Source organism: Esox lucius, chromosome 15, assembly GCF_011004845.1.
Source record: "Esox lucius isolate fEsoLuc1 chromosome 15, fEsoLuc1.pri, whole genome shotgun sequence".
NCBI lineage: Eukaryota > Metazoa > Chordata > Actinopteri > Esociformes > Esocidae > Esox > Esox lucius.
Window position 1 is genome coordinate 17,050,927 of NC_047583.1, and position 117,678 is coordinate 17,168,604.

The window sequence follows — 117,678 nt, forward strand, 5'->3', positions numbered from 1 at the left end:
GAGCCTATTGTCTGTATGGGTCCCTTTAGGGTTTGGAAGGACTATCAGGGTCCTGCTGCATGATATCATGCAATGGAGCCCCTCTTACTCCCTTTATCTTAGTGGAACACCAGCTGACTGCTGTGTGAAGCCAGAGATGGGTAGTATTTCTGTAACATATTTAAAATGTGAATGTATATGTATTTTGTGTTTTTTGTGTTTTGTTGGCCTGCAATAAAGTTGCATTAATAAAAATTTAAAAAATGTAGAATGCTATGTTTTAGTACTTTTCAAATGTCATGAAGGAAATGTCTTCTTGCGGAACTAATTTGAATAATAATATGGAGAATGCATTGCATGTGTTTATTTTTAAATTAACATGTTGGTTATAATGTGAACAGCAAATGTAATTGCAATGAATTAAAGTAGTTAAACAACCACAGTTATCAGTCATAACAAACAGTGACGTAAATTGAACAGTGAGAATTAAATCGCAATTAAGAAGAGTACTTGCAGAATCTCAATTAAATTTAGAAATACAATTTTAATTTAAGACAATTTGTTGAGAAGTACTATGTACATGTAAAGATGGGTGACAAATTAAAGGAGAAACATGAATAAATTAGTGGAGGAACATGATGTTGCACATGCTTCCATACAGGTGATTGAGAATATCAATGCAGGACAAGATCAGACTGGGTCAGCAAGAACAGTCCATGGAGAACTACACAGAGGGATATTATAGTAGAACTACACAGAGGGATATTATAGTAGAACTACACAGAGGGATATTAAAGTAGAACTACACAGAGGGATATTATAGTAGAACTACGCAGAGTGGGATATTATTGTAGAACTACACAGAGTGGGATATTATAGTAGAACTACACAGAGGGATATTATAGTAGAACTACACAGAGTGGGATATTATAGTAGAACTACACAGAGGGATATTATAGTAGAACTACACAGAGTGGGATATTATAGTAGAACTACACAGAGTGTGATATTATAGTAGATATACACAGAGTGGGATATTATAGTAGAAATACACAGAGTGGGATATTATAGTAGAACTACACAGAGTGGGATATTATAGTAGAAATACACAGAGGGATATTATAGTAGAACTACACAGAGTGGGATATTATAGTAGAACTAAACAGAGTGGGATATTGTAGTAGAACTACACAGAGTGGGATATTGTAGTAGAACTACACAGAGTGGGATATTATAGTAGAACTACACAGAGGGATATTATAGTAGAACTACACAGAGTGTGATATTATAGTAGAAATACACAGAGTGGGATATTATAGTAGAAATACACAGAGTGGGATATTATAGTAGAAATACACAGAGGGATATTATAGTAGAACTACACAGAGTGGGATATTATAGTAGAACTAAACAGAGTGGGATATTGTAGTAGAAATACACAGAGTGGGATATTGTAGTAGAACTACACAGAGTGGGATATTATAGTAGAACAACACGGAGGGATATTATAGTAGAACTACACGGAGGGATATTATAGTAGAACTACACGGAGGGATATTATAGTAGAACTACACAGAGGGATATTATAGTAGAACTACACGGAGGGATATTATAGTAGAACTACACGGAAGGATATTATAGTAGAACTACACGGAGGGATATTATAGTAGAACTACACGGAAGGATATTATAGTAGAACTACACAGAGGGATATTATAGTAGAACTACACAGGGATATTATAGTAGAACTACACAGAGGGATATTATAGTAGAAATACACAGAGGGATATTATAGTACAGTTGCAGTATAGAAACACTTAATTACAAAAATAAATGCACATTTGATTGTTCAGTGATTCAAAAACTATAGGCACTAGTCAACAGAGATCAGATGAGTCATCCTTCACGATGTTCTTGAGATTTGGAGTGCATGCATGGCATACACTAAGAGAACGGTACAGGCTTGACTGCTTGACCCCTACAATGAGGGGGTCCTGAGACTCTTATGCTGTAGGGGGCGTTTTCCCGGCATGGGTTGGGTCCATGTCCCCTAAGAGGGAAGGGTCACAGCAAATCATTACCAAGTTATTCTGAGTGACCACCTCTATCCAATGGAGAAACATTGCTATCCTGATGGCAGTAGTGTCTTCCAGGATGACAATGCCCCCACCCACATGTTATGAGAGGTCACGGAATAGTTTGATGAAAATGAGGTTCATCCTATGCAATGGCCTTTGCAGTCACCAGATCCCAACCGAATTTAAGTGAGTGAAGCCATAGAGAAAAATTGTGAAATCAGCCAAGAAATGGTTGTGAACATGCCCTGATACATGGAATACTGTCAAAATCATAATTAAAAAAATTAAGCTCTGTGTGATATCTTGGAATGTGGACACATCATGCTCTGTTTCTGTTATAACATGATTTATAAAAGTCAAAATGAAAGATAGGCAGGTCCCAAGAAACAAAGATATGTTGTCAGATCTGACTATGAATCTCTATAGTCGTCTCCACAAAAACTCTGGAGAACCTATAAGGTACTGTAGACCCTGATCTCCCTTTTGAAAAACATAGATCAGCTTTTTTCCATTCCATCCAGAAACATGGGGAAATTATATATTTGCCAAAAAAGTATCTACACCTTTGTTACTTCTCTAGATAAGACTATTGCAATGGTCTACTCTCTAACTATCTGGATAAAATAATAAATAAACCTGTATTTAAAGGTTTTAGTACTAACCTGCAAAACATTACATTGACTCCTGCTAATCTTACTGAATTGGTTTTGTCATATTAACCTCTACATTTAATCTGCAACTCATCCATGTTTATTCCTATTATCTCAAAATACATCCTATTGATGTACTGAGATTTCAGTCTTCAAATAGAGTCTGAAGGAGTCACTAATAGTGCTAATACATTAGCTTTGTTTTCTCTCCCCTAGAGCATATTTTATCTTATTTAAACTGCAGTGTATATACAAGGAAATAATCGACAGACCTTTTTTTTGGGGTAAGTTAACGTTTGATTGTTTCCAAACATTAAGCAACACTAAGACTAAGATACATGTGAGAGGCAGAGATTACAGACCCTAAAGCTTATTTCTATCTTTTGTGTTCTTGCCACTCCTCCTAGGCGTGATCTAGGTATTTGGCAGGCACTCACTACAGTAGGAGGAACGTTGTATACCCATATGCCTTGTGAGATGAGACAGTGACTAAGCTGTTCCATTTTTCTTCATTTGGTTTGGAACGTCTCTATGACCAATATATTTTTACCCTATTTATACCATTATCTATGGGAAAAGGCTGCTCCCACTATGTCCCATTTCCCTTCTGACAGTGCCTACAAAAATAGACCCTATATTGCTCTCTGCTCTCACCAAATTGTTAAATAATAGTAAAATAGTAAAAATAATTAAAGTTGCTTACATTTTGCATTATGTCCAACCTAAATATGTGACTGGAGTCATTGCTAGAATAAAAGAAACAAACCTTGTGACAGTAGGTAGTTATGTAGTGTCACTGACAAAGCAGAGCTGCTTGTGTAAGAGGTTTAATAGCCACAGCCACCAACAAGACAGCCACCAACAGCAACTCACAACAGCTTTGTTGTGAGTCGCTGTTCCTCTATAATCTCAAAAACTCAATTTATTTCTTAAGCATCAAACCCCAGCAGATTATAGGGTGTGTACACAGTTTGGACAGCAGAAGGATGAAAACCTAAGACAGATGTGTAGGAAGTTGAGTGAGCACTCACCAGTCATCAAAGTGGTTGGATCTTTCAAAGCCTCTGGTTGTGTTTTATTTTACATTGCCTTTGGAATGTATTGAGACCACTTCATTTTTCCAAATTTTGTTGTGTTGTATACTTAATATATATTTGATTAAATATCGAATTTTCTGCTTTCAATCTAAACACAATAAATTTTTTGAAATGTTAGAAAAAAAAAATAGATTTTTATTGACAATGACAAACTTAAATACACAATATATATGTGGACACATCTCCAAAGACAAACAACATTGGCAGTAACTTTAAAGTGACTTTAAATGTGTCACTATCATAGGATGCTAAAAGTCCGTTTGTGAAACTTCTGCCCTACTGGATCTACCCTGGTCAACTATAAGTGCTATTATTGTGAAGTGGAAGCATCTAGGAGCAAAAACAGCCCACCCACGAAGTAATAAACCATGCAAACTCACAAATCAGGGCCACGGAGTGCTGAGCACGTACAAATGCCTATCATCTGTTGCATCACTCACTAGAGTTTCAGACTGCCTCTGGAAACAACATCAGCACAAGAACTGTGTGTCAGGAGCTTCACAAAATGGGTTTCCACAGCTAAGCAGCTGTACGTCAACCTCATGAGACCTCATGAGAGCCAGTTACATCATAAGGCTTGATGCTTTTTGTGACTGCACTTCAAGAAACTTTCAAAGTTCTAGACTGACAGACCTTCATGGCTTAATGTAATGATGGACTGTCATTTCTCTTTGCTTATTTGAGCTGTTCTTTCCATAATACAGACTACTGGGTTCAAACCTCTGACTGGTACTGTACATTGAAAACAGAAGGAGCGGTTGTCAAATCTAGTTCCAACACTACAGAACTGGAATTCAAACACGTTTCTGCACTTGGATCCTAAACATCCACGTTCTTCACTGTGAGTCTAGTCTATTTTTGAATATTAATGGATGACGACACCCTCTTCTCCCCCTGGAGCCCATCCTAGGCCCCACACTAATGACTGCTGTAGCAAGTCTGCCTGCCTCGCGCTGCACTACAGAGTCCTCCCCTCACTCCCCCTGGGATTGATGCTCGCGCTGTATCACAGCTCAGGAAGGCAGATGACAAGCTGATTAGGAGCGGTATTTCCAGGGGCTCAGAGCAGCTATTCCCAGCGTCTGTCCTCCAGATTAGACCCTCTCTAGCTTGGGACAGTCTGATGACAGCAGGCCTCAGGTTGGTTTGACACAATCTGACTACACATGACTGTTTATAGCCCACACAAATCCCAGGATTACATCATGAACCAATGCCAATCCAATACATAGTGTGCACAAACATGTCAGGGGACTTTTTCTTAACATAGTAGAGGGGTTTACCCTTAAGATGGTGGAGGTTGATTTTAAACATAGTAAAAGGATTTGTTCTAAACATAGCAGAAGGGTTTATTGTAATGATGGTAAAGGGAGTTTATTCAAACAATGGTAAAGTCAGTTTCAAAAACTCTTGGTTTGAAAACTCACTTGTCTTGTTTGATGAGGACAATGTATAAGATCATTCGGTTTCAACTATACTACAATAGCGAGAGGTCGACACTCCCTCACCCATAAGAAGAGGGCATTGGAGCACATCTAGACCTCATCAGAATCTGGAATGGCTGCCATTTCTCTGCCTTTTTTGGTCAGGAGCCACTGTCATCTAGTAATGAAACATTCAAGAAAACATTTAGCAGAACAAGCTAAAGGCAGTGGGAAGAATTGTAGGAGGTTTAGTTTGCTGAAGTCAATGATTTAACAAGGCATAGAAAAACACCATTATATTCACCTTTATTCAATTAAATCCACATAATAAGTCCAAAATAAACAAACTGCAAATAAAAAAGGCAATGTCTTTCAAAAACAAACTAAAGCAACAACAGACTGGTGGCATGGTGAGTGATTACATATGACAGGCTAACAGTGAACATAGACAGCTCTTCACAGGCCTGCATCAAGACCCTCAGCTGCCTATTTATAGAATCTCACTTAGCTTTCTCTTCCCCCTTTGAGTGTCTGAGTATCTGCAGCGTTGTAAAACGTACAGAGTAAATGTATTCATGTGTTCGCAACTTTAGAGATGTTTGTAATTAAGACCTACATGACCATGTAAAGGGAGTTAAGTAAACAGTGATTAATTAAATAAAAAGAAAATCATGAGTAGAGGTCACTGGTTAGTTATGAACTCTGTTCACCTGGTCATTTAGGTCTAAATCAGGAAGTTCCCAGAACTGGTGAACCCAGTCGAGTACTATAAATGTGTACTATTTACACATTTGCGTATGTGTGGGTACATGTACTGAAGTCTACCAAACACATTGGAAAAGCTGTTAACAGTGGAAAATTCCAAGACAATGTCAGCTGTGGACTGTGAAATGTGGTTTTATCTGTGGAGAGGAAGGAAAATACTGTAAATCAGTCCGTGACCAGACGCTTTCCACTCAGCTCAGGACAGGCGCCAAGTCACCAGCACTGCATTTAGACCTAAGTTCTCCAGCTGTAGCCTCCTAAAGCCACATACAACTGTCTCTAACAGCCTCCATCAGTCAGTCGTCTACATCCTGGGTTTGGTGGCGAAGGTGAGGTAGCCTGTGTGCCCTGCCATCTCTCTGGGGGGCGTGGTCGTCTTACAGAGAACAGATGCATTGCTAGGTATTCGGGTGTCAGTGGGGGTCTCAAGGGGCTTGTCAGGGCCAAAGTCTGGTAGGGGCAGTGTGATGGAACGCACTTCATGCACCCTCAGGAGAACTTCCACAGTGCTGATCTCCTCGAAACCTTGGCCAGCCAGCGCCTCACACGTCTTCTGTACCTGTTCAATACACGGGGAGAAGGAGCACACACGTCCCCCTACAGACAGACAGACAACAGGATGGAGACAGACAAGCAGACAGACAGGATGGAGACAGACAAGCAGACAGACAGGATGGAGACAGACAAGCAGACAGACAGGATGGAGACAGACAAGCAGACAGGATGGAGACAGACAAGCAGACAGGATGGAGACAGACAAGCAGACAGGATGGAGACAGACAAGCAGACAGGATGGAGACAGACAAGCAGACAGGATGGAGACAGACAAGCAGACAGGATGGAGACAGACAAGCAGACAGACAGACAGGATGGAGACAGACAAGCAGACAGACAGACAGGATGGGGGAAAGGAAAGAATGGGGAAGAAAAGGAGGAAGAATCAATCAGTTATGTTGTTTGAATTTCCAACACTTCTGGAGCCTTTTTCTGAAAACGGACATTTTGCAGAATCCTGCAAGTTACTTTCAAGAGGCAGATAATAATTTTGAGAGACTAAAGAGAGACTATGCTCCTGAACTGGATTCCAATGCAGGGATGACAAATGATCAAATTTACAAGCCAGTCATAAACATAATAGTTTGTGTGTAATGCTGAACACAGAAGAAACAAATTAAACCATTAAAAAAGCCCAGAGCAAAACTGTACATCAGTGTTTAGATGAACACAGCAAGATGTCACTGGTTGAGAAATTGGAGCGGTTGTGGTGATGACCCTGGTTGACCAATGACTGATTGAGAGAAGCAGATGATGTGGAGCAGGTGGTGACTAGGCTGTCGACAACACTAATCCAGGGTGTGTGAGAGCTGTTAAAGGCATTTGACAACTAACTAGCAAAAACATACAGTATCAGAGGCCAGGCAGCCATGAAGTTACAGAGTCAAAGGTTTGCAAAACACCAACACACTTGGGACACTTTTCTCATGTTAATAAAGGTGTGTGCCAATGCTGGCAAGGCCTAACCAGGTTAAGAGAGGGTGGTTTAGGGACAGATGGAGTAAAAGGGTTGAAGCAGGACCAGGCTGGGTGCTGTGGGAGAGAGAGGGAGACAGTCCTGCCACTTGTGGGTGTAGTTTACCAGGATATCCACTAGGACCACTAGAATCACCTACTCCACTCCGGCCAATACAACATACAACACACTGGCTCCAACGTGGAAAATGTGTGTGTTTGTTTGTGCCTGCATTTTGGCTGGGATAAGGTACCCAGAGAAACAGACACATTATTACTAACATCAAGTATTTTTCTGAGCTCCATGCACCACATCAAGGGATGTGATCTTATCATTGCTTGAGTTTAGGCAATGCCTGAGGTAAATCTGTGTTGAAGCTGCTTGTTGTGACAACTATATACATCCCCATATCCAACCTGTGCTAGGAAGAGAATATGCTGGCATAACCAAGCTGCAGATTAGGCCACACAGTGTTTAAACTTTGACAACTCTGTTACCTCTGCGACACTAAACGCTCATCTGATTCAATCCTTGCACTTAACAACAATACTGTAAAAGCCCAGGACTTACAATGAGGAGTCCTGTGATTCTGGATGTAATATTGTTGAAAGAAAATGTCCAGTAATGTCACAGTAAGTGACAAATACACACAGCTGCACTCATTTAAGAGGAAGAAAACTAAGCTGTGTTATTACACAACAACCAATGTCTCCGAGAACGGATGTTCCACTGATAATTTAGACCAGCCTTCCTCTCTCTGCACAGCTCTAAACACAGGCCACATCAGCCCCATGTCTCCTGGCAACCAAAGACGAGGGGGGGGGGGGGGGGTATTTGAAGAATTAAACATAGAAGGGAAAACACTGGGTTTCCACCGCCCCATGTGCCACATTCTCCCTTACCCTGGTTCTCAGATAGCTTGGCCAAATCCAAAGTAGGGGAATGACATTTCTGGAATGTACCTTTATTATTTGTGGTTACACAAGCACCGTGCAGGATCATGTGAAGCTCTCAGGGGAACTACAATTGACTGGTCAAATGTAAACTACTGGCTACCCTTGGCTGAAGGACAGGGACACAGATCCATAGTGTTCACCCCTCTAGAGGATAAAGAGAGAGAAATGAGGGAGCCAAAAGAGAGAGAGAGAGGCGGAGAATGAGCGGGCCTCTTAGCCCAAACAGAGAATGATAAATAGTGCCTTGCCTAAGGAGACTCAAACGACTACTTCCTACAGTACATAACCCAGTATGGTAATCAGACAGATTCAACAACCAGATATCTGGCCATTTGCTTGTGGCTCTGTTGCTATTATGCGTGTGTGTGTGTGTGTTTAGGGGTGAGTCAGACAGCTACAGTAATATGCAGGAGTGGAACCATAAAAGGGAGTACTGGATGGTCTACCACAGGACAGAGGGTAGGAAACAGAGCAGGAGTCTCTCAGCATTAGTGATCCTCCCTGTCTGACATTCCATGTCTTATTGAAGCGTCCCTTTAAAATGGACCTCTTTACACGCCTAAGGATTACAAAAATGGATAAAACACTAATCCAAAGTGTGTTGGTGTGCCAGGCTAGGGCCAAGATGTGAATACTCACATTACCCGGTCATGGCTCACACATGCACACATAAACTGACCACCCCATTGAGCCACCAACCTGCCCAGGCCTGCCCCCCACTGCACCGTGGGTCCTGGTCTCCACGGAGATCACAGCATGCTCTTTACTCAGGTCACTATTCTGCATCAGGGCTACGGCCATGACGAACAGCAGTAAGGAACACACGCTAGCCAAGGGCACATTGAAAGACAGCTGTGCTGCCCCAGATCAATATGTCCACGGTCCAGAACACCACAGGGCACAGACACAGAACAAGGAAGGGGAGATAAACGTGGCCACGCCCAATGAATGTTCTCTGGACCCCGCTCCCGTCCGACTTTCCACACGCACCAACATGTACACCGTCCCAACACCACACACCACTCGCACACCGCCGTCTTACCCTGCTTTTTCATGGCGCTTTTGGCATGTTGGATGGCCTCCCAGGGAGAGGGGATGTCCAGGAAGACGGCGTCCGCCACGCCGGTCACTCCAAAGCCCTCCTTGCAGACGTCCTGGTTGCGGACGGTGACCAGGTGGCCCACGCGGTGCTCCCTGAACTCCTCCGCTGCCTTCTCGGCACGCTGCTGGTGGAACTCCACCGTGTGCAGGTGGCCCGTGGGAGCGATGGTGCGCAGGATGGCGTGGGACAGAGACCCGCTGCCCGTACCTACAACAAAACCAACAGAGATTGGCTGAGACAGGGCAGTGTCCTTAAATGGCTTGGGGGGAAAAAAGAAGACGAATACAGACTCAGGGCTTCCATTTTCACGTTATAATATTCAGTTACTGGGTCTGGATATTCGTATGTGTTGCATGTAACAATGATGTGCGAGCTTCAAAGGAACAATGGAATCTACGACTGTCATGTGACAACAATAACCACCGTTGTGTCTGATGCGGTCTGAAAAGATCATGTGACATGGGATTGGGGAAAGGGGTCATGGTGATGGGCTACAGTACCCCTCCCTCCTCCCCCTCCTGACATTGCGTCACTGGCTGCTTTTGTTATCATGGCAACAATGGAGGCAATGTTTACCCCCTAGCGTTACAATGACGGCGCCCGACCAACCGGATACGAGATGTCAGAGACAGGGGTAAAGCAGAGGGGCCAGTGGCTAAGAGAGGACTCTATCATTGGTATCTCTGCTGGATCTTTAATGCGTGTTAGTCTGGTCTGACACTTCTTACTGCATGTAATCTGATGCTTTGTAGGAGTGGTGCAATTAGATATAACAATATTACTACATGGTAAGCCATTTCCCATGCTTGGGTAGTTTCCACACTTATTTAATTCCCAGCTGCGATCGAGTATGCTTGATGTACTACTATGACAAATCTTGTCACTAAGGACACATGGAAATCTCAAGTATCCAAAATATGCAGTCACTTTCTATTGAAATACCAAGCAAGAAAATGACATGCCAATTGTATGGCTGAAGTGCAGAGCCCACACTATTTACATTGTCCACTTGACAAATAAAACTCCAGAGGTTAAACAAAGCACATTCAGAATCGTTGACGCAGCCTTGTTAATTTGATAAAGATGCTATCTGAGAGCCAAGAGAAAGAAGGACGGAAAGACAGAGGGATATATGAAGAACTAACAGTATGGATTGTGAATGACAACTTGAGGGCTAAGAGACAATACAGATATCTGATGATGACTGTCAAGACAAGAGCTCCAAGTAACTCCCAACAATCACTGTTAACGCATCCTGTGCCTAGAAGGGTGCCACCGAAAAAGACTGTTTGGTCTCTCCATTAAACAAACAGAGCACCCATCAGCATACAAAGTCACTGCCAGTGTTAATAATTAATTTCTAATACATTTCTGGCAGGAAGATGTAGCCTGGTCAGTAAGAAGCAATATTATTGGACTAAAAGCAGCAGAACATATCAGGAGACCTTGTCCTAGGGCAACCTTTAGTGCAGTTTAGCTACAAGGTGACTCCTCTAGGTGACTGTGCAACACACTGTGTGCTAAGAACAGCCAACTGATAATCACTCCAAGTAACTGCATATTTACACTGCTCATTCACAAAGTCACTCTGGACAACCCTGATAACATGGGGCAGTAGATGATCAAAAGTACATAATCTATCAGGAGGTAATGAAGTAGATGCAACATCTAGTCAGGTTCTAAGCTTCCACGGTCTTATCAGTCACTATGAAGTTCAGAAAATACATATGACCAGACATCCAACAGTTGTTTTTCAGAGTGAAACAAGGTTACGGTAAAAAAAAAAAACATCACGTGCTGGAGGTGATCATGGTCACAGGCTGGTATGTTAGGGAGTTTTACATCACTAATTTAGGTGACTTTGAATTACACCTGTTCAAATCCAATCCACAGAAATGACTATATTGCTGCCTCAGGCTTTTGTGCAGAGTAAACACTGCCATGAAAAAAGTCCTTACTTGAGGACATTTCCAGAGGGCACTACGAGATGTTTTCCAAAAAATCTGAGCTTCACCAGATATTTCAATATTCTCTCTCGCTCACTCTCGCTCACTCTCGCTCACTCTCGCTCACTCTCGCTCACTCTCGCTCACTCTCGCTCACTCTCGCTCACTCTTTCAACACCCAAGTCAATTAATTAACTATTCATCAAGCCTTTCACAAATTGAATTAGGCATGAGAGTTTAGGGTGAAAAATGAAAGAGAGGCCCGAGTTCATCAATACATTTTGTGATTTTCGTTTTTTCTTAAATCATCAACATCCTCAGATACAGTAACCCACACACACAAGTTGGAAAAATACTAGCTTCTGGCCCGCTTACCTGATTCACAGACGACAGAGCCAGGTTTGAGCTCAAGCATCATGGTGATGTTGGCAATGTCTGTTGTGTAGAGGATCTGGGTACGGTGGGGCAGATTGAGGGTCCACAACTCAGGGGTGGGGTGAAGCACATAGACCCAGCCGCCTTTGCTGCATGTGACCTTAGTTCCAAAGCGCTGTCCTATTAGGTCTTTGGAGTGGCGGATAACTCCGTAACGTGTTTGTGTTTGGGCACCCTGCTGCACCTTGATTGGCATCATTGAGTCATGACCCAGGAAGATAATGGCAACATCGCCCTCCTGGATGAACTCAGAATACTCCACAAAACTCATGATTGGTCTTGTCTGATTTTAAACACAGAGCCAGGTTTACAAGTGAATGAGGAGCCAAACTGAAGGGTTGGATCCAGATATTACTGAAAAGATTAAACCAGAAAGATTAGAAACAAGTGAATATTCCCTCCACGAAAATCAAAAGAATGCATAAAAATTAAAGCTTGTAACATTCATCAGGCGACAGGCTAATAGTTTAGTTAAAATCAGTTCAGCCTTTTTGCAAGATCAAAATGTATAATGCTCTGTCATAAAAACCGCCCTCCACAATGGGTTTGTTTATTTTCAACTATTTCCAATGTTAGCACGTGCTGACAACTGTACATTTCGTTTAAAAACAAATAACTGATTCGTTTATTTTTGAATAATAATAGTGCCAGAGAATCACATTACTTCAGTAATGTAACTGACCTCAACCTTAAAGTCATAACCCTTGCGCACCATAAAGTGTACAGTAAGTAAAAATAAGTTTATCTTTTTAAATTAGTTAATTTCCTACATTACTATACCTATTATAAATATATACCTACATAGCTATAATATTAACTAGCTGCTACTGTAACGATAGCTTTCTAACGTAGCTAGTTAGCTTAGCTAGTTTTAAACCTTCAATACATTTTTACCATCAATAATATGACTACTTGGTTCGACAACAAAAATTACAATATTGTACAGTATCGCTCTTCCATGTCCACTGCACTGCTATACAACACAGTAGCTTGTTGACGTCCTCTAGCTAATGTATCCGGAAACTTTATAGTGAAAAATGTATGTAATTGTCAATACAGTGGACGTACATTAACTTGTCTGATGTCGGTAATCAATCAACTTTATGTTGACTACGATCACTGTGACAAATGCCTTCTTTAGATAGGTAGCAGATAGTTAGCTAGCTGCAGTGGCTAGTTACAAAACGTTGACCCAACTCAACTACTGAACTGTAGCCAGCTTATTAGCAAACGTCACTTCACTCAATTGATCAAGTTAACTAGGAACAGTTGGTAAGGTATTTGAATTGAACTCATAATTACGGAGGTTGTAGATCAAATGGAATTTGTTACTGTAGCTTCCAGATAATGCTGTTGCAGTTCAACTTCACATGCGTCGAGCTCACGTGCAGATTTCTTAGATCATTGGGACTGACCGAGCGAGGCCCCTCTTGACAAACATTTACATCATTTGCTTTCGCAGCAATAGTGCATCGTGTAATGAATGAGGCAGTTCAGATGATGCGCAAATCTGTGAAAAGTCGCAAATGCGGCGCTTTTAGTGGCTTTTCAACGCCTGCGTTTTGAAGGCTCCAGTTGATGACGTATAATTTCTTAAAAAGGCAAAACAAGCAATGAGTGGAAATCATAATTTGACAATAATGATTTTCACATGATAGTGATGTTTGTAAATGTTGCAAGTAGAAATTGCAAGTAGTTTGAGTGAAGAACAGTCTACCTAATTGCATGAGTCACTGAAGTTTCAATGTACATTCTTGGAATGGCTTACTTTTCAGTGCGTGTAATTACAAAATACATTTAAAAAATCCCGTTATCAATGGTTAAAACAAACTGAATTTTAATTAATGTTTGTAAATAATATAGATTATAAATCTATAAATGCTTATTCATTAGTTGCATTACAGTTCTGTGGTAGCAATGATGGTTCTTAAATATGTATTGAATTGTTTACATTTTTAAGAATGATTTAGTTGTAATATTATTATTTGATTGTTATGATTATTATTATTGGAAAGGAATTGCCCTACTTTTGTTTTTTGTACTCTCACAAACGAAACGGTTTGTCTCGAAAGAAAAAAAAAAAGAAAAAAAAACGACGTTATTTTTGTTATATTATATCAGTATTATATTCATAAATGGTGTAGACCAGGGAACATGAAAAATGATATTTAGTATCGCATGATAGTTGGTCACTATAATGAATGGATGACAGATACTGACCAATGGGAGCCGAGCTCCCCTACTATAAAGAACGGTCTCCAAGAACGTTTTCTACCCGAGAGCAAAGAAGTTTGGTGCTTGCGCTCCACGAGTGGAAAAATAGGGATCTTTGTGTCTTCCCCCAGTAGTATCCAGCCTCGGCAGCAGGTAGGACCACGTCTACTAGCTCGAGGATGACATTCATATGTAAAAATTACATCATTCTTTAGCCCCAAGACTACCGTATTGACTGATCAGATACTTTGTGTTTAGCAAAGGCATCTATTCAATATTATGTTTAGTTGAAAAATACTATTCTACTGATTTCAGTATACAGTAGGATATTGTTTTCACTATCCATACATATATTTTCCAATTCCAGGAAATGTCGATTATAATATTAGACAATGCAAATTATGTAATTTAGCTGTTGCGGTGATCGAGCACAAAAAGCGTTTTCTTGTTCTGGGCGGATTGATTTGTATCTCTAGCAGATAAAATGTAACACTGCAGACTAGTTTTGCAATGTACGAGTGTGATGGGATCAGGCAGTTAGCTTATTTTTTTTATTGACATTCCATCAGTCCGCCTCTCTGGATCCCTTTTCCTTTATCAGTTGTCGACATTTTACTCTGGAGTCTAATGCAGTTGAGTGCGATCGATTAACAGCCAAGTGTCTAGAGAGCTATGCACTCGCAATTCTAAAGTATTTGATTTTGATCTTAAGTGTATTTATTTTTTTCTTCTGTACTTTATGTTGCTTCCAGGAATCAGCTATGCCGTTCGGAAATACCCACAACGCGCTAAAGATGAAGTTCACGTCTAGTGAGGAGTACCCAGATCTCAGCAAGCACAACAATCATATGGCCAAGGTCTTGACACCTGCCATCTACGAGCGTCTGAGAAGCAAACAAACACCCAGTGGATTTACGTTGGATGATGTCATTCAAACCGGGGTTGATAACCCAGGTAAAGGTCCAATCGGCTTTCAACCATCAATCCATCTGTTCTCCCTCTTAGAAGTGCCTTTAGAGAAAGCATCCTGTGCAACGGCTATGGAGGTGTTCATACCCAAGCTTTTGCTGTGCACAGTGACCTAACCTTGCCAACAGATAACACAGCTGAAGTTTGTCAACTAGAAGGATTACATTCCTTTGGCATGCAGTAGTACTGTAACAAACACAAACAAGTCAATGGGGTGTGTATTTCAGAGCCTTGTAGCTTCTGCTGCAGGGATCAAGCATCATTTAGTTAAGTACTGTTTTTAGGTCAACCACTTCATACTAATTTATAATAATAACTTAATATCAGAAATCATTATAGCTTGGCATTTCAGTAAGTGTCAATCTGGTCACCAACTACACACACAAATTGAAGTAAAAAAACAAGAACAGTTCTGTACTGAGAACAGTTCAGTACACATTTTTGAAGAATGTTCCCTCAAAGGTAAAATGTTGGTCTTTATGGGGCCAGAAGAGCACCTTTTGACTAACAGAAATGGTACAAAGTGAATTTACCCCCCCCCCCCCCCCATCTTATTAATGAAATGCCCAAACTGGCCATCAAGATGTCACCTGATGAGGATTACCCTGACCTCTCCAAGCACAACAACCACTTGTCCAAGGTCTTAACCCCAGATTTGTGCTTCAAATAACTGTGCTAACCCCAGTGGCTTCAATATACATTTCATTCAGACAAGGGTTGACAATCCTGGTAAAACGAACACGTCCAAAGTCTGTCCATGCCACCTGTATATAGTTTGATGAAATCATAAGCCATCATTATTAAGCTAGACTGTCCATGTGTTTTAATCTGTTGTGTTTTGCAGTTTGTCTTTTAATTCATGCCATCTCAGGTTGTTTTGGTTTTGTTTCCAGGTCACCCATTTATCATGACTGTGGGATGTGTGGCTGGAGACGAGGAGACATACGAGGTCTTTAAGGAGCTGCTGGATCCCATCATTATGGATCGACATGGAGGATACAAGCCAACAGACAAGCACAAGACTGACCTCAACCCAGCCAACCTGAAGGTACAGCCTTCTAAATGGATACCTGATCCGGTCTTATATTCATTTAGAACAGTCTACACTGAAGAAATATAGTCCACTGTTGACAAGTCACAGAAACTCTGACTGTTTGTTTGTACAGGGTGGAGATGACCTAGACCCCAACTATGTCCTAAGCTCTCGTGTGCGAACAGGCAGGAGCATCCGTGGTTTCTGCTTGCCCCCACACTGCAGCCGTGGAGAGCGACGGGCCGTTGAGAAAATGTCTGTCGAAGGTACATGAAGGCAATGTCAAAGTAAATTAGTGAAGTATAGATTCAATCTATTTTTTGAAACATAGTTTTTTACCCACTCTATCGGCGATATTATATTACTTTATTAATAGAGACAGCTGAAGTGGTAGTAGGCCAGAATTGAACCCACGCTGCAGTAGACCTCCCTGTAGAAGGGTTTGTGTATGCCAGCCTAGATTGCTGCTCCCTGCAAAACGGAGGAGGGCCCCCTCTTGTGGGGAACTGTTCATATTTTTGTTGTTACTAACAGGGAAGGAATTTAGGTCACTTTGAATCAGGGTTGGGTTGAATTCTAGTTAATATACGTTGATCAAATGTGACTAATATTCTAATTTCAAAGTATAGAAAAGAGTGAGAATTTCAATGTAAGTCCTAAAATAAGTAAAAATGGAATTAACCCCAACCCTACATGGTATTTGATTGCCAAAGCCACGTAATGATACTGCACATTCACTCATCCAGTGACTTGGGACAAAGCCAATGTACTTGACATTTTTGTTCCTTGGCAGCTCTGGATTCTCTGTCTGGTGACTTGAAGGGGAAGTACTACGCCCTGAAGAACATGACAGATGCTGAGCAGCAGCAGCTGATTGATGACCACTTCCTGTTTGACAAGCCTGTGTCTCCTCTTTTGCTGGCCTCTGGCATGGCCCGGGACTGGCCTGATGGCAGGGGGATCTGGTGAGACCTACAGTATCAGAAAAAATGCAATAGCCTAATGGCCTAAATACGTTATTACTGTATTTATATTACTATTCAGTGTAGGGTTTTTGCATGTAGAGATTTTGTAGTGGTTTGAGGCAATATACCACAAAACCCTGATGTGCTCTTGCTATTATGAACCAGTTACTAACATCACTTTCATTTACTGCACAGGTTCTAATATAGATCAGCCCTTATCTGTTGTTTATTGGTTATGGAAAACAAACCCCCACGATTGGTTATTGCCATTATAAACTGGTTACAAATGTAATTAATACAAAGAGTTGTTATCCATGACATACAATCTGAAATACCACAGCCTTCAGTTATTCAGCATTTTGAAAAGTAATTGTAGTATATTTATCGATTTATGATATTTGACAAAGAGGTGGGGTATTTCTCCATGAGGAAACCTATGGGTCGAATGAGAACACATGAACTGTAACCTAAATTTAGGTGTGACCATGATCTGAAAGTTCAGCACTTCTATGACCTGTAAGGAACACTATGGTTTATACTAGGTACTTAGGTTTTTCAGTGGCATAAATTTGGATATAGGGTTAGAGAATGGCTTAGGTATATTCAAATTAATATTAAAATATCAATACAGTATGTAGGATAGCTTTCCCTTTCATACTACAGTTGTTAGCAGTCCTATTTTGGGTAGTAAACTACAAAACTCTATTGGCAGGAATTGTAGATTGACACATACTAAATTGTAGTATAGTATACTAAATTTGACTACACAATCCTATATTAAAAATACTATTGCGAACTGTAGGGGCTTTTTCATGTTGGTGGACTGGGATTTCCATTATAATTTGGTTTTATTGTTACCTGAGCAATATACTTAGGCCTACTTTTAGAACTTTGAATGATTTTTGTCTAATTCTTGATAATATTCAGTTCCATTATTTCGCTATATACCCTGTGTAATGTTAATGGGGAGGTAACATGACTGGGATATACACTGGTGGCCAGTGGATTAGGTATACCATCTCATTTACAACAATTGATCGCTCCTACAATGAGTCACTTGCTTGAGATTGCTGTATAAAGCAGGTAGATCAGCTTGCAAGATTCAGTTACTTTTACAATAACACTGAATGGACAAAGTTTGTGACCTAAGCAACTGAGTTTGGTGTAGTGCAATGAAGCAAAAACATCAATTTATTGCACCAACAGTCCTGTTGGGGGAAACTTCATTGAGATGGTAATGAAGAACCGCAAGCAGTATGCAAGCTTACAGGCTGGGGTCCAACAGGAAAATATTGGTGCAGAACAGTGACTCAGAAAGCATGTCGGTCATGTTCACTGATGGGCTGTTTCGGCACACTACCAGTGTTCTGCTCCTATCTGCATCAATAAAGCAGTTCTAGTCTACAAAACTGGACAATTGAGCAGACATTCTGGTTCAGTTTGTGTGCAGTCCGTTCATTGGCTTATGTAGTATCCAGGCCTCATTGACTGTGGGATCATATGGACATTTTTCACAGCATGAATGTCCTGCCATCCATGCAACTACATGATGCCATCGTGTCAGTATGGACCTACATCTGTGTAGAGTTTCTGGCGCCTTGTAGAAGAGATGGTTTAGCATCATGATGTGGAAAATCTGTCTCCAGTAGTAATGCCTTACTGTTCAGTGTTGTTGAACTAAACAAACATTTTTAACTTCTCCCATTAACTTGTGAAACCCTGGGTCAGTTTTATAGTATGTTTTGTTTTCCATATATAATGTTAAGGGTGACAGTACATGGCTGCCATGGACTGTTGATGTGTCATTTAAATCTACCACAATGCACACACTGTATTGGCCCAACTCTAAATATACTGTGTATCACTGGTTCTTACGTCATTATTTATTTGTGCCCTCTCTAACATAAAGGACAGCCAAATTGAATGGTGAATTTAAAATGGCAACCTTCCAGCTAGGTCTAGCTACAGTCAGGGAATTACAAAAATAAGTTATAAGCCATTGTCCATGAATTTGTCAGAGGAATATAGAACATTTAGATATATATACTTCTTTCCCCTTCTAATTTATCAAGGCACAACGACACCAAGACCTTCCTAGTCTGGGTCAACGAAGAGGACCACCTGCGTGTCATCTCCATGCAGAAGGGTGGGAACATGAAGGAGGTGTTCAACCGTTTCTGCACTGGCCTCAAAAAGGTGAGCTTATCTGAGGCTTTGACATTCACAAGGCTCTGTGTGCAAACAATCTGGCAATGATATTTCTTTGACATTTTTTTTAATCCTAGATTGAAACCTTGTTCAAAGAGAAGGGCACTTCATTCATGTGGAATGAGCACTTGGGCTATGTGCTCACCTGCCCTTCGAACTTGGGCACAGGGCTGCGTGCTGGAGTCCACGTCAAGATCCCTAACATGAGCAAACATGCCAAATTTGAGGAGGTGCTCAAGAGGCTAAGGCTCCAGAAACGTGGAACAGGTGACACAAATTAAAATACTTGTTTGTTCAAAACCATTAAGGCTGTAGAATGACAAACACTGGCAATAGTTCCAGCATTAATTGCTAGAATTCCTCTGAAATTATCATGGTGATATTTAGTCCCTCTTCTATGTTGTGCCTTTATTCCAGGTGGAGTGGACACTGCAGCTGTCGGTGGCACCTTTGATATCTCCAATGCTGACCGTCTGGGCTTCTCAGAAGTGGAACTGGTGCAGATGGTTGTGGATGGAGTCAAACTGCTGATTGAGATGGAGAAGAAGCTGGAGAAAGGACAATCTATTGATGACCTCATGCCCGCTCAGAAGTGAGAACTTCTGATTGCTTCCCCCTGTTCCCTTGCCCCATTGTCATCTGAATGAATGTGACACTATCCTGGATTGCACTCTTTATTAAAGAGCACTTACACTCACACAAGGTCCCCTCATTGTGAGTGTGGATCCGAAAACATGAAAATAAAAACATTTCAATGTATTTGTTTCTATACTATTTCATTTGTGGTGACGCAAATCCTCATACAGTGCAGTCTAAGTATTTGGACAGTGACACAGGTTTTGGTGTTTTTGCTCTACTCAAGCACACTGGATTTGAAATAATACAATGACAATTGGCTTAAAGCACATACTGTCAGATTTAATTTCAGGCTACTGTCATCCATATCAGATGAACCATATAGAAGTAACAGCATGTTTTGTCCATAGTCCCCCACTTTTAAGGGTACCAAACCTGCTAAGAATTATTGGCTTCACATTTTTCTTTTTGGGAAGGTGTTTGTTTACATAAATGCATGCAAAAGAGACCTGTCAATGTAGTTTTAAATCAAGTCTTTGCATCTGGAGTCAATTGCTTGTGTCTAACATGAGGATCAATATGCAGACCTAATTATAGATCAGAAATAAACCGTTGTACCAAAATCAACTCTTTGGTAAATCAAGAAACGAAGCACTGGTTAGCTAAGCAATGGCAAATGACTTTGTAGACCAAGGAAGACTTCTACTGTGTTACCAAAGAATGCTCACCATAATGAAAAAATATAAACTGAGTCATCAAGGCAGTAGGAGTTGCAAAAACCGAATAGCCTCAAAAACACAATTGCTTAAATACCAAAAACTGCTTGCAGTGTTCCGGGAAAAAGGTCATATGGACGATAGAGAAAAATGTACATGAACCAGAGTGATAGCAGAATGAAAGTGACTGGCATATCAACTTGTCTGATGTTTTGGGCATGTCTGGCTGCCACTTGAACTGGCTCATGTGTCTTTATTCATCTGGCAGCAGTATGAATTCTGAAGTGTACAGAAACACAGTCTACTCTGATCCAACCAAATGCCTCAATTGAACAGCAACTTGGAGCAGGACAAAGACCCCAATTACTTTTAGTGCCTAAGAGTGAAATGTTTCCGACTGGCCAAATCAACTGCCCAACCTGAATCCGGTTGACCTGAATCTCACCTAAAGGCAAAAATGCCCCGAAACAGGTCTGGCAGAACATGACCTGGTAAGATACCCTAGATGTCTTGATGTCTATGGGTCACAGACTTCAGGCAGTCATTGAATGCAAAGGACTTACAATTAAGTAGCAAATATGACAACTTTATTTAAGATTAACTATGTATAAAAAAATACTTTAAAATCCTACACGATTAAAGCTGAAATCTGCACTTTTAACCTCTTAGCTATATTTTTAAAATTTAAAATCCAATGTGCTGGTGTAGAGAGCTAAAACAGCAACATGTGTCACTTTCCCAATACATTTTGACTGCACTGTATATTAAGTATGCCCTGAGTCAAGTTTAGACATTTTTATTGAGACACTGGTATTCTTACCCTGTGAGCTTTTACATGAATTCCATCTACTTTCAAACAATACAGTATATAAAAGAAAATGGAGTATAACAATGTGCTATCTTGAAAGTAAAATACATTATTTACACTGAAAACAATGCTGTCATGAGAAGATTAAATAAATAATATCAAAGACTAAAATGCTCATACATTTTCACAGCATGACAAACCATATTAAACTCATGATGGCCCAACATGACCAGATTATATACTGTACTGTAGTTATTGGTAATTATTGCCAAAAGCATTACTCTCTATACATTATAATAATTCAATACATACTCTGTGTATATTGTTTAAAAACATTTGGAAACTGCTACTTTAATGATTGTACAGCTTAAATACTTTCTAGATATAGTTGTGCCCTTTTTGTTCATAGCTTTAACTCATTGGCGACTTTGGAAGCAATGTTTTTAAAAGCAATGGATGAGCCTGATATCCTCTTGAATCTCACCCCATTGAGGGAGAGGCGGGGCAATTTGCACACCTCCATCTCCCATTGGACAAGGTTCTCAGCATGTCCATCACCATGGACACAGAGCAGTAGGAAACACTCTTGCTGTTCGTAGTGGCAGTTGTTGGCATCGAGCACCTTGCGGATCTCCTGCATGATGTCACAAGGCTCCATGGAGCTGGTGGTCCTCATACTCCAAGTGAATCTGAGGGAGCGGGGTTTACCGTCTTTATTTTCCCCTTTCTGATCCCCAGGTACATGGCGACTAATAAGAGGGAGATAAACAGAGGGGAAAACTTTTTGAAAGGTTCTTCTTCGAAAAAGACCATTTACAACACATTTACATTTGAGTCATTTAGCAGATACTTTCGTTTACGTGAATTAGCATAGCATGCAGTAAACTGATGGCCACGTAGCACAGAAGCAAAGCACCATGCACATTATGGAAGTCAATCAGGAAAACTAAATTAACAGAAAGAACCACAGCCTATGTCGCAGCCAGACACCATATTCATGAGCTGAAGGTGAGGGATGCTAAACCCTGCGGGTAGGTAGAGGGGACTGGTTGACTGACAATAAACGAAAATCAGAGCTGGGAGTGAAGTGACAACAAGACCGTCATCACAGGAGGATCAGGCTGAGAAAGGAACATATACACCTCACCTTGAGCCCTCAAATCTCCCGTTTCTCTCAAACTCTGTTGAGACTCTGACAGTTGAGGGAGCAGAGCAAGATTAGGAGAAAAGAGAAAAAAAACAAATGTGGACTTCTGATGGCAGAAATATTATTTTCATGGTTGACAAAAGTAACCTTGAGATATACTATGAATATAAATTGAAAGTTATATAATGTATATACAGTGGGGAGAACAAGTATTTGGATACACTGCCGATTTTGCAGGTTTTCCTGCTTACAAAGCATGTAAAGGTCTGACATTTCTATCATCGATACACTTCAACTGTGAGAGACGGAATCTAAAACAAAAATCCAGAAAATCACATTGTATGATTTTTTTATAATTTATTTGCATTTTATTGCATGACATAAGTATTTGATCACCTACCAACCAGTAAGAATTCCGGCTCTTTCTTTAAGAAGCCCTCCTGTTCTCCACTCATTACCTGCATTAACTGCACCTGTTTGAGCTCGTTACCTGTATAAAAGACACCTGTCCACACACTCAATCATACAGACTCCAACCTCTCCATAATGGCCAAGACCAGAGAGCTGTATAAGGACATCAGGGATAAAATTGTAGACCTGCACAAGGCTGGGATGGGCTACAGGACAATAGGCAAGCAGCTTGGTGAGAAGGCAACAACTGTTGGCGCAATTATTAGAAAATGGAAGAAGTTCAAGATGACGGTCAATCTCCCTCGGTCTGGGGCTCCATGCAAGATCTCACCTCGTGAGGCATCAATGATCATGAGGAAATTGAGGGATCAGCCCAGAACTACACGGCAGGACCTGGTCAATGACCTGAAGAGAGCTGGGACCACAGTCTCAAAGAAAACCATTAGTAACACACTACGCCGTCATGGATTAAAATCCTGCAGCGCACGCAAGGTCCCCCTGCTCAAGCCAGCGCATGTCCAGGCCCGTTTGAAGTTTGCCAATGACCATCTGGATTTTCCAGAGGAGGAATGGGAGAACGTCATGTGGTCTGATGAGAAAAAAATAGAGCTTTTTGGCCTAAACTCCACTCGCCGTGTTTGGAGGAAGAAGAAGGATGAGTACAACACCATCCCAACACCAACCCAAGAACACCATCCCAACCGTGAAGCATGGAGGTGGAAACATCATTCTTTGGGGATGCTTTTCCGCAAAGGGGACAGGATGACTGCACCATATTGAAGGGAAAATGGATGGGGCCATGTATCGTGAGATCTTGGCCAACAACCTCCTTCCCTCAGTAAGAGCATTGAAGATGGGTCGTGGCTGGGTCTTCCAGCATGACAATGACCCGAAACACACAGCCAGGGCAACTAAGGAGTAAGGCCTAGTCCACACGGGTATTTTTATAACCGGAGTTTTTTCTCCTCCGTTTAAAAAAAAAAAAAACCCGTCCACACATGCTCGGTTTAAAATAAATCTCCGTCCACATGAAAACACAAAAACGCGCTGTCAAGAGCATGCCACACCAGCATACGGCGATATAACCCAAATCGTAAAGTCACCTTGGCCAATCAGAAGCCTAGAAAAAAGTTATTACCGGTTCCACTAGACTAACAACATGACGAACAGAGGAAAGGGAGAGTCGTATGTTTGGACTGATGGCGAAGTTGAGATTTTACTTAATGTCACACGTGAATATAAAGTTAACAAAACACATGAAAATGTGGACTGGGAGTCTTGCCAGTCCAAGTATGCCGACATCCTAGCGTTGTTTCTAGAGCATTACCCTGAGACGTCCCAAGAGTTTCCTCATCGTAAAGAGGATATAATTGAGCATGTATCTGTATACATGTTAGAAGCCCTGTTAGCAGCACAGTTGTTATAAGCACGATTTGGGCTACATCCGCCATTGCAAAGAATCGTCAACAAACATCAACAAAGCAGTTAGCGGCGCACAATATGACGTCAAACACAGCGGATAACGGCGCACACTCTGACGTCGCAAGGCAAAAAACCCGGTTATACTGTCCACATGACAACACTGTAACCGGCGTTTCTGAAAATGCTCACCCTGGCCGGAGTTTTCAAAAATGTTCGGTTACAGTGCCCTGAAACTGCGTTTTCATGTGGACGGAAGGCCGAACCGCGTAAAAAAAGTCACGGTTATAAAAATACCCGTGTTCATGTGGACTAGGCCTAAGAAGCATCTCAAGGTCCTGGAGTGGCCTAGCCAGTCTCCAGACCTGAACCCAATAGAAAATCTTTGGCGGGAGCTGAAAGTCCGTATTGCCCAGCGACAGCCCGGAAATCTGAAGGATCTGGAGAAGGTCTGTATGGAGGAGTGGGCCAAAATCCCTGCTGCAGTGTGTGCAAACCTGGTCAAGAACTACAGGAAACGTATGTAATTGCAAACAAAGGTTTCTGTACCAAATATTAACTTCTGTTTTTCTGATGTATCAAATACTTATGTCATGCAATAAAATGCAAATTAATTACTTAAAGATCATACAATGAGATTTTCTGGCTTTTTGTTTTAGATTCCGTCACTCACAGTTGAAGAGTACCTATGATAAAAATTACAGACTTCTACATGCTTTGTAAGTGGGAAAACCGGCAAAATCGGCAGTGTATCAAATACTTGTTCTCCCCACTGTACTAAGTTATATAATCCCACCACTAAATACCTATAAACATATTATGGAAGAGTGGACACTTGCGCACAATTCAAAGTAGAAGAGACTTTTAACTCTTTTGCTTCTTTAACACAGAATAAAAACAAGAGGAAATAAACAAGAAAGTGGTTCATCGGCCGACACAAAGCAAAGGGTACAACAATGGAAATGTGTTGAATGACAGTATGACAACTTGGGTAAGCTTGGTGACGTGAAGAGATTCACTAAAACATAAAAACAAAACCATATAGCGGAGGTACAGTCCAGACATCCCAACACACGTGTGTGCCCACAACAAACATTTGTTGTCTATTTGGGCCATTGCATGCAGACTGGGGTTGTTGTGGGAGGGCTCATGCAGTCCTGAGGTTGACAGACAGCAGGTCAGAGGTCCTCTAACTTGTTTCCTGACTCCAGTTGACACTGGATATGTGTTTTATTTTGTTTTGAAAGACAACCAGGATCACCAGTCACAGGGACATTTTAACTAACTAATGCATTTTAGATCCACAGTTCTAAATGAGTAGTGGGATAAAAAAGACACAGGCTAGCCTCGAAATGAATCTAAAGGTGGCTAAAGGAAATGTGATTCCCGGAGGGCCTTAGCTGCCTCACAGAACCATCCTGATCTTCACATTCTGTACTGGTGGAGGAAAACTGAATATGAGCTTGCGAGACCAGGATGGTTCTAGGAGCCTAGGTTCTTAGTGGGTGTGACAGCAGATACTAGCAAAGGGGTTGGGGAAGAGATCTGAGACTGTGTCTGAGACAGGGATAGGGGCTGGGAGTGTGTGTGTTTCATACTGAAAGGAATGGGACCATATTGGGGTGTGTACTCCAGTCAGTTCTCCCCAAACAGAACTCTGACACATACTGAGTTGAGCCTAACTCTTGTGGGGACATATTGGTTGAAATGATCCCTTACTCTAGGTTTCCATCTGCAGCTTCCTACAACTGTCTATATCTTCTGCTCCTGAATCTGGAAGAAAAGATGGATTCTGAAAGTCTATTTTTTTTACGGACACATGAGAGTAAGAAAGAAAGAAACTTTATGTACGACATGATCACAGGCCAATAACGCCAGAATGACGAGGAGGAAGAGGAAAGGGGGACATGAGGAGAGATGGGTGGACAGAAGACTTACTAAGAGTCTTTGCTCCCTGGGCAGAAGGGATGGCAGGCCCTGATTTGGCTGTCTGCCGTTTGGTTGGGTCAATACTGACCCTGAGGGGAGGAAAAGCAGTGAAAGGTCCAAGGTTAAAGGGCACAGAAAGGTCAGGGAGACATTGGCACACAGCAATAGAAGAGTGAGGAGAAGAATGAAGGGCTCATTGCCTACTACTGAGAGAAGAGACTTCCATCCCTATACTTGAACCCACCATTGTCAAGATTTGTTCAGAAATAAGAATCAGCAGAGAAATGAAATGTGTGACAAGAACATGGTGATGGAAAAACGATGCGAGGATTGCAAATGCGGCACCACTTCCTGAGATGACGATCACCAGGTTGCCACTAGGTGTCAGTGTGTCACTAAACAGGAGGTTTCCTGAGGAGAATGTACGGTGGAAGGGATTCTCCTTTGTCCATAATTCTAAACAACAACGCCTGAACAGCCAGGCCATCCACTTGTAAATGTTAACAAACTGATGCATCAAGGCATGAATTCCTTTGTGCTTGTATAAAAATGGGTGGACTTACTACACAACCGGACACAGGACAACAGTCTGCTCACCAAAAGAAGAAATGTCATTGTTTTTGAATTACATCTGATCTTGCTACCACTTAAACCCCAGTCAGAATTTATTTCAGATTCCACTTGGGTACACATATCAATTGACATACCGATGTTCCAGAAATCAACGTTCCCAACGTCGTATATACAATGACTCATCAGAATAATCTATATTCTGCGCCACCACATTGCAAAGCTGATCACATTGCCACAAACCACCCAAATTATCACAGGGACCATCTGTCATAAACCACAAACATCATGCAAACCCAACACTGGACAGAGATCCAGACAAGTTAGATTTAGAACAGAATCAAAAAATCTGTCTAGATAAAACATACCCGAAACAACAGTTCAATACTGACCAATCTTTACTTTGTGAAAAACATAAAAATCTAAACATCAAAATCGATAGCACGTATGCAAGTGGACAAGGCCCCTACCAGATGCACAGAAGATGGATTAGAGGCAAGCTTTCTGTTGGCTGTTGATAAATGTTTTTCCTGATCTATCTACCCCAGAAACCTAAGACCAATCACAGCCACAAAGCATGAAGGTTATCAGCATTGCGTTAGTTTGAAAGTTCCAGCTCCTCTGATCATTGGTTAAAGAGAGTTTTAGTTGATTAATTGCACACACTGAAGGCAATAAGGGATCCTACCTTTTGGTAAACCTGAATGACATGTTTCTACAAGAGAATCAGGAAACATAAAGAAACAGTGAAAATGGGGCAGGACAAATATATGATTGGTTGAGTCTTAAAATGAAAGAACAGCGACAGGATGGTTGGGTGTTTGGAATAATGAATGGTGAGAAGATGTTGATTTCTATTCCTCTGTCAGGTTAGTCTTGGGAAACTGCAGAATTGTTGACAGTAGCCCAGCTACCTATCTAAAATGTGTTCACTCTACTCAGGTTTTCCTGCTGGTTTGGAACATTTCCTTTTGTCTCTCTCTGAGGCTGGCGCCCAGGCTACATAACTAGTGCTCTTCAATCAATCTACTGTTAGTAGAACTGTGAATCTTTCACACAATGTCATTTATGGTGCTAAAAGGCACAGGGTTTCATCACTTAAAGACAACAAAAAATAAACCATACAGCTTGTATAGTAAATCTGAGGGGCTTGGAGCTTCAGTCCCTGTCCCACCTACCTGCGTGTGAGTTTTGAGGTAAGTTTGGAAAAGAGGTTGCTGGTGCCGCGACTGCGAGTCTGGGAAAGGGGCGCGGCGTCGTTGGACAGGGTGGGTGACGCCGGTGGCCCGTTGTACGTGGCTGTGCGCCGCTCCCTCAACTGGCTGCCGTGGAAGGTGCTGCGGCTCGCCGTGCCTCGTGGGAAACGCAGTCTGTCTGGCGTGGTGGTGCTGGTGATGCTGTGGGTGGATGCCACAGGGTTCCGCTGGCCAGGAGACACCGCCACACTGCAGGCAGGACGGTGGGAGGGAGAACGTGAGAGAGAAGACCTGGCTGTGCAACAAATGGACCATCAGCTGAACATCACCAGAACACAAAACAAGGACATCAGGTCTGTGTCAAGTATGTTCATTTAATGTCATAGCAGTACATCACTAAGGTTCGTTATCATGAAACTGAGGTAAGAGTTTTAAAATACAGATGAAACTAAAAGTAAGGCGCTGGAGTGACTGATGCAGGTTGAGGTAGACATGGCTGGCTGATCTACAGGAGCCAGACAGGAGCCAGGCCAGAACCGCCAGGTCCCAGCAGAGGTTGGACATATTCAGGAACCGAGGTTCGTGTGCACGGTCGTAATAAAAGTAGGGTCTGTCACCCGCAAGAGATTAGAGAGAGGATGGGAAGTCCACGAAAGAGATGGACGTCGATGCTGGGGGCCAATCTGTGGGTCAGAGGGCCTGAGACAGAGACAGGTCTACACTTGACTGGCCTGCCCGCCGTTCTGGTGGGCCTGTAGAAGTCCAGAGGGAAGTGGGGCACCCAGAGTCTCTGGGATTGACAGAGACCCGGTTCCTCAGCCGGATCCAGGTGGACGTGTCAGACAACAAGGGGGCGTTTTGTGACACAGACGGACATCTCAGTCATACTGGGACACAACCGCAGCACAACGTACTCGTTTAGAGAAAGGGGGTAGAAGGAGAGCAAGATCATTCTCCCCCGGGAGGCATGGTCTTGCTTTTAATTAATAAGTTCCATGGTAACAGTATCATTAGTCGTGGTTTCTCCTTTGAGTCTGGGTGGAGGGACAGGGAAGGTGTTGTGCCGAACACCGACCCCATGTGAAGGCTTCCTGTGAGAGGGGTTTTGATGCCATTTGACTTACCTGTTCTCTTTCCCATTGGGAATGACAGAGAGCCGGTCGGTAGTATTCCTGTCGCTGCACACATACGTGTTTCTCCTGGTCATCCCACCAGAGCCGGTGTTATTCTGTAACGTGCAACATACACGCAGATTCAGCACAGGTTCAGCAAGCAGAGGAAAGAATTCCTCCCTACTTTAAGTGCCAAGTCAATAATGGAATTGAAACAGCACACACTCACGTTGGGGACGACGGGAGCGCTCTTCTTGCCATTGGGAATATCAGCCTTGTTGGGGTTGGTGGCGTTCCCCATCAGGGGGCTGGAGGGCAGCACAATGCGTCCCCCTGGAGGGTTGGGTTTCCGGAGCTGCACCCCTCCCTCCTCTTTGATGTGGTTTTCCGCCGTGCTGGCCAGGCTCCGCTTGGGATTTCCTAATGCTGGTGGAACATTCTGACCCACTGGGTAAGAGAGAGAAAACCAGGAAGACGGGACGGTTGAAAAAGATAAAAAACTGAACATACTATTGACGTGCATATCATTGAATACTTATCTCACTCACTAAAATGCTAATCAATTCATAAAATGTTTTGACATGCGTTTTTCTTGATTTTTAGTTTTTTAATTCTGTCTCTCACGGTTCAAATAAACCTACCATTGAAATTAAAGACTGATAATTTCTTTGTCAATGGGCAAACATACAAAATCAGCATGGGATCAAATAATTTCTTCCCTCACTGTAGCTTTGGAGAAATACTTGAATCAAATAATCTGTATTTTGGTAAAGTTCCTTCCTCATAGTTAGTTTGCTGTGTGGTTGTGAGACCAGGGTTTGAGTCTTCCTTGAATACTAGCCCAGGGGGGCACTGCAATGGGCCTGCAGCATCCATGTTTAGGGGGTTAGTAGTGAAATATTTTTGCTTTGCCTTGTCACGCTCATTGGCGACTCATTGCGGCTGGCTTGGGCGCCTGTGGGCTCAATCAAGGCAGAACACCACATTAAACATTCTCCTTAGACACGTAAGCTTGGTCTCGACTGACTGTCCTGAGTATGTTGGCGGTTGCTGTGAGGTTGGACTCATCATAATTTTGATTTTGCAAAATTGGGGAGAGAAATCGTTGAAACTACAAAAAACAAAAGTGATGATTTTCCTTTAAATAGTTAATATGAGCAACTGGCTCACCCTGATCACTGTAGCGTCTCTGTTTCTGGTTGGAGGTGATAGTCCTTTGGACTTTGAGGTGGGATGGGGACTGGCTGTTGAGCTCACTGGTGGGACGAGGTTTAGCCAGGGACAGGTTGCTGTTGGACGTTGACTCACTGGGCTCCAGCTTGGGGATTATCATTCAGAACAAACACATTAAAAAGAATGGACACTAAACAGACTATAGTTATCAAGACCTCTGTCGTGTCTGTCTGACCTCAGAAGACTTTCTCCCCAGCAGCAGGTAGGTGGCAGTGATCTCGTCATACTTCATCTTGGCCAGTGACTCCTGGATCTCCTCTAGAGAGTAGCCCATCCCCACCATGACATCTGGAACAGCACAGACAAGGGTTCACGCTTAGCTCTGGTCTCAAGAACCACTGGCAACAACGTTTGGACTTTTTAGGGACTTCAGTGTTCCCCAAATACATGGGGAACACTGAAACATGTGATCTTTCTCCCATAGACTACAGAGCCATAGTCAAACACGTGCATTAGCAAAAAAAGTTTTAAATATAATTCCATTAAGCCAATCCACTCTTGGCTTCGATGGCTGATCATAAAAGACCAGAGTGGAAAAAAACGTATAACCAATTTGACATTAACGTCGCTTGTTGCTCAGAGTTCTTGCTCCTTTCTACATTCTTCATTTTTTTCTTGCAATTGGTAATATTCTAACTACCACATAATGTACGTATTTAAACATGAAGAATATAGTCCATGACAAATAGGGAAATCAGGGAATAGACCATTTGGCATTTTGCCCTGCTTTTCGCTTCTTACGCTGCATAATTGTGTGCTAGTGGACCCAGGTGGCACAAGTCAAGTTCAAATATAGCAAAAAGTGATATTGGGAGGTCGTTGCAATCGTCGATGGATGTCCAACATCGTGGATAGAGGGTTACATGGTCCTGTCGTCCAGCCCTAGAGCCGGGACAAGTATTCCAGGTTGGGTGTTATCAGAACACAACCGTTGTGGACAGAGGTCTCCCGACCAATCATTGCTACCCAACGCATAACTATCTTTAACCCAGCCAATATTTCCCCATTGTCTTTTGCCTCACAACCAATCACTTCCACCCCCGTTTGGCTGCTGGCACCACGTTGAGAGACGCATGCCCGACGGGGAGGCTAAGCTCTCGTAGAGACCAGGTCTCTATCTCTTTACATTTCCCCACTCAGCTATAGTGTTCCCCAATGACTATGTTTTGGGGCAGATCAGGCTTCACTAAACCCCGTGAGGAGTAAGTGCTCCACTGGGCCAAAGACATGGGGAACACTGAAACATGTGATCTTGCTCCCATAGACTACAGAGCCATAGTCAAACATGTGCTCCTTCCTCCCTCCCGCTCTCTCACTCTGCGCTAAGCAGCTGGCAGCCTCTTCTAACACATGTGCTCTGACAGAGATCCCAGCTGCTGTTATGCAATACCCCCACACTCCAGAGGACATCTTTCTGAGTGTACACCCTCTTCCCCCTCCCTCACCCCCTTGGAGCTTTAATCCAGGGCAAGATGCGGAGGATCTCTCACTGTCTCCTGTTTTTCTCCCTCTCTGGGACTCTGGCAGAAACAGGGCATGCTTTTATGCTGCACTTCATCTTTTTCTTTTCAAAACTACAAGGTGCTGAAATACTGACAGCTGTGCTGCGGCTACCTACATACGTTACCTACAGCTTTTCACAGAAACAAGGGCAGCGATTCTCCTGTGTTTATTACCTATTCTCTTCTGATCTGTGATGTCCTGTTCTGGTTCTACGAAAGGCTTTAGCTCGTCCTCCTCCGATCCTGCGTTTATCCATCGGTCCTTCATGATTTGCTGAAAGGAAAAGGCAGAAAAAAGGGCTCCTCATAACACAAAGTCCTATCATTATGATCACAGGTTTACATACAGTACCGTGAAAAAAGGCCACCTGAGAACATTTCTGAAGCCATTTATCTGGACTGTATGTGTTTATTTGCTTGTAAAAACTCCATATAACATTAGAATGAATATAAATAAACAATAACACAATAAAACATAAAGAAAAATGCATGTGTTGTCCAAAAGGAAATGTATACACTGTAAGATTGCTAGAAGAAATGTGAAGAAACCAAAAAAAAAATAAAAGAACGTGAGTAAGCTGAAGTGGAAGATCCAAAAAGCTGTCTGCATCTGATGAAGAGTACTTAAAGATCTTACAGGAAATGGCCCTCTTTGACGGACTGGAAACGTTTTAATGACCCAAAACACTATGCAAAGACAATTAAAACCTACTTGGAGTGGAAGTCTGTAGATGGAACACTAACAGCACTTGAATGGCCACCTCAGGGCCCTAACCTCAACATAATTGAAGATTTCTAAGATCACTTGGGAGAAGCACAAAAAACAGCCAAACTAAAAAGAAGAGTTATGGCAAGAAGCTTTGAAGTTACCACAGGACTGCCTGAAGTCATTACAAGTAAACAAAAGCAAATTACTTCTAAGGAACATGTTTTTGTTCCTTTTCAATGTATTAATATTTCTTTTGTGTTGAACAAATAAACACTTACAGCTCAGAAAACAATTTTCTCAGTTGGCCTAAGACATTTGCCCAGTACCGTATAATTATAGGACAGTACTGATGTGTATGATGGGTTTGCAAAATAATGGAAATAGGAAATGTCCAACCACAAAGACCATATAATATTTTCTAAGGGCATCTTTCAGTGCAGAGCTCTATCTAATCTGAACTACTGTTGTCAGGAAGGATGAGCACTGATGTGAGCACACAATGTGAATACACACAAGAAAAAAAACAAGACAACTCTTTGCTTTGCCTGCATTTCTCTCAACCTAAATAAAACCAGAAGGATGAAGTGTGATCATGAATTATGTATTTGGCCAGTAGTGGTGGGGGGGGGGGGTGGGGGAGAGCAAGAGAGAGTGGTGAACGGATGGAGATGAAGAATGGAGAGAATGTTCTGCAGTACCGTCATGCCATGGTGGAGCGAAATAAAAGAAGAAGTGTAGAATATTTACATTTTCGCTGTCCTCCCTCACCTCGAGAGTCCCCCGCTTGGCCGGGTTGAGCACCAGAAATCTCTTGAGGAGGTTCTCACAGTCAGTGGACATGTAGAAAGGGATACGGTACTTCCCCCTTAAAACACGTTCCCTTAGCTCCTATGGGAGAAGATACAGAGTAGAGGTCAGGGTTAGAGGTCAGGGTAAGGTTCTCTCAAAACCCTCTTTGTGAACTGCTTCACAGGGATGGAGAGGTCAGTTAAGGACATTTTCCAGTTTGGTTTGTCTATACGATTTAGTTGTAAAACATTATGTTATCTAATACCATAAACTGGGTTGTTCAAATCCTGAATTCTGATTGGCTGATAGCTGTGGTATATGACTGTATACCACGGGTATGATGTCACATCCTTTTTTTCTGCATTAACTGAGTTGGTAATCAGTTTACAATCACAATAAGGCATCTCAGGGGATTGTAATATACTGCAATATACCACGGCTGCGTCCCTGAACCCTGGACTGGTGATGCTATGTCTGGGGTGTTGAGTCATTTAAGATAGCACTCCCAGCTGGAAGCCTCAGGAGTACCAAGATGGATGCACAGTGACTTCAGCTTGTACTCTTAAAATGTTCACCTGACACAGACAGAAGACGACTGGTTACCCCACTAAGGATGGTTCCTCTCTAGGTTTCTTTCTAAATTTCAGCCTCTCTTAAGGAGTTTTTCCTAGCCACTGTGCTTCAATAGTTGTTGTTGCTCCTTGGGGTTTCAGGCTGGGTGTTTTGTAAAAGCCCTTTGTGACAACTGCTGATGTAAAAAGGGCTTTACAAATACATTTGATTGATTGATTCAGTATCACAACCCAAACGCAGTTATCTACACATGCATTCTTGGCTCATAAAGGTCCATCTTTCTCCAACACACCCACAATAGGGTTTCAGTTATGTAGTTCCTTAGCTGTCAAAAACACTACCAGTCAATGACAAAACTGCAAAGTGTGGGGCATTGTCTAAAGGCTAGGTTTCCCAGAAAAGCTTTCCAGGACATTTGTTAAAATTATTCTCCTGGCTACTGGATCTGAACAAATAAAAACGTGATTGTTGTCGCTGTCATTTAGGTCATTACTATATTGTGACTACAATGGTTTATACATCTCATATCAGAACAACTGAATTCTGCTGCACCCCCAAGGCCTAAAATTAAAACCCCTGACCTGCAGCTCAGTTCAGAAGGACACATCTATCTTAGATTTCTGGGGGGTTAAAAACACTATTCACTACATACATAAGAGTGCAACTTTTCAAAATGTCTTCATAATGCCACATAATGCCACTAATCAAAAGTGACTTTCATGAGCCACATCAACATGGACTGATGTTGATCTGCAAAAGTGATAAAATATATATTATTTCTTTGCTGAATTTTATTAATTTAAATGAAAATCAGTTGCAAATTGTCTGGAAATATAGATATTGAACATCATTATCCTACATAGAAAACAAGAGGACGGAAGTGTCCCTACAGACCTTGAGGTTCTGCCCATCAAAGGGCAGTGATCCGCTGACCAGCGTGTAGAGGATGACCCCCAGGCTCCAGACATCTACTTCAGGCCCGTCATACTTCTTGCCCTGGAACAGTTCTGGTGCAGCGTAGGGCGGGGAGCCACAGAACGTGTCCAGCTTGTTGCCCATGGTGAACTCATTACTGAAACCAAAGTCTGCTATCTTTATGTTCATATCTGCATCCAGAAGCAGATTCTCTGCCTAGAGACCCAGGAGGGAAAAAATGGAAGGAGGGATGCAGTGAACACTAGCATTGAGATGAAATAGAAAAAAACAGACCGATGCTGATGGAGATGGCCCAGCACTGAAAACCTCCTCAAAAACAAAGTGCTCTATAATTTAAAGTTAGGGTTGTGGTTAAAGTTTAACGGTGCTTTTTAATCTCCCCAGTGGCACAAACACACAAGGTGGAGATGGCTGCTCTCACATCTCTGTCCTCATGGATCATTCATGAAGCTTAACAGAGATGCCGCTGCTGCTGGCAGAGAGATGGGAGGTTGAATAGAGTAACTCCCACGGAGGTCGACCCCTTTGCACTTACCAAGATAAAAATACAGGAACATCAATATTTATTCCACGTGGCACCATAACAGAGGGGGGCTAAACAGAATGGCCCTTAAAGTGTGTATGTACAGCAGGGGAGAAACTCCAATTTCTCTTAAAATTGTATTACACATAATCCTAAACACAACCCTATGCCTAACCCTATCCTTAGGACCAAAACATTTAAATGTTGCTTCTAATTCTGACATGGCTGCAAAGGAATCTGATTTCTAGGCTAAATAATTTGACTTTGAGCTTACAGAATCTAGTGGAAACCCAGAAGCATATGAGCAGGTAAAAATCCTACCACAAGGGTTTCCCAGATGGCGTAGCAGTCTAAAGCTCTCTTTCATAATGCCAAGCTTTCCACCATAGTCTAGGTTCAAACCTAGATTGTGTTGCTGACAGACATGAGGACGGGAACTAAATGAGATCCATGGGGCATCAGCGTGGGTGGTGGCATCGTCACTAGAGATTTCCTTAATTTATTGTGATCTAGCAACTCTGTCAGGCAGATCGGGGACTTTTAAAAAGCTAACTGTGGTCTTAAAATAAGGTGAGCTGATTGGACATGCAGTTTGGAAAAAAAGCAGAATGGCTTGGCATGGATACCTAGAGAGAAAACATGTCGCAATCTTCAACTCTCCCTAGCCTGTTGGGAGATTCTGTGACAAAAAAGGGTGGAAAGTACAACTGAAATAATGAAATTAGGGAAGCTACAAAATTTGGGAAAAACTATTTTGAAAACCTGCTTCCTACCCCAACATACATACACCCACTTTAGTCCTCCCCCAGCCCCTGTCTTCACTGGTCCTTTACCTTCAGGTCTCTATGAACAATGTTTTTCTGGTGGCAGTACTGCACAGCAGATACAATCTACAAACAAACAAAAACACACACACACAGAAGGTCAGTGATTAAGTTATAATCTTCCATCTGACTGTTTTCACCCTCCCCATACAGTGGGGAGAATCACCCCCCTTTATTCAGCTGTATTTACTCAGTGCGACTTATAACATCCAAGTGAAAGCTATAACACCAACATGTCAGAAAAAAACAAAAAAACAATCACTGAGATGGAAAAAGGATCACCCCCTTGTGTCAGTATTTTGTTGAACCACCTTTTGCTTTAATTACAGCCTTTAGTCTGTTGGGATATGTCTCTACTAACTTTGCACATCTAGACGTTGCAATATTTGACCACTCTTCTTTGCAGAACTGCTCAAGTTCAGTTAAATTTGATGGTGACCATTTGTGGACCGCTGTCTTCAAGTCATTCCACAGATCTTCAATGGGGTTTAAGTCTGGGCTCTGACTAGGCCATGCAAGGACCTTTTTCTCCTTCAACCACTGTGTGGTCAGTTTTGCTGTGTGCTTTGGGTCATTGTCATGTTGGAAGGTAAATCTTCTTCCCATTGACAACTTTCTGGCAGAGAACAGCAGATTTTCCTCAAGAATTTGACAGTATTTTGCCCCATCCATTTTTCCTTCTATCCTGACAAGTGCTCCAGTCCCTGCTGGAAACAACCCCATAACATGATATTACCACCTCCATGCTTTACTGTAGGAATGGTGTTATTTGGATGGTGAGCTGTATTGGATTTTCACCAGACATATCGTTTGGCGTTGAGGCCAAATAATTCAATTTTAGTCTCATCTGACCATAACACCTTTTTCCAAGTGGCCTTAGAATCTTCAAGGTGCGTTCTGGCAAAGCTCAATCGTGACTGCATGTGGCCTTTCTTGAGGAGTGGCTTTTTTCTTGCAACCCTCTCATACAAGCAACATTTGTGGAGAATTTGTGATATTGTTGTCACATGCACACAATGACCACTCTTTGTCATGAATTCCTGCAACTGCTTCAGAGTTGCTGTAGGCCTCTTGGTAGCCTCTCTGAACAGTTTCCTCCTAGCTCTTTCATCCAGTTTGGAGCAATGTCCTGACCCAGGTAGGGTCTGTGTTGTACCAAATACCTTCCACTTCTTAATAGTAGACTTGACTGTGCTTCTAGGCACTGATAAAGCCTTTGACATATTTCTTTATCCATCTCCTGACTTGTGCCTGTCCACAACTTTATCCTGGAGATCTTTTGACAATGCCTTGCCACCCATAGTTGATTGTTTTATTCAGTTGCACTACCAAGGACTGAAATGCTTCAGGAAAAGCTTGTTTCATGCTGAGCTAATCAAAATGACCACAGCTGATCACAGTTGAAAGTCAATTGGCTTTGTGTGCTATTGAGAAGGTGATTAACTACAGCTGGTTGGGTATACAAGTCCTTTTTAGGAGGGGGGTGATTATTTTTCCAACTCAGTGATTCTGTTTTTTAATTTGTAATATTTTTTTTCTGACAACTTGGTATTATATCTTTCACTTGGATGTTATAAGTTGTAAATACAGCTGAATAAAACAAACATTGTTTTTGTCCGTTTTCATTTCAGGCTACAAAGCAACAAACTGTGATAATTTCAAAGGGGGGTGGTTATTTTTTATACCCACTGTATATGTAGGATGTGGTCAGGAGTTGTGGTGGTTTTAGCATACACAGCTAGAGAAAGATTGTCTCAGACACCCAGTGCAGACATGACAATACTATATATAGAGAAACAGCAGTCTCCTCTTCTTGTGTTAGCATCAGCACTAGGTGTTCATCAGCCCCCAGTGAAACTCTGCAGCAAGATGTATCCGCAGTCCAACCAGGTAGGAAGCTAAACTTTAGAAACTGCTGAGTGTGACTGTCTGTCCACCGCAGAGTGCGTTGTCTAGGCAATAACCCAATTCCACCCAATCAGTGACAGCCAGCACTAAGTGATGAGTGGAGCCCTGTGTTCTGTTCCTTTTCATAACTTCACACTGATGGTGGGTCAGAACTCTGACTAGTGATGTCTTGTGGTCATGCGACCAGACAGGCAGGCAGGGTGTGAATCAGCACACTGCGGGTAAAGTCCTGTACCTACCTGTCTAAATTTAGCTCTGGCCTCTTTTTCCTTCATCCTTCCATGTGCAACAAGGTAGTCAAAGACCTCTCCTGCAGGGCAAAGACAAAATTAAGTAGCTCAAATAAAAGGTTCTGTACTTCAAAGAAAACATTTGACGAAAACATCACAAATCAGCCTAAATATTGATTAGGGTTGAGCTTAAGGGAAACATCTAAAGGAATGGGCAACATGCAAGCTCAGCTGTTCCTCACAACTACAGAAGGATACAGAAGTCTAATTCCTTTACTTTTGAGAGCGGTGGAAACATTCCTCAACCTGCACACCTGTGTGTTGTTTCCTGAAACCTTTCCATGCTAAACCGTGACGGAGCTCTTATGTGGCCTTGCTGCAAGTGAACAGCAGCTGAAGGGTTGGGGGGTCACACGTGTGGATGTGTTCTTCGGGTGGGAGGGGATACAGCGCCAACATAAACTGTCCCGATAATCTCCAGTTCCCCATCCTCAAAACACGCTATCAACAATGGGCGACCTGCAGAAGCAGCAAGCGAGTGTGTGTATAGGCCTTTGTACGCATCTAAGAAACTGTCACGAGTTCTCTACAACGCTGTTCTAAATGCAGGACTTGTCAACAGGACAGATTGTCCAGAAACTAACTAGCGTATGTATGTCATGAATGGAATGCCACTGCAGCATAATACATGTCTTCTGTTTGACTCTTTACCCAGGCCTATCCCAAACCAGCTGCTATATAACAGCTAAAAAGTCAAAGCACAATACTACTCACCTCCACTGGCATACTCCATTACCAGGTACAGTGTCCTCTCTGTCTGAATCACCTCAAACAACTTGACTGAAGAGAAAAGAGAGAATACAATGTGTCTTTGTATTTAGGCTCACACTCAACAACAACTAACAATTGCATCTTTTTGGCAAAACGAATAAAAAAAAAATACTGGATAGCTGACAGATGGTTTAAGGGAGTTTCTGTTCCTCATCATCAAGAGCAATGTCTTGTAGCTCAAAGAAAGGAATCCAGTTCACATATTCTACAGCTGAAAGTCTTGAGGCTAAGGAAATGTAATATACAGTTGTGCTCATAAGTTTGCATGCCCTGGCAGAAATTGTGAAATGTAGGCATTGATTTTGAAAATATGATTGATCATGCAAAAATACTTTTTATCCTTTTATTTAAGGATAGTGGTCATATGAAGCAATTTATTATCACATAGTTTTCTGTTATCATCAAATCATAATGATAACTGAAATCATCCAAATTGCCCTGATCAAAAGTTTACATACCCTCGAATGTTTGGCCTTGTTACTAACACACAAGGTGACACACACAGGTGAAAGTAGCAATTAAAGGTGAATTTCTCACATCTGTGGCTTTTTAAATTGCAATTAGTGTCTGTGTATGAATAGTCAATGAGTTTGTTAGCTCTCATGTGGATGCACTGTGCAGGTTACAAACAGAGCCATGGGGAGCGGAAAATAACTGTCAAAAGACCTACGTAACAAAGTAATGGAACTTTATAAAGATGAAAAAGGATATAAACAGACATCAAAAGCCTTGCAAATGCCAGTCAGTACTGTTCAATCACTTATAAAGAAGTGGAAAATTCGAGGATTTCTTGATACCAAGCCAAGGTCAGGTAGACCAAGAACGATTTCAGGGCAAAATTGCCAGAAGAATTGTTCGGGATACAAAGAAAAACCCACAGTTAACCTCAGGAGAAATACAGGCTGCTCTGGAAAAAGATGGTTTGGTTGTTTCAGGGAGCACAATATGACAATACATGAACAAAAATGAGCTTCATGGTTGAGTTGCCAGAAAGAAGTCTTTACTGCGCCAAAGCCACAAAAAAGCCTGGTTACAATATTCCCAACAACACCTTGACACGCCTCACAGCTTCTGGTACACTGTAATTTGGAGTGATGAGACCAAAATAGAGCTTTATGGTCACAACCATAAGCACTATGTTTGGAGAGGGGTCAACAAGGCCTACAGTGAACAGAAAATCATCCCCACTGTGAAGCATGGTGGTGGCTTACTGATGTTTTGGGGGTGTGTGAGCTCTAAAGGCACAGGGAACTTTGTGAAAATGTATGACAAGATGAATGCAGCATGTTATCAGAAAATACTGGCAGACAATTTGCATTCTTCTGCACGAAAGCTGTGCATGGGACGCTCTTGGACTTTCCAGCATGACAATGACCCTAAGCACAAGGCCAAGTTGACCCTCCAGTGGTTACAGCAGAAAAAGGTGAAGGTTCTGGAGTGGCCATAATTGAGCCACTCTGGGGAGATCTCTAACGTGCAGTTCATGCAAGATGACCAAAGACTTTGCATGACCTGGAGGCATTTTGCCGAGACGAATGGGCAGCTACACCACCTGCAAGAATACGGGGGCCTCATAGAAAACTATTAGAAAATACTGTATGCTGTCATTGATGCTAAAGGAGGCAATGCACAGTATTAGGAACTAAGGGTATGCAGACCTTTGAACAGGGGTCCGTTTTTTTTTTGTTTCCATGTTTTGTTTTATGATTGTGCCATTCTGTTATGACCTACAGTTGAAGGTGAATCCTATAAGAAATAAAATAATTTTCTTTTACATATGTGACCAATTCTCCAAGGGTATGCAAACTTTGGAGCACAACTGTATATGCATTTCTCAGTTAATTAGATCTCTCCTTCAACTAACCTCATATATTTTAAGAGTTTCTGTGTGTGTCCGGGTGTTATTACATATTATAATCACTGGCCATATTCTCCACAAGTCAGAGCTCTGTGGTAAGATAGCAAGACAATATAAATGACATAATGTTTTAGCAAGAAGACACAATCTTCCAAAACCACAAGGGAAAATGTGTTATGGTCTGATGAGACCAAGGTAGAACCCTTAGGGCTTAATTTCCAAAGATACAGTCACATTAAAAAGTTATTACAATCCATGGAAAGTGGTCTTTTTTAAAAACATATTCATACACGCCTAAGAGTCTCTTACATCGACTGGGAGGACTTTTTGCCCAATTTTCACAGATAGGATGTGACAAATAAAAAAATACTTTTTACAGAAGAATAATAGCAAATGTTATCAAATTATGTCACATTTGCAAGAAGGACAGAAAAAGTTATCATCATCAATAATTCAGACATCTTTATCAGACATAAGTAACTGCCCTAACCCAGCTGACATCAAGGGAATATTAACTTGTATTCAGCAACAGGTGTATTATTCTCTCATACTGGCAATCTATAAAACAATGACTTTCTAATTCCTTTCAGGGAGTTTTACTCTGTTGTTAAAGCAATTTCCTAAGGTCTGATTATTCTAATGAAAAGTAATCTCAGCAATGCTGGTACGTACAAAGGTTTTCCGGTACTCTGCCTTGATGGGGTTGGATTGCAAAAGAAATCTTCATGAAACAAATATTTAAGAGACCTTTTCAATTAAAAACCTGTTTACACCTACAGGCAAATCCTACAAAAACACAGCTATTCTTGACATTAAATGGAAAAAATCCTGGTTACTGCCTTACAAATACAGCATACAGAACACACAAGATCCCACCATATGATATATCTGTGCAACTCTACACCATCCAAATCTCGAAATGTTGAAGATGCAGCTTTATGAGGAATGTAGAATGTGATAATGTGACAGTTTTTTCTGACACAACTTGCTGAGTATGTTTTGTCAACAGTGCTTATATTTTTAACTTGATGGATATCATTTGCAACTACTGTAATGATAATAAGAAGACTGCTTTTGTCATGAACCTTTCTTATTCTTGCTGGCAAATACTTAAATACAGAAATTGAAGAAATTGGTACCAAACATTTTTTTTTATTATAATTTTTTTTAATCAAATGTATTTATATACATAGATCAGTTATTATGACCCCTTAAATGAATGTGACCACAATCAGGCAAACTCTGTTCTATTTAACTGTGAAAGCTAAGGTGCTCACAAGAGCGTATCGACTTTGAAACAATGGGAAACTAATAAACCTAGCTACATCTCCCAAACATGATCTGGATTAGAAGAATATAATGCTCCGTTGGAGGTGGATAAGAACACATTACCAAAGGAATCATCAAAGGAATATAACAAAGTCAATAGTCAATGTATGAAGAAACTTTACAATATTTCCATAGACATCTTAGCAGTTCCCTGTGGGCCCCCAGTTTGAAAACCCCTGCTGTAGGGCAATCACACATCCTTATGATATACAGAGGACTGCAAAAATCAGCTTCCTGCAGTGTTTTCCACGAGCTGATCTAACAGTCTCTGGATGATGAGTGACTGTGAGCTCCAGGGCTATATATAGCAGAGGTGGAACTGCCAAGAGGTTCACTCTCTCTTTTACATGGTTATTATTGTGCTTGCCATTATAATCACATCCAAGCAGAGGAATTCATGACATAAGTGAATTGGAAAATGCAGTAGAAAAGACCTTAACAGAAGCTAATGTGGTGTGCTCGCCAGCTTGTTCCTGTTTAAAAAGTTTAAGATGTTTAAACATTTAAAACAAAGTTGTTTGGTTCAATGGATACCGTTCGAGGGGATCCATTAATGCTAATTATGCAAATGTTTGCAAAAATGTTGAACACAAGCACACTATTTTAGACCATTCTATATACTATTTTACTATATTTAAACTGTTTTAGCTAATAAAAGAAGATTGAAAACCCAGTAACAAGAATATAACAATTGTGCCTTTGGCGAGCACAACTAATAATAATAAGACTATGAGAGACATCTAGCGCCTTGCAAGCACAGCTAAAAATAAGACTTAGAAAGAAATCTAGAGTTGTGATTTGCCCAACAGACAGGCACAACTAATAAGAGAAAATTCTAAAGTCATACATTGCATTTGCCAAGCACAACTAATGAACAGGGAATCCTGTATCCTTCCTGAACTGCAACTCAAGGTGAAAGGTGTGTGTTGTATGATTTCTGCGTGTGTGTTCTGCTTACCAATATTTGGGTGGTTTAAAAGCTTCATTATTCTTACTTCTCTGAAGAGCTGGAACGAGAGAATAAAATGCATACAATGAAGTACAATTTCACCTGTGTGTATTCAGCATTTTTTGGTAGTCCATTCAGTAGAAGCTTGAGTGTAGATATCTAACTTTGTTGTAATGATCAGTCCTAATTACTTGTCTGACAACTCCCAAGTATTCATAGCTTGAAATAAATGTAATAATTCTATACCAACATAACACAGATCATATTTTTATAAATATATATGTGTCTATTCCTTTATTATTTTACATATATATATTAAATATAAGAATCAAGTAGGAGTACATTTCATAGTAATTGTTAAATGTCAAATGATCATAACTACTAGGAAAGGGAAGTAGCTAGCTTGTTTTCAGAAAAGTGAAGTTAGCTAGGAGCTAGCTACTTCCCTCTCTGTAACATTATCAGAATGGTGAAGCCTTGCTCATCAGACCATACTGAAAAGGCCGCTGAGTCCTGGCCATCTACTGTAGATAGCTGCTTCACTTGCCATAATGTTATCAGGGTCAATGAAGAAACTTGTCCATTTGTGTTTGAAGCATATATTATCAAAAAACATTTGTATACTACATTATGACTCAAAAATAATAAAAAAGAATACATAGGATTTTTAGCGCCTTTTAAGAAACCCAAGGACACTGTACATCAACAAAAAACTAAAACACAATAGTAGGAACAGTAAACAAGGCTTAGGGTGAGCTACACAGAAGGAAAAGCCAGCAGGAGCAAGTCTGTTTTCAGTCCATTTTTGAAGATGGTGATGGAATCTGAGATGCGGGTGGCAGAAGGGAAAGAGTTCCAAAGTTTAGGGGCCACAACACTGAATGCCCGGTCCCCCATGTTACAGAGTCTAGTTTTTGGAATGGTGAAAAGTCCAGTGTCAGAGGAACGGAGCCTACGAGAGGGGTTGTGTATGTAAAGGAGGTTGGACAGGTATGAGGGGACAAGGCCATGAAGGGCCTTGTAGGTGAGGAGCAGGATTTTGTAATTGATGCGGAACTTGACAGGAAGCCAGTGAAGATTGAGGGTCTCTACAACTGGGTCTGTGACGGACGAGCAGGAACTGAGAGATGTTACGGAGGTGGAAGAAAGCTGATTTGGTGACAGACTATGTGGAGGTCAAAAGAGAGAGTAGAGTCAGAAATAACACCCAAGTTTTTGACCTTGGAGGATGGGCAGATGGAGAGGCCGTCGATGGATAGAGCCTTGGGAGTCAACATGATCTCAGTTTTACTGCTGTTGAGTTTGAGTAAATTAGATGCCATCCATTTCTTTAAGTCTTTAAGACAGCTGGATCAAGGATGGGGGAGGAAGTTGAGAGTTGGGAATTAATTTAAGTATTCATTACGAGTATGTTAGCTCTAACTGCACTGTATTTGTTCACAGAAAGTGTATATGCTGGTCAAACAAAGCAAGAGACGTCAGCTCGAAAGTTGTCATTTGACATGGCTATCTGTTTTACACAGCTATGATGGATCCTTATGCTAAATGATGACACGCATGCTCAACTGACTTGGAAAACATGACTGGGATAAAATTCTCTATTAATATCTCACTATTGGACAGAATGTGTCATAAAGGAGAGGCAGTAGAGAACCATACACTTAAATGTTTTCAGTTGAATTTGATCAAGACGCTTATGTGCGCACACATACTCACACTCGCACAAGCATTTATGAGCGTACACACGATCACACACAATAGACCAATGCTCTATACCCATTAGATAGATCAAATCAGCAGAGTTGCTGCTAAGCCAAAAATGCTCTTTAAGTTTCAATATCAGCTAGAATTTAAAAAACAAGCGCTAATTGCGGTAGTTTTAATTAAGACTAGCCTCAAACATCAAGGTACCTCCAAACTATAAACTACAGTAGGTACATTCTCTCTATAGAACTATAAAGTGGCTACAGAAAGTCTATACATGCAGGAACCCTTTCACATTGAAATTTCAGTGCCTTAGAATTTCATTTAGATTTTTTTCCTCTCGGACCTAGAAAACATACTCCACACTTTTTATTTAAGAAATAATACTCAAAATACAAAGTGTAAATTTCCTAATTGGGTACATTTTCAAAAGTAGTCTATTTTCTAGGCTTAAAGTTCCTTGATCTGTGGTTACTAGTTGGGTTGGGTTTCAGGTTAAGGAGAAAACCATGAAGATAACACAATCTTACAGCTGAAATTACAGTCTTATATAGAGTGATGGTCAGTTCCCTCTGTCTCTCTCACACACACACACACACAGTTTGTTTTTCTATCCTTGCTGAGACCTAACTCTAACCCAGAAATCCATGCTCTCTATTTCCTAGTCCTAAACCTAACCCTAACATTAGCAACCTAATGTTTATGACTAACCTTGACCTAACACTTAACCCAATCTGTAATGCCTAAATGCAGTAAACACTACGCCAAATTGATTGTCCCCCCTAAACTTTATGCCAGAAGTGCCAGCAGGGACCTGCCACAAAAAACCTGCGGGGAAAGATTTATCAGAATTTACTATCTTTGCGGGGACAATTATGCTGAGAATCAGCTTTTTCAATTCAGATTTATTTATTTATTAAATACACTCACCAGCCACTTAATTGGATATACCTTTTCAACTGCTAGTTAATTAAAATATCTATGCAGCCAATCCCGTGGCAGCAACTCAATGCATTTAGGCGTGTATACATGGCCAACATCAGCTTAAGTTCAAATCAAGCATCAGAGTGGGGAAGGTGAAAATGCCTTGTAGATGGCAGAGGTCAGAGGAGAATGGCCAGACTGGTTTGAGCAGATACAAAGGCAACTGTAACTCAAATAACCACTTGTTACAACGAAGGTATGCAGAAGAGCATCACTGAACACACAACACGTTGAACCTTGAAGATGGGCTACAGCAGCAGAAGACCACACTGGGTGCCACTCCTGACTACAGTTTGCACCGGCCCACCAAAATTGGACAACAGAAGATTCAGATGGGTCAGAATTTGGCATACAACATGAAAGCATGGATCCATCCTGCCTTGTATCAACGGTTCAGGCTGCTGGTGGTGTAATGGTGTTGGGGACATTCACAAAGTTTGGGCCCCTTAGAACCTATTGGGCATCATTTAAACACCACAGTCTACCTGAGTATTGTTGCTGACCATGTCCATCCCTTTATGACCACAGTGGAGCCATCTTCTAATGGCTACTTCCAGCAGGAAAAAACGCCATGTTGCAAAGCTCACATCATCTCAAACGGGTTACTTGAACATGACAATGAGTTCACTGTACTCAAACAGCTTCCATGGTTACTAGACCTCAATCCAATAGATCACCTTTGGGATGTGGTGAAACGGGAGATTCCCATCATGGATGCGCAGCCAACAAATCTGCAGCAACTACATGATGCTATAATGTCAGTAAGGACCAAAATCTGAGGAATATTTCCAGCACCTTGTTGAATCAATGACACAAATAATTAGTGCAGTTCAGCTGGTAGAAGGAGGTCCAAACCGGTACCTACTGAAGTGGCCAGTGAGATCAATTATCTCTATGCACAAGGATAACTTTCAACTGAAGACGTACTGGTAAGCAGTTTTCTGCTGAAATCAAACATAGGCTGGCTGACTCAAAGGTCCAGTAAACTTATTTATGCACTTCTCTGGCTCCAAGGATATTTCAGCCAATGATAAGGGTATGTACTTAATCCTCATTGATATGAATAACACTTTGGTGTCACACATGAGGAATTACTTGGCAGCTCTCAAAAAACAGCAACAGCACTGAATCAAATAAAAAAATCTAATCAAAGCGTGTTACAATGTTAAGTAGTCAGTCCCCGAAATCCGCGCTGTACTAGCAAACACTGCACATCAGTAAGTCAGCTATACTGAACTAGTCTTTTAAGATTAGCACAAACTACATACATGTACAATCAGGCTCTGCTGATCTATGTTGTGGAGTCAGACAGAGAGAGTTTCAGATCTAACAATTTGGGTCATTATGGCTAAACGTGACGGAAATTTGTGAAACTGTCAGGAAAGGACTTGTCAATTTAACATATTTTGCGTGCTTGCCATGGCTCTATACAAATGTAATCCATTTCTGACTGCCTCCTGGGTGTTTTGGGAAACTGAATAAAATTACATCTCTATACGCTTCTCACAAGACATGAAACTGCCGGTGACAGTAAAATGGATGTCAACTGAATTTGTATCATGATACACAATATAATTTGTATTGGGAGAATTTAATTAGCTTAATTCTGTCACTGGTCAGCAACACAGCTCTATGTATATAGGTACATTTCAATCCTGCCTAGAAAATTCTGAGAAATGGATTCCCTGCATAGGATAGAGCAGAAAAATGTACCGGACCTTTAAAGATGTGTGCTACCCACATGGTTTCTTGTGAAGCAGGGAGTCGGAGAGCAGCAGAAAGAAAGGAGAACAAACTGTTCACATTTAATCAATGGTTTTGCCCACAATCCCATTAACCTAACCTTTTCCCTTTAACCTGTGCAACAACAACCTGGTTTGGTCATTTGACCTCCGGTGAAGAAGGGGAGAGACCTAGGAAGGGAGACAGGAAGTGAACAAAGAATACAACATGCTTCTGTCAAAATGCACGTTGGGCCTCTATTCTCCCAAACTATTCCAACCGTATGTTACAAACTAAAAATATATGCTGAAAAGACCACATCCCTCTAATCATGTGTGCACAGCTCTTCATCACCATCACAGCTACATTACAAAGGTCGGTGCTCACGGAGACGAACATAGTACATATACATCTAGTTTCTACTATGGACAGTGTTGGGGAAATGAATCCAAACACACACAGTGCAAGACAGAGACAGATTTTCTACTGTCCACGAATCAAAGTCTCCAATAACATTCACCTGAAGCCTAAGTCACATGACAGAGATGCAAAGACGTGATTGTCTGGTGTCCTATTGGTTCTATTGGTTCTTAAATGGAACATATATTGCCTAACAATCCCCAAACAACATCGCTCCTGTGGGTATCTACTATTCATTTCAATTTGTTGATAGCTGGAACTATGCTGACAAGTTAAAAAAGTGTTAAAGCTAACAGTCTAATATGATATTGTGCACATTCACACCTTGGACAATAGTAGATGAATCTGACAAGGAGCTATCAGTTGGCAAAGGAGTCATAGGTGTGGCTACAAATGAGTTCAATCAAGTACTCAACACAAATATTTCTATTTCATTGGCATTATCACCAAAAAATTTAAATACTTTCTCAAGAGAACCTTCATAGTCAGTAAGTTTCCAACAAGACACCTTATGAAAAGCATTTCATGACTCAAGTGTTTTTCTGTTGGCTTAGCACAGCCTATACAAATGGGCCAGGCCTAAAATACAAAGCAACTACTGTAATCAATAGTGCTTTGGAAAAACAGCTGGAAACTGCAAGCTAAGCAGCGAGTGAGATACTTACTCTGTCTCAGAGTGGGGCAGTCTAAAACTATACAGGTCAGGGGATACACAGCCACACTCAAGTTCTGTGAATTAGAGCCAAACATATGCACTTACCTTTTGAAGGCTGTTGGGATTCAGTTGTGTTTTATCGATAATCTTTATTGCCACCTGAGGAGAGAAACAATTTACAACATTGCTATTGAGAGGGTAAAATGATGTCAAGTGACACTAGGTAAACCAAAAAAGGGGTTTCAGCAGCCTGTCCTGCTGCAGACCTACGGTCTCCTCTCACCTCTCTGCCAGTAAGGATGTGGCGGGCCAACTTGACCTTAGCGAAGTTGCCCTTCCCGATAGTCTTCAGAAGTCGGTAGTTCCCCACATGAGGCTGCTCGTCGCCGCAACTGTTCCGGGTGCGGACCCCTGAGCGGACAGAGCGGGCGGTGACTTCCTGGCGTCCATTGCTTTGAGGCATATGCTGCAGACAGACAAACATAAGTGGAACAGAGCGCGGCAGACAGACAGATGGACAGACTAGAACATCTCTGCACAGACCGTGGCGAATATTAAGGCATTCCATCCACTGACAAAAACAAATCAACAATCACGTTTTTATAGAACAGATTACCAGCAACAAACCCTGAAGGTATCAAAAGGTTAGTCTAGGTGACTGACTAGCCAGTGTATGTACTGCATATTGATCCACTGATCCTGGTTAAAAGCTTACAATGCCCCACCTCCAGCCCAAAATCAAATATGTTTCTATTGGACACTAAAAGACTTTTGACTCCAGGTCAGTTCCATCAACAAGTCTCTGTGCTTTCACTCCACCCTAACAACCCCACCCCTAAATTGACCATCAATGGTTAACTGACTCAATAGCTACAATACATACAGTTTCAATGGGTGGGAAAGATGTACTCTTACATAGAGAACTGGACTGGACAAAAGGGAAAAACAGTTTAATACAATTATAATTTTTGCTATGACAAGGATGTTAAAAATCTGAATGCACATTAGATTCAGTAGATTTACTGTAAATATATAAACCAGACAGGACACTGCTATCAGTCTGTTGGAGCAGGCTTGACTTCCCACCAAGCCAGCCATAATATAACGAGGTAAAACTCAATGACCTGTGGACTTCATCTCTGACTACAACGACCTGTCAAATGTCAATAGCTCTAAAGATTCAAATAATCAAACTCTTATCTTGTACCTGTTTGCTGAAATCCATATTTTCTAATCAAGCATTTGTCAAATATAACCACCAAACAGAAATTGCTCTAATATGTTGATTTACCAATATCAGCAAAGGTTAGGAACATTCATGCCGATTTGCCATTTTAGAACAAAAATTCTAAAAAAAGAAAATCATTGGTTGTTAGATTTGATTACGCTTATTTTGAAAGCATGGATTAATATATATATATATATGAAAAACATGACATCGTGCCCTAGATCATTTACATATTTAGAAGTGCTGTCCTTCAGCAAGTCGATCTAGTCTGAAATCTCAAGTATGTCAACCTCTCAACAGTGTTCAACTACACAAAAGTTTGTTATGAAATTGAACACTTCTTGGCTAACCATAATACTGATGTTATCGCCGGCTGAGATACATTATTCACTGTTCTACTACCCTAGACAACCTATCTGACTGAAAGAAAATCCCCCTTTTATTACATTTTTTTTAAGCACCCTAATTTGGTTGCCCTTAAAACATGATATACACTTGTAAAACGCTAGTAATTCCCTATAAATGTTAATTCCGGAATAAATAAAATGGACAAGAGGATACTGAGAACGAATGCATCTTTATACAGTTTCAAATCTATCAAACTCACGAAGACATTTCAAGAGACAGTAGGCTACTGCTATCCTAAATTCCAGATGATCTTCATTTGTAGAGATTTCTATTAATGAGTCGTTACCAACTATGCTGATGGTTTGACTACTCGACTGAGAATCTGTTATTTTCTTGCTGGCGATTTGAATTGCATTTCACCAGCTACAGTAACTCTCGGTTTTGTAGAGATAACTCATAGTTTGCCTTGCCCGATACTCTCAACGAGAATAAAAAAAACTGTCAGACGATTTGCCGATCTGGAAGGGGAGTGCACTGTAAGGCGAGCCATTAACATCTAAAATGACCGAAAACGACTCAAATCCGAACATGTAAGGTTTGGATGTAAATACAAATGTGTACCCCATCTATCAATGTCCACAGACAAAACATAGCATCTGTCGTGCCATCAGACAACACGGCAGATTCCAGCTAGGGCGTGAATAGTAAAAGTATGGTTCAAAGGAACATATGTCCGTCTCCTGCGACAGGGTAGCGAACCTTCAGTGTATGTAAATCTATAAACTATAAGTGTAGTTACTTTGTATTGTCAGGCAAAATACACCCCAAACTGGCTAGAACAAGTTACTTACGCTCTCCGCCTCTTTCTCATTGACTGTAGGTAGTTGAGGTTTTGTTGACATTTTCGATGAACGCTGTATTTCCAAGATGATTAAATACTGCACCTCATCTGGCAAATCGAGTGGAAGCGATTTTACTCTTGATTCTGAGCCAAAATCATGAATTTGGGAGACTGTCTCAACATCGGTCCATCCAACTGAAATGTGTCAAGATGTCCAGAGGACACAAAAATAACTGGATAATGACATCTATTTCCAAGTAACGCTAACTCATTACCATGGTATACGTCTAACACTTTACATACAGAATGGAGGCCAATACCCATCTTTTCCCATTCTGAAGTGCCATACACGGCCTGTTAAATTGAACTCATTCGAAACAGAGCGACTACAATCTAGGCTAGTCACTGCGGAATGCTCTTTAACGATCGCAAATAATTCCTTTAAGTTTTTGTCCTGATTTCCGTCTGTATCGCTGTTCAAAACAGTTGAGCTTTCGGACTTGCTGTTGGCTCTTGATCTTCCATCTCCGATTACGAATGAAGATCGTATTTTAGGTGGGACCAAAATGGCTACGGAGGGGCTCTGTTGGATCAGGCCAAGTCCTGTCCGACTCAGAACAGCAGAGGAAGTGAGCGAACACAATACTCAGCCCTCATTGGAGCGCATTGCAGCTAGTGATAGCGGTGTCACCGCTCAGTGATTCACATTTCACAATGTGTTTGAAAAATCTAAAGGTCCGTCTTCACCAAGATGATTCGTTACCAACATGTGAGAACATCCATTTCCAGAAGTAGATAACGGCTAGATTACAGGTCCATCTAATAAAAAGGTTACCTCATCTAGGTTGCCATTGAATAATGCGGTCACAAAATTGGGAATACAAGCGCGTACGTGTGTGTAAAAGGGGCTCAGATGGCGCTGATGACTTGTCCAGTGACAACACGATTGCAGATGACAACACCTTTGCAGTTGAGTGATATCTATTCAAGTTATACAGTATGTACGCCACACCTCTCAGAAAAAAACAGTAGTCCTATCTTACAATATTAATGGTCAATGATTCAACTGAAAAAGGCAAATACAAGTTGTGGATAGCAAAACATTTCTTTAATGACTGAAAAAACCAAAACCAAGATCAAAATTCCTAAAATACACCTTTCAGATTTTAAACTCAAAATTACAAAGTTATTGTAGGGTATATCAAAGCACTGTAACATGCCACAAATCAGCCAGTGTAGGGAAAGGAAGGCTAGCAATTTGACAATGGTTGACAATGTGGTTCAAAGCTACAACTACTCAAAATTCTTGCCTTAAATTTTTTATTTAAATTGCATCAATATCAAAGTCGTCCTCTTCCTCACTAGGCTTGTCCGGTTTTACGGTTTCCACTTTCAGTTCCCGAACAGAAGAATCATACACAACCTGAGAGATCAGGATAGGAAATAAATATTTAATTGTGCATTTCACTGTAGTCAAACCACTAATATTTAGATGTAAAACCCCCAAATCTTAACTAATTTAATTCCATTAAGACTTGCATTAGTTGAGATTGACCAAACACAGTATAAACAGTTCACTTTAAAAGCATAAGGCATAGTTACAGGTACCTCCACATTTTCATCTTCCTCACTGCCCTCACTCTCTTCTTCTGCCTCCTTCAGCCACTTGATAAAAGGAGCAGCCTTGGCATGGATCTCTTTTGCAAGTTCCTTAGACACATATTTCTTGGACACCTAAAACAAAAAAATAACCAGAAAAATATAAAAGGGCAACAGTTTCGTGTAGTTTCAAAGTTAGTCGAATCAACTGACAGGATTGCTTAGCACAAAACCAAAAGTTGTTTCCACATTTTTCAAGTAGGCTGCCTGTGGTGACAGCTTATGGACAGTTATTTTTAGTCATCTATATAACTTGTCTGAAGTTCTAATCACAATGGAACTCCTTTCACTATGTTGCTCTGGTTGACAGAACACACCCAGCCCAACAAACTAATTTGCATTTAGGCATATACGGAGACGCATATACAGGTTTAACCACAAACCTTGTCTGCCCAGGCCAGTATAACATCCTCTTCCAGTAGATCCGCATCATATAGGTCTTTCAGGACGACAGGCACACGGGGCAGCAGCTGGGCTTGGTGTAGTTTAATCAGGCACTCAAAGCCTCCCAGGAGGTACTTCTGAGCTTTCTTGTTGTTTACACAGAACTGAACAAGTGGAGATTTAAATAAACACACAATGTATCTCAAACATCACAGAAAGTTAAGATGCTGACAGAAATTGTGTAACAATGGTGGATTGAAAACTTACACGTAGGAAATGGCGTTTGTATTTCTTGATCTGGTCTCGGATGTTCACGTCAAACAGCAGTTCACTCAGGATCAGTGGTCCCATGGCTGTCACATCCAGACGCTCTGCCTCTGCCAAGATCTCCTTATCAGCTGCATCAATAGTGCAGTCCTCCCTTTTTTGCTGAATACAAATACAGCAAGAAAACGTTGAACACAATGGAAGGGCCTTTGGACAAGTACAACAGACTGGAGTCACCTATATAAACAAAACAAAAAAATGTAGTTTGTGCTTTCCAATACTAAAATAAATAGGTTTGGTTCAACTATGTTTTGAAACACTCGTGTTGAACACCAAAATCCTTACCCCACTCTGGTGTAACAATCTCCCTGTGATCATTTTCAGAGATGGGCTTAGATTGTAAATGCAACTGCTAGACCTCACCTACCCCTTTTGTCATTTGCAAATACTTGAGTCCTTTCAAAGATCTTTCCTCCATGAGAATTTTAATGAGCTAGATTGTACCCATGAAAGCATGTAGCTACTAAAAATACTGGTTTAACGTTAACACCCTTGCACCTTTCTGCAAATGTTCTGAATGACAATAACATCTTTGTAACTTTTTGAAAGATCTGCTTTATTATGCTGAGAGCTGATCCATGCGTTTGAGGGTTTTTGGAGCCTTTTTTCAGTTACTGAAGTTTATCCAGAACAAGTGAAATCACAAGGGGAAAGAAAAAAATCTAAGTCACAGGCAAGTTGTCCCTCACTATTACCCTATAATCAATGATCATTTTCATTTTTAGATTATCCTTGTAATTAGAGCGAGGCACAACTTACTTTGACAAAGTTATAGAATATGTTGACCCTCTCCTCAAGTGTCTTCTCCAGGTCCTCACTGAGTGTCAGGTTCTTGGCATGGTCGCTTATCTCCTCCATTCTTCGTCTCTGTGCCTCTTCCGTGGTCTCCTCTGCCCAATCTTCATCATCATCATCATCACCATCCTGACACACACATGCATTCTCACAGGTTCAGGAACTGCTAGACAGACTTAAGTTGCTTAACGGGGCTGGAGATTGTGTCCCCTATTCAACCGCTAGCATTAAGAACTTGAGTACTAGCAGGATTTGCATCCAAAAATAAGGCTACTCACCACAGCAACAGGGGCATCTATGTCGTTATGGTTTCCAGCCTCTCCGCTACCAGATCCATTCTCTTTGTCCTTCTTACGGTTTCTCTTATCTTTTTTCTCCTTCACAGACCCAGGTTCATTTTCTGTTGCAAAAGCCACTGGCACTTAGTCTCTCAACAGGCCACATTAGGGTTTTGGAAACAAATCGATAATGGGCAAATTGTGTGCTTACCTGGTGGGTTTTTGAGGATGAACGTGCAGAGCTTGTGTCGTGTGTCTAGCATGCCACGGTATCCACAGGCCTTACAGGAGTTACCAATTGTTTGTTTCTTAGGATTGATATGCTGCAATGAAATATTGGCCAAATTATTAAGTCATTAACGACAGTACCTCCACCCATAAAACATGTCTTAAACAGAGACTAAAAGTAAAATGGTAAACAAATTTGGGCTGTAATGATTCATTGACTAATTTGATTACAAAAAAATCTTAGATTATAATTTACTGTCTTGTGGCTTCAATAAAAATAACATTTTAAAAAGTGGCAAAAATTGAAAGAAATGTCCTAAAATAAAAATATTGACAAGAGGCAAATTCGTATCCCCTGAAATGGCGTTGCACATACATTTGATTAGGTGTACACACCATGGCTTCAAGAAGAACATTAATAATTAAATTCCAACAATGTTGACAAATATAAAAGCACAAAGACATGTAGATTTGCAATGAAAAAGTTTTGTTACAAAAGTTATCTTATTCTACACAGGATACTGCAACGCAGAGTACATGCTAGTAAAATAGGTGCATTGGAGCACTGCAAACCACAGGAGGGACCTCTATGCATGAGACTTAAAGAAAACCACCAACATGTGGCTTTAGAAATTAACTCAAATGCTATTCAGTTGTACAGAAATGCACTCAACATATTATTGTACCGCTATAGATTTTCAAATAATCATACATAATTACCAGATCGGTTTCAGGGTTATCACACTCAGGACACAGCACAAACTTCCTGATAAATCCATCTAGCATGTCCTGCAACTTATTTGCCTCATGGGATCCGTTGACGATGTAGCGGTCATTCTTCGCATCAAACTGGGTCTGAGCACCAAGCTCACAACCAAAGAATTTGGTTGGATCTACAAAGAGTAAGAGAGAGAAAAAAAAAATACAATTCCAAGCTACAACAGCTACCTAATATTTAGTCAACATTTAACATTGTAAATATATGCTACAATTCCAACTAAGCACTTAAATACTATGGTGGTATGAATGTTAACTTACATGTTGGAGGCCTATTCAGTGCCTTTGCAACATCGGTCATGTTGACAATGACTGTTTTGATTCCATTTCCTTTGCCCTCAACCTGGACACAAATGAAACAAAACATATTTAGCAGAATAATGTTGCTAATGTAACAGTGAGGCCTGACAAATGTCATGGGAAAACTGGAATACACAACGGATCACATGGAAGACCCAAAATCTTGAATGACAATGTGATTTGACAGAATAATCACTATACCAGATAATCACCTTAGCAATCAGACGGGGCATCTTGTAGCGATAGAACTGGTCTGCCACGCTGCGGTTGACATTGACAGACATTTTGACTGGGTATTAACACTATCAGTAAGATAAAAAGATCTTGAATGTGGATTTTTCGGGATCTTCTGTCTGGAAAAGAGGGGATGACATAAACGACTGCAAGCGTGCTCGGTCTCTGACATGAAAATATTTGTGCCACTGTGGCCGCAAGCTCCTTGCTCGTAGACTAGGCTTCCTCCACACAGGTTCCAACAGCTGCGCAACAGCTCTGGAAGAGAAAGGCATTGACATTAGTTCCAACTGCAGATCTTAATCTTTTTCAAAATGCCAATGGCTTGAAAACCTAAGCAGCCTATATCACTGTGTTAACCTTTAAAAACAAATTGTTAGGCATGTTGCTAGTTTGGTGCAAGTGTGGCTCTAACAATTTTGTTACTAAATGTCAAACTCAAGAAACAAGACAAAGGGGCAGCAGGTCCACAGTGAAGTTCAAGCTCCCATTTGGCCCACAGCCATATTTTACCTCAGTCAAATCTCGAATTGAAAATAAGTAAAACGTACTAGGACAACTTATTTTACCAGGCAAGTATGCTAAGAACACATTGTTTACTGCAACAACCTGGAAGCAATTATGGTTAACAATCTTGCTCAGAACAGGGTTTTTCAGCATGGGGATTAGAACCAGACAACTATACATACAAGGCCAAACACTCATGACCACTAGGCAATCCCGCCACCCTGTATAACAGCTTAGTAGCTAGTTAGCAAAGTTTCAAGAAGTATAGTAACATTCATCCCACATTGCTCCATGGGCCACCCAAAAATAAAGGATTACAGAAAAAATATGAAAAAAATGCATCCAAAGAACGAAACTGGATGTTAGCTGACCTAAATCAACAGCGGAATCAAACCAAAAGGTCTCCAGATTAAGTACTCGTCTCCACATTTTAGGTTCACAGACAATTTAAAACTACCTAGTGTTAGCATGTAGCTACATGATCAATCTGGAAACTGCTTGCAGTGTTAACAGTCTAAAAATACATAACTAAAGGATTGTTCTGCTCATTACTTTGCTACCATTTGCTAGACCAGGATTGGGCAAAATTCTTTGCACGTGGGCTGTAGCGGGCCACGCATGTTTTGTAATATAGACGTTTTATGGGTCAAAAGAAATGTGCAGGTCATAAAAGGGCAGTTGTTAAAACATGTGCAGATCCATAATCATAGTCAACAATAACCAACAAAACAATCGAGCAGGGCTGTAACTAGAGGTGGTCTTTCCCCCCAAATATCCACACGTGTGTAACGACTACTATTCTTTTACTTGAAATATGCAGTTGTATTTTCTGCAGCAGGCCTATCGGTAATCCCTTTCTGTGTCTTTGAAACCATGAATTTGTCTGCAAGGTAACGTCACTTATCAGACGAACGAGGTATACGTGTTTCAAACAGTTTATATGAAATGTAATTTAAGGCAAATAGTATACATGTTTTATTGTATTATTAAATCTACCGATCATGTACTGGACTGCTCTACTAGTTCAAAAACAGGGGTAACAGTAACAATGGCTACCGTAACAGTGTTAATTAGCTGGCTAGCCAACTGGTCTTGTTATACGGTTTATATAACTACAACCCTGCAACGTGATAGTTAATGTTTCCATATTCCAATCAATTCGAAAATATATAAACAAAACCACTAACAAAACGAGGTTTAGGTGAATACCTAGCAAGCTGAAAACCAGTAACGACAAGTTTAATACTATATAGCTAGTACCGCAGAGTGCGTCATGACTTTAATGGCACGAGCGATGGGAGACGACGCCATTTTCATATTCTTTATAAGACAAAACTAAGCCACAAATTGTATTAACATGTATAATACATGTAAACATTTTATAATTCAATTATCCTATAGTTAAAAATATACACTCACCGTTTTCGTAAAACAAAGACATAAACAACGCTGGTCGTCCAAGAGTCGCAGTGAAGAGTTGCCGATAACTGGTGTGTTTTGGCTTGAATTGCGCCTTAAGAATTCAGTGGGCAGAACGAAATTCACGAATCGTAAACTTCGGAGATGAGTGAACTAGCAGATTGTTGCCGTATTTGTAAGAATATTCGGGGCACCCTCTGAATTGGGATATCTAAAAATAATAAAAAAGAACAAGCAGTCAGTATAAACAAGCGAAAACTATTAGCTAGCAATCCAGACTATGGTAGATCGCTAGATAGTTAGCTAGCAGGCTCCTAGTTAGCTAACGTAGCACGTTTTGCTGCGCTGCCAGGGCACAACTTGGCTGACTAGCACATTAGCGCAAGCGTTTGCTAGCAATTTTTTAGTATGTTGGCTAGTAGCTAGCTATCTTTTGAATATAACATTAACTCAAACATTAATTACACATACCAATAACATGTAACTGACACACACCAACACTACATTAGCCAATTTGACCACGGTAACATTGGTTACCTCTCGAATGTTCTCTTTCACCGCTAGATCTACGTCAGACAGGATACGTCGTAATCACTAGTTGACATAACCAGAAGTGAGAAACTCCCCCTAGTTCTACAAGACTGGATATTTTCACAATTCATGGGGATACATTTGCTTATGGATCTTAACTGAAGTTTGGAGTTAGGCATAACGTCAATAGTGTGGTTAGGCTTAGCCCTAAATATATTTTTAAGATCGGAAATGTATAAATAAACGTGCATTGTCTGTTCTAATCGACATAATCCCACCCTATGTCAGCTATTATACAAATCAAGTGTCTCGATCATGACATTTCACAAAACATTTTCTAGCTCTAAACATTGAACAGCCACACCTGTTTTACTTACGGCTAACTAAGCTAATCAGGTCTGCTCTAGAATAGATACAATATCTGAATTTCTAATCGCATACCTGAATACTAGTAATGTAAAACAGATTAGAATGCGAGAACACAATTACCGTTCTGCTAGCAACAGAATATGCTGGTAGCACTAACACAGATTAGTTTTTCAAAATAAAAGCCTTAATTGAAATGCATTGCAATGTTCTTAATACGGTAAAATAAAGAACAAAGTTATGTTTTTCTTAAAGCAAAAGCATAATGATTAGAAACAAATATATGTATACATTTTATGTAGATACATTCAAATAATTAAGAAGAATATTGGAACAGACATTAAATAAACATATTTTGTTGATTGTCTGTTCTTGTGCTGAATTATTTTAATGAATATATATATATATGCATAAAATATATACATACGTATACATATATATGTATATATTTGTTTGTAATCATTTTTCAATACATCATCTTTATAAGGAATTATACACATTGCCATGCATTTCAATTGTGGCTATTATTTAGAAACAAATCTGAGTTAGTGCTGACAGCATAATATCCTGGTGTTAGCAGAATGCTCATTTGAGACGCAGTTTTATGACGACATAGTATGTCCCAATCGTTCCAAAAACTGGCATACTAGCTTACTATATACTAAACAATATGTACTTCATCTTGCAATACAGGTGCTGGTCCTAAAATTAGAATATCATCAAAAAGTTGATTTATTTCAGTCATTCCATTCAAAAAGTGAAACTTGTATAATGTATACATTCATTCCACACAGACTAATATATTTATTTCTTTTAATTTTGATGATTATAACTGACAACTAATGAAAACCCCAAATTCAGTATCTCAGAAAATTAGAATATTGTGTATAGGTTCAATATTGAAGACACCTGGTGCCACACTCTAATCAGCTAATTATCCCAAAACACCTGGAAAGGCCTTTAAATGGTCTCTCAATCTAGTTCTGTAGGCAACACAATCATGGGGAAGACTGCTGACTTGACAGCTGTCCAAAAGACGACCATTGACACCTTGCACAAGGAGGGCAAAACTCAAAAGGTCAAAGCTAAAGAGGCTGGCTGTTCACAGAGCTCTGTGTCCAAGCACATTAACAGAGAGGATTGTGAGACAAAACCCATTCAAAAATGTGGGGGAGATTCACAAAGAGTGGACTGCAGCTGGAGTCAGTGCTTCAAGAACCACCACGCACAGACGTATGCAAGACATGGGTTTCAGCTGTCGCATTCTTTGTGTCAAGCCACTCTTGAACAAGACACAGCATCAGAAGCGTCTCGCCTGGGCTAAAGACAAAAAGGACTGGACTGCTGCTGAGTTATGTTCTCTGATGAAAATACATTTTGCATTTCCTTTGGAAATCAAGGTCCCAGAGTCTGGAGGAAGAGAGGAGAGGCACAGAATCCACATTGCTTGAAGTCCAGTGTAAAGTTTCCACAGTCAGTGATGGTTTGGGGTGCCATGTCATCTGCTGGTGTTGGTCTACTGTGTTTTCTGAGGTCCAAGGTCAACTCAGCCATCTACCAGGAAGTTTTAGAGCACTTCATGCTTCTTGCTGCTGACCAACTTTATGGAGATGCAGATTTCATTTTCCAACAGGACTTGGCACCTGCACACAGTGCCAAAGCTACCAGTACCTGGTTTAAGGACCATGGTATCCCTGTTCTTAATTGGCCAGCAAACTCGCCTGACCTTAACCCTATAGAAAATCTATGGGGTATTGTGAAGAGGAAGATGCGATACGCCAGACCAAACAATGCAGAGGAGCTGATGGTCACTATCAGAGCAACCTGGGCTCTCATAACACCTGAGCAGTGCCACTGACTGATCGACTCCATGCCACGCCGCATTGCTGCAGTAATTCAGGCAAAAGGAGCCCCAACTAAGTATTGAGTGCTGTACATGCTCATACTTTTCATGTGCATACTTTTCAGTTGGCCAACATTTCTAAAAATATTTTTTTTGTATTGGTCTTAAGTAATATTCACATTTTCGGAGATACTGAATTTGGGATTTTCATTAGTTGTCAGTTATAATCATCACAATTAAAAGAAATAAGCATTTGCAATATATCAGTCTGTGTGTAATGAATTAATATAATATACAAGTTTCACTTTTTGCATGGAATGACTGAAATAAATCAACTTTTTGATGATATTCTAATTTTATGACCAGCACCTGTACATAGTAAGTAGCATGCGATTTGACATTGAGACAGACACAATTCCTCGTCCTTGAAGGAAGTAGAGTAAGCATATGGAGGTCATACAGGGCTGAATGACACAAACAGGGTTTTAGGGAAACACCAGCCATGAGTGTGTAATCACTGCCAAGAGAGGGACAAGGCTCAACATTCTTTACCTGAGTGTATGACATTTTGTAGTGAGAGTGTGTAGTTAGTAGAAAGACTCAACACGAGCTGTGATCTGACTCTTTGATACTGGATCGTTCTGGAACCCGATGCTGTCTGTACTGCTGATCGTCTACCGGAATAAAGAAAGGAACTTGTGCACAGAACCTTGCTTCTCTGTCTTTGGGATTGTCAAGTTGCCTTCCAATAAAGCTTACCCTATGTGAATGACGTGAGAAATAATATTTAATTGAGATTACCCCAATGAATAAGTCCTCCTTTCTAGTATTATAAAAATAATTCCATTATCTCATCTTTGAATAATCCTGAATATCGTGTAAACAAAGGAAAGTGTTTGGCTCTCCTAGGGAATTTCTAATTAACCAGATAAACACCATTACCACATCCACTGCAAACACATTTTCTGGACACCTGTTTTAAAACAAACAGCCTTCGGAATCTAAAAAAAGATAACACTTTCTATAACTGGGAATGTTTTTGAAATACACTGTACTTCCCCTAATACACTATTCTAATTATTCACACTGTAACTTCCAGCATGCCACAAAAATGAAAGCAAACTACGAGCAAAAGGTGGGGCTTCCCTTGTCAACTGTATATAGTTTGCACTCAGAGCTTGGTTGACAATAATATCTACCTACTGGGGCCTTTTGTGATACTTGCAATACGTGTCAGGTACTTAATCCAACTGAACCATGGAGAGATTTATGAGGAAAAAGAGAAAGCCATTGAGAAGGGAGGATAAACGTCCACTCATTAATTGCAGTAGGCTGCCTGAAGATGGTGAGATGAAGATGGTTATTTTGGTCTTTTTTTTCTTTTCTGAGAATTGATTATTCCTTATGTTTGTACCGTGAGCAAAAAAGATGGGATGAATTAAATATTTAAATGTCATGTAAGAATGGCAAATACAAACAGCATTTAATTTATATTTAATATGTAAAAAAGACATACTATCCCGTTTCCAAAAAAAGTTGTGAAGCTATATAAAATGTAGAGAAAAACAGAATGCAATGATGTGCAAATCATTTAAACCCTACATTCAATAAAGAAATAGTACAAAGACAGCATATTAAATGTTGAAACTGAGAACTGTTATTGTTCCTTGAAAAAAAAAGCTGGGACAGGGCAACAAAAGACAGGAAAAGTTGTGTAATACTATGAACAAAAACCTTGTGGAATGTATCACAACTAATTAGGTTAATTGGAAATGGGTTAGTAACATAAATGGGTATTAAAAGATAATTCCAGAGAGAATGGGTCTGTCAGACATGAAGATGGCTCTATTTACTGCGTGAGTAAATAGAACCACAATTCAAGAATAACCTATCACAACATAAAATTGTTCAGGGATCTCATCATCTATGGTACACAATATCGTTAAAAGATTCAGAGAATCCGGAAAAAAAACTATAGATTCAGAGAAGGCCAAAAAACTATATTGGATGGACGTGATCTTAGGGCCCTCAGGTGGCACTGCATTAAAAACAGTCATGATTTTGTGGTGGACATCACTGCATGGGCTCAGGAACACTTCCAAAAACCATAGTCTGTGAACACAGTACACCTCAGCACCCACAAATGCAAGGAAAAACTCTACCTTGCAAAGAAGAAACCGTAAACAACATGCAGAATAAGCAACATCCAAAAACGCTTGCGCCTTCTCTGAGCCCAAGCTAATTTTAGATGGAAGTGAAAAACTGTCCTGTGTAATTTTTGGGAATAATGGGCGCCGCGTCCTCTGGGTTAAAGATGAGAAGGACCATCCGGCTTCTTATCAGCACACAGTTCAAAAGCCAGCATCCGTGATGGTATGGGGGTGCATTAGTGCACATGTCATGGATGACTTGCACTACTGTGAAGGCACCATAAATGCTGAACAATATATACAGGGTTTGGAGCAACATATGCTGCCATCTAGACAACGTCTTTTTCAGGGAAGGCCTTGATTTTTTCAGCAAGACAATGCCAAACCACATTCTGCATGTAGAGTATTACAACAGCATGGCTCTGTATTAAAAGAGTCCAGGTGCTAAACTGGCCTGACTGCAGTCCAGACCTGTCACCCATTGAAAACTTTTGGCGGATTATGAAACAAAAGATACAACAACGGAGACCCTGAATTGTTAAGCAAGCAAGAATGGGAAACATTTCACTTTCAAAACTACAGCAACTGGTCTCCTCAGTTCCTCCGTTTCTCCTCAGTTCCCAAACACTGGTCTCCTCAGTTCCCAAACACAGAGTATTGTTACAAAGAAGAGGTGATACAGCACAGTGGTAAACATGCCCCTGTCCCAACTTATAGGGATAAATGATTTGCACATCATTGCATTCTGGTTTTATTTGCATTTTACACAGTGTCCCAACTTTTTTGGAAACAGTGTACATTTTAGGTTTGAGGACTGCTAAACTTTTTTTTTTTTTTTATTAAATTAATGTTACCTTTATTTAACCAGGTTAGCCAAACTGAGATTAACAATCTCTTTTTCAAGAGGGACCTTGCCAAAAATAGCAACTCACAGAAGTTACAGTACCTAAAATCAAATCATCAACACATATTACGTTCCCATTAAGATCAAGATTCAAAACATTTACAGCAACCCATTTCAATATCTATCATGGTTTTGACCTAAAATCAATTATAGTCACAAATGTGGTTTTTTTTTTAATCTTTTGTAGCTCATTCCAGGTGGAAGGTGCACAGCACTAGAACACGATTGCTTACTTATGTATGTGTCCTTGGAACCGGCAACAAAATTCAGTTATGAAAATGCAATCAATATTTCTCCGTAGTCTGTTGGACAATATAAGACCATAAATAAACTGGGTTCTTTCTAAGAATGGCCTTGTAAATAAAAATGTACCAATGGGATAATCTGCGTAGAGCTAGTGATGGCCAGCCCACTCTTGCATATAGGGTACAGTGATGGGTGAGAGATTTAGAGTTTGTAACAAACCTCAAAGCCCTATGGTATACAGAATCAAGCATATGTAATGCGTACATAGAGGCATGCATGTATAAGACATCACCATAATCTAATACAGTGGGGAGAACAAGTATTTGATACACTGCCGATTTTGCAGGTTTTCGTACTTACAAAGCATGTAGAGGTGTGTAATTTTTTCCCAGAAAATCCAGAAAATCACATCGTATGATTTTTAAATAATTAATTTGCATTTTATTGCATGATATAAGCATTTAATCACCTACCAACCAGTAAGAATTCTGGCTCTCACAGACCTGTTTTTCTTTAAGAAGCCCTCCTGTTCTCCACTCATTACCTGTATTAACTGCACCTGTTTGAACTCGTTACCTGTATAAAAGACACCTGTCCACACACTCAATCAAACAGACTCCAACCTCTCCACAATGGCCAAGACCAGAGAGCTGTGTAAGGACATCAGGGATATAATTCTAGACCTGGACAAGGCTGGGATGGGCTACAGGAAAATAGGCAAGCAGCTTGGTGAGAAGACAACAACTGTTGGCGCAATTATTAGAAAATGGAAGAAGTTCAAGATGACGGTCAATCTCCCTCGGTCTGGGGCTCCATGCAAGATCTCACCTCGTGAGGCATCAATGATCATGAGGAAAGTGAGGGATCAGCCCAGAACTACACGGCAGGACCTGGTCAATGACCTCAAGAGAGCTGGGACCACAGTCTCAAAGAAAACCATTAGTAACACACTACGCCGTCATGGATTAAGGTCCCCCTGCTCAAGCCAGCGCATGTCCAGACCCGTCTGAAGTTTGCCAATGACCATCTGAATGATCCAGAGGAGGAATGTGAGAAAGTAATGTGGTCTGATGAGACAAAAATAGAGCTTTTTGGTCTAAACTCCACTCGCCGTGTTTGGAGGAAGAAGAAGGATGAGTACAACCCCAAGAACACCATCCCAACCGTGAAGCATGGAGGTGGAAACATCATTCTTTGGGGATGCTTTTCTGCAAAGGGGACAGGACAACTGCCCCATATTGAGGGGAAGATAGATGTATTGCGAGATCTTGGCCAACAACATCCTTCCCTCAGTAAGAGCACTGAAGATGGGTCATGGCTGGGTCTTCCAGCATGACAACGACCAGAAACACACAGCCAGTGCAACTAAGGAGTGGCTCCGTAAGAAGCATCTCAAGGTCCTGGAGTGGCCTAGCCAGTCTCCAGACCTGAACCCAATAGAAAATCTTTGGAGGGAGCTGAAAGTCCGTATTGCCCAGCGACAGTCCCAAAATCTGAAGGATCTGGAGAAGGTCTGTATGGAGGAGTGGGACAAAATCCCTGCAGCAGTGTGTGCAAACCTGGTCAAGAACTACAGAAAATGTATGATCTCTGTAATTGCAAACAAAGGTTTCTGTACCAAATATGAAGTTCTGCTTTTTTTTCTCCGGGGATTGACGAGATCCGTCCAGAAATGTTGAAAGCTTTGGGTGTGGAGGGGATGTCTTGGATGACACTCCTCTTCAACATTGCGTGGGAGTTGGGGAAAGTGCCTAAGGAGTGGCGGACCAGGGTGGTGGTTCCCCTGTTCAAAAAGGGGGACCAGAGGGTGTCTGCCAATTACAGGGGTATCACACTTCTCAGCCTCCCTGGGAAAGTCTACTCAAAGGTACTGGAAAGGAGGGTTCGGCAGATAGTCGAACCTCATATTGAAGAGGAACAATGAGGATTCCGTCCTGGTCGCGGAAACAACCGACCAGCTCTTTACTCTTGCAAGGATCCTGGAGGGGGCCTGGGAATATGCCCATCCAGTCTACATGTGTTTTGTAGATTTGGAGAAGGCGTATGACCGGGTCCCCCGGGGTGATACTGTGGGAGGTGCTGCGGAAGTATGGGATGAGGAGGTCCCTTTTGAGGGCTATCCAATCCCTGTACGTCCAAAGTGAGAGCTGTGTTCGGGTTCTCGGTAGTACATCGTACTCGTTCCAGGTGGGGGTTGGCCTCTGCCAGGGCTGCGCTTTGTCACCAATCCTGTTTGTAACTTTTATGGACAGGATATCGAGGCGTAGTTGGGGTAGGGAGGGGTTGCAGTTCGGTGGGCTGGGGATCTCATCGCTGCTTTTTGCGGATGATGTGGTCCTGAAGGCATCATCGGTCTGTGACCTTCAGCACTCACTGGACCGGTTCGCAGCCGAGTGCCAAGTGGTTGAGATGAGGATTAGCACCTCCAAATCTGAGGCCATGGTTCAATCCAAGGAAGTGGCCTCCTCCGGATAGGGAATGAGGCGTTACCCCAAGTAAAGGAGTTCAAGTATCTTGTGGTCTTGTTCGCAAGTGAGGGGACAATGGAGCGGGAGATTGGCCGAAGAATCGGAGCAGCGGGGGCGGTATTGAATTCGTTTTACCGCACCGTTGTGACGAAAAGAGAGCTGAACCGGAAGGCAAAGCTCTTGATATACCGGTCAGTTTTCGTTCCTACCCTCACCTATGGTCATGAAGGCTGGGTCATGACCGAAAGAACAAGATTGTGAGTACAATCGGCTGAAATGGGTTTTCTCAGAAGGGTGGCTGGCTTCTCCCTTAGGGATAGGGTGAGAAGCTCAGCCATCCGTGAGGAACTCGGAGTAGAACCGCTGCTCCTTTGCATCGAAAGGAGCCAGTTGAGGTGGTTCGGGCATCTGGTAAGGATGCCCCCAGGACGTCTCCCTAGGGAGGTGTTCCAGGCACGTCCAGCTGGGAGGAGACCTCGGGATAGGCCCAGGACTAGGTGGAGGGATTATATTTCGACACTGGCCTGGGAACACCTCGGGATCCCCCAGTCAGAGCTGGCAAATGTGGCTCGGGAAAGGGAAGTTTGGGGTCCCCTGCTGGAGCTGCTGCCCCCGCGACCCGATACTGGATAAGCGGATGAAGATGAGAGAGAATGAGAGATGAGAGATTCCTTCACTCACAGTTGAAGAGTACCTATGATAAAAAGTACAGACTTCTACATGCTTTGTAAGTGGGAAACACTGCCAATTTTGCAGGTTATCAAATACTTGTTCTCCCCACTGTACAGACCTCATATGAAAAACAAGACCTATTTGTGAAATAAAAACACAACTTTATATGTTAAATATGTATCTTGAAGGAGTGTCATCAATTAAAATGCCAAGATATTTGTATACAGATACAGACTCAGTTACATTACCATGCAATGTAGTAAAAATGGAAGATCGATCAAACTTTTATTAAAATGCAAATTACTGCATTTTAACATAAAATGATAATGTGTCAAAAATATTAAAATCCTATTTTATTTTGGGAAAACAGCTTTATATGAGGTTTTTAAAAATAAATGCAACTTTTCTTCAAATTCCATGACTCACAGCAATGGTGACTTGTGATTGGCCAAGTATGGGTCATGCAGAGTAAGGGAGGAATAATTTTATTTTAATATACATAGAAGTGGTAAAAAGGTTAAAGGAACTCCACCAAAACAATGGAAGTGTCAAGAAAACTCCTTATATTCCCCAGCTAAATGTGTCTATATTTAGGCTAATTGTATGGAAGCATCGAGTTTCACCCTAATACGATGGTGAGGTAAAAATCTATGTTTGATGTTTCTATGGATGTCAAACCAAATATTATAGGTATAATATATAGGTACCACTTTTATTTATATGTATATACTGTATGTGAGTGACATGCTGTTATCTCCCCTCAAACATTAATGTCAGACAACACCAAGCAAAATCAGTGCTATTTTCTCATTGCAAAAATTCTTAATAGTTGAATGTGCTGTTGCTCTAATTCAGCTAACATCCATAAGGTGGTAGCAAATTTGACATTAACATAATATTGCAAAAGTAATGTGATTAAATCCCTAGAATCCCTGCAGCTCTCCCTGATAATAAGCAGTAACAATACATTCCCAGCCTGGATGCTTGCTGGCAGCTAGACTAGTAAGTATTTGAAAAGGTTGTTTGAACAATATAGACTGTACACCTATGTAACAATAATGACTACATACATATACACCAGTTATATTGCAATATAAAACATAATCCATATATGATATGTTAGTCTGTTTTATAACAGCATGAATAAAGGTGGAAGCGCAATAGCAGGCTAACAATTCCTAACAATTGCTTATACATACCTTGACTTCTTCTGCTCATGTGTTTATTTCAGCTCAGTATGTAACCAACCAATTGTTTTTTTGTTTTGAGGAAGGCCGCATATACGCACATATAAAAGTACTCAATTAATTATACAATCGTCAAACTTAAGAATTGACTTGGTTAAATTTGTCTGTACTAACAGAATTTGTTTAATTATCACAGATTTCAGGGTTTCTTACAAAGACTTACAAGGTGGGATCATGACCCACCCGCAATAAATGCCTTGCTCTATATCAATCCCACATCCTCTATGAAAGTACTCATATTTGAAAATGATCACATGCTTGGATGTCAGAAAAAGTACAACAGTGTCATATTATTTCTGGGTTGTAAATGCTTTGATCTTTATATTAGACTCATACTCCTACATTATTGCTATTATTCACAGAAGACAACCCAGCAAGCGACATGGAATATGAGAATTCCTACATGGAAAATGCCTTAATCATTAACCAAGAAGTACAGATTAGGCCATGTGACCTTGCAGAAACATTGAGGGTCAGTCATGTTGTCCTTCAAGAAGGACCTGTAACCAATATTGATGTTCACCCGAGATGGTTGATGTGCTGTGAGGCTCCGAAGGACAATACACACCTTAAAATCTTGCTCCAGACCTACTATCACCTCATTGAAGTGTCTGTGGACAAACACTTCCCTAACCTGCCAAAAGGAGGCGCTGTGAACCAGCTAGAGGGTTTCCTGATAGAGATGCAGACAACTGTGCTGCGGGAGCTTCTGAGGTTGGCACCCCTGCTCACAGAGGCTCAGTTGCTGAGGAATGTTATAGCTTGCTATCATCGTCGGACTTTTGACACTCTACACTGGATCCTCCATCATGTCAACACAGGTCAACAGGTCTTTGCTGTTGTTGACTGGGTACTACACACATACCTGAGGTACTCAGTACTTTCTCTCCTTGTAACTCCCTTTGTCTTATATTCACTCTGATGGTGTAGTACTGAATCTGAAGGTAAAGCAGAAATAGGAGAGCATTGCATTATAAAACAGCAAGGAAAAACAGGACAAACTCTGCTTTTCTCACAAATATTTCTCTTTAAATAAAACCTCTCTATATATAATGGATGAAGTATTTAAATGTACTGTCCAAAAACTATTTAATACATTTGATTATTAAAATACAGTGTTCTGTGGCATCAGATGAAATGCTGAAGATAGTGGCTTGAAAACTCTTTCCTAACCAATCTTACACAAACCTAAAACAATGGTCCTCCTAACCCCTGCCCCGGACAGTATGCATGAGGCATGAGTTTTCTTGTTAATACTACAAGCATGCACAAAATACCACAGTGTTGGTGTTTAAAAAATAACTCTTGTTTTAAAGTATTTTTCATGTTCTAAAATTATTATCGTATTGTCTGATCGCCCTATTTGTTAGGAAGTTGGTATCTATGTTCACTATGAATTCTGGAACTTTATGTTATTGTATAATGAACAGATCAATACTGAGGATTAGATTCTACAAGATTCTAGATTGTGTTTAGGAGACTTTGTGTTTTTATGAAACTAATGTATCATTGCTAATATTAGCACATTATGTAGTTGTGCTATTGTGAAATGCCCTGTAAACATAAAAAAGTCAGCATTATTTGCACATTTATTGTTTTCAGAAATAAGGCAGTTAATGCAGAGGATATACAAACAAATATTTATTTAGATATAATTTAAGATACATTTCAGATACAAAACAAGCTAAATTTCAGATACATTTTTGTATATTTGAACAACAGGATTAATCTCTCTTGTTTTAATAAAGCTTTAAAAGAAAAACTAATATTGCCACCCACTGGATATAAAATGCCCTCGCAAGTCATCCTGGAACTGGGCCTGACTCTTTTGGGATGTTTTTCTAGTAAGGAACTGTTAGGACATCCTGACCTCTGGAATGAGTCTATACAAGCTGTAGACCTTCTCCTTCTGACAGACTGGATTTCACAGGCTGAGAGGAAACTCCTGGCTGTTGTGCAGGTGATTCACATATAGGATAAGTGATGTGAAATAACAGTCTTCTCAAAATAAGCAAATTAGTAGGTTCTATGTCTTGAGAGGTATATTTCTATGTAAGTGATAATGTACATGATGTGAAGACTATGTATTTCAGTCTACCAGGGCCTCTCCTGAGTTTCTTTCTCTCTTTCAAACCCACCATAGGAGGACCTATTTACATCACTGGGGAGGATCCTGGAGAATGAGGAGTCCAGTAGACAGGTGTGTGTCTCTGTGGATGAGGCCTTCGTCCACGTGCATCTGGATGTCATTCAGGTATTTCAACAATCATCGATGTGCACAGTGATTTTTTGCATTTTATCAGCGTACTGTAAATCCACCAATACATGTCTCGCCCTGTCTCTCTTCTTTCTCTCTGCAGTGTATTAATGCTGTGCTGGAGAGAGCAAATATGCTGAGCCAAACCCTGAAGCTCAAGGTCCAAAGAGTATGTTGGGAAGAGCTTAAGGACTTTGTAGAAAGGTATGTGTAGCTTTTTCTTAGTCCCACCATTGTTTCTTTGTCTGGCACAGAGCACTGTCAAAATGTTTAATGGATGGGCTAAACTTTGCAGGTATGTCATTGTTAAAAAGAAGCACCTTAAACAAAAATCTAAAATGGGTACAATGCACCTCTTTAAGATTACCAACACCTGCAAAGAACTCAGGTAAGTTCTATCTTTTCTACATATGATATTTAATAATTATGTATTCTTGTGTATGATAATCATGATTATCAATAATTATGCTTCTTTTGCAGCCTGTATGCTTCAGTTATTGCTGTTGATTACACAAGTTTAAATGCAGATCAAACCATTTCACCACTTGAGGAATTGGAAACTCTTGCTTTGAAGCTTCTCATGGACAGACAAATTCAACATGCACAGGTGCATCATCCATCCCGATGCAAATAAATAACTACAATAGACTCTTAAACTTTTGTTTTGTCATTTTAATGAATTAAAATATACAGGTGCTGGTCATAAAATTAGATCATCAAAAAGTTGAATTATTTCAGTAATTTGAATGGGTGAAACTTTTATAATGTATACATTCATTCCACACAGACTGATATATTTTAAGTGTTTATTTCTTTTAATTTTGATGATTATAACTGACAACTAATGAAAACCCCAAATTCAGTATCTCAGAAAATTAGAATATTGTGAAAAGGTTCAATATTGAAGACACCTGGTGCCACACTCTAATCAGCTAATTAACTGACTTGACAGCTGACTTGCTGACTTGCTGACTTGACAGCTGTCCAAAAGACGACCATTGACACCTTGCACAAGGAGGGCAAAACACAAAAGGTCATAGCTAAAGAGGCTGGCTGTTCACAGATCTCGGTGTCCAAGCACATTAACAGAGAGGCGAAGGGAAGGAAAAGATGTGGTAGAAAGAAGTGTACAAGCATAACCGCACCCTGGAGAGGATTGTGAAACAAAAACCATTCAAAAATGTGGGGGAGATTCACAAAGAGTGGACTCCAGCTGGAGTCAGTGCTTCAAGAACCACCACGCACAGACATATGCAAGACATGGGTTTCAGCTGTCGCATTCCTTGTGTAAAGCCACTCTGGAACAACACACAGCGTCAAAAGCGTCTCACCTGGGCTAAAGACAAAAAGGACTGGACTGCTGCTGAGTTATGTTCTCTGATTAAAATAAAATCCAGAGTCTGGAGGAAGAGAGGAGAGGCACAGAATCCACATTGCTTGAAGTCCAGTGTAAAGTTTCCACAGTCAGTGATGGTTTGGGGTGCCATGTCATCTGCTGGTGTTGGTCTACTGTGTTTTCTGAGGTCCAAGGTCAACGCAGCCATCTACCAGGAAGTTTTAGAGCACTTCATGCTTCTTGCTGCTGACCAACTTTATGGAGATTTCATTTTCCAACAGGACTTGGCACCTTGTTTAAGGACCATGGTATCCCTGTTCTTAATTGGCCAGCAAACTCGCCTGACCTTAACCCTATAGAAAATATATGGGGTATTGTGAAGAGGAAGATGCGATACGCCAGACCCAACAATGCAGAAGAGCTGATGGCCACTATCAGAGCAACGTGGGCTCTCATAAAACCTGAGCAGTGCCACAGACTGATCGACTCCATGCCATGCCACATTGCTGCAGTAATTGAGGCAAAAGGAGCCCCAACTAAGTATTGAGTGCTGTACATGCTCATGCCTTTCATGTTCATTCTTTTCAGTTGGCCAACATTTCTAAAAATCCTTTTTTTGTATTGGTCTTAAGTAATATTCACATTTTCTGAGATACTGAATTTGGGATTTTCATTAGTTGTCAGTTATAATCATCAAAATTAAAATAAATAAACATTTGAAATATATCAGTCTGTGTGTAATGAATGAATATAATATACAAGTTTCACTTTTTAAATGGAATGACTGAAATAAATCAACTTTTTGATGATATTCTAATTGTATGACTAGCACCTGTGCAGTACATACATATTTATAACAGCAAGGGATGTTCAATGTGTTGTCATCCTCAGAAAACATTGGCAAAGTATTTCAAAGGAGTGGATCAGCAAATGGAAAATTTAAAAAAAGACTTTGAGAAACATTTCAAAGGCCTTCCCAAGGACCTGGATACGCAAAAGGTATGTTCACTTTACACACAACACAGCGTGCAAGGCCACTGTGTGGAATTTGGTCCATTGGGGACCAGTATTATAAACTCTTACCTAGAGCGACAGGGGAGCATTCAGTGTTAGCCAGCCTGTTCATCGACAGAACAATATATTTTTTGTTTGCTATATAGCTCTAGGATCCTATTTTGCAACCTTTTGGATATGTCCTCTAAGCCCCAATGGTGGTTGATGTGTACAGCTCTATCTTAGAAACAAATTGGTACATTTGATTAATTTGACCAATCTACCTAGTTTTAATAGGGCTCTAAAGCAAAACTAATTGTCTTGGATCTAAGATTTTCCCTCAGTTGCTCTGGATGAGATAGTCTGCTAAATTAATGTGTGAGAGCATTCCAACTGCCTTTAAAGAAAACGTATAATATGTTAGCTTCTGTCCTTAAACCGGTAGTCAGAGGTGAACTTTCTTTAATAGCATACGTTTAAGATGTTGATCTTCCATAGATCTTACATGTTCTCCAATAATTATAAAGTTAACACAGTCTTTTATGCCAGAACACATAGGAGGCAGTCAATGGTTATAGCCAACCATTCCAATAAGAAAGGTTTATCCTATAAAATACCCTTGTATCGTATGTTCCAATATATGGTCCATGGGCCTATTCACAGAGCCTATGACAGTCACATGGACAACTCCTATCAGGATGTATGAGCAGGATGTATGGGCAGGATGTATGGTTAGGATGTATGGAAAGAATGTGTGGGGTCCATCAGTAATGGGCATCACATCCTACCTATCGTCCTTTGTTCAGAGTTAGCAAGCACTAATGCATTGTGTTAAATTTCTCATGTCCATAATCTTGCAAATATTATGTAAATAATTTAACACTTCTCTCTTAGTCTCTTGGGGATTGTATTATACATCTGTATACACTCTCTCTCTGCAGACTGTGATCGACAAAGCCTATCAGCATATTGTCTCTCTGTACCTCCAACACCTTGTGCAGAGTAACTATGGGAAGCTGGTCAAAAGATGGGATGACATTGGAGAAAGAGTGACACAGGATGCTGAGCTCCTTCACGTGATTTTCTCTGGCCTGGTGAGATAGCTGCACCTGTACACTAGATACTATGAACATATACACTTAATAAACTACATGTGGCTAATGTTGCTTCTACTGACATTTTCATCAGAATCCTGATGTGAAACAGTGGAACCTCATACTACTGAAAGTGGTCGAAGTGCTTAATTGCGGCGATGTAGAAAGCCTGAAGATAATAATCTGTGTGATACTGAGGGACTGCTTCAGTACAGGGTAAAACAACCACTCCTTATATGGATAAGTATACTGCAGGTTTTTGAGTTCTGCATTATTAACAGCAATTACATTAATTCTATGATAACGTTATTCCATAGAGAATCTCTCAAATACAGAATGGCTAATCACTGACGATACGCTTGTTATCTCCAATTTTATGTTTTTATCCATGCTTATCTCTGTTGTAGTACAGAGCACCTGCCTGCCCTGCTGCACTGGAAGGGAGGCCTGTCACGAAGACAGATCCAGGAGGTAATAGAGGCAAGCCAGGATGTGTACCCCACTAACCTGTCTGCACCCTGGTATGGCTGCCTTCTTTGCTGCTGACAGTGTGAACAGGGAAGTCTCAGACAGAAGACACCTGATGACCCCACTCTATGAACTCTGACCCTTAACCTTTCTACAAAACTTAACAATATTCTGTTCGCCTTTCTAAATAGTCGACTCCGTTCACCCATCTTGGGTACTCAATGTTAAGTTATTGTGTAGTGTTTTAATGAGAAATAAAACATATTTTAAATTGGAATCAAAACCGACTACAGCTTTTAATTCCGAAGTCAAGAGGTTTTAATCCTCATAAAATATGCCTCATGTGCTGAGTGTTTCAACACCTCCCTGTACATGAGAAAGGCAGTAAGGTTATCAGTCAAAAATGGGGAAACCCAGAACAGTCTGTTTGACATGTGGGAGGAGTTTTGTAGTATCGGAAATACCCAGCACATGAAAGAATCAGTAACTCACTCTGAATCCACTTTGGCATATATTTTTCACTGGAATGAAATAAATACAGAAGAATCACATGGAAAAGGACTTCTACTTTGAATTAACTAAGTCACAAATACAAACGCAACAGCACAGCTCACCTTATGTTGACTTCCAATTAGCAGTTTATATGTCTCAGCCCAAAGAGGTCTGTCAACTAACATTATGATTATAGAGTTTCAAAGCAACATGAGGCAACTACTAGAGTTCCAAAGAGGCCTAGTAGTTGGTGCCCAAATTGGTTCATCGGTCAAAAAAACTGCTAAATTCTTGAATATGTCAAGGAGAACAGTCTCATAAATCATGAGGGGTTATATAGCTTGCAGGGTGTCTTACATTGGATTTTTATAACTTGAGCTTTGCTTTGCCATGCTGTTTTAGAGACGAAAGTAGATTAATCACAGAAGATGCGGATGTGTAGCATACAACTGTGTTTATGGGAAACCAACAAGCACACAACTTACAAAATCATTTTCCAGGGGTATCCATAATAAACATCTGGCCAGTAATTAAAAAATATATATTTTTAGAAGGACTGGCACAGACGGGTGACAAATTATGAGCCACCAGATCAGCATCAATGCGCCTTGGGATAGATTCTATGGAATTCTATTCCATGAGGAATTCCCCTCATTTTGTGTTTTGATGATGGTGGAGGAGAGCACAGTCTAACACGCCAGTCCAAAATCTCTCGCAGGGTGTCACATTGGGTTGAAATCTGGTGACTGTGAAGGCAGTAGCATAAAATTCACATCACTGTTATAATCATCAAACTACTCAGTGTCCCCTTGTGCATTGCGGATGAGGGTGTTGTCTTTCTGGAAGAACGACTAATTAACCCTCTTTCAAAGTCACTTTCCTCTTGCCACCTTGTTCCAGAATTGAGGTCAACTGGGCCTGCTCAGAATTGTATACATGCCACAGAGCTTGATAGGGATATTAATTGCTTAGCTGTATCATGCTGTAAACCTGTATTCAAGCATCTGCTTTCATTATATATCTCAACTAATTTATTCATTTTTTTCTCCTTTAATTTGTCCCCATTCTGTACATTTCAGGGAAAACATTTTTGCAATGACATTCTGGCTAGATCAGTGAACCTGTGCACTTGTGTCTGTAATTGATAAAATCACTCTATGCTGCATGGTCATTTCTGTTGTGATCCGGCAGATGTGTTGCGATGAGTATGTACCGTACAGACCAGTAGATTATCTACCTGGTCTGTCGAATATACAGGTGCTGGTCATAAAATTTGAATATCTTCAAAAAGTTGATTTATTTCAGTAATCTTTTCCTTCCCTTCACCTCTCTATTAATTTGCTTGGACACAGAGCTCTGTGAACAGCCAGCCTCTTTAGCAATGACCTTTTGTGTCTTGCCCTCCTTGTGCAAGGTGTCAATGGTCGTCTTTTGGACAGCTGTCAAGTAAGCAGTCTTCCCCATGATTGTGTAGCCTACAGAACTAGACTGAGAGACCATTTAAAGGCCTTTGCAGGTGTTTTGGGTTAATTAGCTGATTAGAGTGTGGCACCAAGTGTCTTCAATATCGAACCTATACACAATATTAACATTTTTGGAGATACTGAATTTGGGATTTTCATTAGTTGTCAGTTATAATCATCACAATCAAAAGAAATAAACTCTCAAAATATATCAGTCTGTGTGGAATGAATGTATACATTATATAAAAGTTTAACTTTTTGAATGGAATTACTGAAATAAATCAACTTTTTGATGATATTCTAATTTTATGACCAGCACCTGTAGTATAAATAGCTTGCAAGAGGGAGCACGGTTATGGCTTTTTTTTTAGCTAACTGAAATATTGAGCAGATAAAATCTCTCACTTCCTTAATTGGCAAACTGCTTTTCAAGTAGCTAATGGTATTCTGTATGAACCTCCGGTTGCATATCCGGTGGCAAAAACACACAAAAGTTCAAAATAATGATAGCATGTGGTACAACAAAGACACAGAGAGCCTAGACCCTTGACAATGAACATGTAAATCAATACATTTGACGTGGATGTTATTAATGTGAACACAACATATAAAGTGTTGGTCCAATGTTTCATGAGATAAAAGATCACCTATTTACCACACACAAAAGCTTATTTCTTTAATGTGAAATATTTTTAACTGGCCAATTTCCTTATATGAACTCTGCTCACTAATGTTTGTTTAGTTTACTTACCATTTCACTGACAAATAGGTAACAATGACTGGAATTACTGACTAACCAATTAAAAGGAAGATTCAACTATATACTTGGAAAGCACCCTTTTATTATATAAATAAATCCAGACACAAACCACAATCTACATATTAAGGAATCTATATTAACATACACTCACCTAAAGGATTATTTGAGGCATTTTCTTTACATAAAGCAAAGAAAATGCCTCAAATACATTAGCATTTTATTTGTCTCCAGACACTGAAGTAGCTGTAAAAACATTTGCTACCCCAAGGTACATCATAAGGACGAAAGCATAACATTTATATTACATTACATGTATATACATTTGTATATTACATTGCACCATCAAATGCTTACAATGTAAGTCTCTTTAAGAATGCCCAAAATCCAAAGGCTATTTTGCATCTACCTATACAGTGAAGCACACAGGACAATGGATAAACACTGGATGGTTAACACTGCTAAATAAGAACATTCCACACTCATTTAACCTGCACCATGGAAAAAAAAGATGGGGTATCCCGAGAGCTGGTGGTGTCCTGGTTGACCACGAAAGTCTTCTTCACTCTTTTCACAGCCGAGGCAGAAAGGTTGGACTTAAGGTTAAGTAGAGCAGACACCTGGATTTCACTGTAGGTAAAGGAGAAAGGATGTTCAATGAGACACCACCTTGTGTGTAAGGTCGGCCTTGTGCGAGGAACTTAAACTGAATATAGCATTAAAATCTAAATGTTGAGCTTTATAAATATTAACTACTAAAAAAAAATAATAACTTGATACAGCTGTTGAGTTAGATAATAAATGTCCTGCTGTACTAATTTGAATCCTGAATGCTGTCTTAAATCTGTGATGTATGAGCTTGAAACAATGAGTTGAATCAAATAAATAACCATTTGGTTGATTGAGGCTGCTGTCTGATCTAAACACAAATGCAGTCCCATTCTGTAGCAATTAAAGGTGGCAGCAGTGAAATGAACTTTTAATGGATCTCAGGGGTTTCTGATATATGAGCACAGTTTAGTGCTGTGTACATGCATTCAATGATGCTTCATGTCTAAGAAAAGCTCTTAGCTGTGCCATATACCACACACCACATGCCTTTTTGCTTAAATATATTGATACAGTTGAGTATGCAAAGGTGGTACAAAATCAAACCGCTTCAGTATTGTGTAAAAACATTGACCATTTTGTAAGTAAAACATATGTTCAACCTGAGGTCAGGGTATGTTTGACTCAGCGTCGCAATCTCAAGCTGTATAGACGAAATGTCTTGGAGCCTCAGCACTTCAGCAATCTTGGCCAGGACCTCAGAGAGCCACTCCTGCCTGGAACCCTGTGACAACAAACATCCCATTAGGCCTCTCTCTCATTTGTGTGTGTCTGCGTCTAATCACTCTTTTTGCTCCCTGACATTCTGATTAAGGGCCAACTCACACTACGAGGGTCTCTATCAACGCGCTCTACGGATGACATTTGCACCATGAAGTATTACAAACGTGTCGCAGAAACCAAGCATGGCTATAGCCAAAAAAAGAAACCTTTTGTAGCATCCCTTTTCTATGATCATGGCAAATAGGTTCAGAAACTGTTGCCTCATTACAATTTTACTTCCTCAATAAAGCATGCGTGCTTCCTTCCCATCTCAAGGCAGCTAAACATTAGCTAAAATTACAAGCATGCTTTCTTTTAGCTAATGTTTAGCTGCCATGTGACAGGAAGATTGTTCTGACTTACAGCCTAGGTTCCTGTCATCTGGGTTCTCCTGCATTTATACTGTTTTGGTCCTGTTCTCTGCTTGTCTTCGGCATCCAGCATTTCTCCACAACAGACAAAAATGTAGATTACAACAGTATTCTCACCGCTTCAGTGAACAGTTCGTGTAGTCTCTGGCCATCCTCACACACAGACCTGGCAGCCTGCTCCTGCATTTCTTTGTCTCTAAGCTTGATCTTCCTCTGTAGAAGCCTCCTCACGTACTCCACTGTCACCTCCAAGTGAAGCTGGCTCAGCAGCTCCTTTATAACCGTACAATCAAACAATCAATCAACCAACCAACAAACCAGGCAATCAATCATTCCATCTCTCAATAAGTCCATCAAAGTACCTGATGGCAGGTGTCAGTCAAGCCCTTAAGATCCTGGATGTGTTCGCTAATTCCTTTTAACAGTGTTTCAAACACATGTTTCTTCTCCAACCAGACAGGTGTCCCCAGAGCTTTGTATTGAGACTATGTGTGTGGAGAAGAGGGGGCAAATAGAAAATAAATTAACAAAGTAAGTAGCAGCAAATGTCATGTTATGACAAATTTTTCTTAATTCAAACTTTTCCAAGGTTTGGAGCTACCTTGAGATCCTTGTGTATGGGGCTTGTTAAAAACGTGTAGCCACAGTTCTTTAGATCAGCTATTATGGACAGACAGCATTCTTTTACATCCAATGGAAAGATATCTGCTTTCTTCACAATATAGTCCCTATGTGGAATCATACAAGTGAAATTAGATGCCTAGTTTGTCAGGATTATCATGTCAATATGAACATTACACCATACAAAGGGAAAGTAAAGTATACCTGAATTGTTCAACACAAGCAAGATTGGCCATGATCACAGTTCTGCTGTTTTTTTGGTTGACTCCCTTGATAACTTTTTCCTGGAATTGCTTGTAGCTGCAAGTGAGTAATTTGGTACATTAATAACCATTCTAAATTTGATTTGGAGTGGTTACAGTTGTGAGAAAAGTTGGTAGACCCTTATGAATAACTTGCATAAACCGCTCCTAAAATAAGATCTGATCTTCATCAAAGTCATAAAAATAACTTTGAAAATAATCGGTTAAAAATACAATAAAGGATTGGTTAAAAATACCTCCTAAACATTGTGAAAGACTGATCAGCAACTACAGAGAGGTTAATGCGGCAAAAATGTCCACCTGTAACTAAAAATCAGGGTTCATGAACTTTTTCCAGGCTATGCTCTTCATGTTTGACCAATGCGTTCAATATTGAGACATTCCTGTGTGTTATTTGTAAAATCACACATGAACATGAGACTATTTTAGGAGCCATTTATGAAGGCATGCAGGTAAATGATAAGCGCTCAATCCTTTTCTCGCAACTCTACTTCCGGACTTGTAACTTGTTGTTCTGTGTTGCAAAAAGTGCATGTTACCTATTCAAGAAGTCTTTCAACAGGCACACAATAATTTGGACTTTGGAAGTGTCTTCCAAAACTGTCTCTATAGATATCACTGCAGCATTAATGCACTAAAAGGGAAACAGAAAATGATCATTCATTACGTGACTAAATGAATAGTAAAAGAAATGATGACAAATAATTCCTATATGTTGTTTACTTGAATGACGTCGATAGCCAAGGGGCTAAAGTAACAGTTGTCTCTGAGCTCAGACTCAGAACCCTCCCTCCAGGCTTGCTCCACATCCTTCAGCATTTTGTTGAGTAATGTTTGAACCCCTGTCTGGAAATAGAGCATAAACAAAATGATGCATTTAACAAAGTATATCTTCATTTCTGGGCAAATACTGTCAAATATTTATTTATAGTCATTCAATACCTTTTTGGCAGGCAAATATACTTGTCTGTATGAACACATTAACACATGGTTCCGAAAACTACTAGAACTAGAAAAAGGAAACTAGAAAAGGGACAGATTTGAGTTTGAATAATATTAACCTCTTGGTGACTAAGATATTGCTCCTCCAGTGGTGTGGTCAATTCCAAAGACAACAGCTTTCCCAATGTTTCACAGTTAATCTCTTTTTTCAGATCTGGATTTTGTAGAATTCTAAGACAAAAACCAGGAGTTAAAAAGTTTACATGTCACATCTCCTAACCCCCATATAGAGTATTTTAACAACCAACACAAACAAGACATCACTCACTCTGGGTAGGCAACGTTCACCCAATACAGGAGATAAGAGCAGTCGGCCATGCCCAGCCCATACTCCAAAATCTTTCTTATCTCTGTGCTAAAGGCTTGGTGGTACATCTTTCCATAGAGGTTGCAGATATCCATATCCTTTGGGTAGCAGCCCTTCACCTCTTTCACCACCCTCAACAGGTCCTTCTGCAGGCATCTACCCTTCCCACAAACATCCCTCTGCAGGGAAGAGCGTAGCTCGTTGCTCTCTTCAGGAGACAATTCAGCATTGACCATACGCTCCTCCACCAGGCTCTTGAGGACAGTGTTGTGGTGATGCCTGCATTCACTGGGCCTCCAGGCAGGCCGTTTACCGTCCTGATTCAGCCATCGTCTATCTTGCTCCTCTTCTTGCAGGATAGCCTTCACTGCAGACTTCAGAGCCTGCAGACCGTCTTTGTCCAGACTGAGAGAACTCTTCACAGTCAGGTCGATGTGGCTGAGTAAGTCTTGGTGATCGCTGGCTAGCTGCTCTTTCTCCATCTCCCACTCTGTGTTGAACTGAGACACCTCTTCTGAGACCTGTCCATATAAATACTCCTCTTTGTCAATCAGCTGTTGACCAGCCACATCCAAGCAATTTCTCTGAAGGTTCTGCTCAAAAGTCAACACCTCTAAGGGAGAAGACAACCAAGACAGTACACAGTTTAAAATATTTGCAATCAAACATATACATAAGTATGACCTCTCACAGTATAGACAAACAAAATGTATATATACATACACTACCGTTCAAAAGTTTGAAATGTCCATGTTTTTAAAAAAAGGAACATTTTCATCCATTAAAATAACATCAGATTGATCAGAAATACAGTGTTGACATTGTTAATGTTGTAAATTAATATTGTAGCTGGAAAAAGCAGATTTTTAGGCATACAGAGTCTCATTATCAGCAACCATCAGTGCTGTGTTCCAATGGCACATTTTGTTTGTGCCATTGGAATAATTTTAATTGCAATGGGATCGTTAAAAAACCCATCTGCAATTATGTTAGCACAGTTGAAAACTGTTGTGCTGAGTAAAGAAACAATAAAACTGGCCTTTAGACTAGTTGAGTATCTGAAGCATCAGCAATTGTGGGTTCGATTACAGGCTCAAAATGGTCAGAAACAAGGATCTTTCTTTTGAAACATATCAGTCTATTATTGTTCTGGAAAATGAAGGCCATTCCAACACGAGAAATTGACAAGAAACTGAAGAGCTCGTAAAACATTGTGTACTACTCCCTTCACAGAACAGTGCAAACTGGCTTTAACCAGACTAGAAAGAGGAGTGTGAGGCCCTGGTACACAACTGAGCCGGAGAACAAATACATTAGTGTCTAGTTTGAGAAACAGACACCTCACAGGTCCTCAACTGGCAGCTCCATTAAATAGTACCCACAAAACACCTGTCTCAACATCAACAGTGAAAAGGCAACTCCAAGACACTGGCCTTCTAGGCAGTGTTGCAAAGAAAACTCCATATCTCAGAATGGACAATAAAAAGAAAAGATTAAGAGACATCTGCACCTTTTTCTTTCCTTTTCAAAAAAGTTGAAAAGGAATGTTTTGAGTGAGGAACAGAAGTGTTCAATTTGCAGTGGTCTCTTTATTTTAACCCTACTGTTCCTCACTGAAAACCTTCCTTTTTGACTATTTTGTAAAGGAAAGAAAATATTTTTTCCGGAGGTGGGTGTGTGTGAGTGAGTGAGAGAGATATACACACACACACACACACACACACACACACACACACACACACACACACACACACACACACACACACACACACACACAAAAGCTTCTGAAAGATACTTTTAAAGAATATGTACTTCTTGATATCTCTCTCTATAGGAGGATTTTTGATTTACAAATAACTTTTCAACAGGATCCCATATAAGGTGTAAGTAATATGAACACATTTCCCTAAAAACATTGTGGATGTTTCATGCCAGTTTCATAACTGAATTCCTGATGAGTTCCTACATAGACTGGTTAAATAAAGTATTTACTCCAAAATATATAGAAGTATAATAAGGAACACAAAAATATATATACAACTCAGATTGACCAGAATTACCCATCTGTTATTAACATCTGTTATAACAATGTACAGATGTGATGTGAATCAGCTAAATGTACATTACATTTTATTCATTTAGCAGACACTTATCCTGAGAACTTACAGTTTTCATATGTGAAATGTAAATTCCATATGCATGATTTTGATTATAAACTTTGAAAATAAAGAAACAATTTGAAAAAGATTTGCAAAGGCAAATTCTGAGCAAATTCTGAAAACATTTCTACTCACCCTGGGGTGGAGGGCTAATAACAATGGATGTGTCGGGGTCATCCGAAGCACTGGTGTCGGTGTTACCCTTCGATCTGCGTTTTAAGATGGGAGGCAGTGTAAAAGCCTTAAACCTTCCTCCAGCTGATGTTTTCTTTTCACTGTGTTTCACTGGAGACTCTGGCTTAGTAGATCCGGTTTCTGGGGTGGTCCATGGAGCCCTGCCTGCTGTCAGAGAGACAGTCATAGGCACATAATTAAAAACAAACATTTAATTATGTTTGTTTTTGGTCTAAAGGTCACTGGGGCATTGTTTGCTAAGTTGTCACTGCTAAGGAGATGGCATGCCAATTGAGGTGTTTACAAATAGGCTACACCTGAGTAAGACAATTTGTTTTAAATAATGAAGAGACTTTAAAACAGCACCTAACAACCTCAGCAAAAGGATCAGACCTCTTAACATAGAGATTTGTGTTGGCTAGACAAGTTCCCGGACCTGGGTCTTGTCCCCGCACGAAATTACTACAGTACAACATTCAATTATCTATTATACAAAACTGGCATTATCTAGCTTTAAAGTGTGGTAAAGGCCGAGGTCACAATCCACCGCGAATGAAATCAATATTTAATTTCTGGCATTGTCTTTATCTATGCCAGAAGCTATGCCAGAAGCTGACGCCACACAATCCACCGAGAAACCGAATCAGAGAAGAAACATCCGATTGTGGTCCTTTGGTTTTTAAGCCTGTTAAAAGTTCCACACGTTTTCACGTTTCACAATCAGCTTGCTAGCCAACTTTGCACACACAACATTCAGCCTCTGCCAGTTTAGTGGAGGACATTTATGAAAAGTGTATTATTAATAATATTCTACAAACTCAGGCACTGAGGCTACAATACAATACATCCATATTTAATTATTTCACAATATTCGTCTTTAGAGTATTCTAATTCCATATCTTTCGCTTTAGTATTTTGCATGTCAGTAAAAACGGTTAAATGTAACCGTTAATGTTCTAATCGCGACCTTACCTGCTTCATCCATCAACTTTCTTAATAATTTCATTTTGCCACAACACGTGTTGCCTTCAATGATAAGCCAGGCCCTGCACCTACAGTTGGTCCAATAGAATCGAGTGTTCAGAAGGGTAAGCTACATCGGGTGGTCTTTTTATAGATTTTATGCTGCGCTTCGGCAACCCGGGCTTTCACATAGGCGTAGCTTGGCGTGTGTGCAGTTGATGCTTTGGATTCTGATTGGTTTTCAGAGAGTATGTCTCAACAGTCTCACGCACATTTTCCCAATGCTGTCATTGCTGGGGTGTTTGACTAAACTGATGGGAGCTCTCACATAATAAACACGTAAATAATGTGTTTAATGCCTTCACTTCGACTAAGACTTAATTTACATTATATTAGTTGCCTTAATTATTCATTTATTTATCATTATGGCTGCAGTATAAAAGCATCATCATTATGAGAACGGTAAGGATAGAAAGAGTGTGAGAAAGTACATTTATAAAGGATGGATTTCCTGTGATGTACTTAATCTACTCATACTGCTAAAAGTTCTGTTGGGTGTTGTTACCTATTAGAGTGCTCGATATGGTAGTTGGAAGAGCATTCAGGGATTTCTACCCATGAGTGGCGCTGTTGAGCCAATGGAGGTTCCTATGTTATGTATTTGCACCATATCATCAAAAAAGACTAGCATCCAAGCTTGGATTTCACGGGTTAGCTATCAAATATTGAGATGTGATAGTGATTGATTGTTATTGGTTATGCATATATAAACAACAATTATGCATACACAAATAACTTATTACTGGTCCAGAAATGAAAAGTATAAAAAATATAAAAAGATTTACCACCAAGTCTTTAAAATGATTGAAAAATGCCCTGACTGCATCTTACATAGAAGAAAAAAATAGCAGAGGGGAAATATCTTAACCTAACAAATGTGGAACACTACATGTTTTATGGTTTATTGCAATACTTAGATGTGATATTTCAAAATCTGAAAACAAAAAACAGAACCATTGACTAGGGGGCTTTCTAAGGAATTTTTTTGTAATATGCGGCAACATACATTTAAATAGATTAAAAATATTTTATTTTATATTTGTCAATATAAAAGGCACCGGGTAAATTCAACACTGTAACGGGTTGTGGTGGAGAGGAACCAAGCGCAGGCAGATTGCAGGTGATGTTGGTATTTAATGTAAAAACAAAACCGAGTACAAACACACAAGAAAAAAAAGGGCTGACTTTAAGCAGCAAAACGGAAGCACTGGTTACATGTGAACACATAACTCACCGTACCGTGACAAACACCATAGAGTTTACGGCTCAGCATACGGCTCATTATTGTGTTCTTAGCTTGCTTTTGCATCAACAGTTGGCCGACGTGACAAGATTAGATTTAAGCTTTTCCTGTGTAGTTATGGAAAAGCTTAAACACACTTACCCAAAAGCGACATACAATTGAATAGCACCACCTACTATACAATATTACTAAGGGAATCATCAGGAAAAATTTAACCGTTTACGTAAAATATGTTGTTATTCAGCACCCAGAAGAAAATCAGCAGGTACATTTCAAAGCTTTTGTTAAAAACACATGGGAATCTTAAGATAAAAAAAAATGTATAAATTGAATCAACAAATCCACAATACGGTCACATCTATACCCAGGGAAAAAGTACAGCAAAAGTACGGTCACATCTGTTCGGGGAAAGTACAGCATTTTGCAACCCTTGGTAGGAATCCACCATTGAGGCACGAAGACTTTCAATTTCATCTGTTTTGTCATGAGGTGAAGAGAAAGGTTTAACATGATATCTCAGTGAGAGTAACTAACAAAATCAGTGGTGGACCATGATTACTGTAAGTTTAGCTAGAAATCTAAAACGTTTAGTCACTTTAGACTGTCAATAAATGAAATGCAACAATTGGTATTCATTTTTTATTGTACTATTCTAACTTCAAGAACAGGCTGCCTGCTGCCCATTGTTGAATTATTTTTATGAATGAAGTACTTTCCAATGTTCTGGGAATTTTGGAGCTCTTTTCCCACTACGACCCCCACCTTTCCCTTCCCCACCCCTTCTAAACATCCTATTCAATCCTCTGCCAACATCTTCAGGCCCCTCATACATCCCGTCAAAACTGGTGCTGGGAAACTACACATGCTCTCTATCTCATTTGAATCTGTCATTATCCATCCTCTGTGTCTCAGTTAAGAGAGCTTGGTGCTTGTACTGTCAGGGTTGTGGGTTTGATTCATATATGGGGAAACATATCTAAATATAACTACTACCTGTAAGTAACCTTGAAAATTTTAAATTCACAGAAATAAATATACATCCACAATCATATTATTTAGTTGGTAGTCTGTGTTTTGTAGAAGCAAACATTGTGTGCATGGATTTCTGTCTCTCAGAGGTAAGATTAGGATACAAACAGAGAAAGCTCTCCCACATTTACATTATCCAGGGGGACTTACAGTAGGAATGCTCTCTCTAACTGTTATGCTCTCTATTATTTTCTGTTTAAATCTAGGAGGACATGAGCCCTTGGACCAAGCCTCAGGACTACCAGGCCAGAATGCCTCTTAGCTGTGTTGTTGTTTGCCCTTTAGGGTTTTAGGCTGGGTCTCTGTGAAAGCCCTTTGTGACAACTGCTGATGTAAAAACTGATTTATAAATACATTTGATTGAATTTGACTGACTTACCGGAACATTTCCTCCACACCAACATCGGCCCTCCATACTCATGTTCAAGTGGGCTTCGCAACAATTAGTGAGTGTGCACAGCAGCCACAACGAGTAAAGTGAAATCCCATAAGTCACCATGTTATTTTTGAACTTGTGCAGTTGCAAATAAAGGAAAGAATAGGTGTGTCTAGTGATTTGACCTGTGCATTTGAGTACTGTTATTATTAATTTCACCCTGTTAGGTTATTTTCAAACAATTAACAATACTATTAAATTGTATGCATGTTTTTGTAAAAATGGAATGGTTTAAATAAAATTCCCGAAATGTTGACCAAATTCTATAGTAATTCACTCTTTTTCTGAAAAATTGGGAGCGAATAAATTTCTGGTTCTACAAATAGGACACATCACACTCAAACAGAAGTTAAATCATTATTTGAAGGAAACAAGCGATACAATATCATTTGAAAGTTTGAAAATTGAAATCTCAATACATACATTGCTCATATTTTTCAATCGTTACATGTGTGCCTAACAGGTTGGGAATATCTTATGGTCTGTTTTAAAAAAAGAAAAATGTTAAGGTCCAAATGGCACACTTAATTGGAATGACCAAACTGGGAGATGAATTGTGAAGAGGCAGACAGAATACAGACTGCCCAAACATAAAACCAACACTGTTATGCCGTAACAGACAACACTGCCCCCCATCCTGCCATTTGGTATTGACTTACACCCAAGTTCTGCCTCTTAAATTGTTAATAAACTCACTCTAGCTCCCTGAAAACTGGCATTGTGTCAGTTTCCTGTTTCTCACCTCGTGACACCAGCATCCTCACACATTGTTGCCACTACTACACACTGCATTATTATGCCCCTTTGAATCTCTGCTCAGCCAAACTGTTGCTATGAGTCAATGATTTACTTCTAGTTTCCGCCCATATTTAGCAATTTTCTACCATGGAACTCCCCAGACATGTTGTTTAGGAAAGCTATGGTTTAGACCAGGCAAATGTCACTTCAAACTGCATCCCTGCCTTCACAATGGTTTGTGGTGTGTTTGACTTGTGTTATTGACACTGTGCATATTATATTACACCGTTGTACTCTGTTAATAATCAAAATCAACAGATGCAAGATGTGACCACAGGAAGATGCATTTATAGTAATAATACTTAGTATTAATGTCTGGGTAGTTGTACTAAACGTTTGAGGTGGTTCTTTATGTCTCTCTTATTTTCCCCCCACTTATGTCATTCAGGTCTTCTACTGGGTGGAACCAGTCATGGTTGGTCTTTTGTAAAAAGAAAGCATGAGTGAATTTAGTCGTGAATGGTTACAAGAAAGAAGCTCACTATGGGGGCTTTCTAAATATAGAAAGTAGCATTTTTCAAAGCACAAGAATGTATCACTATGATGTACTGTGTTTGTGTTGCACACCCGCCACCCACCCCGGATCAGGATCAGAATATGAACAGACAATGAGAGGTTACGATGACATTTGCAGACATGGTGTTGATTCTCTACTCCCTTATTTCAGTCTCGACTTGTCTGCAGATAGCACTTCACACCCTCAGTACTTTTCCACTCTGCCAGGTGTTTATCATAAACCCAGCAAGCAACTTGTACATCCCTTTATTCAAGACAATACACAGAAACAGATCAACCTAATACATTTCTCTAAAAGTGTTCACATACTTTTCTCAAACATGTCTTTCAGATTATCCCCCCGCACTTCACATCTTGGTTGTTGCTTTGTCACGCTTCTTGTTCTTGTTTTTCAGTTGGGAGACATACCCTTTCACCACATGGTAGTGCATGCTGCAAACAAACATCTGATACAGAGGAAAACAAGAACCAGTGGAGCCGGAGACTGGGATAACATGAATAAACAAAGGCGTTTTTTTGATCTTTCACATGATTTTCCTTTTCCTCATCATCTGACTGACACAGATCCCTCCTTTCTAAACGTGCCGGTTACATTTATTTGTCCCCCGTTCCATCCTTTTAATTCTAATAACACATGGTAAGGGGTGTAAATTATTAGGTATTTTCCAGTAACTGAAACCTCTTTGGGATTATAATAATGAGGGAAACATCCTTTAAGTGCTTTCCTGCATCTTATTTTTTTATTTACAGCACTTCCCCAGGATTTGACCTTCTCACATTTTGTTTCCTCATTGAATAATTTGGAATGTGCACTGTACAATCTTGATGTAAAACAAACAATCTTTAAGCATAAACTGAACGATGGCAGTTGCCAGCCTCCTGGAGTCAAAACCTTGTAAAAACACATTTGCAAGGAATTACAGCTATGAGTCATTTAAGGAACTACTCCAGCTTTTCTCACAATATTCCAGCTCAAGTTGGATGGGCACTGTTGGTGATGTCTTGTCACCGATTATGAGTTAGGTTGAGGTCTAGGTCTAGGCTTCTAGGACCCTGAGTTGATTGTTTAAACCAGTTGCCCTGGCTGTGTATTAAGTATCACTATCAAGCATCCTCATATAATAACAGTCTACACTCTGATTTACAGTGGCAATTGTGTTCTCAAGAAGAGTAGCAGTGTTGGCTTGTTTACTAAACACCCGGGCTTAAACCCCAAGAAGCAAACAGTAAATTTGATTGATTGATTTTCCACATGCCTTGGGGAAATATCCAAATGGTATTTGATGTGAGGGATTTTCAGCAATAATTAATTTCTCTTACATCTAGTCCCCTTTTTTGAGGAGCACCTGGGTAATATCTGAGATATGTACAGCTTCTTCCACCCTGGCCATGGAAATCTGTAGCTCCTTAGTTTCCATTGGTCTTTTGATGGGTTCCCTGACCATTGACCACTGGTCACAATTTCAGTGGATGGCCAGCTCCAGGAAGTGTTGTGTTTGTGGCACAAGTATTATAAATGAGAGAATGATGACGAAAATCTTTGGTCAAATGAGAACAAATCAAACTATTATGCCTAAATGCCAAGTCAGGTACCACTCATCCCCTGGCCAATGCCAGCCCAACTGGAAAGCTGTTTATACTTTCTCTTTCAGATGACTTTGCTGTTTATCATCTGACTGACACAACCCTTACTGGTGATTTTCTAGAAGTGTATATGAAACAGGCTTTTGGGTAGAAAATCTAATAACTTGTCCGGCTTACAATTAGAGATGCCTCTTACAATCAGATTAGTCAGAGATAAACTGTTGCTTTTTTGTGAGTACACTGTTTTTCTACCCAATTTGGTGATATCCAAAACGTAAGAACTTGCTTCATCACAGCAAATCTTGGCAAATTCAGGACAGTCAGAGTTGTTTTGCATAGATCAGCTCTTGCGGAAAATTGAAATTCCATGGTCACAAATTCTTTATACGGTCCTCATGCTTCTGAAATATTTCAACTTTCTCTTGCTCAAGATCAGATTTGACATGTCAGCACACCTGGCTACACCTGAGGGTGGTACCAATATTTTGATTGCTTAATCCAACATAATAACTGGAAGTCAGTTTAACAAAAATGTTTTGTTTATTAATGTAAAAATACATAATACTTTTCTCATCAGCACTGAAACACAACACTGAAAATCCTGTCTAAATCAATTAGAGTTCCAGATTATAACTAGAAGAAATATATGAACGTTCACTGACTAAAAAATGTGAACAACATCCTATTATTTTAAGCCGGCCATGTTGGACAGGATGTGTAATGTTTTTTTTATATATGCATAATATAATCCCCATCAAACCCAGTGACCAGGCCATCCACCTCTCTGCTGAGATGGTGTACTTTTCTTGAGAAGTGCTCCCTGCATCCTGCCAGAAAGGAAATGAAACAGGTTAGAGGTTAGGTCAGGGTCTCAATCACACCCACATACAATCAATACATTTGATTGCTGGTAGGTGTATTATTCAACAGGGGGTTGTCAGCATGTTTTTTGTGTGACTAAGTGATGATTCATTGAATGGGGGGTTTTGGAGTCATTTAAAATGTTGTGACGGAGGGATTTGGTTACTTGGGGAGGAAGGGCTATGTCCGATCCAACAGACGAGCTACTGTAGCTCAAAAAGTTTTCAGAACAAACAATGCATCGCAGTTTGTTGTGTATGGGGCTGCATAACCACAGAGCAGTCTGGGTGCCCATGATGAACCCTGTGGCAACTGCCAAAAGCGCCAAAAATGGGCACGTGAGCACCAGAACTGGACAACGGAACAATGGAAGAAGGTGGCCTGGACTGATGAATCACGTTATCTTTTACAGCACGTGGATGGCCGGGTGCTTGTGCGTCGCTTACCTGGAGATCACATGGCACCAGGATGCACTATGGGAAGCAGGCAAGCCGGCGGAGGCAGTGTGATGCTTTGGGCAATGTTCTGCTGGGAAACTGTGGGTCCTGACATTCATGTGGATGTTACTTTGAGACGTAGCACCTAGCTAAGCATTGTTGCAGACCATGTGCACCCTTTCATGGCAACAGTATTCCCTGATAGCACTGGCCATTTTCAGCAACATAACGCGCCCTGCCACAAAGCAAAATTGGTTCAGGAATGGTTTGAGGAGCACAACAACGAGTTCAAGGTGTTGATTTGGCCTCCAAATTCCCCAGGTCTCAATCCAATCGAGCATCTGTGGGATGTGCTGGACAAACAGGTCCAATCCATTGAGGCCCCACCTTGCAACTTAGAGGACTTAAAGGATCTGCTGCTAATCTCTTGGTACTAGATACCACAGCACACCTTCAGAGGTCTAGTGGAGTCCATGCCTCAACAGGTCAGGGCTGTTTTGGCAGCAAAAGAGGGAGCTACATGATGTTATGGCTGATCGGTGTACATTATTCAAAGAAACAACATATCAAAAGAAAGAAGCCTGTCTCCTTCATTAATGACAATCTACATGAGAGACGTCTGAGACATCCATTTCAAATATTGTGTTTCTTATGTTTGACATATTCATGCTGTGGCTTGTATCAGTTTATTCAAGTGGCATCCCAGAGGGTGACTTTCTCTTTCTAAAACATAAACCCCTCAGGCAATCAGTTCTATCCCAGAGATGGGTAGTATTTCTTTTAAATGTTTTAGAATAATTAGAAATCTGTAACCCACTGGCCTAAGACACAATTCTTTAATTTTTATTTTGTTTTGTTCAGGGATGGATTTTATTGAAACAATAATCTAATAAATATGCAGAATGCATTGGAAGTATTTATTTATTTCTTGTTGTAGCAGGGCAGAGCAAGGATCAGGAACTACGTTATGACGAGGACCGAGGGCAGGGGCCAAGATTTAAGGCGGAGACAGGGAGGTCATGACCCCAAATATTCAACACTAACCCACACCCTTGCTTGAGGGTGCTGTATTGAACCAAAAAGTGTGGACTATCAGCTTTTTTTTTGAGGATATTTGGTACATCCATAAACCATGAACCACATAGGAATTGTAGCGCTTGGTAACACTTTCTGATAAGGGTACATGAACCACCATTAACGAATACTGTACTTAATATAAACAAATGATGAACAATGACATGAACAGTTAGTAATGATAACCCTTACTTTATTATTCATGTTGACACAGGACAAAATCGTGAACAATGACATGAACAGTTAGTAATGATAACCCTTACTTTATTATTCATGTTGACACAAAACAAACTCGTGAACAATGACATGAACAGTTAGTAATGATAACCCTTACATTATTATTCATGTTGACACAGGACAAAATCGTGAACAATGACATGAACAGTTAGTAATGATAACCCTTACTTTATTATTCATGTTGACACAGGACAAACTTGTGTTGTTTTTTGCAAGAACACAGTTTGTACAGTACAGTGTGTACTGTAGTGTTGATGCAGGACATGCATTCATGTAGCTAGCTGTTTGCATGAACAATAGGCAACCCTTTCAGTGTAACCTGTATAATGCAGGTATAATTCTGCATTATAATGCTTACACATTATTTTGAGTTCCAATTGTCACGGCTTAGGGTAGGAAGGACATGAGGCATAGCGCAGGATTAGCAAGTCATTCCTTTTATTATTTCCCGACAAACAAGTAAAAACATCAAAAGGAGCGGTACACCACGAAATGAAGCAAACAATGAACCACAATCTGAAAGCGAAAACGGGCAATTTAAATAGGGTACCCAATTAGAGGCAACGCGGGACAGATGCCTCTAATTGGGGACAATAAAAAGAGGAGCACAGAGATTTCTAGAGGCCCCCAGCCAGGACCTGACACCAATTTCCATCTGTAGATGTTCAAAATATAATACTATTGAACTATGTTCAAATAAGTAATACTATCAACAAACTTTAAATAAACTATCGGTTGATAAACAACTGCATGCTAAGGTTAAGGTTAGAATAATGTCTAAGGTAAGGGCCAAGGTTAGGGATAAAGGTTGAGGTTAGAATAATGTCTAAGGTAAGGGCCAAGGTTAGGGATAAAGGTTAAGGTTAGAATAATATTTAAGGTAAGGGCTAAGGTTAGGGATAAAGGTTAGGGTTAGTAGATAGTTAAACTGTTACAGATAGTCAGTAAACAATCTGTGGAATACAGGCACACTTTCTAGACTCTCAAAGTCATAAAGCCTTATAAGATGACATTCTTTACGAACCCAATCATTTCTGGTGAATAAAGACAACGCATATTATGGACATTTTCTTATGTTACAGAGAAACATCATATGGCTCCTTCAGCTTATGCAATGTCCTAATGAAAGATAATAAAATAAACTGTAGTACAAACTGCAGTCTTAAGTTTTTAATTTTCATGTGAAATATTTTTAATCCTCATAAACAGTGCCTCATGGAAAAACGTTAATGTGCTGTGTATAGCACTAACCCCTGTAAATGGAGACAATAAGGCCATTAGTCATGAAAAGAGGGAGTTTGATTTGCATGTGATTTAGTGCTTTAGTATTGGAAATTCCAAAACATACAACATTTGGGTTTCTTTCTCAATAGAGAGTCCATGCAATAATCCCAGGGGAGAAGGATCAGGTTCTGTTATCCCTTGAATCCTTATCAAAACACTGACAAACATGTAATGGTTGCCTACCAGGGATGGAATTTCCCAGGTATAAATAGTAGGTTATTTGGAATGGAATTGTCCATTGGAATTAGCCCTCATGCGGATATAAATGTTTCCTGTTCATTTACTTAGTAAGTAAATGGTAACATGGTAAGCTCTTGCCTTTAAAGTAGTAGCAGTACATTTTTGTCTCACCTGTGATATTTTGGAATAAAACTATTGTGCAGGAAGAGATGTTGAAGTCTCACAACCCTTTCTATTCTCCCCAATTTCCTGATGTGATTAGGGCCATGCTTTATTCACATCACACTGCTTGCTCAACACTTCTACCTCCCTTGGGACCCCTAAAATAATCTGCAAGCATCTATCAGAACCATGTTCTTGCAAAGGAGCTCCAAGAGGATAAAAATGTAAGCACAGCACGATAATGCATTTATTAATGTTATTATATTCAAGTGCAGTCAAAGGTATCAGTCAAGTCATTGGACCCACCTACTCATTCATGTGTTTTTCTTGAGATTGAGAAGCAAAATAATGATTTCTTGTAGATTGAACAAACACCATATCAATTAAACATTTAATGAAACACAAAATATAAATTAAACATTGATGTAACCCAGCTTTGTGGTGCAACAGATTCATTAGGACTGTTAACACAGGCTGAAACATAGGCTTTATTGTGGGCATTCTATGAGGAATGTCTTAGTTGTGCAATTTTGTACAACCACATTTCCAAAAAAGCTGGGACGCTGCGTAAAATACAAATAAAAACAGAATGCAATGATGTGCAAATCATTTATATGTATTTGAAAATAGTACAAAGACAACATATCAAATGTTGAAACTGAGAAATGTTATTGTTTTTGGTAAAATAAATGCCCATTTTGTATTTGATGCCAGCAACACGTTTAAGAAAAAAAAAAAAGAGAGCCTAATTAATAAGGTGTCTCAAAGCATCTCAGACTGTAACAATAAGATGTACACCATAAACATTCATTTGTATTTAAATAATCATTAGCCTTCTTGCTTTTTGCAAGGTGATGATACTGGTGATCATATACTATACAGTATGTTCTTTATTAGCCTCCTCCGTCCTCCTTAGGTTACTATCTATGGTAGGCTCCATGTGATTAGCTGTCTGGTTGGAGGAAGGAGAAGCAAGAGAAAGGCATGTCAGCTAGACAGCTTGTATTGGTGTTTGTGACCTGTATGTCACTAAAAAGACCTCTTCTTTTATCTCCATTGTTCCTTGTGGTTCCCAGATCCTTTTTCAGTACAGTGAGATAATGCAGGATCTCCTGCTTCTCCCTGCCCCTCAAACCCCTGAAGTATAGCACTGCTATGAGGTGCTTCTTACTGCAAACAAAATTGGTGAGAGGGTGCAAAATATTACTTCCCATAAACCATGAGAAATATACAAAATATGTTGTTATTCAGTCATTTCACCACCCAGAACCAAATTAGCAATGATTTTGTTACAGCTGTCAGGACAGAATAAGCAATCAGGGAATCTTAAGTCGGAGAAGTTTAACAGAGTCACCAAATATTCCAGATCACTACAACGTTCTGGTAAAGTATAGCATCAAAAACCAGGTGCAAGTGATTTAACAGTCAGTCTCTCTTTTTTGTAACATGCTCAACATACATCCTTTAATTACTGCTCATGGTAATCTACAGTGCTCTCAGCACATGCCAGTTTTACTTACTCAAACATGTTATCAGTTGAAATGGAGAAGAGCACAGCCTATTCTACATTGCGATTGGATGTTCGCCTGTACCAATCACATTTCTTTCTGCCCTCAGAACATTTCAGTAAGTAAAACTGGTATGTCCTACTCTCATTTGGATCCGTCACTGTCATGTTGTACTCTGCTTGTAACTTAGCTTCTAGCCCCTGGTGCTTGTAATGTCAGGAAAAATTATGAACACATACAATTATGAAAATGCAAGCCCTGTAAAAGTCACTAGATCTACTAAATTACTCAAATGTATAATGCAGTATCTTGTAGCCTACCTCCAAAATCACATTCTCCAGACTTTCAACTGAACAACTAGTGAAATAGGTTTTAAAGAACCGCTGGCTTCCAGTTCCAATATTCAATTTCAAGAACCCACCCTCCATGCCGTTTGGTGCTACGGTGTTACATTTGTTAGTGTTTCTAGACTGGATGGGGGAGTATTCAGAGAAAAGGCCCATACTCAAGTTTGTACAAAATCACAGAAACCCTGGAGGAAACACAGAGTAAATGTTGTCCAGTCAGTTTTATGCTTTATTTGACTGAAACGTGGGACAGATAGAGGGAGGTTTTTGCTGAAAGACCAGGAGTCCAGATTCTTACACATGCTGCAGCAGTGCATACACCAGAGGCAGTGACTTAGAACGCGGGCCTACCCTGAGCTACTTGATGAGGATTTCAGGGATTCCCCTGCCACCCTCACACTGTTGCACTAACTATAAACTAATGAGCTCTTTTGGAGCATTTCCCAACTTCTAATTTAGGCCTACTTGGTTTTAGATGAGGCAACTGTTAATTCGACATGCTACCCTGGCTGATGAACATTATAGCTTTATACTCTGTTAATAATCAAAATTAACAGATGCAAGATGTAACCACATGAAGATGTATGGTATTACCTGATGTCTGGGTAGTCCATTACTAAATGTGCGACGTGGTTCTTTATGTCTCTCTCATTCTTCCCCCCAATGATGTCACTTAGGTGGTCCCCTACTGGGTGGAGCCAGTCATTGGTTGTCTTCTACAAAAAGAAAGCATGTGTGTATGGAATGGTTACAAGTTAAATGTAATCAGTTATATGTCTATATAACTACACTGTGGGGGCTTTCTAAATATTCAACATTCAAAGCACATGAACATAACGCTGAGACAAATGTATCTACAACAGTATTTCAGATTTTACGCAATGTTAAATCAACTTTAAAAGTGGAAGGTGTGTGATTTGGCCATAATATCCTAGAACAGTTGATTTGTGGTTAAAAGGAATGTTACCATTTCCTCAAACAAGTCTTTGAGTTTATCCCACTGCACTCTCATCTTGATAGCTGCTTTGTCATGCTTTCTGTTCTTACAGGTGTAGTTGTTTTTCATCAGTTGGGAGACATACTCTTTCACCACATAGTAGTGCATGCTGCTCACAAACATCTGATACAAAGGAAAACAAGGACCAACGGAGCCAGAGACAGGGATACAAGGAAGGCGTTTCTTTTTTTAAATCTTTCACATGATTTCCTATTCCTCATCATCTTATTGACACAGACTTCTCCTTCCCTATTTTGCAAGTTACATTTCTATTTACCATTCCATTAACATATGGTACAATGATGAAATGATATGTATTTTCCAGTAACTTCAACTTCTTGACTTAACTGGGCTTAATTTAGTGGTACAGTATATACTGCATTTGAACAGCACTTCCCCGGCACATATTTACCTGAGCATATGGAGGTCTCATTTTTGAACTGTACTGGGACAGCTTTTCTGTCCTACTATACAGTTGTTGGAAGTCCTCATCTACGGAGAGCCACTTTCTTGTCATCATTCTCCGGAGGTAGGGCTGGATGAAACAACCGTCCCAACACTCACATTCATTCACATGTTGTATTTGTTCACCCATCAGTAACAGTGACATCAGAAGTGATAGAAAGCTTAGTTTAAAATAATTTACAGAAATGTTTGCAAAGAAATCAATAAGCTACCAACCTATGCCACTTTCCTGGTTACACTAGACATGTGCCACAGAAATCCCAATTCCCTTCTCAACCTCACCTACCCCAACATTATTCTTATACTGGTCCTCCAGGCCCTGAAGCAGATTATGAACCAGGACATCAACCTCTCTGCTGAGATGGTCCAATTGGTTTGGGCAGCTTTCCCTGTAGCTCTCCATGTGCTCCCTGGAGAAAAGAGAATAAATGAAATGAAACACATAAATCAATATACAGTAAATGCAGGTTGGGTGTATAGCACAAAACATTTACAATTTGTGATATGTTTGTGTAGTCATGAAAAAAGTTTGTTTTGACAAATTTATGTTTGAACTTAATTCCAACCACATTCATGGTTAAAGGTAACACAATTTAACAAATCACACACAAAAAAACTTTGAAACCAAATTTACAATAAACCAAATATTTCCTTGGGTAAAAGAAATGTGCACACTCTTACCTTTACCATCACATAAAGGCTATAATTACAATAATTGGCACCAAAACAGGTGCAAATTATTTGAAAAATCATTAGTGAGTAATTTGGGAGGGTCCAGCCTTCCATTAAAATGAGAAAGTTTGTCTGGTTTGCTCTTAATCGTATGGATAAAGGTAACATCATGCCAAGATGAAAAGGCCTTCAGAAGAAAGATTAATGATAATTCCAGACATACAGTACAGGTCTTCCCACCAAATTAATCCCAAGAGCTGACTAAAAGATGTTCATAGACTTCTCTAAGATCCCAAGGGTAACATCAAGGGATCAACAGGCCTCTCTCAATGTAAAATTGCATTAGTCAACAGTCAGAAAAGATTGCAAAGACATTCCAAACATGTGAGAAGCCTCCGCAAGAAGCCTCTGCTCTCAAAAAAAGAATATCAAGACAGACTGAGGTTTGACAGACAATACCTATGCAAATACTTTTTTAAACTGTTGTTATAGAGGGATTGGGTTATTTGGGGAGGAAAGGCTGTCTGGTTAAATCTGAGAATTTATGAGTAACCTTGAACATTAATGAGTAACTTCTGAATTTTTCTACACTATTATGTTCCTTATGTGTGACTGGCTTAGATACGCTGTGTTTTGTTCCCTAACCTAGTGGCATTAACTGCTCTTTGAAAGAGAGAAACCAAGCTTTTACTGCTCAGGCAAAAAAGTATTTAGTCAACCACCAATTGTGCAAGTTCTTCCACTTAAAAAGATGAGAGAGGCCAGAAAATCACATTGTAGGATTTTTAATGAATTTATTGGTAAATTATGGTGGAAAATAAGTATTTGGTCAATAACAAAATTAATCTCAATACTTTGTTATATACCCTTTGTTGGCAATGACAGAGGTCAAACGTTTTCTGTAAGTCTTCACAAGGTTTTCACACACTGTTGCTGGTATTTTGGCCCATTCCTCCATGCAGATCTCCTCTAGAGCAGTGATGTTTTGGGGCTGTTGCTGGGCAACACAGACTTTCAACTCCCTCTCAAGATTTTCTATGGGGTTGAGATCTGGTGACTGGCTAGGCCACTCCAGGACCTTGAAATGCTTCTTACGAAGCCACTCCTTCGTTGCCCAAGCGGTGTGTTTGGGATCATTGTCATGCTGAAAGACCCAGACACATTTCATCTTTAATGCCCTTGCTGATGGAAGGAGGTTTTCACCCAAAATCTCACGATACATGGCCCCATTCATTCTTTCCTTTACACGGATAAGTCATCCTGGTCCCTTTGCAGAAAAACAGCCCCAAAGCATGATGTTTCCACCCCCATGCTTTACAGTAGGTATGGTGTTCTTTGGATGCATCTCAACATTCTTTCTCCTCCAAACACGACAAGTTTAGTTTTTACCAAAAAGTTCTATTTTGGTTTCATCTGACCATATGACATTCTCCCAATCCTCTTCTGGACCATCCAAATGCTCTCTAGCAAACCTCAGATGGGCCTGGACAAGTCTGGCACTGCAGGATTTGAGTCCCTGGCGGCATAGTGTGTTACTGATGGTAGCCTTTGTTACTTTGGTCCCAGCTCTCTGCAGGTCATTCACTAGGTCCCCCCGTGTGGTTCTGGGATTTTTGCTCACCGTTCTTGTGATTATTTTGACCCCACGGGGTAAGATCTTGCCTGGAGCCCCGGATTGAGGGAGATTATCAGTGGTCTTGTATGTCTTCCATTTTCTTATAATTGCTCCCACAGTTGATTTCTTCACACCAAGCTGCTTACCTATTGCAGATTCAGTCTTCCCAGCCTGGCGCAGGTCTACAATTTTGTTTCTGGTGTCCTTTGACAGCTCTTTGGTCTTGGCCATAATGGAGTTTGGAGTGTGACTGTTTGAAATGTGGACAGGTGTCTTTAATACTGATAACAAGTTCCAACAGGTGCCATTAATACAGCTAACGAGTGGAGGACAGAGGAGCCTCTTAAAGAAGAAATTACAGGTCTGTGAGAGCCAGAAATCTTGCTTGTTTGTAGGTGACCAAATACTTATTTTACCGAGGAATTTACCAATGAATTCATTAAAAATCCTCCAATGTGATTTTCTGGATTAGTTGAAGTGTACCTATGATGAAATTACAGGCCTCTCTCATCTTTTTAGGAGAACTTGCACAATTGGTGGCTGACTAAATACTTTTTTGCCCCACTGAAGCTGTGTTCAGGGATGGGCAGTATTTCTGTTATATATATTTAAAATACATATTTACATTACTTTTTCAATTGTACTACATTATCTGTCATGACTCTGTTCAGAAACACTGACTTGTTTTCAAACTTCACTTCATCACTGGCTTTGATTAAAGCACTATTTGTTCAGTTTGTATAGGGGTATGGCTCATACTCACACAGTGAGTGTCTGGATGTTACAAGTCACTGAATAGTAAATTCAGATTTACTCAGCAGAGAGCAGAAAAAGAACCTAGCAAGACTAGTTCAGCCGGGCCGCGGGGAAAAGTAACAGTTTGCCAGAGAGGGGGCTTGAAGATTTACATATATTAACATCAATTGTGTTTACAGGCTATATTAGTTCCAGCTATGTTTACTGCTATAGGTAGTTTCAGATAGCATGGACACGCAGTGTTGCCAAATGTGGAATTTTCCAAAGCAATTGGCTTATTTTTCTAAATGGTATATGGGCGGGTCAATTTACAAATAGGGTTGTATAGAAAATGTTTTTGGGTGTTTTTTTTGTGGAGTCCTCTGTGATTGTGTTGTTTACAGCCAATGAAATCTGGCAACACTGTGTTTCAATAGAGCCTTGGCGGTGAGCGGAATTCTACCTAAGCAGTGCCTGTGAAAATAGGCTCTGCATCCTACAATACCATGATAATGCAGAACCAAATTTAATAGCTTAACAGCATAGTATATAAAAAAGATCACAACAATAACATTGTATAACAAACAAGCTAGCCTGCGAACCATGCTGCCCCAAAGCTAACTTCGATAGCAGCTATAGTCTTTGCGTTAATTGAATGGATGAGTTCCAAACATGATTAACAACAAAAAAGGTCACTGTGCTACTTAACTATCTAAATTTAAGAGATTGTCGTTTTGAAATGTATGTTTTAGTTGTGAGAGCATCGTTTCCATCAATCTTCAGCTAGCTTTTCAGGCCAGCTTTCCCAGTTAAAAACATGATTACATCGACAGCTTTGCATTTGTTAGGGGGGAACATTATTTGCATCCAACAGCTAGCTGTTTAGCGGTTTTTATCTGGCCAGCAGCCTAGCTACATTGAGGAAGGGAATATGAGTTTTATCCCTTCCTTCTAGCCACGACTGAAGTACTTTAGGTTGCCTTTCCTGCAACAACAGGGTTGCAACATGTGTCCCGGCATTATTACACTGATCAAGAGGCTTATTCAACATGTTAAATAGTGTTATTTAACACACTCACTATAAGACGTAAATGAGCCAAACTGCTTTCCATACTAATGGATTTTATGTCTGCATTTCAAAAGCTGGTAAACAGGACTGCATTTCTGGTGAAATAACTGGTTCTCTGGACAGTTCAGCCGATGCGACTGTTTCCTCTCCTGGCTTGCTTGGTGTATTGCTCTCCTGGCTTGTATGGTGTACCGCTCTCCTGGCTTGATTAGTGTATTGCTCTCCTGGTTTGCTTGGTGTATTGCTCTCCTGGTTTGCTTGGTGTATTGCTCTCCTGGTTTGCTTGGTGTATTGCTCTCCTGGTTTGCTTGGTGTATTGCTCTCCTGGTTTGCTTGGTGTATTGCTCTCCTGGTTTGCTTGGTGTATTGCATGGAGCTACTGACGCTTGTAGCCAGCTTATCCTCTTAGGCCCTGGACAGATTGGATACCCGGCACCCTGTGTAAGTCTGCGTTTCTTACCACTGACTCACTCAGTCAAAGACATTGGATCTTCCTTGTCAGCTGTAATTTCTACTACTTACCAAACTACTTGCTCATATACTGCTCAAACATATTAAGGGAAGACTTAAATCACACATCAGGTCCTGATGAACTAAATACATTAAAGCTCAAAATCTCAACTGTGCTTTGTGTAATTCGTTGAGGACAAAATGGCCTAACAATGGTCAATGGAAACAAAAATCACCAACGGATTGAGGGTTGGATTCAAACTCTTAATGAAAATCAATGTAAACCATTGAAATCACAGGCTGTTCTAACTCATAATGTGACTCAGTAGAGTGTATGGCCCCCACGTGCCTGTATGCACTCCCAACAACGTCTGGGCATGCTCCTGATGGCGGATGGTGTCCTGGGGGATCTCCTCCCAGACATGGATCAGGGCATCAGTGAACTCCTGGACAGTCTGTGGCACCACTAGGTGGCGTCGGATGCACCGATACATAACGTCCCAGAGGTTCTCAATTGGATTCAGGTCTGGGGAACGTTAGGGCCAGTCAATGGCATCAATGCCTTTGTCATCCAGAAACTGCCTACACACTCTGGCCACATGAGGCCGGGCATTGTCCTGCACCAGGAGGAACCCAGGGCTCACTGCACCAGTGTAAGGTCTGAGGATTTCATCCCGGTACCTAAGAGCAGTCAGGGTACCACTGGCTAGCATGTATAGGTCTGTTCGACCCTCCAAGGAAATGCCTCCCCAGACCATCACTGACCCACTACCAAACCCCACCACCAAGATGTTGCAGGCAGCACAACGTTCACCACGACATCTCCAGACTTTCACGTATGTCACAAGTGGTCAGTGTGAACCTGCTCCTGTGAAGAGTATGGAGTGCTAATGGTGGACAGTGCAGGGCTGTGAGCACAGGTCCCAATAAAGGACATCGGGCCCTCATGCCACCCTCATGGAGTCTGTTTCTGACAGTTTGGTCAGAAACATGCACACCAGTAGCCTCTCCAGCGCACCTGTTGTCACTTTCATTTGCACCAAAACAGGTAACATTGATTTTTACAATCGCATATGCTAACTGACTGGACAGATTGATATCCCTGAGGTTTAAATGACTTGTTGTTATACTGTGATGATTGTTCCCTTAATTTTTTCAAGCAGTGTATTTAACATATTCTTAAATGTTACCTTTCAGCCACATTCACCTGTTTGATATTGTTTACTTTTTTCATGTTCAGTCTAATTCATATTAGTTAGAGAATCATTAAAAAAGGATACGTTCTGCTGTATATCGCAACAGCTGTGAGATACAAGTGTGTTATGCTTTCAATGTTATAGGCCATCACTTAGAAATAAGGTGCAAGGAATTATTCATAAAAGGTTTGTGTTACTGGTATTTTTTATTTTGTTTTAATGGTTCTGGATAAGAGCATCTGAGAAATTACTTCAATGTAAATGTACAACAGCTTGTCCTTTCCTGGAAACCACGTGACTGCACTCATGCAGTTGCAAGTCCTGTTTCACATCAGTTGGCATAATTCCATCAATGGTCGGAAAGAGAGAGGCCCCAGTCCCAAATGGACCCCTTAGCCCTACACCCCATGCACTTGGGGTGTTCAAAGAGTGATTGATCTGAAGTAATATTATGGATCTTACATCTGGTCTATCCGAAGGCGACGTGGAGCAATTACCAGAATCATTACACCAGTCAAACCCTCTCAGATCACCACAAATGCACAACATCCGTTTCAGAACTGGCACGGGACCAGAGTTCTGCTAATATTAGGCAGTGGAGCATGTCTTGGCGACAGTGTTTTGCACGCACTGGATATACTCCAGCGATACCAGGTGTCAGGAAATGATTTCATTTTCATCTATGCAGTAATATGATAGTTACTGATATAGCCGGTTAATTCTTTATTTTTGTGTGTTTGACAATGTTTGTAAAATCCAGTACATAATATATACAACTGCGGAAAAAAATTAAGAGAGCACTGCACCTTTTTCTTTCCTATTCAAAAAAGTTGAAAAAGAAACTTTTGAGTGAGGAACAGAAGCGTTCAATTTGCAGTGGTCTCTTAATTTTAACCCTGTTACTCACTCAAAACCTTACTTTTTGACTTTTCTGGGAAGGAAAGTAAAAGGTATAGTGGTCACTTAATTTTTTCTGGAGCTGTATATCCATGATATAACATCACATGTTGTGTATTTTTATGTTTGTATTGAACAGCATGTTGGATGCATGCATGCTAAATGTGCATGTTTGGATTCCTTGGGAAATACTTGTTTTCCATCACACTTCTGTTGGTGTGACACTTCCTCGAAGTGACAAACCAACCACACAAGCTCTTAAATCAGACAAACTGAAGATAAACTTGGATGTAATAACTGCTAATGTACGCCAAAAATATAGTTGCAGTCAAATCTTTACATTTTACCCTGTTTTTCTCCCTTCCTTATTTTGTCATGTCAATTCGAGGTTATGGCCTTGCCTCATCGCAGTAACTCCCCAGTAGGTTTGGAAGAGTTGAATATTGAGAAATGTGTCCTTTATTGCACATCAGTTCTTCTTATCATAATCCTAGCTTATATAGAAAATATAGAGGAATTCACCGCTAGACATTGCTCGTACACAATTCATTTTAAGGAAAGCACTTTGTTAGGCCAACAACCTTAACCGAGCTTGCAGGTGTCAGACCTACTGCAAGGAGTCGCTAGAGTCTGAGGGAGTCAAGGCAGCCCAATCGTACCTCTCCACCCTGGGCAGTGCTGGGCCAATTTGCACTGTCCTCTGCATGCACACTGTGCCAAGCCTTAAACGCCTGGTCATAGCTGTACCGTGAGGCAGTGAGAGCACTACTCAGGAGCCCTGTACATTATAAACACACCCTTAAATGTTTGACAAGCGGAGCTTTTTAAGGTTGTTGTCCAAGACATTCCAATCTACAATGTGAGAGCAGCAAAACAGGGGAGAATCATTGACTGAATGTGGTGTGTAGATGACTCCAACTTACTTAAGAGCTGTAAAGCAGTTAATGTAGGTAATCTTATATTCAGCCCAAAGTGAAAGGTTTTCCACACTGTTACAGCAGTTCCTAAATTCGACCTCAAATCTATAGAAAGAAAGTGAAGAAGCATTAATTTTACCTATATAAGCCAAATGGGGATGTTAATAATGTGATGTTTTTCCAGTGATGGTTAGGACAGAAATATGAAGAACAGCCTGTTGGACTGTTGCAGAACATACTGTTTTGGAAAATGCTGTAACTCTTCCAGGCAGGAAGAAACGACTCTCATCTCCAGGTTTGCATCAATCGTCTTGGCGTTTACAGCATTGCTCTTAACTTTCTATACAGAAAACAATATCCGTTTTACCACTTTCAAAGTAATGATAACTTTAGAGCCTGTCACTACAATAAAAATGTAACTAAGCAGGATGTTGTTGCCCTCTAAAGGAAATATAATGGTATTGCATTATATAAAACCTCATCCAAACTATACCGTCCAGATATCCATGTGTATGTCACAGTTGAAGAAGTTTTCATCATCCGTTTTTGGTGGGGTTTCCCCCCCCCACATATCAGCGCTTTCAAGCTCTAATATTTTACCCAATGAAGTTCTCATGTCCTCCTGGAATAAACATGGACAGTTAAAGAATAATAAAGGCTCTGCTCACTATCCATCCGTTTCAAAGAGGAATGTTCGACCATACCTTAACCCGCATGCAGAATTTTTCCTTGAGCTTGTCTAGGAAGCCCTCCTCCAGACACAGGCCTGTGTTCTCAGCCTCCATTTCTGGTCTCAGTGAAGGACTTCTCATTATCTTCTCACTGTTCAACAGGGATGGTTTCTCAGATACAATAATACTAATAATTCAGTCACAGAAACATTTTGTTATTCTACTCCTACATGAAGAACATAATTCCAAACGTTCCGTCACCTCTCATAGCGATTGATGATCCAATCCAGCAAGGCGTAATAGTCCTTCAGATGAGTCACCTGCTGCTGAAGCTTTCTTAGATGCTGGCTGACAGCAACATGGTAACAGTTCACATAGGTGCTGAACACGTTGAAGCTGGGTGGGTAAGAGCCCTGCAGCTCTCCCTTCACCTTCTCCAAGTCCTCTGTGATGGCTTTGCCCAGTAGCCCCAGGTGGACAGCCAGCCAAGATGCATTCTGCTCGGGACTTTCCAAATTAACTCTTTTGATGTTGGCCTGGACCCCCTCGCTAACAGCTTCCCTCCAGGCCCCCCGCCAGCCCCCAGACCCGACTATGCCAACAGGTTCTGACTCTCGCTTTTCTTCCTCCTGTATAACACGGGCCACGTATAACAGGAGATCCTTGTTGTCATTCAAAAGACTACTGGAGTTGCGCACAATCTCCTTCACCTTGTCCAGCAGGTTGCCGTAAAGGATGCTCAGATCCTTCTCCTTCTTGGCCAGCTCCATGGAGGAGGACTCATCTGTGCACTCCTTCCTCTCCAGCTGAAACTCCTGGCGCAGGGAGAGGAGGTTCAGATGGGCTTCTTCCAGCACCTCCTTTTCAATTAGCTGGCTGATCTGCATTACTGGAGAGTAAGCAAACAATAAGAGCATAAAGATACAACTGTGCATGTAATCGGTCTTTGGAAGATATAAATACCAATTATAGAGATGACATTTATTTTTCATCCTATATTGGATGGTTGAAAATATTAGATATTTTATTTGACCTTGTTTAAAGGTTGGTATTAAAATGTTATGTTTAAATTAACATCCAGATAATTATTTCAACATCACACTAAAATGTGAAGAAACAGTCATATAATTCCTGCCTAAGAAGTGGCTCCTAATAATATATAGTATGATGGGTAACGCAACTCAGACGAGTCTACCATCCACATAAAATACTTAGAAAACCTGCTTAGCTATGAAAGCAGTATGTGTTTCTATGCTGACCTATTATTTCAACACATTTATACATTGATCAGCTTCCATACGTTGGTGTAGACCTAAATTACATTGAATAATGGATAGTAATTCAATGTTGGGAAAAGTTATTATTAGACCGACAAAATTCAGTGTGCAAAGCTGTTATCAAGGCAAAGGGTGGGTACTTTGAAGATTCTACAAAATGAAATGTCTTTTCATCTGTTTAACACTTTTTATTACTACATTATTGTTATTTCATAGTTTTGATGTCTTCAATACTATTCCACAATGTGGAAAATAGTAAAAATTAAGAAATAGTTTATGTGACTGGGGACTAGGGAATTATATGCAGAGGTACACTATAAAATCCAAGGCATGCTCTCTGTAATTCTTCTGTTGTCCTGTTGAATCTTACGCAGACATGAGCCCTTGGACCATCCCTAAGGACTACTGGACCTGACGACTTCTAGATGTACCCTGTCCAAAATCCTTCCAATTGTGTTGCAGTTCAAGTGCTGACTGATGATTACTGCTGTCCCGGCCCACAGCCCACCTGTTTGTCCATGCCCACAGCCCACCTGGTCATCCCTGTCCTTGTTTACCTGGTCGTCCCTGCCCACAGCCCACCTGGTCATCCCTGTCCTTGTTCACCTGGTTGTCCCTGTCCTTGTTCACCTGGTCGTCCCTGCCCACAGCCCACCTGGTCGTCCCTGTCCTTGTTCACCTGGTTGTCCCTGTCCTTGTTCACCTGGTCGTCCCTGCCCACAGCACACCTGGTCGTCCCTGTCCTTGTTCACCTGGTCGTCCCTGTCCTTGTTCACCTGGTCGTCCATGCCCACAGCCCACCTGGTCGTCCCTGTCCTTGTTCACCTGGTCGTCCCTGCCCACAGCCCACCTGGTCGTCCCTGTCCTTGTCAACCTGGTCGTCCCTGTCCTTGTCAACCTGGTTGTCCCTGCTCACAGCCCACCTAGTCATCCCTGTCCTTGTCCACCTGGTTGCACAGCTGATCTGGAACTTTGGACTCCAGACACAGCCAGAGTGCAAGGAGCTTTCTTCACCAAGTGAAAGATCTGATTTTTAACCCAACCTCTAGTATAAAATAGTGAATTTTCTGCACTCTCTCCTCCCTCTTTACTTTGGAAGGACACATTCTGACTCTTCACGGGAGAGGTAAAAGGAGAACAAGCACTCAAACCTGAGGAATAGGGAGAGTTTTTGATCTATTTGATACTGAATAATAGTAGTTATTTACAGCCTGGAAAGTTTAATCTGCAACATATTTGGATACATGGATATGTAATCTTCATTTCTACACAACTGACAGATAAATGCATCCTAATTTAACAAATCACACTGAAAACAATAATACTTTACAATCATTTATTTACAATCCAATTCTTAACCCAACCTCTAGTATAAAATAAGACAATTTTATAAGCATATATGTAATGACAGGGCCAGATGTAATAGAAAACCTTTAAATGCTAAGAATGACATTTTGCTGCAAATGTTCTTATTTAACAGATACACCACTTAAATGTAAAAGAATGGGACATCTTTGTCTTACTATGGTGTTGTTTTTGGTTTATTTATTTGTACTGACTTTTGCTGAGTGTTCTTTGTTTACATTTTTATATGAGTAAGCACATCATGAGCCTGTATAATCCTGAGTCAAATTCCTTATGTGTACACATACGTGGCGAATAAAGCTGATTCTGATGTTTTATATCAGTCAATTATTGAACATAAGCTTTCACAAAATAGAGAGAAGTTTTATGACTGGTGTTTCTGGGGATGGATTTTGCACACTTGCACAAGGAGGCTTATTAACCAATGCAATATCTTAGACAGCACTGGCTGAATTTGGACTAAACATAAGTTAGATGCATCTTGCAAAAGATATCCGCCATTTTCAAAATGACAATGATCTGCCAAAATGTGGCACTGTATCAATTAACTGCACTTAAGTAAGATACAAAATCGCAGACACCACAGGCCCAATATGTATATTTTACTATCAATAATTTAAAAGGCAAATAAAATGTCTAATCTACTGCAAAATTCAACAGAATTCTTTGGCCTTTCATGTCTCCCTCCTTCCACTTTGTAACTAAGGCCCTGCTTAATCGCAGCAACTCCCAGCAAACTTAGGACAATGGGCCATACAGTAAGTATAATAACATCTCTTGTGATCTCTGTTGCTAAAACAAAGAAAGATATACAGTATGAAAAAAAGATTGTGACAAAGAGAAAGCCTCACCTGAGAGGGGTGTGAGGGGTATCTCTGGGGGTGTGTATGACTCTGTAATCTCTACTTTTTCCTTTTCCCTCACTTGCTCTTCCACTCTCTCCTTCTTCTCCAATGTGATCTCAGTGACAGATGGGAGCTGCTCTGATTTTATGATTTTGCTTCCCACCAATCGCAAACCCCTTCGGAAGGAAGCCCCCTTCTTCAGTAGAGTGTCGCCAATGGCTGATGTGTCTACAGATGACAAGAGATTAATATAGGAATACCTGACAAAGAATCAGCATACTGTAGCTCAACAATTATGTATAAACTTATTTCCGTAATGTACATGTACAGTATTTGTGCTTGTCCTTGAACACTGAAAAGTATTTTACAAATCTGTGATCTACCTAAAGGTGTTCTAGAAGGTTTCCTCTGGGATGGTGGTGAATTTTCTGCACTCTCTCCTCCCTCTTCACTTTGGAAGGACACATTCTGACTCTTCACGGGAGAGGTAACAGGAGAACAAGCACTCAAACCTGAGAAATAGGGAGAGTTTTTGATCTATTTGATACTGAATAATAGTAGTTATTTACAGCCTGGAAAGTTTAATCTTAATTAATCTTTAATTTGGATACATGGATATGTAATCTTCACTTCTACACTACCGATAGATAAATGCATCCTAATTTAACAAATCACACTGAAAACAATAATATTTTACAATAATTTATTAATAAAAAAAAACTAAATCAAAAGAAACACATTCTCATAGTCTGGAAAATGTACACCCCTGACTTCAATAGCTGGTGTTGCCCTCTTTAGCTGAAATAACTTAATGCAGCCATTTCTTTTAACTTTCTATTAGTCTCTTACTGTACATTGATTGGGAGGAATTTTTAACACTCGCTTTGACAGTACTACTTCAACTCTGTCATGTCTGTGGGCTTTCTTGCATGCAAGGCCTGCATTAATTCACCATACTGCATTTCCAAAAGGAGTAAGATCTGGGCTATTCCATAACCCTCCATTTCTGAGCTATTCTGTTGTACTATAGATTTGATTGTGTGTTTTGGATCATTGCAAGACTCATGTTCAGGTCAGCTTCAGCTTTTTGACAGATTGCCTTGCATTCCCTAAAAATAAATATATGGTATAATGTGGAATTCATAGTTGAGTCAATGATGGCAAGTTGGTCCGGCCCTGAGGCAGCAAATCAGCCCCAAACCATGATGCCACCACATCCACGCCTTACTGTTGGTATTAGATTCAAATGCACCATTTCATTTTCACCAAACGTGGAGTCTGGAATTGTGTCAAAGCAACTCCACACATCTCAAGAGCACCTAGCTCCAATAGTTTTGGTCTTTAACCAGGGATTGTCTGTCAAATAACAGGTGTGACTTTATATTATTTTCAAAACCAGAAGCTTCTTTGTTCCTATTTATGCACCCTCACCCTTCTCAGGCACTTTGACATTGATTGTTGCCAGAGACGACAATGGATCCCTTGATGTTACTCTGGGGTTTTTAAAGACTTCTATGAGCATCTTCCAGTCAGTTATTGGGCTGAATTTGGTGGGACAACCAGTTCTATGCAGAAAATCAAGTCTTGTGTCAGAAATTCACAGATTTGAACTACCTTTCCAAGGCAGGTAAGACAGAGATCAAAATGCTCTTAAACACAAATAACAGTTTATTGTATAATATTTCCAAATAGAGAGATACACACAGATACAAGATTAGTGAGATCTGAGGTAACCCAGAGAATCATCAATACTTATACAAGGGGTGGGTGTAAGAATCTGCATATTCATCCCGTGAAGACAACATATGTTCCTTATCCCTTCCTAAGTGTTAACCCAAGAAGGCAAATGTCCCCTACTTCCCCCAAAGGGCTAAAGCGGCATTGTAAATGACCCTTTCATGACAGCTAACCACATACCCAAAGAACAGATATACTGATTGTTTAGGCAGATTAACAAAAGATCAGAGAACCTAATGATCCACTGATATCATTCAGATATCAACATGTCACAAAGCCCAGATCCCCTCTCTCACATTTACAATACTATCAGCACCTCTACTTCCTTTCCAACATTTACAACATGTCAGCACCACTAGCATTCCTCTTCTTGTCTAGACACAATCACTCCGTACTTCTTCATTAACACATCAGTTGAACAAATTTAATATAACAGTCTGCACTTCATTCATCTGGGGAGGAAGTGTCAAACAGTAGAATTATGTAAACGTCCGCACTTGAGCTAATTAACAGCCCAGTGCTGTTTCAAAACTACGGTGCTGACCTCATTGGAGTTTCCTAGCTAGCAACAAGCACAATTTACGAACATTTATGAAAATGTTTAGAGAATGTGCAGTCCCCTATTTTCTTAATAAAATTCCATCTAACTAATTGTCAAAAAGACAGGCCGTCATTCTGGAATGTTATTAGTCAGGGAAAATAACTTTGGGGATGTGGACATTTTCCAAAATTGCCCGGTTGATAAGAGCTTGAAAGTCAATGCACATGCTGGGGCCGATTCAGCCACATCCATCCTCGATGGCATTAGTTAGCAATAAATCCCACTCTTAATATTAGCTACAGTTGCAACGCCGGTTGCCTCCTTGCAGACATATTTGTGTTTACCAGCAGCTAATAGATCTTCTTGGCATTTTTGTTTGAGCTATAGTCCATATAGTCCACTAGCCAACGTGAGCTACAGTTCTGTAAACAAAGCCGGTTGCAGGTTAAATCCTCCTTGCAGTCAGATTTGCGTCGGTTTACCAGCAGCTAATAGAACTTGATGGCATTTTTGTTTGAGCTAGTAGTTTGTACTAGCTAACATCAGCTACAGTTTTGTAAACAAAGCCGGTTGCCGGATAAATCCTCCTCACAGACAGATTAATCCGTGCGGCAACTGCTTATACATTTTCTAGAAATAAATGAACAGTGATGACCATTGAAACAATGCTCGTTTTGGCACAAATTGGTTTCGGAGAACATATGAAGACCAAGATCAATAAACCCTGGCCTTAACGTTTTGAAAAACCGAATATATCATATTCACTTTCATTAGCCCGAAAAGAGGCTTCCTTTAAAAAGAATCGAAAAACCTCTACTGTAGATAACCCCCAAAAAATATGTCTCTACAGCCCGGGATTATGCTAGATTATTTGAAAAAAGACCACAGGTTCAAAAATGGTGAACCTTTCCTTTACATTCCTGCAGCATGTTGCGTGTATTGTGGCCAAACGGGTTGTTGACAACCCCGCAGCTGCACCCATGAATGTCTGTCTGCTCTGAATGAATGAGGTGGCGCATAGCCAAATGGAAAAACTAAATATGACCGCATAGGGAGAAACCATTCACGGACTACGTCCATGACATAGTCCGCTGAACACGGACAGAGAAACCATACGAACATGTCTTGTTGACAATAAGTGTAACGTTAACTATGCCTGCCTAAGCTGTGACACACAAGAAGCTAGTCAACCAACTAGTGCAAATACTGTATTTTACTGCATCATATTTATGTTACCATAAATATATTAACTCAATTATTTTATTTTCATGCCTTTATGTCACATCAAATAAGCAAGCATCTTCATGAAAAGATGATAATGATATTTATAGTAGCTAATATTAGGATGACCATTTATTAAAAAGTAATGATGTGAGTTGCATCATATTTATGTAAACAGCACATGCAAATCTGTGGTATCCATCAATATTCTAATGATATGATATTTACATACCATATATCTGTAAAATACAGTTATATTATGTTTTTCTTTTTAAATTCAGTTTGGCCAGTAGAAATACAGTCCAGGCCAGTAGATTTGAGGGAAAAAGTAAGCTTTGGACTCTGATCTTTACAAGTCTGGACTCTCCCAAGTAACACTAATGATTTTCAAATAATTTGAACCCGTCTGAATCAGATGCTAAAGGTAGGGATATACGAATGATATACTAAGGTGTGCGTTTCTTCTACCTTTATCAGGGATGTACTAAAAAAAAAAATCAGTATAATTTTGCTTGTTTGACTTATTAAATTAGGTTCTCTTTCAATTAATGTGGTTGGAAGGTAGCACAATCATCCATGTCTCCAAATGTTAAAAAAGATAACTTTACAGGGGGTGCACTTACTTTTTTTCACATGACTATAACTACACTGAAGTACATTAGTAGGTTTGCTGACAGTACACAAACACACACACACACACACACACACACACACACACACACACACACAAGACATCAGACAACCTTGAAACTGGTTAAACAGCTTGTCAGATTTCTTATGCAAAAATAGATATATTTATTGTACAAAGGTTCATACTGTTAGTGTTAGTGCTCAGAGCTTCTTTCAGTGAATATAATCTTTATTACTATTGGAATCTCAGTAATTAAGTAATGAGGGACCTTAAAAGAGGGACCCTTGGAAAACTTACTTGGTGAAGGAGGAGACACCAGCTGATGGTTCAGAGAGGTCATTTCAGATGAATTGGGTCTGTTGCTTGACCCTTTGCTGTTATATGCCAGAGGACTCTTCTCGCCAACCAACCTCATGCTCTCCCTGAATTGCTTAATCATTCCACGTTTTTTAGCAATATGGGTATTCCCATTGTTCTCACTGGTGAATTTGAGGGAAGATGGGTCCACCATCAGACCCTGAGTTGTATTCACCTCGGCTTTGTCCCCTGGTTCCTCCATCTCTGCCATCTGATTATCACTTGGCATTGAATGTCCCTGGTTACTAAAATAAAACTTGTAATAGACAGGTGTCAGGAAAACAATGTGTTAAGTGCCTTTTGCTTAGGAACTGTACTACAGCATTTGTTTACAGTAAACATGCCATTTTCTCAAGGAGGTAAAGCCTTGATCACACCTGCAGCCTCAATGTGCTCTGATACACCAGAAGTTAATTCATTTCTAGGACAACATTGTGGTTTTCCCTTTTATAACAACGATTTGGACTGATTCAGTACCTAAGCCTTAAAACACATTTCTGTTCCACAAACTAGGAGAGCTGAATGTTTTTTTTCATTCTATCGAAGTCAATAGAAAGTGCCTTGTTTACTGCAGAGCGAATTGAGAAGGCGTGTCCTAATAAAAACATGCTTGCTTCTGCTAATTTTAATGTTAAAATACTTTGTGAACTTAACCAAACTATAGAGTTAAAGTAACATCCCGTTACACAAAGAATGTTACATATTTACAAATGTATTAAGCGCTTGTGTTCTGAATTGAGTGTTATGGCCGACAGGTCATACTAATTCTGCCCTGTGCCTTACAGGTAGATTACAAAAAAGCCCCAGCTCATGTTTAAATGTAATTTAAATAATAACAACAGCATTCAAGGATACACATATTTAAAACATATACACTGAAATGCAATGGATACCAAAAGATTACAGGTAATAGCGTCACTTACCTTTGGAACACTTTTTACGGCCAGCAACGGTAGGGGTTTTCCGTCATACTGTTTTTACTTTCAGGTTCACCTTCACAGGTAGTTGGTATGCAACCTTATCTCAAAAATCATATGGGCATGGGCAAAACAATTAGAGCAAGGTTGAAACCCGAGTTTAACGCAAGAGATATACGATTCCCTTTGGGTAGTAGGCTATGCCAATCGGCATTAGCCCACTAAGTTTGTGAATCAGCTATTTATTAAAGTTAATTATTACAAGATTCAGACGGTGAAAGATGACATACTGTATATTTGGTTCATGTTGAAACCCCCCAGCAAACATGTTACGTAACCACGACCAACATTGACGTTATGGATTGGTAATGTCATGACAATACTTTCTCAAAACGTTGTGGCGACGTTATCCGAAGCTAATTGCATTACCTATTGCATAATCTTCCTTACCTCAGCACGTCGCAGGAGCGTACAAGACGTACTGACAAGGTAACTACTTACATACCGGTTTGGTAACGATCCTACGTAACGCCAACGTTATCTGAAGGAAATTAATGACCACATAATTGGTAATCCTCCTCACCTGCTCAGGATGAAGCAGAAACGTTATTACAGGACGAAGCAGAAGCGTTATTACAGGACGTACTTACAATGTAACAACTTTCGTACCAGTTTGGTAACGATCTTTGGTAACTACAACCGAGAAATAATAACTCATATATTCGTTGCTACAACGTTCTTTGCTTACAATGTCATTACTGTGCAGTACAAGTAGGGCTCCCCCTAGCGAGGCTCAACATCCCTCTCAACGTCACTCGTCGCTGGTCCGTCCTGCTAAACATTCACTCGAGGGCTCCCCCTAGTCAGGACGTCCATGTGACCGTGATGGACGTCCGCGTCGCTCTGAGGGATAGCCCCTACTGTGAACCAACGTTAGCTCAAACGTTAGCAAACTACAGTATAAGTCAACTACTAACTAGCTTGGTTGGTAACTTTTTTCAAACATAGATGAACATCGAGTCACCTCACAAGTACTCAAATATAAATATTTTTACTATAAGTTCCACAAGTAATGATTCAACAAGATATTTGCCAAATTGTAAAAGTGATCTAAATAAATTATGAACAAACTCAATAAAAAAAAAGATAGACACTGTTTTATACTGTTTTTAAACTGTTTTTCATTGTCCATGGCCAGGTGCATCAACGGGTCCAAAGGCAAAGGAAGGTGAAGATAGAATTGAAGACTCATTTCTGACAACAAGGAAGAGTAAAGTATCCATCTTTGCATGTGTGATTGTATTTTGTCAGTTGGATAATATTAATAGTTTCAAATGTAAATTGTAAATTTAAATTGTAAATATTTGTAAATGTATATACTTTTTTGCTACATATGGCTCTTGTATATTACAGGAAATGTCATGTCATTTGCTTGGAGAAAATGTCTGGACTGATGATCTAACAGAATTGCCATTATTATATCTGGGGAGGGGTTGATAAAATACATGTATAATATTTACACATAATACCTCACTGTAAAACGTCGGTGTAGAACCCTGCTGAATGTGTTGTGCACATTTAAGATTTAATGGAACAGTTGGAACAGGTAAACACAAGGTTGGAGAAAACTGTCAAGATGTTGACTGGACAGAAATGAACTTAGCTGTACATATTCTAGCTCTACGTATGAATATAAAAAACATAAGAAGAAAAGAGCAATGAATAGTCAACTGGATAGGATGCCTGGGATTTGCGATTACCAACAGACAACCTTAGAAAATACTATGTTGCTGAGACATGCTAGCTACCAACTGACAACGTCAATTAGTTACGTTTTAGCGAGAACAAGAAAACTTCCACTCTGACAACATGGCTGACAACGTTGCAGCTACCTAATTTCGATCGCTAGATAACGTTACAACATTGTGACAACGGAACATTGTTAGCTGGGCCCTTTCCATAATATATAAAAATCGAACACGACAGTTCACATTCACGCGTACTATCTGTCTTAATGAACTTTCATATCTTCTAAATTTACATAACGGTCACATAGGCTACTACAAATGCTACTATTTCCAAATGTATCCGTGTATTTTTGTTGATCATTAATTACTGCGGTGAAGTTAGCTTTATATACAAGATTCGGACTTTGAACGTTAATTTCCTCATCAACGAAATCTGCCAGAAAAAACAAATTAAATTTTCTGAATCTGCTCACGATTGTTGTTTTCCCATATCGGTTTCATATTTATCTTTCAGAGTCGAAAAGAACGCGAAAATCTATTTTACTACAATGGGAGGGTTAAAGCACCGTCTTAAAAGTGCACCATTATCTGGTAATGTTTATGAAAAACGTCATTGCTAATAGCTCGTAATAAATAACCAATCAATATCGCTTCATTTTTGCACATTCCCACATGATTTCTGAGATAAGGTTGCATAACAAATAATGTGAAGGTGAACCTGAAAGTAAAAACAATATTACGGGAAACCCCTAACGTCCGAGCCGCCCAAGACCCGGACCCAACTGACAAAAAAACTAAACAATTAACAATTTGTTTATCTTGAAAAAAGATCTATCTGCTTTAAGCTATTGACCATTTTTGA

At 40.3% G+C, this 117,678-nt stretch overlaps 7 protein-coding genes across 25 annotated transcripts; 2 read left to right on the forward strand and 5 right to left on the reverse strand.

Moving 5' to 3' along the window:
* Positions 1-5,509: 5,509 nt before the first annotated feature.
* trmt61a (tRNA methyltransferase 61A) lies at positions 5,510-13,451 on the reverse strand. Of its 2 annotated transcripts, none has more exons than XM_010878767.3 (4): positions 13,245-13,451; positions 11,883-12,296; positions 9,502-9,768; positions 5,510-6,590 (listed from the first exon to the last, which is right to left on the reverse strand). In XM_010878767.3, exons 2-4 carry the CDS (start codon positions 12,211-12,213, stop codon positions 6,298-6,300), a joined length of 891 nt encoding a protein of 296 aa, XP_010877069.1. In that variant the 5' UTR covers positions 12,214-12,296; positions 13,245-13,451; the 3' UTR covers positions 5,510-6,297. The 2 variants fall into 2 exon arrangements, with proteins under 2 accessions (XP_010877069.1, XP_010877071.1); XM_010878769.3 differs by lacking the exon at positions 13,245-13,451 and adding an exon at positions 13,011-13,238.
* Positions 13,452-14,215: 764 nt separating this feature from the next.
* Positions 14,216-20,088, forward strand: ckba (creatine kinase, brain a). The gene is made up of 8 exons (NM_001304218.1): positions 14,216-14,309; positions 14,909-15,110; positions 16,019-16,173; positions 16,292-16,424; positions 16,952-17,123; positions 19,196-19,319; positions 19,409-19,598; positions 19,749-20,088. The coding sequence occupies exons 2-8, from the start codon at positions 14,918-14,920 to the stop codon at positions 19,925-19,927; spliced, it is 1,146 nt and encodes a 381-aa protein (NP_001291147.1). The 5' UTR covers positions 14,216-14,309; positions 14,909-14,917; the 3' UTR covers positions 19,928-20,088.
* On the reverse strand, positions 19,993-51,957 carry mark3a (MAP/microtubule affinity-regulating kinase 3a). 12 transcript variants are annotated; one of them, XM_013137387.4, is made up of 19 exons: positions 51,322-51,955; positions 49,178-49,360; positions 49,000-49,053; positions 43,419-43,467; positions 39,217-39,282; positions 38,452-38,522; positions 36,314-36,370; positions 34,916-35,152; positions 33,407-33,547; positions 32,125-32,224; positions 30,624-30,736; positions 30,386-30,533; positions 29,445-29,662; positions 29,228-29,331; positions 28,086-28,352; positions 27,596-27,622; positions 26,347-26,426; positions 22,579-22,623; positions 22,006-22,180 (listed from the first exon to the last, which is right to left on the reverse strand). In XM_013137387.4, the coding sequence occupies exons 1-19, from the start codon at positions 51,370-51,372 to the stop codon at positions 22,104-22,106; spliced, it is 2,088 nt and encodes a 695-aa protein (XP_012992841.1). In that variant the 5' UTR covers positions 51,373-51,955; the 3' UTR covers positions 22,006-22,103. The 12 variants fall into 12 exon arrangements, 11 of the variants coding, with proteins under 11 accessions (XP_012992833.2, XP_012992832.2, XP_012992836.2 ...); XM_013137379.4 differs by lacking the exon at positions 26,347-26,426 and having other exon boundaries at positions 19,993-22,180; positions 33,428-33,547; positions 51,322-51,956; XM_013137378.4 differs by lacking the exon at positions 26,347-26,426 and having other exon boundaries at positions 19,993-22,180; positions 51,322-51,954.
* A 440-nt stretch (positions 51,958-52,397) lies between these two features.
* LOC105015537 (eukaryotic translation initiation factor 5) lies at positions 52,398-58,857 on the reverse strand. 3 transcript variants are annotated; one of them, XM_010878764.3, is made up of 12 exons: positions 58,757-58,857; positions 58,220-58,430; positions 56,272-56,551; positions 56,021-56,102; positions 55,703-55,875; positions 54,966-55,077; positions 54,755-54,876; positions 54,441-54,605; positions 53,622-53,783; positions 53,354-53,518; positions 52,920-53,045; positions 52,398-52,734 (listed from the first exon to the last, which is right to left on the reverse strand). In XM_010878764.3, exons 3-12 carry the CDS (start codon positions 56,341-56,343, stop codon positions 52,636-52,638), a joined length of 1,278 nt encoding a protein of 425 aa, XP_010877066.2. In that variant the 5' UTR covers positions 56,344-56,551; positions 58,220-58,430; positions 58,757-58,857; the 3' UTR covers positions 52,398-52,635. The 3 variants fall into 3 exon arrangements, with proteins under 3 accessions (XP_010877066.2, XP_010877065.2, XP_010877067.2); XM_010878763.4 differs by having other exon boundaries at positions 58,691-58,812; XM_010878765.4 differs by having other exon boundaries at positions 58,715-58,811.
* A 9,809-nt stretch (positions 58,858-68,666) lies between these two features.
* On the forward strand, positions 68,667-75,021 carry si:dkey-196h17.9. The gene is made up of 9 exons (XM_010878762.4): positions 68,667-70,606; positions 70,790-70,900; positions 71,007-71,107; positions 71,199-71,291; positions 71,384-71,510; positions 73,131-73,238; positions 74,174-74,326; positions 74,421-74,542; positions 74,734-75,021. The coding sequence occupies exons 1-9, from the start codon at positions 70,436-70,438 to the stop codon at positions 74,870-74,872; spliced, it is 1,125 nt and encodes a 374-aa protein (XP_010877064.1). The 5' UTR covers positions 68,667-70,435; the 3' UTR covers positions 74,873-75,021.
* A 2,550-nt stretch (positions 75,022-77,571) lies between these two features.
* On the reverse strand, positions 77,572-84,885 carry tnfaip2b (tumor necrosis factor, alpha-induced protein 2b). Of its 3 annotated transcripts, none has more exons than XM_020053824.3 (12): positions 84,747-84,885; positions 83,736-83,939; positions 81,403-82,054; positions 81,194-81,305; positions 80,856-80,978; positions 80,672-80,766; positions 80,074-80,169; positions 79,850-79,976; positions 79,611-79,733; positions 79,366-79,521; positions 78,718-78,839; positions 77,572-78,136 (listed from the first exon to the last, which is right to left on the reverse strand). In XM_020053824.3, exons 1-12 carry the CDS (start codon positions 84,778-84,780, stop codon positions 77,989-77,991), a joined length of 1,992 nt encoding a protein of 663 aa, XP_019909383.1. In that variant the 5' UTR covers positions 84,781-84,885; the 3' UTR covers positions 77,572-77,988. The 3 variants fall into 3 exon arrangements, with proteins under 3 accessions (XP_019909383.1, XP_010877063.1, XP_028981174.1); XM_010878761.5 differs by having other exon boundaries at positions 83,736-83,942; XM_029125341.1 differs by lacking the exon at positions 84,747-84,885 and having other exon boundaries at positions 81,403-81,962; positions 83,736-83,861.
* Positions 84,886-95,314: 10,429 nt separating this feature from the next.
* exoc3l4 (exocyst complex component 3-like 4) lies at positions 95,315-115,383 on the reverse strand. Of its 3 annotated transcripts, none has more exons than XM_010878758.4 (14): positions 115,075-115,383; positions 114,092-114,396; positions 110,048-110,176; positions 109,671-109,892; positions 106,439-107,066; positions 106,211-106,328; positions 106,000-106,128; positions 105,746-105,846; positions 105,513-105,611; positions 98,242-98,365; positions 97,903-98,025; positions 97,461-97,613; positions 97,088-97,209; positions 95,315-95,808 (listed from the first exon to the last, which is right to left on the reverse strand). In XM_010878758.4, the coding sequence occupies exons 2-14, from the start codon at positions 114,378-114,380 to the stop codon at positions 95,583-95,585; spliced, it is 2,463 nt and encodes an 820-aa protein (XP_010877060.3). In that variant the 5' UTR covers positions 114,381-114,396; positions 115,075-115,383; the 3' UTR covers positions 95,315-95,582. The 3 variants fall into 3 exon arrangements, with proteins under 3 accessions (XP_010877060.3, XP_010877059.3, XP_019909360.2); XM_010878757.4 differs by having other exon boundaries at positions 114,092-114,407; XM_020053801.2 differs by lacking the exon at positions 115,075-115,383 and having other exon boundaries at positions 114,092-115,063.
* Between the last annotated feature and the right edge of the window lie 2,295 nt (positions 115,384-117,678).

Excerpts from the sequence above, each read along its gene's own strand:
- trmt61a (XM_010878767.3), bottom strand. The coding sequence starts at position 12,213 with ATGAGTTTTGTGGAGTATTCTGAGTTCATCCAGGAGGGCGATGTTGCC. Across the intron at positions 9,769-11,882 it reads CTCTGTCGTCTGTGAATCAG|GTACGGGCAGCGGGTCTCTG; the intron begins GTAAGCGGGCCA and ends GTTTTGTTGTAG. Across the intron at positions 6,591-9,501 it reads AAGCGCCATGAAAAAGCAGG|GGGGACGTGTGTGCTCCTTC; the intron begins GTAAGACGGCGG and ends GTCTGTCTGTAG.
- ckba (NM_001304218.1), top strand. The coding sequence starts at position 14,918 with ATGCCGTTCGGAAATACCCACAACGCGCTAAAGATGAAGTTCACGTCT. Across the intron at positions 16,174-16,291 it reads TCAACCCAGCCAACCTGAAG|GGTGGAGATGACCTAGACCC; the intron begins GTACAGCCTTCT and ends TTGTTTGTACAG. Across the intron at positions 19,599-19,748 it reads GCTCCAGAAACGTGGAACAG|GTGGAGTGGACACTGCAGCT; the intron begins GTGACACAAATT and ends CCTTTATTCCAG.
- mark3a (XM_013137378.4), bottom strand. The coding sequence starts at position 51,372 with ATGTCAACAAAACCTCAACTACCTACAGTCAATGAGAAAGAGGCGGAG. Across the intron at positions 36,371-38,451 it reads CCAGAGCTAAATTTAGACAG|ATTGTATCTGCTGTGCAGTA; the intron begins GTAGGTACAGGA and ends GTTTGTTTGTAG. Across the intron at positions 28,353-29,227 it reads CCCAATGGGAAAGAGAACAG|TGTGGCGGTGTCTCCTGGCC; the intron begins GTAAGTCAAATG and ends TCCTGCCTGCAG.
- LOC105015537 (XM_010878764.3), bottom strand. The coding sequence starts at position 56,343 with ATGTCTGTCAATGTCAACCGCAGCGTGGCAGACCAGTTCTATCGCTAC. Across the intron at positions 53,784-54,440 it reads TATTCTATAACTTTGTCAAA|CAAAAAAGGGAGGACTGCAC; the intron begins GTAAGTTGTGCC and ends ATTTGTATTCAG. Across the intron at positions 53,519-53,621 it reads ACAAACGCCATTTCCTACGT|TTCTGTGTAAACAACAAGAA; the intron begins GTAAGTTTTCAA and ends CCACTTGTTCAG.
- si:dkey-196h17.9 (XM_010878762.4), top strand. The coding sequence starts at position 70,436 with ATGCCCTCGCAAGTCATCCTGGAACTGGGCCTGACTCTTTTGGGATGT. Across the intron at positions 70,607-70,789 it reads AACTCCTGGCTGTTGTGCAG|GAGGACCTATTTACATCACT; the intron begins GTGATTCACATA and ends AACCCACCATAG. Across the intron at positions 71,292-71,383 it reads AACACCTGCAAAGAACTCAG|CCTGTATGCTTCAGTTATTG; the intron begins GTAAGTTCTATC and ends CTTCTTTTGCAG.
- tnfaip2b (XM_010878761.5), bottom strand. The coding sequence starts at position 84,780 with ATGAAATTATTAAGAAAGTTGATGGATGAAGCAG. Across the intron at positions 79,522-79,610 it reads TGACTGACACCTGCCATCAG|GAGCTGCTGAGCCAGCTTCA; the intron begins GTACTTTGATGG and ends ACGGTTATAAAG. Across the intron at positions 78,137-78,717 it reads CAAACATACCCTGACCTCAG|TGAAATCCAGGTGTCTGCTC; the intron begins GTTGAACATATG and ends CTTTACCTACAG.
- exoc3l4 (XM_010878758.4), bottom strand. The coding sequence starts at position 114,380 with ATGCCAAGTGATAATCAGATGGCAGAGATGGAGGAACCAGGGGACAAA. Across the intron at positions 105,612-105,745 it reads TTACAGCATTTTCCAAAACA|ATTTGAGGTCGAATTTAGGA; the intron begins GTATGTTCTGCA and ends TTCTTTCTATAG. Across the intron at positions 98,026-98,241 it reads AGTATAAGAATAATGTTGGG|CCCTACCTCCGGAGAATGAT; the intron begins GTAGGTGAGGTT and ends TGTTTCATCCAG.